Source organism: Lissotriton vulgaris, chromosome 6 (assembly GCF_964263255.1).
Source record: "Lissotriton vulgaris chromosome 6, aLisVul1.2, whole genome shotgun sequence".
Lineage (NCBI taxonomy): Eukaryota > Metazoa > Chordata > Amphibia > Caudata > Salamandridae > Lissotriton > Lissotriton vulgaris.
In genome coordinates, this window is record NC_141694.1 from 115,212,689 (window position 1) to 115,356,867 (window position 144,179).

The window sequence follows — 144,179 nt, forward strand, 5'->3', positions numbered from 1 at the left end:
TTCTGAACCCTTGGATTCCATTTTGTGTATGACAGCCAATTTATGGTTGCCCTCACATGGAAAGGGGCGACCACTCGGTCCCCCCGAACGTATGGTGGAGTACCCCGATCCCCCCGGGAAGCCATCTTGGGCGGGAGGCGAGTCTCGGCTGGTATGCCCGAAGCGGCGTAGCCGGGGCGCGCTTTTTCCCGCCCTGGAGTGGGTTGTCCTAGACACTGAAGCCGCCAGCCACGCCCCCGGAGGCGTGCGGAGGCGGGTTTACGTCCGCCCGAAGAAGGATAAAAGGAGCAACAAGCCAAAGAAGCATCCGCTTGTTCCTGTGCTCTGAAGCTGCACCTCCCCGCTGCACGTGAGCTCGAGACGGAACGAAGAGCCATTTTTGAGCGTTGTAATTTTGTCCTTGTTCTTTCAGATATCTTCGTTGGAGAATGCTGAGCAAGAAGGTCGGAAAGCGGGTCGGTACCGATCAGATGCTCCGCATGCTCGTAAAGGATATGGCCGAGATGAAGAAGCAGATGGCGGCAATGAACGGGGCAGGAGGCCCGAAGCGCATCATCGGGCCAGCATTGCCGGGTGTAGTCCCCAGCGGTAGAGGCAAGAGGTCCAAGAGGGGGGCATCTGGGGGAGAGGCCCCGGTTCCCGATACACCGATTGAGGAGCCAATCTCGGTTCCGAAGGAGGGGCAACCGATCCCCGTCGTAGTCACCCCTGTGAACGGGGGGGATATGCCTCCCGAGTTGGCTGCACAACTGGCAGCGTGGTTGGGGAAAGATAGTGAGGGCACCACGGCAGATGACGCCAGGGCAGTAATGAGGCAACTGCGAGAATCTAGAGAGGCTGCGAAGGCATCATCTTCTGTTCCCCCACAGGCTCCGGTGGGTGAAACCGCAGCGGGCACGAGTTCGGCAGCGACTACAGCTTCTAATTTAGGTAAGCGGCTACTGCCGATTGCGGGGGAGGGGTCTGTACCCTCACGGAGGGAGAAAGTGGCCCAGCATATTCCAATTGAAGTCAAGGAAACGATTTGGGCTGATAAGTATGTAAACATGTTTTCTTTGCTTACCGATCACTACGAGATCGAGCATGTGAAGGGTCAAAAAGAGTTTCTGCATCCGAGTGTTTGGCGCGCAAAGATGGCCGCCTTTAAGGTCGATGAGAACATAGGTACCTGGGGCAGAGCGTTTGGCATATTCACTTCGATTATGGGGGAACGAAGGCCTGAGTTGTTGGCTGAGTTGCCCATATATCAGACACGTATCATGGAGTATTCTCAATCATATGAGGGCAATCAGTGGTTTTGCTATGATAATGTTTTTCGGAAGGCCAAGGAGCACGACCCAGCTTTGACCAGGGATTGTTACGACTCCATTTCTTGGCAAAAAATGGAGAATTCAGGCATGTTAAAGACACCATTGTCGAGGGGTAGCGGGGGTGAGTTTTCCCGCCATTCCTCTGGGACGCTCTTTCGGACGGGGGCAGGTAACGAGCATCACTCGACTGGGTCTCTAGGGCCCTGGACACCCTTATCCCCTTGGTAACCTGCAAAACTGGAGCTGGCAAGGCCAGCCCCTGGTACGACGACTCACTGCGGGCTCTGAAGGTCTCTTGCAGGCGCGCAGAGCGGGCGTGGCGTAAAGCCTACTCCAGCTCAAAGAAAGCTCTATATCTGTCAACTGTGAAAGTGTACCATCGGGCGGTATGTAGAACTCGTGCCGCTTTTTATGAGGCACAATTTAGGAATAGCTCGAACCCGTCTAAGGCTATCTTCAATGTACTGAAAGACCTCACTGCGAAAAAAGTCACAACATCACATCAGAGCTCTGTTGAGCATTGTGAAAAACTGGCAGAGTTTTTCTTGGAAAAGGTGAATGCCATCTATCGAGCCTTTCCTTTGGTCGTTCCCTCGGCGAATCCACCTTTCAAGCCGCTACCATCTGAGGGACTACATTCTCTACCTTTGTTAACTTCTGATAGCCTAGACACATTGGCCCGCAGAGTGAAGTCTGGGTCCCCAGAGGATCCACTTTGCCCTGAAGTGTTCAAGGACCTAGCGGTACATGACATCTCACCGCTTTGTTCCTTGATCAATTTGTCATTAACATCTGGCAAAGTTCCATTGAAGTGGAAGCGAGCCATGGTTCGCCCTATTCTTAAGAAACCGAGCCTGGACGGGAGCAAGCCGGAGAGCTATCGGCCTATTTCACTCCTGCCATGGCCGGCTAAGGTGATGGAGGCGCACGTAAATGCTGTCCTCTCGGAACATCTCTGCCGAGCAGATATCCTCGACGCTACGCAGAATGGGTTTAGGGCAGGTCATAGCACGGAGACGGCTCTGCTTTACATGGTGGAGCACCTTCGCTCCGTGCTTGACGCGGGACAAACGGCAGCGCTTGTGCTATTAGATCTAAGCGCTGCCTTTGACACCGTCTCGCACCCTATCCTTCTGCTGCGCCTAGAGGAGGCTGGTGTCACCGGCACCGCCCTCGAGTGGTTCCGGTCGTTTTTAACCAACCGGGCCTTTAGCGTGACCGTCCCGCCTTATCAGTCCAAATTCCATCCGTTAAACCTGGGCGTCCCCCAAGGCTCCTCGCTGAGCCCTACGTTGTTTAATCTTTACGTAAGGCCGCTAGCTGAGGTTGTCAAACAATGGGGTATGACCATGGTGTCATATGCCGATGACACCCAGCTGGCGGTCACGATCAGCGGGGATGCCGAAGTCGACGCCCCCAGGTTTCAACAAGGACTGCGGGCGGTCGCCAGCTGGATGACGTCCAATTGTCTTCAGCTAAACGCTAGTAAGACCGAGGTCATGGTCTTTGGCAGACAGCCGGAACTGTGGGGAGAGAGATGGTGGCCGGGGGAGTTGGGTCCTGCTCCCATCCCAGTCGCCGAGCTTAAGAACCTCGGGGTCTGGCTGGACCCTTCCCTTACGTTTGTATGCCACACCAAACGCACGGCTGCCTGCTGCTTCGGCATCTTGCGTGGGCTCCGTCCTGTGCTAAAGTTCTTCGATGCCCCTACCAGGCAACTCATGATCCAAGCTACTGTCATCTCCAGGCTGGATTATGCGAGTTCCTTGCTGGCCGGTTTGAATGTGGCAGAGATCGGGCGCTTACAGAGGATTCAGAACGCCGCAGCGAGAGCAGTGGTAGGCCTCCCAAGATTCTGTCCTACCTCCAGCACCCTACGGTCACTGCATTGGCTTCCGGTGGCCCAGCGGATCCAGTTTAAGGTCCTCTGCGTCGCCTATAAAATCTTGAAGGGGTCCCCGGCAACGATCCTTACGGCCCTCCTGGCCAATTACATCCCAGCGCGACCCTTAAGATCGGCAGACCTCGAACTGGCCGTTGTGCCGCGCTTCAAGCGAAGTAGGGCCGGTGGACGCTCATTTCGAGTGCGTGCAGCTGCTCTGTGGAATTCCTTACCCCCGGCAATTCGCGCTATGAGCGATTTGCTTTCCTTTCGTCGCACGGTGAAAACGTTTTTATTCCCTTAGTTGTATACTTATGTTGTTTATTGTTTAGTTGTGTTGTGCAGCTGCCTTGTCGAGCGCCAGGACGCTCCTTAGCTGGAGCATCTGTGCGCCAAATAAAAACGCATAACATAACATAACATAACATAACTCGAAGCCGAGTGGCAACGCAGGTAAAAAGGGGATCTGTTGGAATTTTAATAGGGGAAAATGTACAAGGCCCCAGGGGTCATGCAAGTTTAGGCACGATTGTGGGGGGTGTGGACAGTCCTCGCATCCTGAGACCATGTGCAGAGCCAAAACGGGTGATAACGGTGGTAGGGGAAGCGCCAAACAGGTCTGAAATAGTCCGAGGGGCGCCTTTACCTACCCCGGTTGATACCATGGCAATGATTCCTTGGCTCAATGAATACCCGGATCATGTCTCCGCTGGGGTGTTGCGAGATGGTTTTTCGTATGGTTTCCGCATTCAAGTGGGGAATTTTCAGGGTAAGGCACTTTGTAAGAACCAACTGTCGGTCCTCCAAAATACGGCGGTGGTACAGGTAAAGATTGGGAAAGAGGTGACTCGAGGGCGGGTTGCCGGACCATTCGATATACCACCAGTTGCTAACTTTGTTTGTTCCCCCTTAGGAGTGGTCCCAAAGAAGGACCCGGGTGAGTTTAGACTTATACATAATTTGTCAGCCCCACGAGGTCTTTCTGTGAATGATGCAATAGACCCGGAAGTGTGTTCGGTGCGGTACGCATCTTTCGATGAGGCCGTCGCCATGTTGAATCGCCTGGGGCCCGGAGCGCTGATGGCAAAATCAGACATCGAGTCAGCGTTCCGGTTGCTCCCGGTACACCCAGACGATCAGCGTGTCCTTGGTTTTATGTTTCAGGGTCGCTATTACATGGATAAATGTATGCCAATGGGATGCTCCATATCTTGTGCGTATTTTGAAAAATTCAGTTGTTTTCTGCAATGGGCATTCACGAGAAAGACGGGTTTTCAGCATGTTATGCATTATCTTGATGATTTTCTGTTCCTGGGGGCAGCCGGGGATCCAGAATGTGCACAGGCTTTAAAAGAATTTTGTGGCCTGATGAGTCATTTTGGTGTGCCATTGGCACCAGGTAAGACTGTGGGGCCATCAACTTCGCTCGAGTTTCTTGGAATAGAGCTCGATTCAGAAGAAGGCTGCTTTTGGCTACCCAAGGAAAAGGTGGGGAAATTCAGGGCCTCCCTTGAAACATGTATTCGGGAAACTAAGGTGAACTTGCATCAATTACAGCAAACTGTGGGTCAGTTGAATTTTGCCCTTAGAGTAATGCCAATGGCCCGCCCCTTTTCCCGCTCGATTGCACAAGCCATGGTCGGTCTTAAAGAGGGGCACCACCGCACGAGGCTCTCGGCAGAGATTCGCCAGGACATGCGCATTTGGTTGGCATTCCTGGCGGATTTCAATGGTCGAATTGTCTGGAACAAGCCGGCGGTGTCCTCCGAGGAGCTGGGGCTGTGGACAGATTCGGCGGGGAGTATAGGTTTTGGCGCCATATTCGGTAATCAATGGTCGGCCCAAAAATGGCCGTCATGGTGGCACGAGTGCGGGCTGACGAGTAACATTGCTTTTCTCGAACTTTTCCCTATTTTGGTGGCCCTGAAAACATGGCCTGAGGGGTTCCGGGATCACTCTGTGGTGTTCTGGTCTGATAACATGACCGTGGTTGAGTGTATCAATAGTCAGGCAGCACGATGCAAATGGATTCTGAGATTGCTCAAAGAAATTGTGTTATTGTGTATGCAATCGAATGTGCTCTTTAGGGCAAGACATGTGCCGGGGGTACTGAACCAAGCGGCTGATGCGCTTTCTCGTTTCCGTATGCAGGCCTTCTGGGGTTTTCTGCCCACAGCGGACCCGGTGGCGGCACCCTTTCCCGAAGCTCTCTGGTCTCTCGGTGCCCCGAACTACAAAACCTCGTGGGAGAGAGTTTAGCACCCAGGACAAGGAAGGCATATGAAGGGGCGTTCCGTTCCTATTGGTCCTTTTTGGGTGCGGCTAGGGGGGAGCTTTGGGGCCAGGAAGAGTTTGTCGTAAAATTTTTGCTGTCTTTACATCAGGCAGGCAAATCTGTAGCTACGGCCCAGAGGCATCGGGCCGCCATTTCCTTTATGGCAAGGGCTCATGGGATCCAGGACCCGACAGCGTCTTTCGTTGTGCAGAAAGCGCTACGTGGGTGGCAACGCCTTGAGGGTCGCAGAGTAGATGAGAGGCACCCGATAGGTCTGGATAGGCTGGCCCTGTTATTATCTGTACTCCCTGCGACATGTTCATCCCAGTATGAAACAGTGTTATTCCGGGCCGCTTTTGCGTTAGCATTCCATGGGGCGATGCGGGTAAGCGAACTGGTGGCGAAGAACAAGCGGGATACGGTGGGAGGACTGTGCCGAGAGCACATTCAGGTTAAGGGGGAGACGATGATTGTTTCGTTTGTCAGGTCCAAGGCCGATCAGGGTGCGATTGGGGATTGCGTAGTCATACATCGGATTCCCGGATCTCCCATGTGCCCTGTTGTTTGCGTAGAGGAATATTTAGCGCAGAGGGCGGCATCATGGGGGGGGACCTTGTTGAGACACGCTGATGCCACCCCACTGACGAGGTTTCAGTTCCAGCGGGTGCTTACAATGGCAATTTCGGCCGCAGGCTTGAACCCCGGCGAGTTTGGGACCCATTCCTTTCGGATAGGGGCTGCTACTGAGGCTACAGCCAGGGGTCTGAGTGTGGAAAAAGTGAAACGATTGGGGCGTTGGTCCTCGAATTGTTACAAAAGGTATGTGCGGTTGCACATGTTGTGAAGCTGCTACCAAGTACTCACGCTTCTTGTTTTTGTTTGGTTTACAGTTTCGCAAGCTTACGAGGCGGGGCGGACTGTGCAGTCGACCCGACACCTGGGAACCAGCGGTCAGAGATCACCGGCTGCGGAAAAAGTGGTGTGGGTCGTGGGCCACTCATACGTGAGGCGTGCCGCGGACGTATTCAAAGCAGGTGACATGATTCACATAGCTGGGGAATACGGGTACAGGGTGACCTTCTACGGAAGGGGCGGGCTCTGTATTGACCAGTTTCAATCCTTTTTCGAGGGTTTGTTAGGGCGGACAAGGTCACCGCCATCTATAATCATAGTGCATCTTGGGGGCAATGATTTAGTGACCACTGGTAGACGACTTCTTCTCGAGGCGATACTATCCACAGTAAGTTGGTTGGCGAGAAGGGTTCCAGGGTGCACAATTGCATGGTCCCATATGATTCCACGTAAGGTGTGGCGGAGGGCGAATTCGGTGTCTGCTATAAATCATTCGGTGAAGAAAGTGAATAACAAATTGGGTAGACTGTTCCGTTCAAGCGCATTGCATTCTATTCCTCATGGTTGTATCAAGGGAGACAGTATGTATCTAGAGGATGGGGTCCATTTGTCCCGGGTGGGGAATGCGTTACTCATAGGAGACCTCATAGCCTGGCTAAAGTGTTTACAGCATGACCTTTAGGTAGGAGTTTTGTGGGGGGTCCGGATAGCCGGTCAACTATCCGGCCTGTGGCGGTAAGGTCATGATCGGTGAGCAGTAATTGGAAGATCCCTATGGGGGGGCGTCACCCATTACGGATGGGAGCGCCCGGGGGGAGGTGGCCATTGGCCCCTCAACGGGGAGGCGGTCCCTTCTAAGGATGGGACGCCGAAAGGAAAGGGAAGGCGGTCAAGGCCCCTCCCCGGATAGGAGGGGCTACGGGCCCCTCCTGGGAATTTCCCGGGGCCAGGACATCTGCGATGGCAGATGTGGTAAGTTGTGTGGGGTGGGGAGGGGGGTCTACGCTACCTTCTAGACACCTCACACGAGTCCTCGGACGACCATAAAATGGCGTCGAGTTAATTGGGGCCCCCGTCAAGACAAGGGAAATTGGTATGTGCACATGAGGTACAGCCCTCTGTGCGGTCGCCCCTCGCAAGTGAGGGGGTATTTCTGGTTTAGGGATCTGACATCGGTTACGACCTTGCCGTTGGCCCTTAACGTTAGGATGTACAATTTCAAGTTAAAAATGTATTGGTAGGATGTTAGTTTCGGCTAGGAGAACCTTTGTATTAGAAATATGTTAAGGTTAGCCAAAACATCGTAATGTGGAAATGAAATTGTACATGGTATGAAACCGTTATTTTAATGTTTTTAATTTTGTTTCATATTTTAATAAATACGGCCGGGAGGGTAACTCCCTCCCGCCTTCCAAAAGTTCAGAACTGTTTCAGGTTTCCCGTCCTTGGGGATTGTGTTGAGAGGGGGTGGCGGGTATCTCAGCCATATGGAAAGGGGCGACCACTCGGTCCCCCCGAACGTATGGTGGAGTACCCCGATCCCCCCGGGAAGCCATCTTGGGCGGGAGGCGAGTCTCGGCTGGTATGCCCGAAGCGGCGTAGCCGGGGCGCGCTTTTTCCCGCCCTGGAGTGGGTTGTCCTAGACACTGAAGCCGCCAGCCACGCCCCCGGAGGCGGGCGGAGGCGGGTTTACGCCCGCCCGAAGAAGGATAAAAGGAGCAACAAGCCAAAGAAGCATCCTCTTGTTCCTGTGCTCTGAAGCTGCACCTCCCCGCTGCACGTGAGCTCGAGACGGAACGAAGAGCCATTTTTGACCCACCCACCAGCCCCTGGAGACAGCAAGCGGTTTTTGAAATAAAGTTTTGATGTGCTAACTCAATTTTCTTACAGGTTGTTGTGATTAAAGTAGTGATTCAGTATGCAATAAAGTGGATAATTCCTTACAGTATATTTTATCGAATAAAGTATTTGCACCAGTGTTGATCAGTGATGTTTCAATAGTCATACTTTGAGCATCTGTTGTCTTTTAGTTTTAGTATTTCTAGTTTAATGTCGTATTTATTTCGGTCGGGCGGTAAGGTCATGATCGGTGAGCAGTAATTGGAAGATCCCTATGGGGGGGGCGTCACCCATTACGGATGGGAGCGCCCGGGGGGAGGTGGCCATTGGCCCCTCAACGGGGAGGCGGTCCCTTCTAAGGATGGGACGCCGAAAGGAAAGGGAAGGCGGTCAAGGCCCCTCCCTGGATAGGAGGGGCTACGGGCCCCTCCTGGGAATTTCCCGGGGCCAGGACATCTGCGACGGCAGATGTGGTAAGTTGTGTGAGGTGGGGAGGGGGTTCTACGCTACCTTCTAGACACCTCACACGAGTCCTCGGACGACCATAAAATGGCGTCGAGTTAATTGGGGCCCCCGTCAAGACAAGGGAAATTGGTATGTGCACATGAGGTACAGCCCTCTGTGCGGTCGCCCCTCGCAAGTGAGGGGGTATTTCTGGTTTAGGGATCTGACACCGGTTACGACCTTGCCGTTGGCCCTTAACGTTAGGATGTACAATTTCAAGTTAAAAATGTATTGGTAGGATGTTAGTTTCGGCTAGGAGAACCTTTGTATTAGAAATATGTTAAGGTTAGCCAAAACATCGTAATGTGGAAATGAAATTGTACATGGTATGAAACCGTTATTTTAATGTTTTTAATTTTGTTTCATATTTTAATAAATACGGCCGGGAGGGTAACTCCCTCCCGCCTTCCAAAAGTTCAGAACTGTTTCCGGTTTCCCATCCTTGGGGATTGTGTTGAGAGGGGGTGGCGGGTATCTCAGCCATATAGGCCGATGACTACGGCCGAACGAGTCGTTAGTACACGTACTCTTTAGCTGACTTCTGAATGACCTGAGTGAGCTGACCTCGTTGCCTGAAGCTGACCTTGTTAGGCCAGTTCCTTGCCCGGTAGCTGATCAAGATTGAGGATCAAAGCACAGGACATTGTAGAGTTTGGTATGCACGCACACACCCCTTATCCTACTTCTCATCTGTTTCTGTTCCTTCTTTTATGGTCTATTTATGATATGGGTTGTGGTCTTTTATTATGGGTTTGTCCGGCTTGTTCGAGAAAGAATGTTGGGCTTTTCCGTGTAATTAATGGTGGGCTGGACAACTGATAAGTGGGTTTGTCGTCATGCGATACCTTTTGCAATGTTACCTGTGATTGGACAAATTGTAAATAGTGGGTGTTTGTCCAGAATGTGAATTTGGCATAAAAGACGATGTCTCGCTATACAAATTTGAGCAGTCTCTGACGAACATACTTGTGTTGTACTTCGTAGACTTCTGTTCCTGGTTGCAGCCAATAAATTTGATCTTTGACGCCACTGAGAAGTATCCTGTGTCTCAGTATTCTAAGACAGGTGAACCCGAAGACTTTGGGCGTGCCCCTGGTGCCGCTGGGTTCTAAAACCCGGTTCTTCAGTTGGATGGATCAGTGAGTGGATGGATGGATGGATCCGTGAGTGGTTGGATGGATCCGTGAGTGGATGGATGGATCCGTGAGTGGATGGATGGATCAGTGAGTGGATGGATGCATGGACAGGTGGATGGATGGATGGATCTGTGAGTGGATGGATGGATCAGTGAGCGGATGGATGGATCCGTGAGTGGATGGATGGATCAGTGAGTGGATGGATGGATGGGTAAGTGAGTGGAAGGATGCATGGATGGATAGATGGATGGATGGATCAGTGAGTGGATGGATGGATAGATCCGTGACTGGATGGATCCGTGAACGGATGGTTGGATGGATGGATCAGTGAGTGGATGGATAGATGGATCTGTGAGTGGATGGATAGATCAGTAAGTGGATGGGTGGATGGATCCGTGAGTGGATGGAGGGATCCGTGAGTTAATGCAGGGATCCGTGAGTGGATGGATGGATTATTGAGATGGAGTGGCCTCGTCCTTTGGGAGGAAGTGGTTTTGGCGGATGCCTTTTCCCCGCGGAGCCACTGGATTCTCTGTTTTCCCCATTGTAACACAGTGACTGCTGTGTTACGTTCTGTTGCTTGTTCGCGTTCTGCTCGGCCGAGCAGAACGCCTTGTTCGTTTTCCTTTCTTGTTGTTTCCTCGGCGGCGGCAGGGAGACGCTGGATTGCCCCCTCCTGGCCCATTCCGGGAAACACTCGAGTCTTCTTTTTGCTTCACTCGTGGGGGACCGGGAGCTGCTGGATTGCCCCCTCCTGTGTCTGGCCATCACATTATTCGCAGTATTCTACTCGGCGGAATAGTTAAGTTCTATTGGCCTTTTGTTTCTGTCGATTCTCGGCTGAGAATCGGAACGCATGTAGATTTCTACAATCTCTTTCCAGAGTACACTTCAGAGCTGGTCTTAGCATATCAAATACGCTCTGGGAAGCTTCTGGATTTAGTGCCGCCTGTCTGGGAATTCCTACCTTCTGGTGAGAGAGAACATCTTATCAAGAGGAAAGGAAAACAAAGGGTCCTTGTCGACAACGCTGATCGCCTGCGTGCCACTGAACCTACTTGTGTGGGGGCATCCTGTCCTTGGACCCGCTACTCTTGTCCCTGCTCCTTCACCCTCCCTCCGCCGCCGCAAGCTACTTTCACCTTCTGCGGCCACAGTGCCGGGGAGTGCTCCAGACATCGGGACAAGCAGGGACTGTAGGTCCCAGCCTGCAAAGCAGCCGGAAGCAGCCACCGACAACACCAGAAACGCGCCAGGAGGCGCTACAAAATCCGCCTCTTCCCCCGCGTCGCAGGAGCGCGCAAGAGCATCGCCGGGCTAAGCTTGGACAAAGGGCGGGTCGTGTGTGGCCGTCCCGGGCTGGCCGAGGCTGGGCTGGGACACCCCCTTGGCAGGATTCATCTTACAGCTATTGGTTCATCAGGCTAGTGATACAAACGGACTGGTAATTACCATTCGTAGATTCCTTTGTGCCCACCCAGTTTTGTGGGAGTTATCAATTGTTAATTTTCCCTAAGTTTGTGGTTGAACTGTATTTATAAACAATATGGGCAAAAATACACCTGTTGCGCTAGGGCCAAAAAACAGGAAGGAAATAATTTCTACTACCCCATTACCTAGTCTCACTGCAATAGATAAAATGTTGCGGAAGACTATTGGGGTGGTGGTAATAGCTATTGAGAACACGGAAAGACGTCTCTCGCTCCCCCCTAGTTTGCCACCACTTATGCAATCAGACAACACATCTATGGCTCTGGCTAACTCATCTGATTCACTACTCGCAGTATCCTTTGCAGGGTTTCCTGGAGCAGGGATTAATGAGAACTGCCCAGAACAGGAAGCAGCCCCAATTGAATGTTCAAATATAGGAAGCAGGCTTTCATGAACTCCTACTATGTTGTCACCTAGTAGGAGTGTGAGTCAAGCCCCTCTCCCACTTATAGTTGATGACTCGGTAGAATTTGAGGGTCACGAAGCATGTCCAAGTACTGACTTGACACATGGGGACAGGGAAAATACTGATAGTCCACCCGCACGAACAATGGGGGAAAAAAGCAAAGAGTAAACTTAAACATATTATGAATGAGGAAAAGGTGGGGAAATTCAGGGCCTCCCTTGAAACATGTATTCGGGAAACTAAGGTGAACTTGCATCAATTACAGCAAACTGTGGGTCAGTTGAATTTTGCCCTTAGAGTAATGCCAATGGCCCGCCCCTTTTCCCGCTCGATTGCACAAGCCATGGTCGGTCTTAAAGAGGGGCACCACCGCACGAGGCTCTCGGCAGAGATTCGCCAGGACATGCGCATTTGGTTGGCATTCCTGGCGGATTTCAATGGTCGAATTGTCTGGAACAAGCCGGCGGTGTCCTCCGAGGAGCTGGGGCTGTGGACAGATTCGGCGGGGAGTATAGGTTTTGGCGCCATATTCGGTAATCAATGGTCGGCCCAAAAATGGCCGTCATGGTGGCACGAGTGCGGGCTGACGAGTAACATTGCTTTTCTCGAACTTTTCCCTATTTTGGTGGCCCTGAAAACATGGCCTGAGGGGTTCCGGGATCACTCTGTGGTGTTCTGGTCTGATAACATGACCGTGGTTGAGTGTATCAATAGTCAGGCAGCACGATGCAAATGGATTCTGAGATTGCTCAAAGAAATTTTGTTATTGTGTATGCAATCGAATGTGCTCTTTAGGGCAAGACATGTGCCGGGGGTACTGAACCAAGCGGCTGATGCGCTTTCTCGTTTCCGTATGCAGGCCTTCTGGGGTTTTCTGCCCACAGCGGACCCGGTGGCGGCACCCTTTCCCGAAGCTCTCTGGTCTCTCGGTGCCCCGAACTACAAAACCTCGTGGGAGAGAGTTTAGCACCCAGGACAAGGAAGGCATATGAAGGGGCGTTCCGTTCCTATTGGTCCTTTTTGGGTGCGGCTAGGGGGGAGCTTTGGGGCCAGGAAGAGTTTGTCGTAAAATTTTTGCTGTCTTTACATCAGGCAGGCAAATCTGTAGCTACGGCCCAGAGGCATCGGGCCGCCATTTCCTTTATGGCAAGGGCTCATGGGATCCAGGACCCGACAGCGTCTTTCGTTGTGCAGAAAGCGCTACGTGGGTGGCAACGCCTTGTGGGTCGCAGAGTAGATGAGAGGCACCCGATAGGTCTGGATAGGCTGGCCCTGTTATTATCTGTACTCCCTGCGACATGTTCATCCCAGTATGAAACAGTGTTATTCCGGGCCGCTTTTGCGTTAGCATTCCATGGGGCGATGCGGGTAAGCGAACTGGTGGCGAAGAACAAGCGGGATACGGTGGGAGGACTGTGCCGAGAGCACATTCAGGTTAAGGGGGAGACGATGATTGTTTCGTTTGTCAGGTCCAAGGCCGATCAGGGTGCGATTGGGGATTGCGTAGTCATACATCGGATTCCCGGATCTCCCATGTGCCCTGTTGTTTGCGTAGAGGAATATTTAGCGCAGAGGGCGGCATCATGGGGGGGGACCTTGTTGAGACACGCTGATGCCACCCCACTGACGAGGTTTCAGTTCCAGCGGGTGCTTACAATGGCAATTTCGGCCGCAGGCTTGAACCCCGGCGAGTTTGGGACCCATTCCTTTCGGATAGGGGCTGCTACTGAGGCTACAGCCAGGGGTCTGAGTGTGGAAAAAGTGAAACGATTGGGGCGTTGGTCCTCGAATTGTTACAAAAGGTATGTGCGGTTGCACATGTTGTGAAGCTGCTACCAAGTACTCACGCTTCTTGTTTTTGTTTGGTTTACAGTTTCGCAAGCTTACGAGGCGGGGCGGACTGTGCAGTCGACCCGACACCTGGGAACCAGCGGTCAGAGATCACCGGCTGCGGAAAAAGTGGTGTGGGTCGTGGGCCACTCATACGTGAGGCGTGCCGCGGACGTATTCAAAGCAGGTGACATGATTCACATAGCTGGGGAATACGGGTACAGGGTGACCTTCTACGGAAGGGGCGGGCTCTGTATTGACCAGTTTCAATCCTTTTTCGAGGGTTTGTTAGGGCGGACAAGGTCACCGCCATCTATAATCATAGTGCATCTTGGGGGCAATGATTTAGTGACCACTGGTAGACGACTTCTTCTCGAGGCGATACTATCCACAGTAAGTTGGTTGGCGAGAAGGGTTCCAGGGTGCACAATTGCATGGTCCCATATGATTCCACGTAAGGTGTGGCGGAGGGCGAATTCGGTGTCTGCTATAAATCATTCGGTGAAGAAAGTGAATAACAAATTGGGTAGACTGTTCCGTTCAAGCGCATTGCATTCTATTCCTCATGGTTGTATCAAGGGAGACAGTATGTATCTAGAGGATGGGGTCCATTTGTCCCGGGTGGGGAATGCGTTACTCATAGGAGACCTCGTAGCCTGGCTAAAGTGTTTACAGCATGACCTTTAGGTAGGAGTTTTGTGGGGGGTCCGGATAGCCGGTCAACTATCCGGCCTGTGGCGGTAAGGTCATGATCGGTGAGCAGTAATTGGAAGATCCCTATGGGGGGGCGTCACCCATTACGGATGGGAGCGCCCGGGGGGAGGTGGCCATTGGCCCCTCAACGGGGAGGCGGTCCCTTCTAAGGATGGGACGCCGAAAGGAAAGGGAAGGCGGTCAAGGCCCCTCCCCGGATAGGAGGGGCTACGGGCCCCTCCTGGGAATTTCCCGGGGCCAGGACATCTGCGATGGCAGATGTGGTAAGTTGTGTGGGGTGGGGAGGGGGGTCTACGCTACCTTCTAGACACCTCACACGAGTCCTCGGACGACCATAAAATGGCGTCGAGTTAATTGGGGCCCCCGTCAAGACAAGGGAAATTGGTATGTGCACATGAGGTACAGCCCTCTGTGCGGTCGCCCCTCGCAAGTGAGGGGGTATTTCTGGTTTAGGGATCTGACATCGGTTACGACCTTGCCGTTGGCCCTTAACGTTAGGATGTACAATTTCAAGTTAAAAATGTATTGGTAGGATGTTAGTTTCGGCTAGGAGAACCTTTGTATTAGAAATATGTTAAGGTTAGCCAAAACATCGTAATGTGGAAATGAAATTGTACATGGTATGAAACCGTTATTTTAATGTTTTTAATTTTGTTTCATATTTTAATAAATACGGCCGGGAGGGTAACTCCCTCCCGCCTTCCAAAAGTTCAGAACTGTTTCAGGTTTCCCGTCCTTGGGGATTGTGTTGAGAGGGGGTGGCGGGTATCTCAGCCATATGGAAAGGGGCGACCACTCGGTCCCCCCGAACGTATGGTGGAGTACCCCGATCCCCCCGGGAAGCCATCTTGGGCGGGAGGCGAGTCTCGGCTGGTATGCCCGAAGCGGCGTAGCCGGGGCGCGCTTTTTCCCGCCCTGGAGTGGGTTGTCCTAGACACTGAAGCCGCCAGCCACGCCCCCGGAGGCGGGCGGAGGCGGGTTTACGCCCGCCCGAAGAAGGATAAAAGGAGCAACAAGCCAAAGAAGCATCCTCTTGTTCCTGTGCTCTGAAGCTGCACCTCCCCGCTGCACGTGAGCTCGAGACGGAACGAAGAGCCATTTTTGACCCACCCACCAGCCCCTGGAGACAGCAAGCGGTTTTTGAAATAAAGTTTTGATGTGCTAACTCAATTTTCTTACAGGTTGTTGTGATTAAAGTAGTGATTCAGTATGCAATAAAGTGGATAATTCCTTACAGTATATTTTATCGAATAAAGTATTTGCACCAGTGTTGATCAGTGATGTTTCAATAGTCATACTTTGAGCATCTGTTGTCTTTTAGTTTTAGTATTTCTAGTTTAATGTCGTATTTATTTCGGTCGGGCGGTAAGGTCATGATCGGTGAGCAGTAATTGGAAGATCCCTATGGGGGGGGCGTCACCCATTACGGATGGGAGCGCCCGGGGGGAGGTGGCCATTGGCCCCTCAACGGGGAGGCGGTCCCTTCTAAGGATGGGACGCCGAAAGGAAAGGGAAGGCGGTCAAGGCCCCTCCCTGGATAGGAGGGGCTACGGGCCCCTCCTGGGAATTTCCCGGGGCCAGGACATCTGCGACGGCAGATGTGGTAAGTTGTGTGAGGTGGGGAGGGGGGTCTACGCTACCTTCTAGACACCTCACACGAGTCCTCGGACGACCATAAAATGGCGTCGAGTTAATTGGGGCCCCCGTCAAGACAAGGGAAATTGGTATGTGCACATGAGGTACAGCCCTCTGTGCGGTCGCCCCTCGCAAGTGAGGGGGTATTTCTGGTTTAGGGATCTGACACCGGTTACGACCTTGCCGTTGGCCCTTAACGTTAGGATGTACAATTTCAAGTTAAAAATGTATTGGTAGGATGTTAGTTTCGGCTAGGAGAACCTTTGTATTAGAAATATGTTAAGGTTAGCCAAAACATCGTAATGTGGAAATGAAATTGTACATGGTATGAAACCGTTATTTTAATGTTTTTAATTTTGTTTCATATTTTAATAAATACGGCCGGGAGGGTAACTCCCTCCCGCCTTCCAAAAGTTCAGAACTGTTTCCGGTTTCCCATCCTTGGGGATTGTGTTGAGAGGGGGTGGCGGGTATCTCAGCCATATAGGCCGATGACTACGGCCGAACGAGTCGTTAGTACACGTACTCTTTAGCTGACTTCTGAATGACCTGAGTGAGCTGACCTCGTTGCCTGAAGCTGACCTTGTTAGGCCAGTTCCTTGCCCGGTAGCTGATCAAGATTGAGGATCAAAGCACAGGACATTGTAGAGTTTGGTATGCACGCACACACCCCTTATCCTACTTCTCATCTGTTTCTGTTCCTTCTTTTATGGTCTATTTATGATATGGGTTGTGGTCTTTTATTATGGGTTTGTCCGGCTTGTTCGAGAAAGAATGTTGGGCTTTTCCGTGTAATTAATGGTGGGCTGGACAACTGATAAGTGGGTTTGTCGTCATGCGATACCTTTTGCAATGTTACCTGTGATTGGACAAATTGTAAATAGTGGGTGTTTGTCCAGAATGTGAATTTGGCATAAAAGACGATGTCTCGCTATACAAATTTGAGCAGTCTCTGACGAACATACTTGTGTTGTACTTCGTAGACTTCTGTTCCTGGTTGCAGCCAATAAATTTGATCTTTGACGCCACTGAGAAGTATCCTGTGTCTCAGTATTCTAAGACAGGTGAACCCGAAGACTTTGGGCGTGCCCCTGGTGCCGCTGGGTTCTAAAACCCGGTTCTTCAGTTGGATGGATCAGTGAGTGGATGGATGGATGGATCCGTGAGTGGTTGGATGGATCCGTGAGTGGATGGATGGATCCGTGAGTGGATGGATGGATCAGTGAGTGGATGGATGCATGGACAGGTGGATGGATGGATGGATCTGTGAGTGGATGGATGGATCAGTGAGCGGATGGATGGATCCGTGAGTGGATGGATGGATCAGTGAGTGGATGGATGGATGGGTAAGTGAGTGGAAGGATGCATGGATGGATAGATGGATGGATGGATCAGTGAGTGGATGGATGGATAGATCCGTGACTGGATGGATCCGTGAACGGATGGTTGGATGGATGGATCAGTGAGTGGATGGATAGATGGATCTGTGAGTGGATGGATAGATCAGTAAGTGGATGGGTGGATGGATCCGTGAGTGGATGGAGGGATCCGTGAGTTAATGCAGGGATCCGTGAGTGGATGGATGGATTATTGAGATGGAGTGGCCTCGTCCTTTGGGAGGAAGTGGTTTTGGCGGATGCCTTTTCCCCGCGGAGCCACTGGATTCTCTGTTTTCCCCATTGTAACACAGTGACTGCTGTGTTACGTTCTGTTGCTTGTTCGCGTTCTGCTCGGCCGAGCAGAACGCCTTGTTCGTTTTCCTTTCTTGTTGTTTCCTCGGCGGCGGCAGGGAGACGCTGGATTGCCCCCTCCTGGCCCATTCCGGGAAACACTCGAGTCTTCTTTTTGCTTCACTCGTCGGTGGACCGGGAGCTGCTGGATTGCCCCCTCCTGTGTCTGGCCATCACATTATTCGCAGTATTCTACTCGGCGGAATAGTTAAGTTCTATTGGCCTTTTGTTTCTGTCGATTCTCGGCTGAGAATCGGAACGCATGTAGATTTCTACAATCTCTTTCCAGAGTACACTTCAGAGCTGGTCTTAGCATATCGAATACGCTCTGGGAAGCTTCTGGATTTAGTGCCGCCTGTCTGGGAATTCCTACCTTCTGGTGAGAGAGAACATCTTATCAAGAGGAAAGGAAAACAAAGGGTCCTTGTCGACAACGCTGATCGCCTGCGTGCCACTGAACCTACTTGTGTGGGGGCATCCTGTCCTTGGACCCGCTACTCTTGTCCCTGCTCCTTCACCCTCCCTCCGCCGCCGCAAGCTACTTTCACCTTCTGCGGCCACAGTGCCGGGGAGTGCTCCAGACATCGGGACCAGCAGGGACTGTAGGTCCCAGCCTGCAAAGCAGCCGGAAGCAGCCACCGACAACACCAGAAACGCGCCAGGAGGCGCTACAAAATCCGCCTCTTCCCCCGCGTCGCAGGAGCGCGCAAGAGCATCGCCGGGCTAAGCTTGGACAAAGGGCGGGTCGTGTGTGGCCGTCCCGGGCTGGCCGAGGCTGGGCTGGGACACCCCCTTGGCAGGATTCATCTTACAGCTATTGGTTCATCAGGCTAGTGATACAAACGGACTGGTAATTACCATTCGTAGATTCCTTTGTGCCCACCCAGTTTTGTGGGAGTTATCAATTGTTAATTTTCCCTAAGTTTGTGGTTGAACTGTATTTATAAACAATATGGGCAAAAATACACCTGTTGCGCTAGGGCCAAAAAACAGGAAGGAAATAATTTCTACTACCCCATTACCTAGTCTCACTGCAATAGATAAAATGTTGCGGAAGACTATTGGGGTGGTGGTAATAGCTATTGAGAACACGGAAAGACGTCTCTCGCTCCCCCCTAGTTTGCCACCACTTATGCAATCAGACAACACATCTATGGCTCTGGCTAACTCATCTGATTCACTACTCGCAGTATCCTTTGCAGGGTTTCCTGGAGCAGGGATTAACGAGAACTGCCCAGAACAGGAAGCAGCCCCAATTGAATGTTCAAATATAGGAAGCAGGCTTTCATGAACTCCTACTATGTTGTCACCTAGTAGGAGTGTGAGTCAAGCCCCTCTCCCACTTATAGTTGATGACTCGGTAGAATTTGAGGGTCACGAAGCATGTCCAAGTACTGACTTGACACATGGGGACAGGGAAAATACTGATAGTCCACCCGCACGAACAATGGGGGAAAAAAGCAAAGAGTAAACTTAAACATATTATGAATGAGGAAAAGGTGGGGAAATTCAGGGCCTCCCTTGAAACATGTATTCGGGAAACTAAGGTGAACTTGCATCAATTACAGCAAACTGTGGGTCAGTTGAATTTTGCCCTTAGAGTAATGCCAATGGCCCGCCCCTTTTCCCGCTCGATTGCACAAGCCATGGTCGGTCTTAAAGAGGGGCACCACCGCACGAGGCTCTCGGCAGAGATTCGCCAGGACATGCGCATTTGGTTGGCATTCCTGGCGGATTTCAATGGTCGAATTGTCTGGAACAAGCCGGCGGTGTCCTCCGAGGAGCTGGGGCTGTGGACAGATTCGGCGGGGAGTATAGGTTTTGGCGCCATATTCGGTAATCAATGGTCGGCCCAAAAATGGCCGTCATGGTGGCACGAGTGCGGGCTGACGAGTAACATTGCTTTTCTCGAACTTTTCCCTATTTTGGTGGCCCTGAAAACATGGCCTGAGGGGTTCCGGGATCACTCTGTGGTGTTCTGGTCTGATAACATGACCGTGGTTGAGTGTATCAATAGTCAGGCAGCACGATGCAAATGGATTCTGAGATTGCTCAAAGAAATTTTGTTATTGTGTATGCAATCGAATGTGCTCTTTAGGGCAAGACATGTGCCGGGGGTACTGAACCAAGCGGCTGATGCGCTTTCTCGTTTCCGTATGCAGGCCTTCTGGGGTTTTCTGCCCACAGCGGACCCGGTGGCGGCACCCTTTCCCGAAGCTCTCTGGTCTCTCGGTGCCCCGAACTACAAAACCTCGTGGGAGAGAGTTTAGCACCCAGGACAAGGAAGGCATATGAAGGGGCTTTCCGTTCCTATTGGTCCTTTTTGGGTGCGGCTAGGGGGGAGCTTTGGGGCCAGGAAGAGTTTGTCGTAAAATTTTTGCTGTCTTTACATCAGGCAGGCAAATCTGTAGCTACGGCCCAGAGGCATCGGGCCGCCATTTCCTTTATGGCAAGGGCTCATGGGATCCAGGACCCGACAGCGTCTTTCGTTGTGCAGAAAGCGCTACGTGGGTGGCAACGCCTTGAGGGTCGCAGAGTAGATGAGAGGCACCCGATAGGTCTGGATAGGCTGGCCCTGTTATTATCTGTACTCCCTGCGACATGTTCATCCCAGTATGAAACAGTGTTATTCCGGGCCGCTTTTGCGTTAGCATTCCATGGGGCGATGCGGGTAAGCGAACTGGTGGCGAAGAACAAGCGGGATACGGTGGGAGGACTGTGCCGAGAGCACATTCAGGTTAAGGGGGAGACGATGATTGTTTCGTTTGTCAGGTCCAAGGCCGATCAGGGTGCGATTGGGGATTGCGTAGTCATACATCGGATTCCCGGATCTCCCATGTGCCCTGTTGTTTGCGTAGAGGAATATTTAGCGCAGAGGGCGGCATCATGGGGGGGGACCTTGTTGAGACACGCTGATGCCACCCCACTGACGAGGTTTCAGTTCCAGCGGGTGCTTACAATGGCAATTTCGGCCGCAGGCTTGAACCCCGGCGAGTTTGGGACCCATTCCTTTCGGATAGGGGCTGCTACTGAGGCTACAGCCAGGGGTCTGAGTGTGGAAAAAGTGAAACGATTGGGGCGTTGGTCCTCGAATTGTTACAAAAGGTATGTGCGGTTGCACATGTTGTGAAGCTGCTACCAAGTACTCACGCTTCTTGTTTTTGTTTGGTTTACAGTTTCGCAAGCTTACGAGGCGGGGCGGACTGTGCAGTCGACCCGACACCTGGGAACCAGCGGTCAGAGATCACCGGCTGCGGAAAAAGTGGTGTGGGTCGTGGGCCACTCATACGTGAGGCGTGCCGCGGACGTATTCAAAGCAGGTGACATGATTCACATAGCTGGGGAATACGGGTACAGGGTGACCTTCTACGGAAGGGGCGGGCTCTGTATTGACCAGTTTCAATCCTTTTTCGAGGGTTTGTTAGGGCGGACAAGGTCACCGCCATCTATAATCATAGTGCATCTTGGGGGCAATGATTTAGTGACCACTGGTAGACGACTTCTTCTCGAGGCGATACTATCCACAGTAAGTTGGTTGGCGAGAAGGGTTCCAGGGTGCACAATTGCATGGTCCCATATGATTCCACGTAAGGTGTGGCGGAGGGCGAATTCGGTGTCTGCTATAAATCATTCGGTGAAGAAAGTGAATAACAAATTGGGTAGACTGTTCCGTTCAAGCGCATTGCATTCTATTCCTCATGGTTGTATCAAGGGAGACAGTATGTATCTAGAGGATGGGGTCCATTTGTCCCGGGTGGGGAATGCGTTACTCATAGGAGACCTCGTAGCCTGGCTAAAGTGTTTACAGCATGACCTTTAGGTAGGAGTTTTGTGGGGGGTCCGGATAGCCGGTCAACTATCCGGCCTGTGGCGGTAAGGTCATGATCGGTGAGCAGTAATTGGAAGATCCCTATGGGGGGGCGTCACCCATTACGGATGGGAGCGCCCGGGGGGAGGTGGCCATTGGCCCCTCAACGGGGAGGCGGTCCCTTCTAAGGATGGGACGCCGAAAAGAAAGGGAAGGCGGTCAAGGCCCCTCCCCGGATAGGAGGGGCTACGGGCCCCTCCTGGGAATTTCCCGGGGCCAGGACATCTGCGATGGCAGATGTGGTAAGTTGTGTGGGGTGGGGAGGGGGGTCTACGCTACCTTCTAGACACCTCACACGAGTCCTCGGACGACCATAAAATGGCGTCGAGTTAATTGGGGCCCCCGTCAAGACAAGGGAAATTGGTATGTGCACATGAGGTACAGCCCTCTGTGCGGTCGCCCCTCGCAAGTGAGGGGGTATTTCTGGTTTAGGGATCTGACATCGGTTACGACCTTGCCGTTGGCCCTTAACGTTAGGATGTACAATTTCAAGTTAAAAATGTATTGGTAGGATGTTAGTTTCGGCTAGGAGAACCTTTGTATTAGAAATATGTTAAGGTTAGCCAAAACATCGTAATGTGGAAATGAAATTGTACATGGTATGAAACCGTTATTTTAATGTTTTTAATTTTGTTTCATATTTTAATAAATACGGCCGGGAGGGTAACTCCCTCCCGCCTTCCAAAAGTTCAGAACTGTTTCAGGTTTCCCGTCCTTGGGGATTGTGTTGAGAGGGGGTGGCGGGTATCTCAGCCATATGGAAAGGGGCGACCACTCGGTCCCCCCGAACGTATGGTGGAGTACCCCGATCCCCCCGGGAAGCCATCTTGGGCGGGAGGCGAGTCTCGGCTGGTATGCCCGAAGCGGCGTAGCCGGGGCGCGCTTTTTCCCGCCCTGGAGTGGGTTGTCCTAGACACTGAAGCCGCCAGCCACGCCCCCGGAGGCGGGCGGAGGCGGGTTTACGCCCGCCCGAAGAAGGATAAAAGGAGCAACAAGCCAAAGAAGCATCCTCTTGTTCCTGTGCTCTGAAGCTGCACCTCCCCGCTGCACGTGAGCTCGAGACGGAACGAAGAGCCATTTTTGACCCACCCACCAGCCCCTGGAGACAGCAAGCGGTTTTTGAAATAAAGTTTTGATGTGCTAACTCAATTTTCTTACAGGTTGTTGTGATTAAAGTAGTGATTCAGTATGCAATAAAGTGGATAATTCCTTACAGTATATTTTATCGAATAAAGTATTTGCACCAGTGTTGATCAGTGATGTTTCAATAGTCATACTTTGAGCATCTGTTGTCTTTTAGTTTTAGTATTTCTAGTTTAATGTCGTATTTATTTCGGTCGGGCGGTAAGGTCATGATCGGTGAGCAGTAATTGGAAGATCCCTATGGGGGGGGCGTCACCCATTACGGATGGGAGCGCCCGGGGGGAGGTGGCCATTGGCCCCTCAACGGGGAGGCGGTCCCTTCTAAGGATGGGACGCCGAAAGGAAAGGGAAGGCGGTCAAGGCCCCTCCCTGGATAGGAGGGGCTACGGGCCCCTCCTGGGAATTTCCCGGGGCCAGGACATCTGCGACGGCAGATGTGGTAAGTTGTGTGAGGTGGGGAGGGGGGTCTACGCTACCTTCTAGACACCTCACACGACTCCTCGGACGACCATAAAATGGCGTCGAGTTAATTGGGGCCCCCGTCAAGACAAGGGAAATTGGTATGTGCACATGAGGTACAGCCCTCTGTGCGGTCGCCCCTCGCAAGTGAGGGGGTATTTCTGGTTTAGGGATCTGACACCGGTTACGACCTTGCCGTTGGCCCTTAACGTTAGGATGTACAATTTCAAGTTAAAAATGTATTGGTAGGATGTTAGTTTCGGCTAGGAGAACCTTTGTATTAGAAATATGTTAAGGTTAGCCAAAACATCGTAATGTGGAAATGAAATTGTACATGGTATGAAACCGTTATTTTAATGTTTTTAATTTTGTTTCATATTTTAATAAATACGGCCGGGAGGGTAACTCCCTCCCGCCTTCCAAAAGTTCAGAACTGTTTCCGGTTTCCCATCCTTGGGGATTGTGTTGAGAGGGGGTGGCGGGTATCTCAGCCATATAGGCCGATGACTACGGCCGAACGAGTCGTTAGTACACGTACTCTTTAGCTGACTTCTGAATGACCTGAGTGAGCTGACCTCGTTGCCTGAAGCTGACCTTGTTAGGCCAGTTCCTTGCCCGGTAGCTGATCAAGATTGAGGATCAAAGCACAGGACATTGTAGAGTTTGGTATGCACGCACACACCCCTTATCCTACTTCTCATCTGTTTCTGTTCCTTCTTTTATGGTCTATTTATGATATGGGTTGTGGTCTTTTATTATGGGTTTGTCCGGCTTGTTCGAGAAAGAATGTTGGGCTTTTCCGTGTAATTAATGGTGGGCTGGACAACTGATAAGTGGGTTTGTCGTCATGCGATACCTTTTGCAATGTTACCTGTGATTGGACAAATTGTAAATAGTGGGTGTTTGTCCAGAATGTGAATTTGGCATAAAAGACGATGTCTCGCTATACAAATTTGAGCAGTCTCTGACGAACATACTTGTGTTGTACTTCGTAGACTTCTGTTCCTGGTTGCAGCCAATAAATTTGATCTTTGACGCCACTGAGAAGTATCCTGTGTCTCAGTATTCTAAGACAGGTGAACCCGAAGACTTTGGGCGTGCCCCTGGTGCCGCTGGGTTCTAAAACCCGGTTCTTCAGTTGGATGGATCAGTGAGTGGATGGATGGATGGATCCGTGAGTGGTTGGATGGATCCGTGAGTGGATGGATGGATCCGTGAGTGGATGGATGGATCAGTGAGTGGATGGATGCATGGACAGGTGGATGGATGGATGGATCTGTGAGTGGATGGATGGATCAGTGAGCGGATGGATGGATCCGTGAGTGGATGGATGGATCAGTGAGTGGATGGATGGATGGGTAAGTGAGTGGAAGGATGCATGGATGGATAGATGGATGGATGGATCAGTGAGTGGATGGATGGATAGATCCGTGACTGGATGGATCCGTGAACGGATGGTTGGATGGATGGATCAGTGAGTGGATGGATAGATGGATCTGTGAGTGGATGGATAGATCAGTAAGTGGATGGGTGGATGGATCCGTGAGTGGATGGAGGGATCCGTGAGTTAATGCAGGGATCCGTGAGTGGATGGATGGATTATTGAGATGGAGTGGCCTCGTCCTTTGGGAGGAAGTGGTTTTGGCGGATGCCTTTTCCCCGCGGAGCCACTGGATTCTCTGTTTTCCCCATTGTAACACAGTGACTGCTGTGTTACGTTCTGTTGCTTGTTCGCGTTCTGCTCGGCCGAGCAGAACGCCTTGTTCGTTTTCCTTTCTTGTTGTTTCCTCGGCGGCGGCAGGGAGACGCTGGATTGCCCCCTCCTGGCCCATTCCGGGAAACACTCGAGTCTTCTTTTTGCTTCACTCGTCGGTGGACCGGGAGCTGCTGGATTGCCCCCTCCTGTGTCTGGCCATCACATTATTCGCAGTATTCTACTCGGCGGAATAGTTAAGTTCTATTGGCCTTTTGTTTCTGTCGATTCTCGGCTGAGAATCGGAACGCATGTAGATTTCTACAATCTCTTTCCAGAGTACACTTCAGAGCTGGTCTTAGCATATCGAATACGCTCTGGGAAGCTTCTGGATTTAGTGCCGCCTGTCTGGGAATTCCTACCTTCTGGTGAGAGAGAACATCTTATCAAGAGGAAAGGAAAACAAAGGGTCCTTGTCGACAACGCTGATCGCCTGCGTGCCACTGAACCTACTTGTGTGGGGGCATCCTGTCCTTGGACCCGCTACTCTTGTCCCTGCTCCTTCACCCTCCCTCCGCCGCCGCAAGCTACTTTCACCTTCTGCGGCCACAGTGCCGGGGAGTGCTCCAGACATCGGGACCAGCAGGGACTGTAGGTCCCAGCCTGCAAAGCAGCCGGAAGCAGCCACCGACAACACCAGAAACGCGCCAGGAGGCGCTACAAAATCCGCCTCTTCCCCCGCGTCGCAGGAGCGCGCAAGAGCATCGCCGGGCTAAGCTTGGACAAAGGGCGGGTCGTGTGTGGCCGTCCCGGGCTGGCCGAGGCTGGGCTGGGACACCCCCTTGGCAGGATTCATCTTACAGCTATTGGTTCATCAGGCTAGTGATACAAACGGACTGGTAATTACCATTCGTAGATTCCTTTGTGCCCACCCAGTTTTGTGGGAGTTATCAATTGTTAATTTTCCCTAAGTTTGTGGTTGAACTGTATTTATAAACAATATGGGCAAAAATACACCTGTTGCGCTAGGGCCAAAAAACAGGAAGGAAATAATTTCTACTACCCCATTACCTAGTCTCACTGCAATAGATAAAATGTTGCGGAAGACTATTGGGGTGGTGGTAATAGCTATTGAGAACACGGAAAGACGTATCTCGCTCCCCCCTAGTTTGCCACCACTTATGCAATCAGACAACACATCTATGGCTCTGGCTAACTCATCTGATTCACTACTCGCAGTATCCTTTGCAGGGTTTCCTGGAGCAGGGATTAACGAGAACTGCCCAGAACAGGAAGCAGCCCCAATTGAATGTTCAAATATAGGAAGCAGGCTTTCATGAACTCCTACTATGTTGTCACCTAGTAGGAGTGTGAGTCAAGCCCCTCTCCCACTTATAGTTGATGACTCGGTAGAATTTGAGGGTCACGAAGCATGTCCAAGTACTGACTTGACACATGGGGACAGGGAAAATACTGATAGTCCACCCGCACGAACAATGGGGGAAAAAAGCAAAGAGTAAACTTAAACATATTATGAATGAGTTACCAATAAGCAAGCAAAAGGTAAAGGTCGCAGGAAACAACAGAGGGTGGCACACAACAATACAGGGCAAAGTGGTGATAAGGGTACGGGTCAGTTAAATTACATTGTCACTAAAACCCCTGAGGCAAGTAGAGAGCTGGGGAATGAAGGTTTCTGGGAGAGAACGGAAACCTTGCTTTCCACCTTATTAGGACCCATTAGTTCTAAGATCACAAACATTGAAAAAAGGCTGGGCGCTATAGATGTGCAAATAGCAAAAATCATCAGCACAGGGATTAGTAACACTGGAATTAAAGCCAAAAATAATAAGACTAATCAAAAAGTAGATGCCCATAATAAAAGCCTTGCCCCGACCCCGTGCACGAGTAAAATCATGGCAAGTGCGCAACCAACAGCGAAACAGTCATTGAAACCTAGTTTATCAAAGGCGGTTAGCTCAGGAAGAGTCATTCCAGCAACAGGCAACAGCAAAGTGATACCTGCTGAACATGTAGATAGGGGTGCTAAGAACTGTCTAGCAGACAAGGAAGGACAGACTACAGCAACTAGAGCAAGACAGGTCCCGGCCCGCATTAGTTTACCCCCAGAATACGGGGCCTATGTCGCGGTTTTAGTTAACGTCCCCAAATTAAGAAATGATCAAACGGAAAATTCTGCCAGAGTAAATATAGAATCCTCTACTGGCTGTCTGTAAATTGTAACTTTCCAACGGAAGAATCCAAACAAAATATTTTAACGCAAAGGGTGGGATGGGTGGGCCCACTCAGGAAAAAATTTGAGGGGGACTGCATAATCATAAATTTCAGACCTCCACACTGGGCCCAGAATACGCTGGCTAGCGCCCCACTCCCTTCACCCTGGGAGTATAATACGACTCTTCTCCCTTTAGGTTACTTCTACAGGCACCTAATGGATCCTAATCTTAACTCTAGGAATACTCCCTTTCCATGTCATCAGGTAATGCACCCAATGTATCCTATGCCCCGCCCATGTTTTGCTATCCCGACTTACAACCGGTTTCAGGCTTTTGACTCCCCTGAAGAGAATGATTGACTGAGGGTGTTGTTTGGCTGTCAACAGACTAACCTTCCTGTAAGGTAAAGAGGGGAACTATTTTCTCCATTTGCTCTTGAGCCTTGACTAGGAGTGCAATCATTAGCTTGCATGAAATTCTCACTGGTGTTTTTTGCGTAGTTTTGGTTTTGTGATCCATTCTGTCTGACTTACTATCACTTCTTTGACCCCCAGGTATTATTTGTTGTTATAATATTGTGTTTGGGGCACATACCTGGTTGGTCGGTAAACCCGCCCTTAGACCCTTCCCCAATTGTGTGTTGTATGTGTGAATAGTACAGCTAAGGCTGTGGGTCTTTTTAAACACTGGTCGACCTCTACGGTCTCCAGCACAATTGAGTTTACTGCGAGGCTTTTCCCACATTGCTCCCATCGTAGAGGGTCCCTCTGTACCTGTTCTATTGCGATTAGCTTTCTGATATGGCTACTAACTGGGGCTTAGCATTCGAGAGTGCGGAGGTACAAAACATTCTGGATGAAAATCCCAGCCTTCTAGACAGCATTCAGATCCCGGCCCAAGTGACTAATAACGATGACGGTTGGGCAAAGGTCCTAACCCTTAAAAAATCCCATACCAGGACATCTGTCCATGGTATAATCATGGCACAGTACCTTCGAGATAACTGTGCTCCCTCGGGCCTCATTGTTAACAATGCACCACGTCTATTCCTAGATGACAAGGACTTCCTTAAAGACTGGTCAATGATAGCCTGGAGATGTACAAGGGACTGGCTAGTCCTAATCATTAAAACCGCGAAAAGGGTAGCGGACAAAATATTAATTGAAATTCAGGTACTTGAGGGCCAGATAAAAACCACTCTCAAAAGTGGACTGTTTAAGAAGGGACAAGATGACAGTGACAAGAATAATAAAGACTTCAAAGAATCCATTCTGTTCACCAAATTAGAAAAATTTAAGAAGGCCTTAGCGAAATTCTCTATGGAGAGAGTATATCCATACACGAGTGACACATACACGGCACCAACATTCAATCGAGGCGGCAAAAAGGGTGGCTCGACGTATGGCACATCAAGCTCAGATGGGGCCTCTAGTGATTCAGACAGCTCACAAACGGGATCTGCTGATCAAACGTCCAGAGGCCGAGGAAATAGAAGAAATTGGAGGAATGGAGACCAATCACAGAACTTCAACAATTTCCAACCGTGGTGGCCGGCTAACCCTTGGATGTTTGGGCCAAACTGCCCTCCCCAGATGGGTCCTCCCTTCTGTCCCCCCCAAATGCAACAAGGCCCTGGTTCCTTTCCTTTTTTAGGGTTTGGCCCTAGACGAGGCAGGGGCAGGAGGAGACAAGGAACAACGACACAACAGGTCCACTGGAATACGAACACTCCACAGCAATCGAGAATGGACCTCCGCAGCGGGAAGAAAGTCGCACAAGACACCGCAGGGACAAGCAACCAGACAGCCTCGTGATGAACCTGAGCTCATATGTACTCTCTCCCAACAAAGAGCGCCTTTTGAATAAAGGCTTGGGCTTTGTGGCAACCCAGAAAGGGGATCCTTTCATTGCCCAAATCGAACTAGCCAAGCTCTTCAGAAAAATAAGGCTGCACTATTTCTTTTCTAAACCAGTAAACATGAACACTGCCATTGTAGACAAAAATACCGGACTGAAGAAGCCATCTACGTTTAATCCACCAAGTGCTGTTTTACCTCCTAAGGTTTTGACTTTCGAAACAGCCGTGGAAAATGATATTACACGCCTCTACAAAACAGAGACTAAACCTTTCATGAATCTCTCAAGAGACGAACAGTTGGCCCTGCGTTCATTGTCATCTAATGACAGGATTACCATTAAGCCTGCCGACAAAGGCGGTGCTACTGTTATCTTGGACACTGAGACATACAGAGAAGAATGCCTCCGGCAGTTGAGCGACCGGAAATCTTACCTGCCACTGAGAGAAGATCCCACAGAGAAATTACGATCCAAAATATGCCACCTGGTAGAGGAAGCAACAACTGAGGGTTGGATAACACCACAGGAAGGACAATACCTAGTCACCAAATACCCCACGATCCCGTACTTCTATTGTCTTCCAAAAGTGCACAAACCACAGAGGCCGCCACCTGGCAGGCCCATTATTTCAGGGATTGGCTCGGTTTTGGAACCTCTCTCGACCTTTGTCGATCACTTCCTGAATCCCATGGTCAAGGCAATGCCCACATTCCTGCAGGACACGAAAGATGTCCTCAGACTCCTTCCAACAGTACAGTTCAATACCGATACTGATATCTTAGTATCGTTTGACGTAGAGTCTTTATACACGTCAATCCCGCAGACCGAAACTCTTGAAGTGGTAGGTGCCTTGTTGGAACAGAACAACCACCAGTTCATCACTCCAACACACTTTATCATGCACTTAGCGGAAATCGCTATGAAAGAGAATTACTTTCGTTTTGAGGATACCATCTACCTGCAAACATCCGGGACCAGTATGGGCAGTGTTTTCGCGCCTAGTCTGGCGAACCTGTATGTCCACCATTTTGAACAGCAGGAGGTCCTAACACCCGCCAACCCATACTTACCATCATTATATGTATGGAAACGTTATATTGACGACATCCTGGTGGTGTGGCGAGGCACGGAAGAAGACCTGATGTCATTTCATGGATGGCTGAATAGTAAGAACGTCTACCTCAAATTCACCATCGAGTTCAGCAGGACATCTTTGGCTTTCCTTGACCTGAGGTTACATGCGACCCCAACTGGTATCAAATCTGAGCTGTATCGGAAGCCGATGGCTAAAAACGCACTATTGCGATATGACAGCTGCCGTCCACGAGCCCTGAGGGACAACTTGCCCTTCGGCCAGTTCCTCAGGGTTCAAAGAAACTGTTCCAACAAAGAGTCTTTTGAGATCCACTCTAAAAATCTGGAGGTTCAATTGAATGAAAAAGACTATCCAAAGAGAATTATTCGACAGTCTAAAAAGAGGGCGTCTAATAATAACAGAGAGTCCTTACTAGAAATACTCCCTCCCAAAGAAAAGACCAACCGCATTGCCTTTGTCAATACTTTTAACAGCCGATCGAACCAAGTACAAAAGATCATAAAAAAGCACTGGTCGATCTTAAAAACCGGAGGTGATGACATCGCTTTACCTATCTTCGCCTTCAAAAGAGGACCCAACTTAAAAGACCAGCTAGTCCATACACGCCCAAGTAACAAGGAGTCAAGACAAGTGGGTACTTTGTGGGACTTACCTCCTGTGGTCGGCCATCACCCTTGCGGAGCATGTACTGTCTGCCCTCAAACCTGTAAATCCACCGTGGTCGACATAGGCACCAACCGCCCATGGACTCAAAATAAATTCACTAACTGCAACAGCAGCAATCTCATCTATTTGATAACGTGTCCGTGCCCATTGCGTTATGTTGGGATGACGACCAGGAAAATACGAACACAGATACAAGAGCATAAGAGTACAGTACGATGCCGAAAACAGGCTACCCGCCTTACTGCACATTTTTTGGAGAAGGGACATGGCCCCGAAGACTTCAGCTGGACAGTTTTGGAACAACCCCACATTCCTGATTCGTGTCCTGACATCAGTCGCTTTCTGTTCAAAATTGAACAGAAATGGGTGTACCGCCTGAACAGCGATAAGGAGGGCCTCAATGAGCCAATACCCTGGATGTCCCTCTGATTGTTGTTATTACATGCTTACACTCTCAGTCGCTTTCATCTCTCACCATGAATCCTGACATGACTATATTATGTTATATTTATATTCATGCTAGGTACTTACAAGCTTAGGCTGTCGCCAGATGTTCCAATCCATCTACACTCATGCCTTTGATACACTAATAGAAGCCCCCATAAGACATTGTTTAAACGAATACGCATGCTGGTGATTATATTAATCTTTGGGTAGTTCTCAGTGGTATTAACAATTACCAATACGGGCACATAATTATATTGCTATCCTCATGTGCAAAGATCACCTAAAGACTAGTTACAGTGAACTATTCGTCAAGAACCGTTTAAAACTACATTTCCCAGCTTTCCTTGCATCACGTGACCGCATTGGATCACGTGATGCTGTTTGTTCTGAGCCCGAATCTACATACAGCTCCCGCTGACATTCGCCGGCGCCCCCCCAGACAGTACAGATGACTGCCGGGAGACACCGACGGACAGGTAATCGGGCCGCACAGCGCTCGTTCCCTGGCGCGCTTGCTGAAAGCCTGTTGTTGCCCATGCGAGAAGCAGCGCTGATCTCAGAGCGTACTCGCTCTCCGTTCTACAGCTAAGCCTTAAATCATTTGCAACCATTTGCCTGACGCGATGTGCTAACGAGTCATTAGTTAATCCCTAGCCATGACTCTGATCGCCGTGGCACAATACTGGCGGGTCACTGTTATAATCTACAGTTACATTTCCCTTCTCTATGGTTTCCCTATCTGCTGCTCAGCCAGTGTGAGAGTTGGTATGCCTGTGGTTATCTGGAATGTTGGGTGTGGATGATGTCATGGAGTGTTGGGTGCTTGGGGAGCTTGGGAGTGACAGTTGGAGTGTGCAGGCTGAGCAGGACAGACGCTGCTCCTGGTGGGGCATCTTCAGGACTTACCATCTTCCGGTGATTTACTGATCTGATTATCTAACAATAAATCTAAGAATATATCTACACTACATCTGACTCCAAGGACTATCTTATTTATAATACTGGCGACGAGGTAAAAAAGGAACTACGTGTTGGAAGGATTACCCTACGTTACCCTGAATACCCTGGATTACCATTAAACAAAGGACTTGAGAAACTACAGGAATTTAAAAGAAAGAAGATAACGTGAAACAAGCGCTCTGGTAAGCCCCACCAGTGTCCTTAGTCAACAGGACAGCCTGCAAACCAGAGTGTTTAATCATTTATCTGCTTCTGCGCAATTTGGATTTTGAAGGTCTGCCTTTTAATTTTCGGTCTGACTCGAGTGTGTTTGCTGCCTTCTGCTGTTTAAAATTCATGGCTTTTACATGCTGACTGTCCCGCAATCCGTTGAATTTGACCTGGGACCTGAGGCGGCATGAGTGAAACAGACTGGCTGTGAATATTTTACCTGTGACTAGTGGCAACAGACAGCGAGTTTTCCCTTCCCCGTTTTACATGTGGTCAGTTTGCTGCATGGGTGTGGATTTGATTTGGGACTGAAGCGGAGAGAATGTTCTCTGCGCACTGTTTAACACCCCAACGGACACAGAGAAAGACTTTGCTGTTAATATGAGCGAGCGCTCATCTACCGGTAGAGAGATTGAAGTCTGCGTTTGCAGCGCGTCCTAGCAGTAAAAGAAACAATATTTTCTTAAAACCATTTGCTGGTGGAGAGATCGGGGTCTGCGCCTGCAGTGCGTCCTGACAGTGGGAGAGACTTTTCATTTTAAAATTGGGTCAGCGTTGCAGCGCGTCCTGACAGTGGGAGAGACTTTTCATTTTAAAATTGGGTCTGCGCTCTCGCAGCATGTTCCGGCTGTAATTACACTTTTTAGCAATTCTGTGGTCTGTCTTCTCACCGTGTGCTCCTCTGTGGACGGTTGTGGCGGTTGGTCAGCGGAGCTCTTCCCTGTTCCCCTGCAAGAGTCCAAGTGATGACGTCTTTGGAATTCCTCAGCGTATTGGTGATTCCTGGGTAAAAACGAGCTCATCGCCTTCAGAAAACGGCGCAGAACGACGCTGTGGCGGCCATTTTGACACGTTGGGAAGGATTTCCTTGTTTTGCTGTGGAACACGACGTTGGAGATTGGCTATCGATGGATTTGACTGTTCTAGCTGTCCGATTTTTCATCATTTGCTGTCCGATTTCTCCTCATTTGTATCGTCTTGGGATGCAGCGTTTTTTTGTGACAATGGATGGTAAGATTTTCGTGTCTTTCTGGGTGCAACTACTCGACAATGGATTTCTTGGACTTCCACCTTGTGACCTGATTGGAGCCACTGACTCTATGCTCGGGGATTTCGGCTGAGGACAACCTCGATGGTCATCAGAAGTCACTCAGATAAGTAATGTCTACTGAACATTGTCGTCGAGACTTGGGCTGTGGTACTTTTTGCGCTTTTGCGTACATCTGATAACATTGGTTCTGGCTTGTACCACATAGACTGCACAGGGATTTTGTTTGAGAGCCTACAAGAATTTCGGGTGAGAAATCGCTCACCATAGGTAGACTACGGTGACCACGTTTATTGTTTTAGTTTGTTATGTTTTTGTTACCTTGTTCTATTTACATCTGGTGTTCACAACATTATTTTTAGAGCATGTTATAGTTGTGGGGGGGTCATCTCTGCATGTTTTTGTATTTATAGGAAGGGAGGAGGAGAGTATGGGTTGTTTTAATCTATGCTTACATATTTGGACTGGTGTTCCATTATGGGTTGCCCTGAGTTTGGGGTGTAGTGTTTATCACTGTTTTTTCTAGTTTTACATTTCACTTGGACTGCGTATGGTACAACACTCCTACTTGGAGTTCCTTACGTGTACGCTCACTGTGTGGTTGGTGAGTGAATTGTTTTTTTTGTATTCCTTTTAGGTCTTGCTCACTGTTGGGTTGTGAGTGTATGGTTTTTCCTGCACTTTCTTTAAGTGTAGCTCACCGTATTGTTTGGTGAAAGAATGGTTTTTCCTGCACTTTCTTTAAGTGCTAACTTGGTTATTTCTACACTTTCTTTAAGTGTTGCTCACCGTTGGTTGGTGAATGAATGGTTTTACCTGCACTTTCTTTAAGTGCTAACTTGGTTATTTCTACACTTTCTTTAAGTGTTGCTCACCGTTGGTTGGTGAATGTATGGTTTTACCTGCACTTTCTTTAAGTGCTAACTTGGTTATGTGGTTAAGATTGTGTTGCAGTTGACACTTTCTTGCGTGTTTTCTCTATCTTCTTGCTTATTACATGTTTGTGTTGTAGTAATTTTAGGTACTTTCTGGTTATGAGTCTTCCAATGTTAGGTTGTATGGACTATCATTCTGTCTACGTTTAATGCTTTCTGGGATCTCTTTTTATTGTGTTTTGAGGTGTGTGATTTCATTGGCTTTTGAGTTGGCTTACATTTTCATTTTTGTTATGTACTTGATTCACTTGCTCAATGTATTTTCATGCATCTTTATTTGTTCTTCATTGTGTTTGGCTTCCGTAGGGAGGGGGATGTGTTATAATCTACAGTTACATTTCCCTTCTCTATGGTTTCCCTATCTGCTGCTCAGCCAGTGTGAGAGTTGGTATGCCTGTGGTTATCTGGAATGTTGGGTGTGGATGATGTCATGGAGTGTTGGGTGCTTGGGGAGCTTGGGAGTGACAGTTGGAGTGTGCAGGCTGAGCAGGACAGACGCTGCTCCTGGTGGGGCATCTTCAGGACTTACCATCTTCCGGTGATTTACTGATCTGATTATCTAACAATAAATCTAAGAATATATCTACACTACATCTGACTCCAAGGACTATCTTATTTATAATAGTCACCCTCAATTAATCCACGCAGCACTTAGTGGGTTTACTTAGTCACCTTTTGCCTCCGTGTAAACTCTTTTTTCCTTTGTTGGAAAACCTCTAAAAGTGACTCATTGTTTTTAGAGCGGTGCTCCTTATACCTGCGCTGCAGCCAGGTGGGGTGAAGCCTCTCAACCATCATATTTGGGTGAGTGTGTATATGGTAACCCATGTCCCATTATGTGTGAATGTGCTTCCATCACACTATGGCAACTATTTGAATATGAATCACTCATGTTCTTTTGTCTTTTTGTTTGTATGTCTTTCTGTTTGGATCCGATGCCACTGGATACTATGCATTAACAGTATACGGTTGAGTACACCTGGGACTTTCAGGTGATATTTTTTCATTTATTCATTATTATCTATTTAAGCAGTAGTGTTACTCAAACTAGGTCCTGAAGAATGCATTTGAAACTCTGTTCTATGTGATGCAGAAACATGTTGACCACTTAGTGCGGCTATTATTTCAAACCCGCACTTGCACCTGCGTTTTAATCTTAGGGATTGGGAGATACTAATAAATTCTGTTCTTCTACCCAATTCACCTAATTTTATTAATACCCCTCACTTTTCACCCTCATCACCATACACTGCTTTTTTCAGTAGCCACTATTAGTTCTTGTACATAACACACTACCCACTTGTCACATTTATCGGTCACGGTAACATCTGACCGGCCGTTTTGTCTCCTGGGTAAGGAGAACCCAAATGATGAGAAAGAGGGCGGTACAGTGTGGCTTCTGATGGGAACTATTTTCTCCATTTGCTCTTGAGCCTTGACTAGGCCTGCAATCATTAGCTTGCATGAAATTCTCACTGGTGTTTTTTGCGTAGTTTTGGTTTCGTGATCCATTCTGTCTGACTTACTATCACTTCTTTGACCCCCAGGTATTATTTGTTGTTATAATATTGTGTTTGGGGCACATACCTGGTTGGTCGGTAAACCCGCCCTTAGACCCTTCCCCAATTGTGTGTTGTATGTGTTGTTTGAGTGTCACCAGACTAACCTTCCTGTAAGGTCAAGAGGGGAATATCTAGTGGAGACAGGTAAAATGCCACCGATCCTTTGCACCCAAGTGGCCCCTTTTTGTGAACAATTAAACTTAACCATACTATGTCCACCGAAAATTAGCGAGGAGGATGAATTACATAGAGCAACTAGATCTATCCATACAATGGTAGAAACAAATGTGCCTACAGCTGTAGGAGAACCGGAAGCAGAATATCGAAACCCAATAGGAGTAAGTATAGCCACTAGATTAGATTCCGATGATGATATGCTAACATCACTGACAGAGACTACAGCTATACCCAAAGGAGTAGTAGGAGGTTATTTACTAGTCACTTGAAACTTAGCGGGCATAAAGGGGAAGCTAAATACTCAGTTTTGGAAGGATTTTATCACTACGGGGTACGATATTATTTGCCTGCAAGAAACGTGGTATCAGGAACCAATTTATGTAGAAGGATACTCCTCATACTGCTTAAGTGCCATCAGTTCTTCATCTGGAAGAGCAAAGGGTGGCCTACTACTGTTGATATCCAATAAATTAACTATCTTTAAAACTAAAAGCTATTCCATAGTGGAATCTCATAGCGAGGTGCTGCGGCTGGAAAGTAATAGAGGTACAGATTTAATTCTTGTTAACTTCTACAATAATAACTTTGATGCCTTTAGGGAAAAGATTTTGTTACCTTTAGAGAAGGAAATTGAAAGAGTTTTGGCAGTACCAAGCAGGCAGGTTACCACCCTATGGGCAGGAGATTTTAATATTCAACCATGCCCACTGGCATTGGGTAACCCATGTGGTTTCAGGAAAGAGATAGATAATTAGGGTGGGGAAGGCACCGACCATCTACACTTCCCTCATTGCAACTATGGTTTGTCACTAAACCAATTGTTAGTTATATTTGATCTGGGCTTACTAGGTTGCAATAAGAACAAGAATAACATCAGACTAAGCCCTGGAACAATATAAATATTCAAATGTTACGTAACAAGTATAAAATAACTTTGATCAAAAAGAAAAAGGAGCTTCAAGAGGAGGCATGGCAAAACCTTAATTTAGAAGCTGAAACGAATAACAGGAAACTCTACTGGGAGACCATAAATAGTCCCTTTTTAAATAATGATCGTATACCAGAAATAACATCATTTGTGGATTGCAATGCGTGGATCGAACATTTAACCAATATTTTTAACCCAGATAGGATCATTTTAGAAACAGTTTCGCAGGAGGATCCTGTATGGCTGCCTATGCCCCTCGGAATAAGCCTAGAGGAGGTATACGAAGGTTTAATTAATAGTAAAGGAGGGAAAGCGCCGGGCCCAGATGGGGTCCCGGTAGATTTGCTTAAAACCGAAATGAACCTTTGGGCGCCACTTTTAGTAAGGTTTTTTAATGTGGGAGCGGAAGAAAGTTTACCACCCTCATGGAGTCAGTCGGTAGTTATACCCCTTTTTAAGAAGGGATCTAAATCTGAAGTGTGTAATTACCATCCGATTTCCCTACTAGATGCATCAATTAAAACAATGAGTAGGGTAATGTTGAAAAGGTTAGAAACCAGGGCCGCTGAAAATGTCATTTTAACCAAAGTACAATATGGCTTTAGAAATGTTTTGGGGACTCTAGAGCAGTGTGTTAATTTGGATCTCCTTATCAACAAATATACCACTGCTAAAGATGGTACATTGTTTCTGTGCTTTGCGGATTTGAATAGCGCCTTTGATCTTGTAGATCATTCTATTTTATGGCATATTTTAATTGATCTAGGTGCACCTAAGGAAATTATACATTTCATAGCCAGGCTCCATGAGAAATTGTCATGTAAATGGACCCTTTGGTGAATGTACCCCCTCTCTTAAAGTTTCAAGAGGCATCCGTCAGGGTTGTGTTTTAGCACCCTTTTTATTTTCTTTAGTTATTAACCAGGTTGACTCAATTTTGAGTCAGATCCCTGCGGATGCACCACTTATAGGAGGGAAGACGGTCCCTAAATTATTATATGCGGACGACGCTGTTTTAATATCACATACTCAGATTGGCCTACAGCGACTTATTGACAATTTTGTGATATTTATCGAAAGCAGGAGACAGAAGGTAAATAAAACCCAGACCTTTGTGATGACTTGTGGGAGAAAGGCTCAGTCAGCAAGCTCTAGTTTTTTTATTGACAAGGTCAAAATGTATCAAGTTAAAACTTTTTGGTACCTTGGGATTACATTCTCAGGGAATGGCAAATGGCAACAAGAGTTTGATAATATCAGTTTAAGGATGAGCAGGAACACCAATAGTATTTTTAGATTTTCCTCAAAACTAGGGGTCAGAAGTATAAAAGACATGATGGCCATCTACAACGTAAGATGCACCTCATCGGCGTTGTATGTTGCTGGGGTATGGGGGCACCAACATAATTCAACACTCCAGGGAGATAAAAATACATTTCTTAAAAAGTTACTTTCTGTACCTACTTCGGCATCTACGGAACTAGTACATAAGGAGGTAGGAATCGAATATATCTCTGACATAGCTGCACTACGCCCTTTGCTGCTATGGCGTTCCATTTGGGCCAAAACTGAAACACAGTAGACAAAAGAGATTATTCGTGACTGCCTGAGGCTTGACCATGCATCCCGTATTTCTTGGTTCAAATATATCCATTACTGGTACAATCTCCTGTTTGATTGCAATATTTTTCTTGAACCTGAGAATGTAGCTTTAATCCCCAAAAAAGAAATAAAAATAAGGTTTCTTACATACAAAAAGGAGAACCGTGAAAAGATGTCCGGAAAGTTACTGACTGGGGCTTTTTACCGGGATCTACAACTAAATACTGGCTTTCAGTCCTACCTTTCTATTGTTACTCGAAATTCCCACCGGTTTGTTTTAACACGTTTAAGACTGGGTATCGTACACCATCTAGTAGCTTTTCTAAAAATGAAATCTAATTCACACTCCGCATTTCCATGTGATAATACTTCAAGACAGAGTTGCTGCCACTTTTTATTGTTTGTAAATTTTATTATTCATATAGGAAATTTTATCTAAAACCTATCTTTTAAAAAAATCATGTTCGGTCCACAAAAATAGCAATGAACCTAATTTGTTCTTTGGAAAGCCCAGATATTTGCTTTTTTGTTGCGACATATATATTGAAATGTACAGCTGCCAGGAAATCCATAGCCATTTCATATCATTTGACTGCGTTATAACAAATTTGACCTGTTGTACATTCAAACTATAAACCGTTAACTTTATTTTTTGTTTTTATTTAGGTAAATATCTGTAGTCTTACATAGGTTAAGCTCTATCCAACAGTATGTATACTTTAGATTTAGGGAATAGTTCCCAGTAATAGCCATGCCTTACTATGAGAAGAAGCATTACATTTGCAATGACGTACTTCAGGGCTTTAACGTGATATATATGTTTTCCTTGGACTTGTTACTTGTGGGAAATCTTGCACATGAATTGTAGTATCAAAAGGATACATAAAGTAAACATCTATCTTAGGCTGATTGATGATTGTAATATATTTTAATCGATTGAAAATGTTTATGTATTTGCTTCGCTTATATGGTTATGTTCTATAAACCGAATAAAGCATTTTAAACTGAAAATAAAACTGAGTGGATGGATGGATGGATGGATGGATGGATGGATGGATGGATGGCTGGATGGATGGATGGATGGATGGATGGATGGATGGATGGATGGATGGATCATAGAGTGGATGGATGGATCTGTGAGTGAATGGATGGATCCTTGAGTGGATGTATGGATGGACGGATCAGAGAGTGGATGGGTGGATCTGTGAGTGGATAGATGGATTAGTGAATGGATGGATGGATGGATGGATGGATGGATGGATGGATAGATCAGTGAGTGGCCGGATGTATCCATGAGTGGATGTATGCATGGATGGATGGATGGATTAGTGAGTGGATGGATGGATCAGTGAGTGGATAGATTGATCAGTCAGTGGATGAAAGTATGAATGGATCTATCAGTGAGTGGATGGATGATGAATGGATCAATCAGTAGGTGGATGGATGCATGGACGAATGGATGGATGGATGGACGATCAGATGGATGGGTGGGTGGAGGAATGGATAGATGGAAGGCTCAGTGAGTGATGGATGGATAGATGGGTGGTCGGAAGAATATATGCATGGATGAGTGAGTGGATACACAGATGTATGTATAGATGAATGGTAGTCACTGAGACAACTCAGAGCACAAAGTACACAATCAGTGCCTGCGTCTATGCTAGCTTCACGCACACCTGCGATTATTCAGGATCTGGGTTCTGCCATTATGTTATCTGCGGAGCTCAGCCCCCCCCCCCCCCGGCTCTCCCTGCTCCCTCCCCTCCCCATTGTGCAGCGGGAGCAGCTGTGCGAATAAATAGGCCTCGAATGAAGGCACTTTATGTCGCCGCCGCAAGTCGGCTGAAGTGGCTGAAATCGGCCTCCGTACAATGGGAGCCGCTCAGCAAGAGTAAGATAAAACTAGAATAATTTTGCTATTCATCTTCTACACAACAGATATACCTTGTTTGGGAATGTAAATCTTTACTGAAGTGGCCTTAAACACACATAATATATCCCAATGTGCTATACCCCTAAATTACCAAATGCAAATAATTTAGGTGTAGCTAATAAACCACGTTTGGTGTGTTTTCCTGTATTTCACGGTTTGTAAACCAACTAGTTACATTGATTTGGTGGGGGGGGGGGGAGAAATCGCCTTTTACGGTATGTATACAACTGTGTGAGGTTTTTTCCCCCCAGTATATTGTTTGCGAACAAGAAGGAAAAGACACTACGGCATTTTACCTTAAAGCATGTGGGAGAGAGAGACAGACTTACAAATGGCTTCACCGCACCAATACATTTGTCAAAATGAAAAAGCATGCACATACTTTGTAATATACTATTAACACGATGTGGAATGAAACAATTGTAGTCGTTTAGTAAACAAGAGAAAGGAACGCTGCCTTTCTATTGGCACACGTTATATGTGAATTAAAAAGTAGCATGTCTCTCGTGTTTGCTAAACTGTACCTGTATTTTAATGCGACGTTGCGTTTTAACTTACAATTTTTTTATTTCAATTTGGTGGGCCTTTGTGCAAATTAAAAAGGAGACCGCAGTGACAAATGCAGTGCATGGAAGTTTAAACAAGCAGTAAGTGGGATAAGGGAGGGGGTGGCATTTGGTATGCACTTTACCGGCCGCTTTGATGTTCTCAGTGGCCGTGCGGGTCACTGAGAACATCAAAGCAGTCGCGAAAGTCCTCCCAAAGGCTGCAGACGGACAAATAGTGCGCGCGCCCGGCGCACATGCACTGTGCCTAATTCGCCTGCAGACTTTGGGAGCATTTTTTAAAGCCCTTACTTAACTCTCGCAGAGCAACGCATGCATGTTGGCTCAGCAAGGCCTAAAAACCCTGGCACTTAGTGGGCTTTCTGCCCCCCGGGGTGAAGATCTGGGGCTATTGTAATTGTAATTGTAATTTTGATTTGTAGCGCGTTATCACCCAAAGGTCTCTAAGCGCTGCCTGAGGGTGAACCTGAACTAGGTGAGAGGGGGGGGTGAGGCTGCTTAAATCGTGCCCCATGCTTCCAAGAAGAGCACAGTCTTAAGCTTCTTCCTAAAGGTAAGGAGGTTCACTTCCTTGCGTAGGTTTACTGGGATGCTATTCCAGACATGGGGGATAGATGTTGAGAATGCTCGCCCTCCCATGGAGAACAGATTGAAACAGGGGCAGACCAGTAGGGTGGCCTCTGCTGACCGCAGTGCCCTGCTGGGAACATAGGTGGCAATGCGGTCTTTGATGTATCTTGCAGCTCGGCCGTACAGGGTTTTTATGTGTGATGCAGAGACCCTTGAACCTAATTCTCTGCCTGATTGGGAGCCAATGAAGCTCACGTAGTCGGGGTGCTGCATGTGCTCGTCTTGGTTTTTTAAAAATTAATCTGGCCGCGTCGTTCATTACGACTTGTAGTCTGGACAACAGTTGTTGCGGGAGGCCAAGTACAGAGAGTTGCCATAATCCAGACGCGACAGTACCATTGCTGAAACCACCCGTCTGAGCATGGCAAAAGTAAGAAGTGGAGACAGTTTCCGCAGTTGTCTCAGGAGGCCAACACAAGTTTCTACGACTGCAGAGACTTGTTGTGTCATGAATAGCTTGGCATCAATTTTGATTTCCAGGCTTTTCACGGCCACGGCCAGTTCTGGAAAAAGCCCAAGTTCTTTTGGCCAGAAAAGATCATTCCATGGGCTGGAGACTAAGGTGACCGCTACTACCTCAGTTTTGTTGGGGTTTAGCTTTAGTGAGTTAGCCGACATCCAGTTGACAGTAAATTTTAGGATTTTTTGCATTATTAGGTGTGCCGTTGGTGAGCTATCAATTTGGATAAAGATTTGGGTGTCATCGGCATAATTATAAATCCGGCACTCCATCTGATTCAGTGCGGTGATCAGGGGCTGCAAATGGGCATTAAAGAGTAGGGGCGATAATGCTGAGCCCTGGGGCAGTCTGCATGAGAGAGTAGCTGGATTGGATGCCAAGACAGCTAGCTGGACTCTCTGAGAGCGTTTTTTTTAGAAAAGAGGTAAGCCAAGCAAGGGCTGTGCCCTGAATTCCTAGATCCACCATCCGTGACAATAGTTGGTCGTGATTGACCGTGTCAAATGCCGAGGAAAGGGCCAACAGCACCAGGGCACAGGGTTTTTTTTTGTCTGCCCTGAGTTCATCCAGCATGGAAAGTATGAACAGTTCCGTGCTGTCATGGGCCCTGAAACCTGCCTGATTAGATTCTAGGAGATGTTTGTCTTCAAGGTGGTGGTAGATGGATGGAAGAACATGCTGTTCAAGTACTTTGGCCAAGAAAGGCAACTGCGAGATTGGCCTAGTTTTTCAGAATCTTAGTGTCAGCGCCTGGTTTCTTTAGGAGCGGAATAACACGGGCCTCTGTAAAATTAGCAAGGACGAGCCCTGTTTCCAGGGAGCAATTAAGGAGGGAGAGCACCTTGTCATCGATTCCTGGAAGGGCCATCTTGAAAATCTTGGGTGGGCAGGGGTCTGCTTGTGAGCCAGATTTCACCCGCCCAGTCAGGATAGCCAGGGACTCCTTAGTGAGTAATGGCAGGGTGGTTAGGGGATTGGCAATCGTAGGGGGTGGGAGGGTGGAGCCTGTGGGGCAGGGGAAGGTCGGATTATGGTGAATTTCCTTCAGGAGATCCTTTATTTTCTTAGTAAAGAAGGGCTGGAATTTATGACAGTCTTCCTGACTAAAGGAGGGTTTTACCCCTTATCTTTTCTTAGCTCATTCAGGACCTTGAAGGTTTCTTTCTGGGAATTGATGGCAGCAGCAATCTTAGCCTCATAAAATTCAGCCTTCTGTGATATGATGGCCTGCTTTTAGGAGGCGAACATTGATACATAAATTGCCCGAGCTCTAGGTTCATATGCTTTATGCCAGGCTCTCTCACATCGGCAGAGAGAGTGTTTCAGTATCCTAGGAGCATCGTTGAACCAAGGGGCACCTTTGCCCTTGTCCAAGATTCTCACCCTGCGTGCTGGTGCTACTACATCGATGGTGATCTTAAGCCTTATCGATAAGATGGAGCTATCAGCCTCTAAGTCGCCCTTGGGTGGCCTTAATGGAGCTTGGTGTCGTAGGGTGGCTAACAGTTCGTCCGCGCTAATCTTGTTCCAACTTCGCAGAACTTTCCACTCTGGCTGAGGGTTTACCGATTGACAGGAAAGGGAGAGTCGGCCCTGAATTAGATGATGGTCCGACCAGGAGCAGGGGGAGATAACAATCTGGCTGGTCAGCGGCAGGGACGACCAGATCAAGTCCAGTGTGTGACCCGGATCACTGAAATATTATCGACGGTCACATTATCGACTTACCAAAATATCGTTGAAAAATTATCGACGACAAAAATATCGACTTTCTATACTTATTACACAAATTACAAAAATATCGAGTAAAAAATATCGAGTACTAACTATATCGAATACATAAATATCGCTTCAATAAATATCGACTACAAATATATCGTTGGACATGAAATTTGCCCTAACACTACACAAATATCGACTACAAAAATATAGACTACCAAAATATCGTAAAAAAAAAAATATCGAGTTCATGTTTGTACACTTTCATTTCTAAAATACCATCTTTATCATCAATAAAAGTCATTTCTCTATACAAAATACATTTCACATATAATACCTGTTACTTACATAAAATTACTATTAATCCACATTTGCTATACATTCTATTACATGCATTTTATCATTTTCTGCATATTCTTTGCATTTAACTAACATTTTCATTACTTATTTTCACATAAAAATATATTTCATTTAAAAACGAACCTGCTTTAATGCGGGAATCACCACATACCACCATTCTCACATCAACAAACACTCCAATTAACTAAAAAAAATTCAAACTAGCCTATACAATGCTTCCTTACATCCTACAACCAATCAAATCAAAGCACACATAACACATATACTATAAAAGGGATACATGCATTCTACCATTTGTTGCTGCTACCTCTCTGGAAAGTAGATGCCAACACTCTGAAGATTTTTTTGCAGAATAAACATCTTTAAAGATCCTGCTCACTAGCTAATTAATCAAGTAAGTAACACAGCATTTTTGTAGAAATCTAAATTAGAAGTGCACTATTTTCCTTACATCTCCTAAGTCTTACACTTATTTTATTTTCATCTCTTCCTACTTTTCTGATAGAAACTACTCCAACACAATTCCTATTACATGGTCATATTTCTTCACGTGCAAAATCAGATAGTAAGTATATAATAATGCTCTGTTATACACCAACTGCTGTTTATAAACACTAATTTACAAGAGTATTTAATTTTTAAAAACATTATCTTTACAGATATACTGAGATTGTCCTATTTCTACAGCAAAAAGGATAAAACTACACTAATTACACATGTAAGTATAGATGTGTTTGTTATAAAACAGCCAATTTCATTATTGCACATTTCGAATCAACATATCTTGCTTTTTACATCTTCCCTATAGATCATTTGAAAGATCCCACATCAACTATACCAAAACACAAGAGTACCCTTCTGAAAAATGTAAGTATAATTGTAATTTGTCTAAAAGTGGGCACAAAAAACGCTAACTATATTCTTAACACCATGTTATATATTTTGAATTGCCTCTACAGATATTCTGAAAACATCATACATCTATTCTACATATCATATGAAAATATCCAACACAAACTATACCAATATACAAGAATACCCTTGTAAAAAATGTAAGTATACTTGTCATTTCTCAAAAACTGCCGAAAATATCACAGACTATGTTCTTAACAACATATTATCTATTTTATATTTCCTCTACAGATATTCTGAATACATCATACAGCTATTCTACCTACAACAAAGAAAACGACATATTTAGAAGTTAGTATACTTTTAAATCTGTTCCATTTCCAAACGGTTCAATATAAAAATTATAATATTTTGCATTTCTTTCTTCTATCTACTCTACAGATCAGACCTGTACTAACTTGATGTACTCCAGCAATTACTACTACTCTACTATTTAAACAAGTAAGTATATGTAATGTTTACATCAAATGCACTAGTAAGCAAAAATGACAACTGCTTTTGAGTAGGAAATACGTTTGTTATGTGTAAACATTAACGTTGCTTTTCAATATTTTCATACCAACAGGAAATAAAGACATACATACAAGAACATCCTTCAAAAGACATTTCTGCTTCTGTGACTACTACTTTGATTAACTGTAAGTATAAATGCATCAATAATGATGTTAGCACCACAAAAGTAAAAAAATGTGTTCTGATTTTGTTTCTTTCTACTCTTTCCTAGAACAAGTAAATCAAAATGACTGAAGGTGCAGAATTTGTCATGTCTCAGAAAAATAAATTACTATTATGCTACATGGGTTATGTGTATAATCAGGAAAGACAAAGTGGTAGAAAGGTTTTTTGGAAGTGTACCAAATATTACTCCAACAAATGTTATGGGAGGGCCACTACTGAGGAAACTAATGTGCTATTTACTAGGGAACACAATCATCCCCCAAATGTCACAGAAATTGAAATTAGAGATGCTTTAGAAAGTATTAAAAGTGCTAGCACACAAAGTGACAAACCAACCACACAAATCCTTAAAGAAGAACTGGTAAAAGTCCCAGCCCATGCTTCAGGTCAACAACCCGCTATTGACTCCCTGAAACGCACAATTGCACGCACTAAACGACTCACTAGCACAACCCAACCCAACCCAACAAGTTTTGAGGAAATTATTATTTCACCAGAAATGGCCATCACACACAATAAAGATAAATTTATTCTTTTTGATAATGAAAGCAGTACAAACAGAATAATTATGTTTGCAACTGCAAGTAATTTACGAAAAATCCAACAGTGTCCCCAATGGATGATGGATGGAACATTTAAACCCTGCCCAAAACCTTTTTATCAACTGTATTCCATCCACGGTTTATACCATAATTCTAACATACCTTTCATTTACTGTTTGCTATCCAACAAACAGCAAACAACTTACACCGAAATATTAAATGTTCTCAAAACGGAAATCAATAATTATTTTCCTGAAAAAATAATTATTGATTTCGAATTAGCTATGATTAATAGCATTTTGAGAACATTTCCCCACACAGCAATCCAGGGTTGCTATTATCATTTTAATCAGAGTATATGGAGGCATCTCCAAAAATCTACTTTAAGTATACTTTTCTCTACAGATAGCACCTTTGCCTATCAAGTTAAAAAGTTAATAGCCCTGGCCTACGTCCCTGTTACAGATGTAGCTGAACATTACAATGTATTAATTGACAGCGCATATTACAAGAGGAATGAGGATAAACTAACCCCATTGCTGGACTATTTTGAAGACACTTGGGTGGGAAGGTTGCACAGATCTGGACATCGACGCCAGCCCAAATTCCAAATCCCTTGGTGGAATGTCTATCTTAGTACTTTAAACCAAGAGGCTAAAACAAACAACAGTGTAGAAGGGTGGCATAATGCTTTCCAAGCAACTACAAACAGAGGCAAACCCACATTCCATAAGCTTCTAAAAGCTTTGAAAAAAGAACAAAGCTATCAGGAACTAAGAATGGAACAATCAGTGTCACAAATAGGTCCAAAACTCACTAAACAAACAAAACAAATGTTCCGACTACTTCAAAGTCAAGTCACACTATACCCTACAACTAGAGGATTAGAATACCTGGCAATAATAGCAAAAAGTCTACTATAAAAATGTCAACTAAATATACGAATGTCTTCTTACAATAATAGTAAAATTTACATGTCATAAACATATATAATCAATTATAAATAAAACATATTTGTTTGACAAACTTATGAAAATTATGTTAAAAAATTCGTAACAAATATGCAATGTTTATAATTTATTCACACATACACATAACATTAAAAATCGACATTTCCCACCCAATCAAAATTGTAAATTAAATACTTACAATTTTTGGAGATGAGAGACGCAATCAAGGACAAAGCAATCCATACAATCCAATCCAATATCTTACTATTCCAATATGGGAAACCCTCAAAAACCCGAAAATAAAGTGTAAAACGTAAAAAAACGCTCCAGGAAATCCCGAAAACAGTAGTGTGGACACTTTAGTATTTAAAGTTATATACACACAATTTTAAAAAAACGGTCACGCATATCAATGTATCAATCCGAATCGAAACCCTCAAAAAAACCCGAACAAGGTTTAAAAAGTGTTAAAACCGCTCCTGGCAAACACGAAAAATAGGAGATAAATGTCAAAATATAAGCATAATAACTTAAACATTTGTTTCTCCGTTAAAAAACACGCTTCCTTCCATGTAGTTTTCATGCGAGGAACCGAAACCTGTAAAATAACATACATAACGAAACCCACCCACAAATACCCCCTTCACATTTGTAAAAATACTAACAATTAACATTAACCATGTAAGAAGACATTTCCGAACACTTAAAATAAGACTTGAAGGAAAAAAAGCATGACACATCTATAACGGAGACTTTTCACCCAAACGCTACTTAAACTATTAATACATACACCAAAAAACACTACAAAGTTCGATTATACCCTCAAAATGACCACTTACTTATAATTTGTAGTAAAAAATAACCTTACCTCTCTCCACGCGAAGCAACTCCCGACCGCGAGCTTCTCCAGTCCAGAATGGAGCGCAATAACCTTACGCGGTAAAAAAGTAGTCCCCTTAACCCATTTGTGTAAAAGGATAATAGAAAATACAATGTAATATGTAAAAAATATAGTACATACACATGTATAATGTAACAAATTAATACACTATACTCATGACAATTTTCCTTATTTAAGAAAAATAAATATATTTAATACAAATTAATATATAATAATTATTATATATTAATAATATTAAAAAATAATGTAAGACTTTGAATAAAAGATGTAAATATTTGGTTATTGTGTATATTTATATGAATAAGTTTGTGTTTATTTTTAAGTAAACATTATAAATGTTTATGGTAATAATTAATAATGATAAATAATATAACTTATTTATTGTTATTAATATAACAATTTGAACCATTTACTATATAAAGAATGGCCAGAAAAAAGTATCTATTTTATCTGTGAATGTATATATATTTGAAAACAATAAATGAATGTTTATGTTTATTAATTAATAATAATATTAATTAATAAAATAATTATTATTTTTATTAATTATTACAAAATGTTTTATAATAATTTCTAACTATAACAAAAGTATATAATAGCTTAACTAATATTTTGTCAATACCAGATATTATAATTAAACATATTGTTTCCCTATACAATTATAAACTTTACAACCAAATCGATTTCTATGTTTAATGTAAAAACAACATTTTCTGAAATATACACCAAGAAATATTTTATTTTGTATTTCAATTTATCCTAACAAATGTAATAATAGTCATGTTACTTGTTAATTTTTTTTTTTTTATATATATTCTATTATATTAATATTTAATATTAACATTATTAAATATTAATGTAAGAAATGTATAACAAATCATTGTTTTATGTATTTCTATATAAATACTTGAAAGTGTAAGTGACTGATGGGAATATGTAAAATTTACTGAAAGAATGTTGTAAACAAATGTTTTTTTTATATTGACAACATGTATATAAATCTAAAGATGTTATTCTGTGAATACTAAAAGTCAAAAAAATGTGATGTTATATTTGTTTGTGATTGTATTGTAGTACACAATAAAAATTAAAAAAATTGTTTAATAAAGTTTTTTGAAAACATCCATGTTGCATTATTTTTTAATATTAAAAGACAGTAATGAACAAATGTATGCAAATGTGCTGCACACGGACCAATTTAATATGTCCTATTGCTACTCCAGTCAAGCTAATATCATAGAAGCTGCAGGACACTAGCTATAAATTATTTACTATTCCTACTCCACTCAAGCTAATATCATAAAATGTGGTGGAGACTGACCAATGTTTATTTATTAATCCAACTCCAGTGTAGGTAATATCAGTGATGGTGCTGGACACCAACCAATTAATAATTAGAATTCCAACTCCACTCTAGCTACTGTCTGGAAACATGCTAATACATATATTTTTTAGATCAAAGTAAAACTTAATAATGTAAAGTTATATTATTTTGTATTTTCGTGTAATAGCTTTAATGTATAAGTGTTTTATGTTACACTATACACCAGCACTCTAAAATACCCAAAACTGTCCCTAAACACTAAAAATACTCCTTCACCCCAAAGGCCAAAACTGACCCAGAACCCTACAAATACCCCTTTATCCACAAACTTAAAACTGACCCTGAACCCTACAAATACCCCTTTACTCAGAAACTGAAAACTGACCCTCAACCCCAAAAATACCCCTTTACCCAAGAACAGAAAATTGACCCAGAACCCCAAAATTACCCCTTTACCCACAAACTGAAAACTGACCCTGATCCCAAAAAATACACCTTTACCCAAGAACTGAAAACTGACCCAGACCCTTTAAAAACTCCTTTACCCACAAACTGAAAACTGACCCTGAACCCTACAAATACCCCTTTACCCACAAACTGAAAACTGACCCTCAACCCAAAAAATACCCCTTTACCCAAGAACTGAAAACTGACCCAGAAGGCCAAAAATATCCCTTTACCCACAAACTGAAAACTGACCCTGATCCCAAAAAATACACCTTTACCCAAGAACTGAAAACTGACCCTGAACCTTAAAAAAACTCCTTTACCCACAAACTGAAACCTGAGCCTGAACCCTACAAATACCCCTTTACCCACAAACTGAAAACTGACCCTGAACCCTACAAATACCCCTTTACCCACAAACTGAAAACTGACCCTCAACCCTAAAAATACCCCTTTACCCAAGAACTGAAAACTGACCCAGAAGGCCAAAAATATCCCTTTACCCACAAACTGAAAACTGACCCTGATCCCAAAAAATACACCTTTACCCAAGAACTGAAAACTGACCCTGAACCTTAAAAAAACTCCTTTACCCACAAACTGAAAACTGACCCTGAACCCTACAAATACCCCTTTACCCACAAACTGAAAACTGACCCTCAACCCAAAAAATACCCCTTTACCCAAGAACTGAAAACTGACCCAGAAGGCCAAAAATATCCCTTTACCCACAAACTGAAAACTGACCCTGATCCCAAAAAATACACCTTTACCCAAGAACTGAAAACTGACCCTGAACCTTAAAAAAACTCCTTTACCCACAAACTGAAACCTGAGCCTGAACCCTACAAATACCCCTTTACCCACAAACTGAAAACTGACCCTGAACCCTACAAATACCCCTTTACCCACAAACTGAAAACTGACCCTCAACCCTAAAAATACCCCTTTACCCAAGAACTGAAAACTGACCCAGAAGGCCAAAAATATCCCTTTACCCACAAACTGAAAACTGACCCTGATCCCAAAAAATACACCTTTACCCAAGAACTGAAAACTGACCCTGAACCTTAAAAAAACTCCTTTACCCACAAACTGAAAACTGACCCTGAACCCTACAAATACCCCTTTACCCACAAACTGAAAACTGACCCTCAACCAAAAAAACCCTTTACCCAACACCTGAAAACTGACCCTGAACACTATAAATACCACTTTACCCACAAACTGAAAACTGACCCTAAACACTATAAATACCCCTTTACCCACAAACTAAAAACTGACCATGACCCCAAAAAATACACCTTTACCCCTGAACTTAAAACTGACACTGATTATTAAAAAACACCCCTTAATCCACAAACTGAAAACTGACCCTTAACCCTTTCAAAACCCCTTTACCCACAAACTTAAAAATGTCCCAAATCCCACTAAATACACCTTTACTCACGAACAGAAAAATGACCCTGAAGCCTAAAAAATTACCCTATACCAAAAATTATTAAACTGACCCTGAACACTACAAATAATAATGAACACAAGATTAAACATTAATATATAATTAACAAAAAAATAATATTTTACAAAAACAAAAAGAAAATTTATTATCACATTAGCTATAATAATAAATGTGATTAATTAATATTGTTTAATTCCAATTAATTAATTAACATAAACATACATTTATACATTACATTTAAATGTATCCAATTAATGTAATTAAGTCATAATTATAAATTAATTACCAATTGATTATTTTAAATGATATGCAATATCTTAATTAGATCATTAACTAATTATAATTAATTTGTTAGCAATTTATAAATTTAAATAATATGCTAATTCATAATAAAATAAATCACTAATTATTAATAATTAATAACCAATTTTTCAATTAAAATAATATACAAATCAATGTAAAAAACAATAATTAATAATAATTAATTAATCAATTAATCAATTAAATAATATTCTAAATACTTAATAAAACAATTAACTAATTAATATTTATTAATTACCAATTAAAATCTAATTAAAACAATTACCAAACATATATTGATTAATTAATTATTATTAAATTACTTCCCACCCTATTCCCCTATGAACCCACATTTTTTTCCAACATATTCTCGATATTTTTTACTTTCACTATATTTCGATATTTTGTCTGGTCGATATTTTTGAGTCGATATATTTGTATTCGATATTTTTGGGTCATTTTTTCACTCGATATTTTGTCCAACGATATTCCTATAGTCGCTATTTAGTTAATGTCGATATTTTTCCGTCGATATTTTGTCCATTCGATAATATGTAGTCGATATTATGTCCAGTTACCGTGTGACCCTTCTCATGCGCAGACTCAACCACCTTTGGCAGAGTTCTAGAGATGTCAAAACCTCTTCCAGCTGTTTTGCATGACTGTCCTTCGGAGTTTTCTCCCAATGGAAATTGAAATCCCCCATTACCACCAGTCCTTGATAGCGAGAGCGGGGGTCGTGGACTAGTTCAAGGAAATGTTCGGCAAACCTGGTTGGCGTGCGTGGTGGGCGGTAGAATAGTAGTATTACAAACCAGTTCGTGTGGGAACAAAACTTAACAAAACTTAACCCCCAGTACATCAGCACCCTCAATGCTTTCCGAGCAGAGAGTTTCTCTCTTAAATAAGTGGTTGTAGAGGAAGGCAATCCCCCCCCCCCTTTCGTGTTAACCGGTCTGTTGTGATGGATAGCCGTGAAATTAGGTGGCAGAGATGCAACCAAATCCGGGGTTTTGGACTCTTCCAGCCACGTCCGTGACCCCTAGAATGCCGAGGTGATCCTCCTGAAGGAGTGAGAAGACCTCGAGGTTATGCTTCTGTAATGAGCGGGTGTTGAGCAACGCAAAGCTGCATCCTTGTGGGATTGCTGGCCTTTGAGGGGATGGTGTGTGAGTTAGTTTCTTGGAGTTTGGTTGTGACTTTATCAGCCCTTCTCGCCTGAGCTTGGCTGTTAGTGTGTGGTGTGGCTGCAGTACTCCTTGATTTAAGGACAAGAGTTCCTGCCTAGAGTACATGAGGCGGGAGCGCAGACGGGCTTGCCTTAGGCGTGCCTTCAATGCACCCGCTGCTCGGGCACGCTGCGCACTTGTTCCAGCCTTGATTATGATGCCTGTGACTCCTCCCACCCACCACTCAGCCCTGAATGCAGCGGCTGTCTATTCCAAGCACTAGACCGAGAACTGCTAGGAAGTGCAGAGGCGGGAAGGAGGGGGCGCTGGGAGCGAGATGCGGGGAGTATCAAATGCAAAATACAAATAACACAGGTACATTTTTAAAACTGGATTAAAATATCAGCAATATAAGATTTAACAGTTAGCAGCGTTTTTAGCAGCATTTCTGAAATTCAGGCAAGTGGTGTTACCAAGCAGCCCACCACGAGTCAAGGTGAGGCCCTCTGACACAGCGCGCTTGCTCCAGCCTTGATTATGGTGCCCGTGACTCCTCCCATCCACCACTCAGCCCTGCTGTGCAGCGGCTGCCAATTCCAAGCACTAGACCGAGAACTGCCAGAAAGTGCAGAGGCGGAAGTGAGGGGGTGCTTGGAGCGAGATGCGGGGATTATCAAGTGCAAAATACAAATAACACAATTACATTTCTAAAACTGGATTAAAATGTCAGCAATATCAGAATTGAAACAGTTAGCAGCGTTTTTAGCAGTGGTTCCGAAATTCAGGCAAGTGGTGTTACCAAGCAGCCCACCACGAGTCATGGTGAGGCCCTCTATTATCCCCATCTGTCTCCTGGGGGGCAGGAGGTCTTTTGTTTTCTTTGGGGGATAGGGTGGGGGCATTTGCATGCCCATTCTGGGTAGCCCCCACCCCAGGCCTATAAAAAATAACCACTGGCATCTAGGGTGGTTTCTTCCCCCCTGGGGGGGGCAGAAAGGCTGGAATTTTGTGGGGAGAGGGGTGGGGGCATTGGCATGCCTATTTTGGGCAACCTCCACCCCTAAATTCATTGGGGGAAATAAACCTGGTGTCTAGTGGGCTTTCCGTCCCCCCACCCCCGTCCCCCCACCCCCCTCTGGTGGCAGATTGGGTGCTACTGCCCCCATCTGCCTTCAAGGGGGGGGGGGGCAGAAAGACTGTACTTTTGTGGCAGGGGTGGGGGCATTGGCATGCCCATATTAGGCAGCCCCCACCCCTAATTCAAATTACAAAAAAACAATCCCTGGTATCTAGTAGGTTTTCTGCCCCCCCAGTAGGGCAGATTCGGGGCTACTGCTCCCAATCTTTGGCAAAAACCGATTTCCATATATATAGGTAACAATCCTTTGGCATTGGCTTTACTACAGAAGGGGCAATCCTTAAAAGGCCACGAGAGACCAAATGATTGCTTGGTCTTGAAGGATTTTAATTTTGAATGTAATAACATTCTGGTTTGAAGAACCTAGGAGCTGACTATTTGTCCTGATTAACAAATTTCATCTGAGAGAAACTGACGTCATTTGTCAAGAAGTGATATTGACCTTTGATTTAGGAGGGACTATTGATATTGACTGGGATGCATGCAAAGAAACGGATGATGTGTTGAGGGCTGTGAGACAATGGGCATGTGGTGGTTGTCTGGAAAACCCTGTTTCCAATCATTTCGGCAGGTGAGGAATGAAGTGACTAGTCATTGTTAATGTGTCCAGGCTGCAAAAAGATTTCTCTTTTTCTGTGAGACACCAAGGCAAATATCCAAGTCTAATTAGTCTAATCTTTGGGTACTGAAGAACCGGCAACTAACTTCTTCATAGCAGTGAAACATGTAGACTGTCAATGGCTAATACAGTGATGTTCCCTCTTGTGCTAACACACCACCAATACATTTATTTTTTTAGAAAGGCACTGGCTTTACTGATTTTATTACTTTTCCTTTAGGCTTCCATTTGCATTTTGTTTGCTCACAAGGGCTACTGTCGAGGTAGCAAACCACCATTTACTTGAATCTGCCAAGCCATGGGGTATAAAGATGAGGAAAGGTTCCCTTTCATGTACCGTGAGCTAGCAGCTTAGACACACTAGTGATGAGAAGCCTAGGAGCAGTTTCAAACTATATGTTGGACCTCCAGTTGGTGTGCGCTTGAGCCGCTGCCTCTCATTTTTTCTCCTCCCTTGTGGTGCAGATTGACATTTTGTATGGAATGTTTTCCGTGTTTTTAAAACTCCTGTACTCTGTACATTTAAACATTTCTAATATATTGCCTACTTCCTATGATAGGTTTAGGTTCTTTGAACTACTCTTGGCTATTGTTTTTGGATTGCGTTCCCTTAGGATTCTGGTAGTGAGTTTGAATGGAGAGTAACATTTTAGAGGTGGAGAAGTGGTATCACTTATATATTCGACGAACAAGATTGTCCACCTGGCACATGAAGGGCAATAAGGGCACAATTACGATGTTGGATGGACCGGACTCTGTCCGACATCATTTGGGAACTGGAACCGAACGACCTTCTGTTCCAGTCCAGCAAGTAGGATGGGACCGAACCCTGTTGCAAACCTATACTTTACAATGGGAGCATGCATTCCGCAAGGAATGCATGCTGTCACTGTAAAAAGCAGAGGGGCAGGTCATCCCTGCACCCCGTGGCAGCACCTCCCTGCAACCTGATGCAGGGATCAATAAGGGGGCACCATAGTCCATCTGGGGGCCATGCACCCACAGGGGCCCTGCTGAGGGCCCACAGAGACAGATTGCCAAAGCCTTTCTGTGTCAGAAGACCTGCACAGAAAGGCTGTGGGAATCTGCCATTGTAATCCCTCAGCCGGAAAGAGCTGGCCGAGGGGTTACTGAAGGAATTCCGAATGGCGGACGGGCTCTCTGAGCCAGTCGAAGGCCATTCAGAAATACAGATTCCCTTCAGACCGACCGACCCCATCAAAATGGTTCAGTTGGAATGGAATCTGACCAGCCAATTATGATGTGGTCAGAAGGGCTCATCCGAAGGTCTGAGCTGTTTCAGCCTGCATTGTAATGGGGCCCTAAGGAAGACGCCTGCCTAACAATAAAGTTAGATAATTTTACTGGTGGCCAGGGTTGGATTCCCTCATAGAGCAGGAAGTTCAAATGCCCATTTCTTGTGGTGCTAGTGATAACCTCATTGTAGCAAACACCAGATGATTGACAGAGCGCTGGAACTTTTCAGACACTCATCCCCAGTCCCAGATCTGGGTTGAATCCATCATCGTTCTTTAGCTCACTTCACCAGCCCAGTTCAAAACCAGGGGCCTCATTTATGAAAAGTGACGCATCGCTGCGTGAAAACAGCGATGCGTCACTTTTCACTGCGCACTCCTTGTGACACCAGAGATGCATCATATTTAATGTATGACGCATCATGTCGCAAGGACTTACAGATACGTCAGTATTTCTGACGCATCTGTAAGCGCAAAAGTGACGCATTGCTGGAGTGTGTCACAAAAGTGACGCAACTCCAGCAATGCGTCCTTTTACATGGGGAAAGCCCCATGTGAAAGGGCTTGCGTCAGTCTTACGCCTGCTGTGAGGCAGGCGCAAGATTTTGACGCAACAGCATCCTAAAAGTGACGCAGTGAAATCTCATAGATTTCACTGCGTCACTATTACGAGGCTTTTTGCGGGGTAACGCCCCCTCTGCATACATTATACCTGACGCAGGTATAATGTGGCGCAGGGGTTTAAAAAGTGACGCATCTACCTAGATGCGTCACTTTTTAAATATGGCGCAACAAGGCACATTGTTGTGCGCCGCTGGTGCGTCACAAAAAGTGACGCACCGGCGGCGCAAAACTGACGCAAGGCCTCATAAATAAGGGCCCAGCTATATGCAAATTGGTCTTGACACTGTGCTTCATGGGAACAGTCTAGCTATAACTGTCAAGCCATGTCTTCCCTGGACAAGAAAAAAGCATCCTGGGACCAGTTTTGGGGTAACACCCCTCATCAGTCAGGCTAGCTTGAATCCAGTGGCAAAGTGAGCAAGTGACCCATTTCTGGGCATATCCTGCCAACTTAGGGCAAACAAAACAAACACAAGGAGATGATGGATGAAGTAAGCAGGAATTCACCAGTATCGCAGGTTTCTATTCCCAGTAACACCTGGAGTAGGACTGCTCTGGATGTAATTGGACCTGTTAGGGTGTAGGTATGGTAATGTTTGTGGTGGCAGACTTTCAAACAGAGTGTCATACCAGACTATGACCATGGAACTGATACATTTCTTGAGGTGTGTGTTTATTGAAGAAGCCATTCCTGATAAGTTAGTCATAGATATTGATGACTAAATAAACACCTTAAAACAGTTTTGTTTTGCCCTAGAGGAAATTGTTTCTTTAAGGGGATTGAACAAATGACAAAGGAGTGCCTGCAACTGGTGTGTGTCCTTGGTACTCCAGGCTGTAGAACAGGTTTGGACATATTTATTTATTTATTTATTTATTTATTTATTTATATATAGGTTTATACTGTGCTTGAATCGACTCCCGGAGGAGTATCTCTGTGCACAGATGCCAGTAGCAGAAGTAAGGGAGCAATCAATCCAAAAGAGTAGGTACTAATCAGGGATTCAAAGGTGAACTAATTCTGGAACAGGTAAGTTTTCAACCTTTTTCTGAAAGTCCAATGGTCCGAACACTCACAACATATCACACCACATCCAAATTTGGTTACTGGCATTTTCTTTTTCCTTTCTATCAAAACTAGACAGGTTGGTGCCAAACTTACATCAGTTTTCAAATCAAGAAAACATTTGTAGAGGACTGGGAGGTTGTGGGGAGAGGGATATATGCAAAAATCAATCTGTGGCATGGCTGACAGAGAGGTTATGAGAAAGTTTTGTTTACTACTTCATTTAACCCTGGCTTTGATCAGAGTTTGAGAGGGTAAACTGCTTTCACCGATCAAATCAAACTAATAGCTTACCTTCACTTCTAGTGACATGAAACTTTTAAGACCAATGGTATCGCAGCCAACAATTCACAGCTACACCAGCTCAGATCTCATGGATGCATATAAACCTGTGGCATCCCCGAACATACATTTGGCATTTGAAGTTATGTTTGAGGTACTCAGAAGAGTGCTTCTATACTACCCAGAAGTAAGATCACAAATGTCTTGATACTGCTACAAATTAGCAGATGTCATGCCCGTTCCACTTCCAGGTCACACGTCAGAGGAATTGCTGGGGTTCGGATGACGGAGCAAGTGCAAAGGCTCCTGTTCTGGTTTTGGTAGAAGAGCCTCAGCTGGCTCCATCATCACAAATTGTTTTGTAGTGGATAATCCAGACCACAAATTTTAAAGCACTAGATGACTCACTCTTTTTGGGAAACACCTTCTGAAACTGTTTTTCCTGTTTCTCACCTTTGTGTTAGGTAAGTCTGGAACAAACAGCAAAATTCAACAATGACCCCATCCAGGAGAAAGTTGTCAGTGCGCCAGGACCATTGTAAATTGTATTACAAAAACAACTCCCATTTTGGGGGTTTGTCTCTTATAAGCCAATGAAAATGCAGACTGGGACGCCTTATTATGGCAGCCTAGAAGGCATAACATTATCGCTGAAAGTTCTACCTCTGGGATGGATGGAACACTTTCGGCAAATATTCCCCATGATTCCACAGGCAACTATGAATATGGTGGACTGCCCGTCGCTGAACTGGTGGGGTGGTGTGTTCGCCACCAGTGGCGGCTCCTCCACTAAGAGTAGGAGCATCGCCCCACTCCTTCAGCTGCAAGCTGAATACAAAAAATAAAATGATAATAACGTTCGTTAGTGGATTCTGGTAGGCTGGGTGCTTCCTGCCGAGTGGAAAGGAGGATGGAGAATGAAGAGGCTGTGGCTGGGGTCGGTGGAGAAAAGGTAAGTGTATGTTCTTTTAATTATGATTTTCCTCCCCTGCCTCCGTCCCCCACTCTACCACCTCTGGCCGGTAGCAGCCAAGGCCGGACTAGGAACGCTATCCAGCCCTGGCAATTAATTCTGATCGGCCGCACATGGGGGCGGGGAGTTTCACGAGAAAACAATGCAGCCGGTTTTATTACAGGGGGCTATGCTGCAAAACCTGCCCCAGTAACAAAAGCGGCCCCAGGGGTCCAAAATCGTCCCCCACCCTTGTGGCCTACGGGTAAAATGCCTGGTACCCGCTATGGCCAGTACGGCCGCTCCTATCCACCACAACAGTGGCCTGGCATCCAGGCCCCCTTTGGTCTACATGATCTCCTAAGACTCTTGAGGATCCTCTGCAGGGTATAAAGATGGAACATTCTACTCTGACCACATCTGTAACATGAGACCGTGTGATACTTAAATTTTGCTTATAATGAAGATGAGGATCATGATTTTAATTAATATTATTGGTGTTATTATCATCTTTATCAGTGTCAGCAGTATTGCTAGTATTATTGTTAGTATTAATATTAATATTTCATCATCATTTCTTCTGTGCTACATTTCACCAGCCTGCTTCTAGCAAACCCCCTGCTCTAGTAATTCACATTATGGCTCTGCGCGAAGATAAAGAGCACAACTGTTATTATAATTAGTGCAGGGTGAGCCTGGCTTGACCTCTGCTCTTCTTAAGCCATTATTTGGAAGGTCTCGAGACGGCTGTTAGCCACAGCACGAGGCAGACAATAACAACCCAGAGTGCTCTGAGCCTCCTACTGCAGAAGCGCGTTTAATCACCGGATGGAAAACAAATGGCTGTAGACCGATTCCTGTAAAGAACACATGAGCACTTAGCACCTGGCTGCCCAGTGCAGGGCAATTATATTTCCATGAAGGAGATGCTGGCGAAAATTAGTTATTATAGTCTGAGAAAATCTACTGTCCTTACAAAATGGGGAAAAAGTAAACACATTGTGGTTTAAATTCACTGTCGATTATCCACATTATTATATTATAGTGTTATATTGTAAAAAAAAAATTATATTGGCCATAAATTACGAACAAGATGACCTGACCAAGGTTTAGCACAACTACAACACAAGTATAATAAATTTAACTCCGGAGCAGAAAACTTCCCGTGCCTGTCGTCCCAAGGCACAAATACGGTCAACAGTTTTCTTCAAATGGCGGAAGGCGCACTCATTGAAATATAACCAAGAAATCTTCTTTAGTCCAAAAGTTCAATTCCTTATTGTGGTAATTATACCAAACAAGTTTCACAGCCAACACGTTTCGTTCCTTGGCGGAACTTCGTCAGGGCAAAAATAGAAAAGTGTCCAATGGACCAATGAGTTGGCAATTAGAGTGAGTGAGCAAACACTGAAGGTCAACTCCTGACATGTCCCGAGGACCGGGACAAGTTGGTACTGCTACACGTTGTAACAAAATTATTGATAGACTTGTCACAAAGTGATTCCAAAGTCGATAAGAAGTGTCTAATAACACATAGTGGTGCGCCCCTGGCACACAGCTAAATCCAGGGATGAGAATTGAATCAAGAAAAAATAACTTGCAAAGGGCACCTAATTCGGCTTCCACTTTGCACGATGTAAGCTCAGAACTGAGCGGCAGCTCCCAGTATAATAACAAGGAGAAGGCACCTTCAGTGTTTGCTCACTATTGCCAACTCATTGGTCCATTGGACACTTTTCTATTTTTGCCGTGACGAAGTTCCGCCAAGGAACAAAGCGCGTTGGCTGTGTAACTTGTTTGGTATAATTACCACAATAAAGAATTGAAGTTTTGGACTAAAGAAGATTTCTTGGTTATATTTCAATGAGTGTCCCTTCCGCCATTTGAAGAAAACATAAAACAATGTATGCCTAACTGAAGTACAAGTGGGCATATTATCAAGAACGACAATAAAATTATCGCCGCTTTAGTGGCAGGAAACTGCAGCTAAAACGGCGATAATGGGCTCGATAATTTGCCCTCTTGAATTCCCATAGAACTCCAGGTCAACACCAGAACCTGGGCTGCTATGGGAATTCACAAAGACATATTACCAAGCCCATTATCTCCGCTTTAGCGGCAGTTTACTGCTGCTAAAGAGGCAATCATTTTATCGCCGTGATTGATTATATGCCCCTACATGAGTATCTATGCATTTGTGAAGCAGCTCCGAATTTCTAGATCCTTAATAGTAAAAGTGTAAATAGTGCAAAGTCCTGTCTATATGTCCTAACTTTATATGAATTTTCCTGACCATCGCCATTCTTCCCCACTTTAGATCCTTTGGTGTCAATTCACTAATGCATGTAAGAATACATTATTGAGCACTACTTTACATACTCCAAAATGTCTTTTGAGTTGGCACGTGTGTTGTGCTATTTACTAAGACCCTTGTTTTCACTATGATATTTCCACTGGTGGGCAGTAGGGACAAGAACTTGAACAACATTTCTTTAGCTAATAATTTCTCAGTTCACATCCTACAACAACATATTTTCCGAGTAAAAATCCCAGCAGCAAATATCCACCTTCGCAGTGGTCAGTGATGAGTAAATGTATAAAATAGTGTTACTAGTTGTGCAAAATGTGCGGCCTGATCAAGTAATAGGTTGACAATTTACCCTTACTCTGAGCCAAGTACACTATTGTAGGGCTTTATTCTCTCAGGGTTTTGAAGTAGAGCAGTCCACGGCCTACTTAGGGAAAGCGGTGTGCGCTAATAATCACCATTCACAGGCACACAACAAAAACACTCAATAAATGAGGTTTTAGCCATTACATTTTCTTTGAAAAAGAAAAAGGACATTAATCACACACTACTGAATACTACTCATTAATTTACAAATATATACATAAAGCAGATAAGATACCTCAAATTACAATATGGAATAACATTTGACCCATCGAAGGGTCATGATCCCAAAAATCACAATCCACTCCTACCAGATATCACATCACACAATATAAGTGGTATCACTTTAAATAAAACAGACCTATTGGCTTTATCAAGGGTCATCATAACATATAAAGGCAAAAAATCATCATGCTAAAACTTCATTTAGGTAATAATAACCATGTGTGAATGCAATAATCATTAACAAGGTATTTCTAAATAATGTTCAACCGTGTGTAGATGCAATAATCATTGTTAATTACGCATTTTAATGTTGTTGTAAATTGTTGATAAACCATTGCAATTAAAAATAGCATATGCCTTCTTTATACACTTTAGGCCACATTAAAATACAGCCATATCACAAGCCCCCAGAGGACACTACAGTCCCAGCTGTAGAGCAAGAGCTCCAGCCTGGGAGATGTTTAAAAATTAAGAACATTCATAATTTCTAGGCCCCTGCAAACATAGGAACAGTACACTTGGAAATGTCTTGCCGTGGGGTACTGATGCACTCCTACAGCCTCCCGTACCTTCTTTTAATCGGTAATGGTGCCCTTGCCTGTTTCGGACAGCCATAGTGAAGGAAAATGTGCAAATATGCAAGCCCAGCAGGGCATTATGGGGTGCTCCCTCTGGAGTGTGTATTTGAAATGAGTGGCTCCAGTCACTTTGTTCTCCATCGTACGGCTTCACAGGGCATAGCTTACTTGGGTTTTCCTTTAATGTTTTTACTAGGGTGCCCGGTCCCACACGGGCACCATGGTATGATTTCCTTGTTTGGGGCAGCCAAGGGAGCTCACCACCTGCTGGCCTGGCCGGCACCCTGCCCGGTCGGCATTCTCCTTTGCTGGCATAGGAGCCAGCAGCACTGTTCTCCCCTGCCCGCTCCATGCTGGCAGGGGGGCTTTAGTGTGGTGGGTGCCTGCTCCCACTAGACACAGGCACGAGGAGTAGGGCCGAGCCCATCACAGGTGGGGGAGCACAACAGCACTAGCCTAGCCTTCTGGCTAGTTGGGAACCCAAAGATAGGGCCCCAGGTCCCTCAAGTTCATTCTTGGGGGGAGTGTGAAGGTACTCCTCCACTTCTTCCTGGGATCGAGGGTGCAAAGATGGGGTCCTACCCCCTTTCTTCTTATTTGACTGGGGCGCAACAGCGCTCCTCTTCCCTTTGTTTTAGCCCCGGACATGGGAGCCCCTGACGCTAAAGTCAAAATTGGGGAGGAGGGCCCACACACTCCTCCTCCCTGAAAATATATAATTCAATTGTGTGCCAACCCTGGGTAATTTAAGGTCAGTGTGGTGGAACCAATGTGCTCCGGTTCCTAGAAGGTGAAAGGTTGTCAGGCTTCAAATGGGGAAATCATGGGGTTTTGTTGGGCCACTTTTGCACGTTGTTGTGCTCATTGTATTCCTAGTGGTGAGCTACAGCCACCAGGAGCAGTTCCAGTGAGCTTTCTGTCTCCCAGGTGGTATACTTGGCTGAGAACTAGTACCACAAGTTCTCTGCACCAGACTTCCTTGTGGCTTCTGCCTCTGGCCTCCGCTCCTCCTTCTGGGGCATAGAAGTCTAGATTTTTCCCAACTAGTCTTTAGATGTGTAAGGGGGATAGCTTCACTGGCCCTTAGAGTAACCACTGGTCCTAGGGTCAACTGGGATTGAGCCCTTGGTCCTTTGGGCATTTGGGGGATTCTTCTTCTAGCTGTCTTTGGCTGCTGATGCTGTTTCAGTTCCAGTAAAAATCATAACACAAAAAGCAGGAACAGTCCTTTCTCTCTCTCAAGCAAGAGTGTTAAATGGGGGTGGAAGGTTCTGCAAGCCAGCCTTCCATGCCAATCTTTGGCTGTCACATCACCTCTCCACCCCTGTCCCAAACCTCCTGCACAGCATACTGGGGCAGTCCAAAATGGCACTGTGCAGAAGTCACTGGTCACATCTTCTCTGGAAGACTCAGCTCCGCCCATTGCTGATTTTACTGCCAGGCCTTTCCTTCCAAAACTTCAAAACTGACAATCAGATAAGCAGCAGTCAGGCCTTCTGCAACACTCTTGCTAGTTGCTTTCGTGATTAAATAGAACACATTTACAGCAAGTTTGACTAAGATAATGCCATTAGCAATGATCAAACCAACCAACATGTTTCAAGCTAGAGACAGGCTACCTTAATAAAATGTTTGGCAATTATTGTCAACCAAGTAGTGTCTCAATTCAAACTGATAAGTCTGGTTCCACAATGGACCCATGCCCTCCTGCAGTGACCAAATTAGCACTATATATTATCGCTACTCATCTCACCAACATTTTTAATTCCATGTTTGGGACAGGATATTTTCCCAAGCAATGGAAGGAAGCTTCTATGCTTTCTCTTACTAAAAAGCCTAGCCTGAATTCGATGGGCCCGAACAGCTATCACCCCATCTCTCACCTTCCTCTTCCTGCGAAGATTGTGGAAAAAGCTATAAATCAGCAGCTTGCAAACTTTGTACAGGGCAATCAGCTGTTAGACACCAGCCAGTTCGGATTCTGAAGCGCTCACAGTAACAAAACATCCCTGATGCAGCTGAGGAGATAAGGTCCACCTTGGATAAGGGAGATTGTGCGGCTCTTGTCTTGCTCAATCTATTGGCAGTCTGCGATACAGTCGATATCAAGTTGTTGGTCTGCATTTACCCTGTTAAAATGGTTTCTTTCAGAGCAAAAGCAAACAGTGGTGTTAGATCATTTTGTGTCTAACCCTTTCTCCCTACCCTGTGGGGTCCCACAGGAATACTCACTTAGTCCAATGTGTTTAACATTCATGTGACATATTTGGCTACCTTGATCAGATAATTTGGAGTTGAGTTCACATCCTATGCAGATGATATACACATTTTGGTTTTGCTGTCCATCCACGACATCATGACATGATTGAGATTTCATGACCGCATGTTGGCCATTGGGAATTAGATGAACAGAAACTTTCCAGAATTGAATTCCGGGAAGACGGAAGTCATCCTATTAAGGCATCATATCTCCCTTTGGTCACCAACATGGTGGCCAGAGGATTTAAGAACCCTGCCCTCTCCTGCGATCAAGGCAAAGAACCTTGGAGTTGTAATGGATAACAAACTCACTTTAGGTCAGCAGTTGAATGCAGTTATCTCATCCTCTTTTCACATCATGAGGATGATAAAAAATCCTCCCCTTTATTCTCATTGACGCACAAAAACGGGGATAATGGCCTTAGTTGTATCAAAATAGGTTATTGTGATGGCCTCTATCTAGACATGCAACACCAATATTTGAATAAACTACGAATTCTGCAGAATACAGCCGCCAAACTGCTTGCCGATATCCCCAAATATAAATCTAGCTTGCAAGTCATCACTAAACTGCACTGGCTTCCCATCTGGTAACAAATTAGATATAAAGCTCTGTGTATAGCCCACAAAGCCCTTCATGATGAGAGTCCAGACTACTTGAAACATAGTTTCAAGTGTTGTGAGCCATGCAGAAATCCTTGCTCCTCTGGAGCCCAAAAAAGTGTGGTCCCTAGGTTTAAATGGAACAATTGGGGTGGAAGAAGCTTTGTGACAACAACTGCAAAAGATGGAATGAGCTACCTTCTTACAGCAGAGCCATGCCCAATTTCCTATCTTTTAAGAAGGTATAGGAAACTTGGTTCTTCTCTAAGTAATGACTCACCTGAATTCACTCAACAGAACCAGCCCCAAGACACCTCCCAGTAATTGTGTGCTCTAAATGTAACTTTAACATAACAAAGGGGAGCCCCCTTCTGTGTTGGCTCTAGTTGTCTAGGCTTCCACCTTTGTTCAGTGGGCCTGGGCTGTCGAAAGCCCTGGTGCAGTGCTACAGCTAATTTTACAGATGCAGATTGTCTTCCCCACCCCTACCACCTCAGGAGCTGATGAAAGCCCTGTTAAATACTCCTTTAGTTCTCTGTGATGTGGATAAATGCAATTACCTTGGCCCAGCAGGTTGATAAAAGGTCAAGGCTCTGGTCCATTCCTGATCTGGGTCAGAGAAATATGAAAATTCTGGCCAACCAATAAAGTGGACATGTAGGATCTTGGGGCCTACCTACATATATGAACTGGCTGCACACTTTTTGGCCCCGTTTTATAGCTCACAGGACTTTGTAGACCTAAGGAGAATGAAACTGCATTCTAAGGCAGATTTCCTCCTACATGTATAATACAGTGTCACTAAAGACAAAGCCGTAAACCATACCGACTTTTTCAATGAGTGCCCACTGATATTTTAAGGCCTACCCCAGGACAATATCTACCCCTGCAGAGGCCCCTATCCTCCAGGCTGTCTATATGCAGTTACCAGGCATCGCAGAACATTAGTCTCACATGCGTAGTTTACACACGTGTGCACATGTGTTGACATGTAACCAGCCAATGCCCTTTACCCTTTCTGTGTCACAGGGCCTTATCTTAAAAGGTGGACACTGACGGTAAGCATGCACAGTCTATTTACTGTGTGATTACCATCGGTGAGGCTCATGTAGTGAGACTCACCGACAGTAAAAAGTCCAAAACTGGGTGATCTAACAGCAAAAAATCCCAGAGGACTAAATAGGCAGAACCCATTTTGTAGCAGTAAGGTTAGGTGTGCAGTATAGTTTAACACAGCTGTACATTAGAAGGGTTAAGCTAGTTGACCATATCTCAGATACTGCTTGCATTTCAGGGTTCAAGACATAGCACTACGAGATAGTTTAGTGACAGTGCTCTGTGACACACACTTGTTCATCTCATCACTCACTGACTCGCTTTTCTCACTCACTGACTGACTGACTCACTCACACTCTCTCACTATCTGTATGTATGAAATCACATGAGTTGTCCTAGTGTCCATAGAGAAACTGGTTTACCAAAGTGTATTTTGTGAGGATTTCTTCTGCTAAATCTCAAGAGGCTCTTTGGAATATCCACTTGGTTGGCACTAAGGGTGTAATCCATCCAACATGACATTTTCTATAGGTTCAACAGATGGACAGGATTACAGTGATTCAACAAATATCTCACAATAGACACATAGGGACTGATTTAGATCTGGGCGGACAAGTTATTCCGTTACAACGGTGAGGGAAATCCTGTCTGTCAAAATATAAGTCCCATAGGATATATTAGGATTAATATTTTGGTGGATGGGATATCTGTCATTGTTGTGACGGAGTAACCCGTCGGGCAAATTCTTAATTTGGCCCTTAGTTAAGAAGTGTTGCTCCAAATGTTTGCCCCTTTGTGCTGTGAGTTTTGAAAACTGAAAACTGAACAAACCTGATCTCCGCCGAGCCATGAACAGCTAAGAACAGATCTATTTATAGGATGTACACTCAAGTTCTCTTCTAGCCAGGATTGATACCTTAAGTTTAGGGCACTTCAATCTCGCATTTCATTAATGTTGTTGCACCCCTGGCCAATGGTGGAGAAGGCAAAAATATCTCACTTGCTTTGACGATGGCAAGGGCCAACAATTATGATAATTGTGTTTTTAATGCTTTTTTTATTGCCATTGTAGAGTACATCACGAGCATGACAATGCAAAACCAATGATGATGTCAACAACTCGTAATTAAAATACACTTCAGGAGGCAAAACCATGGACTGCACATTTTATATCCATAATACGTCATAGGGTATTAACATTAAATAGCGAATACTTAACAACGGTCATATTTATGGAATGGGGCAGCATGGTCTGCAAAAGCCCTACAAAATAATACAGAAAAAAATTAAATGTCTGTTTCAAACCTCTCTTTAAATCCAGGGCATTGTATCACAGATTTCGCATGAAAAATGGCACTTGAACGAAATAGGATACTATGTGATGCTTTTGATACCCCTCAACTGTCACCCACATTCATGTTAATATTCCAGCTTTCCCTATTTAGAAACCCTTATCTGTTTTACCAGTAGGGTTAGCTTTAATCAGCTGTCCAAAGCCCTTTCAGTTTTTTAAGCCAAGCATGCTCATCGTATCTAAGCCTCATAGTAATTCGAAGATGGGCTACGCCATCTTAAAACTACCATGCTCTCAGGCTACCCCTGCTCACAGCCCTACATGGCCACGGGATGCATTCTGTCTCATAGGATTCATAGCATATCTTCTAGCAGGTGGGAGCTTAGCACTCACCTGGTGCAGGGGGAGAATGGGTGAACAGAACACACACATGGACCTCTTGGGTAGGCTCTCACAATCCAGCTTGCATGGCCACATCACCCAAGTTTTGTGATATTTTTTGTAGAGTTTGTTTCAGGTTCTTCACAATTTTAGGGATTTGTGAAACTTAACAAGATTGGCTTTTACCATCAGTGCAGTTTTTTATAGCTCAGAATCTTCTCTATGAGCACAAAATGGGAAGGGATTTAGAAAAACAGAAAGTGAAAATATTAACACACTGTAGATTTGCAGAAACAAACATGCAAAACATACTTCTTCCAGAAAAATGATTCTGCAGAAACTGTACTGCAGGATTCACACCCATCCTCCAAATGTTTCTTATTGTTGTGGCGTAGCGTTCTAGTAGCTACACCATGTGACTCTCTGATGCATACTGGGAGCGCCGGGGGCCATTTTGTGCAGAGTGTCCTTCGTACATGAGTGACCCTGGCGCTCTCCCTCCGATTAAAAATAAAGGCGACTTCCAAATACAATCCTGTGCGGCGTCTCCTTTCTCGCCAAAATATTGCACTACAAATTGGCGACAAGGCTGGTGCTCAAGCGGCGCAGTGCCGCGCTGACCCGATGTGCACTTTCAGTGAGCCCAGCGATCGGCGCGGACATCCAGAACAGGAGGGCGTGGCAGAGATATCCTGGGCATGTGAGGTGCCCCCACTGGTGATCCATGTGCCCACAGCCTAGAAGCAGCATCAGGCAGGTGCTGAAAGACTTTAATCAGAGCCCTGCAGCCGGCAAGCCAGACCTCCAACGACCAGCCCCTCCACAGTAAGTGCCTGGGGGGGTGCTTGCATGCCTGTTCGGGGAGTGGATAATCGCCTGGTACCTTACATTCCCACTAGCTGCCACATCCTGTAGCCCCACCACAGAACCAGATGAGTACCCTTAGAGGTGAGCCCTGGTAACAGATTGCCTACAGGGATCTTCCCAGCCTGCAGCCACGCCTTGCGACTCCCCAGAGCACCCAGAGGGCACATACAGGGTCGAGGAGCGAAGCATCCACGCCACTCACACCCCTGCCCCTTGAGCAGAGGTATCAGGAGCACACACCGTCGACGGCCAAGTGTACCAGACTGGTTCGGCCCACATATTCAGCTAATCATCCTCCTGTATCTGCTGGTACACACCCGGTGGACCACGGCCCATTCACCCAGCCAGCATGTGTGCGCAGATATTTTCACTCACCAATCCAGTTCCCTTCCTGCCAAAACCGGGGGAGGCAGCCATGAAGTGGGAGGACTGGAAGGGTTATTTCTAGAATTATTTGTCTGCTCTGGAAGATGAAGGGGAAGAGGCATTTTCTAGCAAACGCAGAAAAAAAATCCTTTTGCATAATCTGGGGCCGGAGGGTCTTAGGGTATATGAGAACATGGTAAAGAAGATTGGACCCCCCAATGACAATGACGTATTTCAGCATGTGTTCCAAGATTTAGACAGTCTCTACCAACCAGTGGTCTGCACTGCCATAGATCGCTATAATTTCTTCCAACAGAAACAAACAGACACTGAGTCTGTGGAAGACTACGTAGCTGTGCTGAAGCGGTTAGCGGTTAGCGGTCACTTGCAAATTTGGCCACCTCCACGATGATCTGGTACGTGACCAGATCATAATGCACACAGTCAACACAAATATACAGGAGCAATTGTGGGTTAGTGGTGATGTGATGTCCTCCTCAACAAGATCATTGCAGCGGTGAAGAAAGCAGAACTAACTAAAAGATGCACAGCTGCAGCAAAAAAAGATAGTGAAAGTAAGGCTACAGTATGCAAAGGGACTGACACCCAAGCACACAATGCCAGAACCCCACCCACGGTTGGGGCAAAGTACAACAGGAAGCCCATGTTAAAAGCAGTAGGACCCCACAAAGCACCACAAGACTAGTTGCTAAAGGTGTGGCAGTTAAAGGTGTGGCAGTCAAGCACAAGTAGCCAATGACAGAGGATGTCCAGCATTCTATGTTAAATGCTCCTTTTGTGGGATGATGGGCCATTTTGGGAAGTGTGTCGACTTAAACCTAGCAATACCTCTGTCAAATGAGTTATGCAGGATTCCGACACTGAAGGGGTGGAGGGAGAAGCAGGCGAAGACAGTATTCTATGCATAGATGAACAGATTCTGGGTATCCATTGCTACAGCACTAAGAAACCCTCCTGTTTATTGTCTATTGGGGAATACAGGTTTCCATGGTGGCAGACTCAGGGTCCTCCTTCACCATCATTCAACGCAACATTTGGGAGAGGGACTTCATTCTTACCTTAGGAACTCACCTGCACCCCATGGACGTCCATCCTGTCACCTTCACAGGAGAGAAGATCCCCATGGTAGGCTTTCGCACACTCCGATTTGAGTTCTAGGGGAGGAACTCAGTTGGCAAACTGTATGTGGCGGAAAAGGGACCCTTTGTTTTAGGGTGGGCAGACCAAGCGGCATTAGGGATTCTACTTAATCCAGGAGGCGCAACCCAAGTCCTCATGACAGACAATCCACCAACACTGGAGGGAGGAACAGTAAAAGACGACTTTCCATTAAGTATGGGCGAAATTTGCGAATTCGCGGTCCGTGAATTCGTGCGAAAGCAAATTCACGGTCCGCATAATCCGCAAATTTGTGCAAATTTGCAGATTTTTTTTGCATGTTTGCGGGGCTTTTTGCGTGTTCGTGGGCCTCTTGCAGCGCACTCACCGTGAAGTTACCCATGCGGTCGTACATGGGCGCGGCCATCTTGTCCGTGTTGCATATTTCTGTTTCCGGTCGCAGTTGCATGCTCGCGTTGTGTGCGAAGCGCGATTGCGTGGTCGCGTGCATTTTTGCGTGCTCGCGGGGGTAATATCGCGCAAACGTACCCACGCGGTCCTCTATGGGCGCGGCCATCTCGTTTTTGATTCATTGCTATGGTTCTGGGCATGGTTTTTGAATCCTTCCCTAATCTTTGTAATCCTTTGTTTCTTTAACCTTTTTTTTAATCTTTTTTGCTTATTATATATCTCGCGATTTTTCTACCTCTATATTTTGTGTTTTTTTTCTACTTTTGCTTACTTTAAAGCTACTTTTTTAACTCTTTTCTTTTCTTAACTTTTTCCCTATTCTTTCCTATTTTTTTTTCAGCTGTCCAGGACCATGGCAAAGGGAGCCGGGAAGAGCAAGGGGAAGTGTCCCACACCCTGTACCCGACTCGCATGCGGACGATTGAGGGGGGAGGATGTAGTGGCCAGGGAGATTTTCACTGCGGTGGAGGTGGCCGCTCTTATATTTTTTGTTCTGCGCCACCTCCCTAAGGCCGTGGCAGCAGGGGGCAGGCCTGGTCAAGGGTATGGCCTCCGGGAGCGTAACCAGCGGTGGGATAAGGTGTACCGGGCCATGCGTAGGGAGTCGGGGGTCCGGCGCACGTATGACCAAGCAACGCTCCGGTGGGCCGACATCCGCGACTGGGAGCAGGACCTGCTCCACCTGCTAGGCGTGGAGATCCCTGGCATTGGTGAGTAGCTATTTAATAACTTCTTTGTTTTCTTCTGCTCTGTGTTATATTGCTAATATATGTTTTTCCCGAAGATCAAGAATGCTGCCGATTCGATTACATTGCAGGTAAATTAATGTTTAAATAGCTTCGATGGGTGCTCGCCTGCTCAGTGGCGTTGCTACTATGCTTACTTGTTTGCAACTTTTTGCTCATTTGGCCTGAATATGTATGAGTTTAGTACTTTACAGAACTGCGTAATGCTAGAGAGACTAGAGACTCAAGTCTAGTCCTTCCTTTGTACTCCCGCTGCCACTAAGAAGAAGAGATAGTGGAGGATTGATAGGTTGAGTATAGTATGACTTGTTATTAGTAGTAGGACATTTTTTAGTGTTCTGCAATCATGATGGCGGACTATGTCTGTCATGTCGCGTGCTGCTGAGTGCTGGCAGTCATAGTAGAACCCTTTTGTTGTTGGTTTAGTTAGTAAATTACCTAACTTTCCAAGTAGACGGTCTGCTAATCCAGCAATACTGTACTAGTATCCTCCTAGTTGACCAGATCAGCTAGGTAAATACATGTAGTGCAAATGTTGCTAATTTGTTTCCCCGAGATAATTTTAGATTGTGGTCAAAGAAATCAAATATTTTAAAAAAAAATTCATCCATGTTTGTGTTTATTTCATGATCATCAGCACCTCCCAGGGGCAAGAAGACAGCAACACCCCAGACTCCGGCGGAACAGAGTGGGCAAGAACGGTCCTCTGCAGGCTCTTCTGCTGGCCCCAGTAAGTTGTTCTGTTGTTAATATAATTATACTTCCCTAACTTTTACAGCTCCTATTCATTCCAAACTGTTTCCTAATTCTATTTTTTACAAAAAAATTCTTTGATCTTCTTGTGGACTGTTTCTACATTCTTATCCTGCCTCTCTACCATCACTCTCTGTGCTACTACTATTTCTTATTCTCATGAGTCGGTCTGTGTAGGTAGCTAAGCTTGCCCAGTCGGCAAACGGTGTTAAACAAAACTCTGATCCAGCAATAGCTCTAGAGGCACTCAGTGCAGTCCTCTGGGTTGCCCTTGCTGTCTGTTCCAGTCTTCTTAATGTTAGTGCTTTGACAATTTCCAACAACAAAATGTCAATGTCCACCAAGAATAAGCTAGTAGTTGGCTTTTTGATTTGAAAGTAGCACATACCATACCGCTAGTGTTTCAGGGACTATTCTGCAGATACAGAAGTATGGACAAGAGAAATAGGACATTGTTGATGATAGGTGCAGTTCGACTTTCCACATACCTCAGTCAGAAGTAACTGTGCGGGACTCTGGACCCCTCACCTTGTTGGAACTTCAAGTCCTCCTGGTGGTGATGAGGAGTAGTTGGTTCTGTCTGTAATTATAAAAATGTTGCAGGTTAAAGAGCAAGCATTCATCAGTTGTGCCAAAAAGAGTTGCATGTTATGGCTAAGCATATAAGTTAACACCCTCCCCAGAACCGTGACTTCTTTTCAGTCCCAATAATTAAATTTTTTTAACATTTTCTCTTCCATTACGAGACGTAATAGGGGGTGGTGTATGGCATCTAAAAATATGACTTGTATTTTCTAGGCGTCTCAACATCGGATGCAGCACTTCCCACCGCCAGTGCCGGGGCCAGCAGCGTGGAGGGGTCCACTCCAGGGGCGGATGCGGTGGCACCACAAGTGCCACCAGGATGAGCTGAGGGGGACGGCTCAGCAGCGGCGGACGGTGGTAAGTTATAATTATACTCCTTACTTATTGACATTTTAGAGTAGGCTCGCAAAGGAGTGTATGATGTACTGTATAGTAGACAGTACACTACTACAAGTACACTGTACTGTTAACAATAGTTACTGATTTAGAACTACATGTTAGCCAATCACGGAGAAGACAGTCACCCTTGATTTAGCAATAGCAGTAGCAGTGGTAGTTCTCGAGTAAGCAATGGCCCCCTCTATATTACTTCAAATCAGCTGGGAAACTTTTATCTTGAAGCCAAGTCATATCAGATGAACGAAAAGGGATGTGATGAACGAAAAGGGAAAGAACTTAGGGTCAATGGAAGGACGAGCGAGTCGTAACATTTATGACTGTAAAGAATGATACGTGTTTTTGAATGCAGGCAGAGGTGGCTGATAGGAGGGAATCAGATGCATTGCTGCTTGAAGCAAGGATGGTTGGAGGAGAAAGAAAAAATGACTGTCTGTGTGGGTGAATCAGAAAATTCATGTGTGTTGTGCATTGCAATATATCATTTGGGTGAAACTCAAATGCAAGTCAAGACGGTGGTTTACCAAATAAAAAGAAAAGGCTGTTATTTAGTTGTTGAGAAAAAGTAAAGTTGTTACAGTTGAGACATTAAGAAGAATGATAGACGTTTACTTTGGAAGCCTGGATAGTATCTTCTTCCTCATACATAGCAGAGGTGTATGTAGAGCAGACACTCAGTGCATGAAGAGTGTTACTTTGTTCGACCAGCATGTCTGTGCCAGAGTAGCAAAGCAGAGGAAATCCAAATACTACAAGTTGTGATTGTTCAGAAATTCTCCCTTGCCTACATTACCAGTACAGTAGTTTACTTTGCAAGCACAGCATATATTGTGTATGTATTGTATAGTTTACAATTATATCAAGTCAAGTCTCTTCCTCCAGCAATTATGGTTACCATACTCACTCCCTATGTTCATAATTTTCTTTCTGCTGTCTTAATCATGGGTGGACTATCGCTGTTGTTCACTCAATCTATCACAACAAAGCACCTAAAGTCATCCATTATATAAGCAAAGAGATCATGTGATTGGCTGGATACATGATCAAAAATGAATAATCTTAATTTTCCTTTTGTAGTACTGAAGGCCCGGGGGGCAGTGCGAAATATAAATTACATTGAGCAGTAGCCCTTGATGTAACCGAGTATGGCCAGTGCCACCCCTATACAAAAGTAATAGCTTCCCTATCCCCACCTGCATGTACTGCTTAAAGTAATGCATGCAAGACTGCGTCATCATGGCTTGTGTCTCTTTTTCTTGGGTGCAAGCTGACTGAGCTGGCATTATGATGGCTACCACAAGTTCACGTACAAGTAATTTCTTTCGCAAAACTAGAGAAAAGAAGAAGAATACTGAAGTACTCTCTGACTCTCTGACTATGTATAGAGTCCATAGTGCTGCCTGGTAGTAGAATTCCTGAAACTCCCACAAGCCTACAAAGACGGCGGAAAGATACATGCCAAAATGTTATACTGTGCTTGCAAATTGCTAGTGTTACTGTGAGACAACTTTTTGTTGAATTATTTTGTGTTATTGTTACAGAGTATTGGTTACATTATTTTTCTTTCTTTCTTCATATAGATGCTCCAAAAAAGCTCACCAGACAGGAGATGGCTGTCCGGGCCAGGGCCCGGAAGCTGGAGGCCATTTGTGTGGAATATCGCCGGCTGTGGGCTCGGGAACAGGAGGAGGGGGCGTCAACAACCTCCTCCAGTGCCCCCGTGTCCACCAGCCAGCAGCCTCCAACACGGCGTCATGCTCGGACAGCCTCCCGCCGCCGCTCAGCTGCAACAATACCAGTAGCTGGCCCCCCCAGAGCCTGGATGGCACGCCTGCGCTGCCTACGCCTCAGACTAGACTACCTGGAGCTCAAGGTGGACAATCTTGAGCGACAGCTCCAGGACCTCCTCAAGGAGTTGCGGGACCGCCTGTCCACACACTGCCGGCAGTGACTGTGTCCCTTGTCCCTTTTTTTTTTTAAAGACTGTTGGGGGTTGGGAATCGGGAGTTGGGGATTATTTGGGACTTTTCAGAGGACTATTTGAAATGGACAATTGTTTGGGTTAGTGTTGGAACTGGCCCTTCTTGCAGGGTCATCCCCAAACGTTTTGCTTCTTCCTCCCTTATTTTTCCTGACCCGTGGCTGTTGGCAATAGGACTCTGCGCACTTTACAACTGCTGATTAGTGATAAAGTGCATATGCTCTCTGTGTAAATTGTTATTATGATTGGATATACATGATTGGCATATTTGTATCACCATGAAGTCCCTAGTAAAGTGCACTGGGTGTGCCAGGGCTGGTGATGACAAATGCTACTAGTGGGCCTGCAGCACTGATTGTGCCACCCACATGAGTAGCCCTAAAATGGTGTCTCAGGCCTGCCACCGCAGTGCCTGTGTGCAGTCTGTGAACTGCCATGTCCTCCTGGTTAGAGTCCTCACTGACCAGGCCTAACCCTTCCCTTTTTGTGCACATTGGTCACCCCTATGGAAGGCCCAAGGTACCCGCCTGGGCAGGGTGCAGTGCATGTGAAATGTAGAGCATGTACTGGTGCAGGTGACATGCTCTGGTAGTGAAAGGCAGCCATTTTCGTTTTTCACAATTGTAAGGCTATCTTGCTCCATAGATTAACATGGGGGATGCTGGCTACAGTGGCTACCAGCATTTCTAATCATAGGAACAAGATAGGACATAAGAGTCTAGTATCCCTGATTTCAGAATTTAATAACACATCTTTTAGGAAAGGTTGTTTTTAAATCCTGTGTTTGAGAATAGCACTTTTAGAAAGTTGCTGTTCTCTTGTCTGACCCTTTTGTGTGCCTTGGCCTGTTTATATATTGACTGTCTGGTTTGAGAGTGACAGGGGATGGGGATTCCCCAGGAGGCTGGCTGAGTCAGCCCTAGGCTGAATGACTGCATTTGCAACCTGAGTGGTGGGAGGAGTTAGCACCTGGGCCTGAATAGGGCTGTGCCTGCCTGCCACAATGCTGGCTCCACCTCCTGCTGGGCGGCCGACAACCCTTCCCATCACTCTGAAAGGAAAGGAGAGGCCAGGAAAACAAAGTACTCAAGAAATACCCAGAACTGGTTCCGACCGGGCTCAGGGCCCACATGCAAAAGAGAACAAAGACTTTAAGGGGTATAAGTACAGGACCCCTGACAACAGAAAATTAGATCATCCTGGAATAAAGAAGGAACCTCTGCCAAGGAGAAAGCTGAATCTGAAGAAGGAAGACTGTCCTGCTGTTGCTCTGCTGGACTGACCTGTTGCTTTGCTGCCAAGGAGAGGGAAAGGACTTTGCTGTTTTGCTGTGTCCCCTGTCTTGAAGGAATCTCCAAGGGCCTGAGAAGAGCTGGCTCCCTGTTCTGTAGTCCCAGAAACAAAAGGACTTAACCCCCAACTTCCCTGAACTCTGCTGAGAGAGTTCTATTCTTCCTAGAGTGCTTGATCCAGTTGTGGGGCCTCTGGAAGTTGTACCTGTGATGGGAAGCTTGAAACTAAGCTTGAGAAACTTTTTGCAATTGAAAAGTTATCGCATCGCTCGCTGCGGAGCGCATCCCCGACAGTGCGAGAAGTTTCCCGCCGCTACGAAGGTCGAGATCATCGCAGCGCCTGTTGCCGCTGTCAGAGCCGTCGCATCCTTCGTTTGTGGGATGCACCCGATCGGTGTGGGAAGCCTAACATCGCTGCGAGTGGCATCGCAGAGCCTGTCGTCGCTGGGTGAGATCGCCGCACTGCTTTATTGCGAACCGCATCACGTCGCTGCGAGTGTCATCGCAGAAGCCAACGCATCGAGGAGCTGCGAGAGAGAAGATCACCGCTGGTCCACACATCGTCGCCCCGGAGATCATCGCACCTCCAAAGATCGTCGCATCGTGCCTTTGGCAGAGCAAACTTCGTACGGAACCTACGCACCGGAATCCATACAAGTGGCCTTCCTCCCCATACAAACCGGATTCGTCGCAACACGCCCGCTGCTGCAGCGGGGCTGTCGCATCCCCTCCCCAGGGTCTCAAGGCCAACGCATCACTTGTTTTCCACTGCACCAGCTTCTGCTTTTGGAACTTTGTCGCAACTAGACGTACTGTGTCTGAAACGTGACACAACTGTGACCTTTTCACGCAACTGTGGAACTTTTCATTACAACCTTAAGAACTCTTTTTGAAACCATATTCTTGAACTGTGTATGTTGGATTTTTGTCGTTTTGGTCTTGTGTAGTTTAGATTAAATATCTTTATTTTTCTAAACTGTTGTGGAGTCAGTTTGTGGTGTTTTCACTGTGTTACTGTGAGTGTTGGTACAAATACTTTACACATTGCCTCCTGAATAGCCTTGACTGCTCGTGCCAAGCTACCTAGAGGGTGAGCAGGGGTTATCTCAGAGGGTTTCCTCCTTACCCTGACTAGAATCAAGGGTCCCTATTTGGACAGTGGTACCTACCTCTGTCAACTAGAGACCCCCAGTTCTAACAGTCAGGGAGGGACTGGACTAGTTTATTTTTGTTAGGGTAAATATATAATTATTTACTTTACATACTTCAACATAGTGTATGCACTGATGTTATTTTGTGGGGTGGTCGGTGGGGGTTACGGCACGTTTGGCTTCCTCAAACTTACCAGCATGAATTATCTAAAACGTCCAAAAATGTTCAAAAGTGCCACTAACAGAGTTAGTGAATTCCATTGGCCTACTGGTACTTTACTAGTACTACTGTCAGTCTCTCCTCTGAGTCCTAGACCATTATTCTACCTCCCCAAAATGATTATCTTACCTGTGATTCGTGTTTGAGAATAGAGCTAGGCACAGCGCTGGCTGAATGGCAAATGCCGATTACGCTATCCAGGACCGGAATTCCGTTGTTGTGGTGTTAGTAGGAGTGGTAACACACTAGCAGTAGCAGCATATGAAAAACAAAGTAAAAAAAATGAGACATTGAGTGGGCTGAGAGGAGTATTATAAGGAACAGTAGCCTAAGCAATGCTGAAGATAAGTATGAGGAAAAAAGAATTGCATGGATGATTATGGCTACAACAAGAACAGTGACACAGCAGCGTAACAAGTCTTCTTGACATGTAGGAGGATGATGTTGATGATGGATGCAATCGATGGTGGGCATGAAATTCAGAATTTATTTTAAAATACTCATTGTTGTTTTTTTAACCAGAATTACAATATCCTAGGATTCATCTAGCTGCCTTAACTATGATTTGAGGAGGTTGCTTGCACCTTATCCTCCCCAGCATGTGTGTGGAATTATTGTTGTAATTTACTCACACCTCAATGAAAACCACACAGCCCGGGGGAATAGGGTTAGGGTTTGAAACTTGGATTGGAATGGGGTTTGTGGGGAAAATTTTGTGGAGAGAGGAAAAAAAACACAGCATGGACAAACAACAAATGAAGATAAACAAATCTTTGGATACGAAGCTATCCATAAATCTTTTAAGGAACGTAAAGGAAGTGCATGCACTACTGCATGCATTAAGTTGTTTGCTAAATGGATAGGTTACTGAAAAGTAAGTAGTACTTTCTACAATGTAATAACTATGAAGAAACAATGTGACAGTACAGGGCTGGAGTAATTATGCAATTTCACTTGCCTATCTGCCCTCAGAGAACCACTTAGTACATTAAATTAGTTGGAAAATATAGCAAAGAAAAAAGTATACAATGTCTGGAAGGATGAATTGAAGCAGAGAGCAAAGAAATGCACAGAGTCACACTCATAGAAGTTCACAGCAATAACATTACTTAAAAGATAAGTAGAAATGAAGATGGATACTGTAACTGTATGTTGTTATAGTTGTCCTGTTGAATTTGGGAAGTTGCATGCATCCAGCCATTCCTCTTTTTCGCGGTACTCCTCCATTCCATAGGACGCTCCGTCGATCAATGTTGGGGACAAGAAGACACCTTGTCCACTGCCTGCCTGGCGGATGCTGAATTGCGGATCGCTAATGGTAAGCCTGAGTTCATCCTTTTTCCCATTGCACAGGGTAAAAGCCGGCCTGTAATTGTTGATGGAGAAAAAATATAAGGTACGCTGTGTAGTGCAAAAATAACACTTTCAGTTTAAGAGTCGACAGTACTACAATACATACAAGCATCATTTCGAAAGTGCGCACTCTGAGTCTGAGTCAAGCTAGGTGTAAACTGCGATTTTAGAACAAAATTAGACCTTCCCAGCAGTGCTCCCAAACCACTCAACCCACCCCCAAAAATCTAGAACACCCCCAAGTAGCCCCCCAAAAACATGCGGTACTGCGACCTGGCTGAGGCCTATTTGAAAATCGTGCTAAAACGCACTCTGAAAGTAGGCCCAAAACACCCCTTTTCCACCATGGATTTTCTTCAAACCACTTGCAATCAAAATCAAAATTAGACCTTCCCAGCAGTTCTCTCAGACCCTTAAACGCAGTCGCAAAACTCTAGAACACCCCCAAGTAGCCCCCCAAAAACATGCAATACTGCTACCTGGCACGAACCCTAACTTAAAATCGTGACCAAACTCTCTCTGCAACTAGGCCCAAACCCCCTTTTCCACCATAGATTTTCTCCAAACCACTTCCAATCAAAATTAGACCTTCACAGCAGTTCTCCCAGGCCCTTAAACCGAGTCGCAAAACTTTAGAACACCCCCAAGTAGCCCCCCAAAAACATGCAGTACTGTGACCTGGCTGAGGCCAACTTAAAAATCGTGCTAAAATGCACTCTGAAAGTAGGCCCAAAACACCCCTTTCCACCATGGATTTTCTTCAAACCACTTGCAATCAAAATTTGACATTCCCAGGACTGCTGCCAGACCCCTCAACCCACCCCCAAAAATAAAGAACACCCCCAAACAGCCCCCCAAAACATGCAATACTGCGAGAAACAACTTTTCCACCATGGATTTTCTTCAAACCACTTGCAATCAAAATTAGACCTTCCCAGCAGTGCTCCCAGACGTTTAAACCCATTCGCAAAACTCTAGAACACCCCCAAGTAGCCCCCCAAAAACATGCGGTACTGCGACCTGGCTGAGACCTACTTGAAAATCGTGCTCAAACGCACTCTGAAAGTAGGTCCAAAACACCCCTTTTCCACCATGGATTTTCTTCAAACCACTTGCAATCAAAATAAGACCTTCCCAGCAGTGCTCCCAGACCCTTATCGGAGCTAGTCCAATGTGTAACTGCCACCTATTCACCAGCCCTGTCAGTTGTGAGAGGAACACTAGAGGGTACCAGAGAGCTGTTTCTTGTGAACGCCAGAACGCTGTCAGCGAGCTGCAAGCTTCAAGCTTCAAGCGTGTGCCGTACGTGTCGCAAAAACAAGCCAAGCCAAGCCACGAACCTCGGGATTCAGGCTCCGAGCTTTGGAGGGCTCCATGCTCCAGGCACCGTCACCAAGCTCCAAGCTCCTTTGTCCGGGGGAGCCGTGAAAACTGTAGGTAGCTGAGGCGAGCCGAGGGAGCCGCTTTGCTAAACACCATAAAATCGGCAGAATCCAGCTTAACTGAGGCACTCCCTCCACACTCCCCCCGTCGGGGGGCCTCCCCCTGCGCTGCCATCTGCGACTGAGTGCCGGAGCCCGGTGGTGGTGGAGAGGCGGTACAGCGGTGGAGCCGAATTTACGGTGAGCGCAAAGGGGGCAGCGCTGTGAAATCTTTTTATCTGAACAGCGAACAGCGAAGTGGGTGAAGTGTGAGACAAGCCACTACCTGCTACCTGCTTCAGCTGCCTCTCCCTCTCCCTCTCCCTTGCCCTTGCCCTCGCTCTCAGACATATGAGGTGAGGTAAGGAGTATGTAAGGGATTGGTGGAGGGGGCGAACGAGAGCAGGTGGAACTGAGAACAAAGGTGCCAGCAACTCTGGTTACAGTAAGGCGTTATTACTGTGGAGGGCTGGGAGTAAGCTTGGACATCCCAGTACCCTGTGAGCATTTTTGTTAGTTGGGTGAAGCGGGGTCTCAAGGAAACCACCACACGTTAAAGGAGCTGAGGCGTTGAGGCGCTGAGTCAGAGCTGGTTCTGCAGAGAAGGCTCGGTGGTGGAAGAGCCGCTACAGACTGAGAACTTATTGACAGGCATCAGGCGGCAGAAAGCCAGAGCCAGAGGCTCGCAGCAGGAACGCCGACCGCTAAAAGCCTCACCAGACCTGTTAACTGCCAAGCACCAGTTAAAATTGCCCGGCCCCCTGAGGCTGTGCAGGAAGGCATTAATCTATACCACATTTTCCCGGCCGCTGGCCACTGGGCACCACCAGACGTGATCTAGACGGCCGGACTGCCCTGGCGATATGAGATCAGGGCGTGTTCGTGGATGCCCCATGAACAAAGGGGAGGAAACAAACGCATGAATAAATGCAAAAGATCGCCGAAAGCTCTCGCAAAAGAAAAGCCACTGCCCAAAACCAGGCAAACAACTCAGAGCGAAGGTTCGCTAATCGACATAACAAGCGACAAATCCGACTATAACAGCCTGAGTAGTGAGCAACCGACAAAAGCAGAAAAGAGCAGCAAAACAAAAACCAGCCTAGCAATGCTCCAACCAAAAATGTATACAAAATTTCATTTTTTAAGAAATGCGGGGGACACACTACTCTCAAACATCAATGAATCCTTAGGAGAACAGCAACCCATTGAACCATCTCAGCTTTCTCAGCCTGCGCAGTACACTGGCTTACCGCCATCAATCACCAGCAAGGGAAGCCCCAGCCCTACGGCTAGGGGATCACCACAAGTGACATCAACCCCTCAGCGTGACAAAAGCTGCATCACAAGGACTGGCTTTATAACCAAAGGGATAAAGCCAGAAATGAAATTTGCCTTAAAAGCAAACCTTATTCAAGTGCACAGGGCAAATAACAATGCAAAAAGCCAGCCTGTAAACATACTCCACAAAAGCTTCCTAGGCCCTGGCACTATTGCTAATGAAAATTCTTGTGAGGGCAACACACTCGGTAAGGGAGGCGAAGCCGACGGATCTATGAACTGCATTGCAATAAGTCAAGAACAAACAAAGCATCTCAGCGACTATAATGAAGCAAATGTAAACACTGAAAAGGAGTGCTGGGAAAAGAACGACTCAATTTTGGGAAACCAAACTTTAACTCATTTTGAACAAGCAATTGCAACCGCAGAAAATCACGACGAAATCCCAAAGGACACAAAGTATGAAAGCGCCAGGTGCAGTTTACTCAAAACAATACAACATCTGGTAGAAGCCCTCAACTATCAGTCGGATAAAATGGACATTCAATTGACGCTACTTGACACACTGGCTGTATTTGTGGTTGCCATTGATGGGAAGTTGGGCACGCTAAATACGCTTCTTCAAAACAAACTGGCTCAGCCGAACCAAGAATTTGGGAATTATAGAGAAGGATGCGGATGCGGCCCAATCATCAATAAACTGGCAACATTACCAACAATATTGAGCGACCTGTGTACACAGCTCAGAAGGCCATCCAAGTGCAAACAAAGCAATCCCTGCGATAACTCCTTCAAGGCTGACACAGACAACTCAAGGACCAAAGAAGCGCCGGTGAGTAATAGACAAGGCAACTCTAAATCAAGGGCCCCTCTACCTATAATACCAACAAGTACAGGAGTCAGCGAAACCGGAACAACAGAACCTCTATTCTTTAAAAATGCGGAGGTAGATAAAGCAAGCTTAAAAATGAATGCCAAGCAAAGACGAGCAGAAAATCGCAAAGCAGGAAATACAAAATTGACTCTCAACGCAAAGGCTTTTTGCACCTCTTTGGGAATATTCCAACTATGGAACAAAGCGCAGCTCAACTCGAGGGTGCCACGTGTCTATCGGAATGCGAGGAAGTCATCAATATACCTGAGACTCCTACCGAGGTTACAACCATTAATGGGATGGGGTGTAATAGTAAAACAAAAACAAAAACCTTGGAAACATATGGTATCTGTATACAAAATGCGCCAGAAACAGGAACACAAAATGTATGCCTCCAAGTCGGTGAAGTCAGCAATATAACCCTTGAACCAAGTGCAGAACAGGCACAAAAAAGCAGCAGGCAGCCCGGCCCCAACCTCCCGCAAACAAAAAACCAAGAACACACTCTGGGTGCGAAGCCTGGGAATAATCCAGGACTAGATAACGCAGAGACAGGCAAAGGGCCGCAAGAAAGCTATCTACCTATAATTACACAAGGAACATCGCCCATAAAGAGAGAAGAAGAATCATCAACTACAGGGACAGCGGATCCTATATGCTTTATCTCCAGGCCTGGAGATAATTATCACCCGGCCGGGCAGCCAGCATGGAATCAGCACACCATCGGCCGAGAGCTAAGAGTAACTGCACTCAATACAAACCAGGTTATAATAACTGCAACACGACTAGTAGAGGACATGCGACCCAGCCTTCCCAAAACAGAGGGATGGTTGCCAAGCGAACAAAGAAACGCTGAGTCGTTTGCACGAAATCAGCAATTACCTGGCCGAGAGCTAAGAGTCACCGCACCTAATTTTAACCAAACGAAAACAACTGCAACAAGACTAGAAGAGGAAATGCGATCTAGCCAACCGAAAACAGAGAGTGGGCTGACAAGTGGACAAAGAAACGCAACAGGCGCCGTGTGGTTCAACCCGGACTACACCTCGCAAGGAGGACATGACACACTGAACAAAGGCAACATCTTACGGCTGCGATCCCATATTCCCTCTTTGGCAGAAGTAAAAAGCTCGGAATTAGTATCCATTGAATTTATAGCTGATGAGGCCACAGGCAGAGAAAAAACAAAAGCAACTTGGACAAACTTGGCACTTTCACAAAAAATATATGCTGAAGCTGAAATCTTTAATAACTGGGGGATCACAATAAAACCATATATAAAGCCAAAATATCCTGATATTCTTGCCCCGGCGGAAAATGAGGCAGAACAAGCTATCACGAAAAGTTTCAGAAATTCGGTCCTGAGAGGAGCGGTAGGGCCAGGGCGCAATAACCCCGAACAACATAACGAGAGCACCCGACGTATTGCAGATGAATACAAACAACCACCTGGACTGCCCGAATCAAGATGGACAGCCAGAACTTTAAATAATAATGAATGACAAATTAGCCTCAAGCTAACGGAGGGCGCTCACGACCTATTGACAATATGTTCATGGTATAATGGCTTGGTGTCTAAAATAACTGACCCAGAGTTTATGACCTATACTAGAAACTTCGATGTCATGGTATTTCAAGAAACATGGCTTACAGATCCCCCGCACCTTCATGGCTACTTATGCTTTTACTCTGCTGCAAAAAGGACAGCTAAATATGGGCACCCTCAAGGTGGCCTGGCAACTTAAGTATCGGCCACAAGTATCTTGACGGCTAAAGAAGTCGGACCAACTTCTACAGCCTTGTTGGCTGTTAATATTTACCTGTCACAACTTAAAACAGGTATCGCTGACACCGACTTTACTTTAATCAACGTCTACATCCACCCTAGAAAAAAAAGAAAAGCAGCCATTGACCTTTGCAGCTTTATGGAGACTTGCATGAGGGAAAGATCCAAAACAAATGTTCTTACAGGGGACTTCAACCTTAACCTCATGGGCACCACGCAAGAAGACAAGCCACTAATCCAAAATGCAATCTGGGACATTCCATCACAAGTGATTCAACAAATCTTCAAGCAAACAAAGCTAGGTAATACGATTTTAAAAGATCTGGAATACATTAAACATCAGGGCCCTAAATGGAAGGACCTCTGGAGACAACCCCTCAGCCGCAACTTTTCATTCTACAAGAACAAGCAGCATCCTAGACTATACCTTTATCTCATTACCACTATTCCAGCTCTTAAAATCATACCAGATAGGCTGCAGCGGAGACAGCGATCACTGCCCCCAAGAAACCATCTTTAAGATCGTAAAGCCCAACTTTGAGCTATCTAAAGTACCAAAAGAGTCAATCCACACCGTCAACTTCAAACAAATTAAATATTCAGCAGCAATAGATGAAACTCTAGTGGAAAGGGCAAAGCAGCATCTTGGGAGTTGCTCTGGATCCAGCGAAACCATAAAATGGGAACAATTTACAAATATTATGTCTACGTATGCTACAAGACCCAAGCCATAGTCACAAACAGGCAATGAAAGATCGGGCAAATTCTCTCAAGAACACAAAGGAAAAATTAGAGGCATAAAAACCTCAATCTATCGCACAATGAAAGAGCTTCAACAGAAACCCACGGACACAGCAAAGCATGACCAATTACGGAAATTAAAATCAACATTGAAAAAATCAAAATGGGAAGCAAACAAATCTGCTGAGGATAATTTTTGGGCGAGACTTCATTCTGACATTAAACGGAACGATGGGACAAGGTTCTGGAAATCAATAAACTCATTTATAAGACCTATGCACCATGGGGTCTCATCTAACATCTCAGAGGACACATGGGCAAACTATCTTGGTACCCATTTTAACCAGGCTGAGGGAAACAACCAGGACCAGGAGTTTGCTACTTATAAAAAACTTCCAACAAGCAATGATATAAGCTCCACAGAATGGTACATTCCGAGCAAAACAGGGAATTTGCCGAACTTACAAAACATCATTCAGCGCCAAATCAAGAAGGGAAGAAGTGAGGGAGCACCAGGGACGAATGGAATCCCGCCAATTCTCTACAAACAAGATGTGGCAGGCTGGGCAGCAGCCCTGGAAACCCCTTTTTTTAGAGCTAAGACATTCCAACATCCTGCCAAGCTCCTGGAAGGGCTCAATTATCTCTCCAATTTATAAGGCAGGAGAGAAGGCTTCCCCTCAAAACTATCGATTGGTGGCTTTAATGGACAACGAGGCAAAATATTTTGCAGGCATACTTCTAGAAGAGCTGATGGCCTGGGCAACAGAGAGATCCTTAATTCCGGCCAACTAGACAGGCTTCGCCAAATCAGTAGGCACAATGACTAACATTTTGAGCATGGGCATGCTCATAGACAAGGCAGAATTCAACAAAATGCCCATTCATTTCTGCTTCATTGACTATAAGGCCGCTTTTGACCACATAAACCAGAACCTCTTATGGTCTAAACTGAATGACTGGGGGATATCGAGACCCCTTTTGGACCTGCTAATCAACCTCCACACGGATACCTGGGTACAGATAAAAGTGGGGGATGGATTCGTTTTGTCCAGACGCATACAGACCAACAAGGGCCTGAAACAAGGCTGCGTCCTAGCCCCCACCCTATTTAACTTGTTCCTAAGCGACCTTGTCCCCATTTTAAACAGCTGTAACTCCCACGCTCCGAAGCTAGGAGGACTGCAACTACCTTGTCTACTATATGCTGATGATATCATCCTTATAAGTTATACCAAGGTAGGACTTCAACACCTCTTGACTGCAACACAATGCTATTCAGATAAAAATGAGCTTACAATAAATCTTGAGAAAACCCAGACAATGACCATCAGTAGGAAAAAAAGGAAATTAACATCATGGTACTGGAACAAGACAAGAATTGGAGACACCCCAATATATAAATATTTAGGAGTGAAGATCGACAACGGTGGCCAGTTCTCCGCCCAGAGAATGAGTATACGAGGGAAAGGGCTATCTTTGGCAATTTCGCTGAAGTCTCAAAACCGCAAACTTTCAGGCCCCTCTCTTCTGACCTTGACGCAAGTAATCCGCGCTAAACTTCTCCCAACAATTACCTATGGGAGTGAGGCACTTAGAGGAAGGGATGCCAAGATCCTTGATAACAGCTGCTTACAGAATCATCTTCAGCCTGCCCAAACAAACCTCACCAGCTCAAATCAGGCTAGAATTTGGCATCGATCAACAGCTCCTAGCAAAGCAGGGAACCTACATGATAGCTGGGACAAAGTGAGGAAATCAAAACAGGGAACATTAAATGAATATCTGTGGAGAGAGTTAGTACAACATCCGTCCTCAGCAGCAGCCAAGTTCCTACTGGACAGCCGGACGAACACGGGACTAGACCAGCTTTGGGATACCCCAGTAAATCATATAACATTAAAAAAATTGGTCAAGAAATCGATCAAACAGCTATCATGGGTCCAAGATAAGGCAGCCCTCTCCAAAAGAACGCATGGTTGGATGACCCTAAACTCGTATACCACTAAGGCACCACAGAGCTACTTTGGCGAGGGATACTCCAAATCCGCCAAAATTTGCTTCTTAAAGCACAGGCTGGGCCTGCTACACTGTACTCAAAATCTCCCACACTGGATTAAAATAAAAGCTGATCCCCTTTGTCGGCTATGTGGCTTGGGGCAAGAGGATATGCTGCACTTGATATGCTCTTGCGAGAAATTACTCGATGAAAGGAAACACTTGTTGAAACACCACTTCAATCGGCAAGGAATCCGCACACGAAGGAAGGCAGTTCTGGCTTGCTTTTCCCCCCATGACTCTCGCTTGAGCTGTAGCTTCGTAAAATTTATGAAGGCAGTGGAAAAAGAGATGCCTGAAATTAATCTATAACGGTCCCTGTACTATTGACCTATTATCGCTTTGTCGAATGACATTACTGACTCCATGAGCTTATGAGGACATCGGGGAAAGTAGAAATATTTTACAAATATAAAGTCAAACTTTAAAAAACTTTATGGCTCATGAAGTTGCTGTGTGTACATTTGAACTAAGGAAATGTGAATGTTTTATTCTCTTTTTATTAGAATGGTACTTTTATTGTTCTCTGTTCTTAACCTATTTTTGTATTGCAATGGTTTTAAGTAACTATGCGAAATAAAATGATTACTGTTATATTATTATTACCCAGACCCTTAAACACAATTGCAAAACTCTAGAACACCCTCAAGTAGCCCCCCCAAAAACATGCAAATCTGCTACCTGGCACCAGCCCTCACTTAAAATCGTGCCCAAACGTTCTCTGCAACTAAGCCCAAACCCCCCTTTTCCACAGTGGATTTTCTCCAAACCACTTGAAATCAAAATCAGACCTTCCCAGCAGTGCTCCCAGACCCTTAAACCCAGTCGCAAAACTCTAGAACACCCCCAAGTAGCCCACCAAAAACATGCAGTGCTGCGACCTGGCTGAGGCCTACTTGAAAATCGCGCTAAAACGCACTCTCAAAGTAGGCCCTAAACACCCCTTTTCCATCATGGATTTTCTTCAAACCACTTGCAATCAAAATTAGACATTTCCAGGAGTGCTGCCAGACCCCTCAACCCACGCCCAAAAATATAGAACACCCCCAAACAGCCCCCCAAAAACCTGCAATACTGCGGAAAAAAAACTTTTCCAGCATGGATTTTCTTCAAACCACTTGCAATCAAAATTAAACCTTCCCAGCAGTGCTCCAGACCCTTTAACCCAGTCGCAAAACTCTAGAACACCCCCAAGTACCCCCCAAAAACATGCAATACTGCTAGGCCTAAGTTTAAATATGCCCAAACTCTCTCTGCTACTAGGCCCAAACCCCCCTTTACCACCATGGATTTTCTCCAAACCACTTGCAATCAAAATTAGACCTTCCCAGCAGTGCTCCCAGAACCTTAAACTTAGTCGCAAAACTCTAGTACACCCCCAAGTAGCCCCCCAAAAACATGCAATACTGCTACCTGGCACGAGCCTTAACCTAAAATCGTGCCCAAACACTCTCTGCAACTAGGCCCAAACCCCCTTTTCCAGCATGGCTTTTCTCCAAACCACTTGCAATCAAAAATAAACCTTCCCAGCAAAGCTCCCAGCCCATTAAACCCAGTCTTAAAACTCTAGAACACCCCCAAGTAGCCCCCCAAAAAACATGCAATACTGCTACCTGGCACGAGCCTTAACTTAAAATCGTGCCCAAACGCTTTGTAAACTATGCCCAAACCGTCCTTTTCTAGCATGGATTTTCTCCAAACCACTTGAAATCAAAATTAGACCTTCCCAGCAGTGCTCCCAGACCCTTTAACCCAGTCGCAAAACTCTAGAACACCCCCAAGTAGCCCCTCAAAAACATGAAATACTGCCAGGTCTAAATTTAAACATGCCCAAACGCTCTCTGCAACTAGGCCCAAACCCCCCTTTTCCACCAGGAACTTTTTCCAAACCACTTGAAAACAAAATTAGACGTTCCCAGCAGTGCTCCCAGACCCTTAAACCCAGTCGCAAAAATCTAGAAAACCCCCAAGTAGCCCCCCAAAAACATGCAATACTGCTACCTGGCACCAGCCCTCACTTAAAATCGTGCCCAAACGTTCTATGCAACTAAGCCCAAACCCCCCTTTTCCACAGTGGATTTTCTCCAAACCACTTGAAATCAAAATGAGACCTTCCCAGCAGTGCTCCCAGACCCTTAAACCCAGTCGCAAAACTCTAGAACACCCCCAAGTAGCCCACCAAAAACATGCAGTACTGCGACCTGGCTGAGGCCTACTTGAAAATCGTGCTAAAACGCACTCTCAAAGTAGGCCCTAAACACCCCTTTTCCATCATGGATTTTCTTCAAACCACTTGCAATCAAAATTAGACATTCCCAGGTGTGCTGCCAGACCCCTCAACCCACGCCCAAAAATATAGAACACCCCCAAACAGCCCCCCAAAAACCTGCAATACTGCGGAAAAAAAAACTTTTCCAGTATGGATTTTCTTCAAACCACTTGCAATCAAAATTAAACCTTCCCAGCAGTGCTCCCAGACCCTTTAACCCAGTTGCAAAACTCTAGAACACCCCCAAGTAGCCCCCCAAAAACATGCAATACTGCTAGGCCTAAGTTTAAACATGCCCAAACTCTCTCTGCAACTAGGCCCAAACCCCCCTTTACCAACATGGATTTTCTCCAAACCAATTGCAATCAAAATTAGACCTTCCCAGCAGTGCCCCCAGACCCTTAAACCCAGTCGCAAAACTCTAGAACACCCCCAAGTAACCCCCAAAAAACATGCGGTTCTGCGACCTGGCTGAGGCCTACTTGAAAAGCGTGCTAAAACTCACTCTGAAAGTAGGCCCAAAACACCCCTTTTCTACCATGTATTTTCTTCAAACCACTTGCAATCAAAATAAGACCTTCTCAGCAGTGCTCCCAGACCCTTAAACACAATTGTAAAACTCTAGAACACCCCCAAGTAACCCCCCAAAAACTTGCGATTCTGCGACCTGGCTGAGGCCTACTTGAAAAACGTGCTAAAACGCACTCTGAAAGTAGGCCCAAAACACCCCTTTTCCACCATGGATTTTCTTCAAACCACTTGCAATCAAAATTAGACATTCCCAGGAGTGCTGCCAGACCCCTCAACCCACCCTCAAAGATATAGAACACCCCTAAACATCCCCCCAAAAACATGCAATACTGCTGTCCCCAAAACATGGGAAATCGCGCCGTGACAAAAAAAGTGCTGTTTTCAGCACTTACACTACTTCGATCCTCTTGAAACTTACCAGGACACTTGTTCCAGTGTTTCCAAAGAATCCCAGCAAGGCAGAACAAAATCGACCCACTGTAAGGTGTACGACTAGTTCACCCAAACACACCAGCCAGCAAAACACCAAAAAAGGCGAAAATTCGACCAATTCTGAAAAAACACCAAACCCCCCTAAAACCTTGCCAACATCATTATGAATGAGCCTGCATCGGGCCTTGAGCCCTAGACTCCGGGAACCCTACCAAAAAATTAATTAAACCCAAAAACCCTAGTAAACCGCACTGCACCCTAAACCCTAGATATGCTTTGTCTGTCTGTGTCAAAGAGCCTAGGTATGCTACACCAGGTTGCTTCACTCAGTGTGGTGCCTGCCTTGACCGTCTGCATGGCCCTGCCACAAGCATGAGCCAAAAATCTGTTACACTTAAGAGTTTGCAAATTTTCGGCAATTGCACGAAGACAAAGTTTCTTTATTCTGCGTAATTCAGCCATCTGGCTTGAGGGAAATGGATAGGGGGAGTCTGGGGGAGGAGGATAGAGGAGCATGATTGAATTGTGAACTTGTGAACCTCAGGAATGCAGACTGCGGCACCTTCAAATCAATAAGGAAAGAAGATGAAGACAGTGATGCTGATGGACTTGTTGTGATTAGGTGATTAGAGTTTTGTTGTGGTAAAAGTTGCAAAACAAAGAAAGACACACAGGAATAAAATTGAATAAGGACGAAAAAAAGAAGTCATTTTCAGGCCATCTGTGTCAAGAAAGTATAGCTTGTCCTCAAACTCTATGAATTGAGACAGGAGTAGGTCAGGTAACAGAGAAGAACTTCCGTCACCTAAGTCGGTGTCCTCTTCTTCCTGCGTGCATTCACGTATTTTGTAATCTGGTGGTATGAAGTGCTGATTCATCTTGATCAATGTTAACCTCTCCACATTTTTGGGTGAGAGACGGGTCCTTTTTGAAGTTACAATGGCACCAGCACCACTGAAAACATGGTCAGAAGACACGCTTGCGAGTGGGCAAGACAAATAATTTAGAGCCAGGTTGGTGACCAGTGGCCATAGAGCCCTTTTCCTATACCAATACAGCAATGGGTTCTGATTAACGAAGACCTCTGTTGTGTCATCCAGACAGGCCTGCACCATCGACTGAAGTTTCTCCAGGGTTGCTCCACTTTGCATACCCTCTGTGGCCTTTGCATCACTGGAACGAGCAAACCCTTGATGAGTTAGCCAATCTGCTTCCGACAATATTATGGCTCGGCCTGGTGCAGGTGAGGATGATGATTGGGTTGCTGGTGTCATTAACGGCTGTGAGGGAAAGTGACTCCCTTCGGCCACAGATTCAGAAGTGGAACTTGATGCCGGATGGCCTGCTGATTCAGTTGTACTTCTGCCGGCTCCTTCAATTTTCTGCCGCTCTTTTTCGAACCGAGTGGCTGACACAGCTAGCCAATGTTTGTACTTTGAAACATCTGCTTCATCAAAAGGAATGAATGCTTTGCTGACCAGTGCCTTTTTGTACCGTGGATCCAGAATGGTGGCACAAATGTAATGTTGTCCTGTATGTATTTTTTTAAGCCTTTCATTGTGAACTAGGCGGCTTAATAACCTCCCCGCCAACTGATATGCGTCTTGCTTTTCAGCATCATCTCGGAACGTTGAAGACACCGCCTTCAGTTGGTGCTCTAGCATGGGCAACAATGGCCATAGCTTTGCCCAAAGAACCATCCTCCCTGCTGACTTCACGCATGAAGACCTCAAAAGGACGAAGCATGTCTGTCAGGCTTGCAACTAGCTTCCATTCCTCCAACTCTAGCCTCATGTCTATCATAGTAGAACCCAGTTTATATAAATACTCATTGATTACCCCCCACTGCTCAGACAGACGCTCAAGCATGTAAAAGGTTGAGTTCCAACGTGTTGCCGCCGCCTGGATGAGTCCTTTGACTGGCAGTCTTCGTTCATGTTGAATGCTCCTCAGCTCCTTCTGGGCCTTAAAAGAATGGCTGAAATGTGTGCAGATTCTTCGGCAGGTGGTCAGTAACTTGTTGACTGTGGTTTCTTTTTTCAAGAAATCTTGCACAACAATGTTAATACTGTGCGCCAAACACGGCACTCTGAAATAGTCACCTAGATGCATGGCTTTAACTATATTACTGCCTATCCATGGAAACATAACCAATCATGTGATTTCTTGGTTCCAGCCATTCATAGACCTTCCTATCAAACTCCTCCAAAAGGTTAGGTGCAGTATGAGTTTTCTCCATGGCAAACATGGCTACTGTTGCATGTTTCCGAGTATCTTGAAATACTGTGTCCGTGTCAACACCTGCTTTTAACTTGTCTTTAACCCCTGCAAAAGAGACCCGGTGTGCAGTGATGCACATGTAATCAAGGGCTTGGCAACTGGTCCACATGTCTCTTGTCAGGTGGATAGTGTGAACAGTACTCTTCTGAATAGCTGCGCCAATCACCTCCAGCACATCTTGATGTAGTGCTGGAACAGAAACTCTGGCAAAATAGTACCGTCTAGGAACCTTCCATTTAGGGCAGACTGTTGCCACAAATTCTAGAAAACCCACCCCTTTCATGAAAGAAAAAGGGAGAAGGTTCAGCGCTAGCATTTTAGCCAGCTTTGCGTTTTACAGACGTGCCGTTGGGTGGTTGCGGTTAAATGGCGCCCCCGACCAAAACATTCTGCTAATGGTGGTCTGGACCTTTTTACGTGATGATGATGATGCAGACTTCTTCAAACCAGTTAGGCTCATTGAAGTACTTTTTCGCATTGGTCTCTCTCCCAGACTCTTAGTGTGCCTCATACATGTTGCAAGGTGTGGGCGCTACCACTGCAGTGCTGCTGCCAGGGGTAGTGGGTGTAGCAGAAAAAATGTCTGTCACTTCTTCACTTCCCCCCTGCACGATCAGCCCCTCATCATCATCAGATGCAATATCAATGGATATATTTGGATTTGTTTTTCTTTTGGCTTCCTGGATCTTATTTAGGTGCGCCTCCCACTGGATAGTGTGTTTTTTTTTTAGATGACCTCTCTGGCCTCCGGTACCATAGTTGGTACCAAGCTTACCCCGACAAACTGATATTTCACAAATCGAACAAAATGACCATGTTTTCCATCTTTTGGCTAACAATAGAGAAGTCCCAAACTGAGGACTGGGGATGTCTGCTGGTGGTGAAGGTGCTACTTTCAGTTTCAATGCCAGATGAAGTGGAGGATGGGCGTGGCTGAATTCGACTCTGTTGTTCACTTACAGCACCACTACTTGAGGTAATGGAGGTCGAGCTGGATGGAGGTCCTTGCCGGCCCTTCTGACGAGAAAATATGGAAGCTGTAGGTCATTTTGGTGTTATAGTTAACTGTATTTGTGGTGGTACCAGTGCCACACCGCCCACATCCCGCTCAGCAGCCATTCGGGATAGGGTCAAAATGTCTGTCTTCTGCATGCCCGCTGGGGCTGGAGTGATGACTGGCTCGTCGTCAGACTGTTCATCAGCAGCAGAAGACACAACTTCTTGTTCGTCGTCATCACACATAAGTGGAAGCCTTGCGGGAACCTTCCTTTTAGGCTTAGCTACCTTTCTCGGCTCATGGCGTGCCTCCCCCTCAGACTGCATTTGTGGGTTCCAATCAAGATTAAGATCATCAGAAGGAAGGATGCTTGAAGAAGAACTTGTAGTAGTCCTCCTTGACCTTTTTGTTGCTGGGGATCTGTAAGACAATGGATCATCCTCAGGAGGAGTGGCTTCCTCGGATGATACCTCCACTTGAATCTCGATTTTCTGATGTGCCCCTACTTCTGGAGGAACAAGCATTGTGGGCAGTTGTGCCACTCCATGCGCCTCTAGTTGCACCTTTCCTTGCGCCTCTACTTGCGCCTCTCCTTGTGCATGTACTTGCGCCTCTCCTTGCGCCTCTCCTTGGACCTCTCCTTGTGCAAGTACTTGCGCCTCTCCTTGCCCATGTATTTGCACCTGTACTAGTTGCACCTTTGGTTGTCGTTGCGGCTGTGGTTGTTGAACACTCGTCAGCTGAGTTACACCCTGCATTGATTGTATACTACTTTCTTGCGATGAGCCAACATCACTGGTCGATGGTGATTGAACAACCAAAATGGCTGCCTCTGCAGCACTCATGGACTTGGACCTAACTTGGTGTGGTGGCACTGAGCCCAATGAAGCTGAGGTGCTGCTCCCAGCTTGGTCCCTGGCGGACCCCGCTGCTGCAGAAATTGTTTGATTTTTCCTGAAAAAAGGGTTTGTGGGCACACCAGTCTCCTTAGTAAGTGGCATAACTTGCTTCTTCTGCTCCTTCTTACTTGCAGTAGCAACTTTCTTTGTAGAGGAGCTACGGCCACCTTTCTTTGGGCCCATCTTCTTCAGATGTCAGAACAGCAGGCCTCAGTTGCACGAGTTGCAGAGTTGTCTGTGGGCACACGTGATGTTAAGTGATGTTGTGATGCACACACCGCTGCAGGACTTCTTCCTGGCACTGGTGGTTCTCTTGTGCACCTAAAAGTAAAGGAAGCCAGAGGAACATCGGTTAAACACCCCAAAAAGTCGAAAACCACACAAAAAACACCATAATCCAATGCCATTCATGCCCTCAATGATGTTTAAATTCAAGAGGCCCCACAGAAAGACTTGGTCCATGCACCACTCACTACCCCTGGGCTTAATAGGTGAAAGCAGAGTGGGCTGGGTGCAGGCCCAGGGCTAAAAGCACACTGCCTGGCTTCAAAATGGCCCCTTGTCCCCCAGCCACATGGCCAGGCCCTGCCTGGACCAGGCCTCAAAATGGCCACCACCCACATGGTCCGGCCCCAACAGCACCCACAAAAAGTCAAAAAACACACAATAAACACCACAGTCCAAAGCCATCCATGCCCTCAATGATGTTTAAATTCAAGAGGCCCCATAGAAAGACTTGGTCCATGCACCACTCACTACCCCTGGGCATAATGGGGGAGAGCAGGGCAGGCTGGGTGCAGGCCTATGGCTCAAAGCACACTGCCTGTCTTCAAAATGGTCCTTTGTCCCCCAGCCACATGGCCAGGCCCTGCCTGGACCAGGCCTCAAAATGGCCCCCACCCACATGTTCAGGCCCCAACAGCACCCACAAAAAGTCGAAAAACACACAAAAAACACCACAATCCAATGCCTTCCATGCCCTCAATGATGTTTAAATTCAAGAGGCCCCACACAAAGCCTTGGTCCATGCACCACTTACTACCCCTGGGCATAATGGGTGAAAGCAGGGCAGGCTTGGTGCAGGCCTATGGCTCAAAGCACACTGCCTGGCCTCAAAATGGTCCCTTGTCCCCCAGCCACATGGCCAGGCCCTGCCTGGACCAGGCCTCAAAATGGCCCCCACCCACATGGTCAGGCCCCAACAGCACCCACAAAAAGTAAAAAAATACAAAAAAAACACCACAACCCAATGCCATCCATGCCTTCAATGATGTTTAAATTCAAGAGGCCCCACACAAAGCCTTGATCCATGCACCACTCACTACACCTGGGCATAATGGGCGAAAGCAGGGCAGGATGGGTGCAGGCCTATGGATCAAAGCACACTGCCTGGCTTCAAAATGGTTCCTGGTCACCTTTATGTTTTAATTGTGATCCAATGTTTAAACGCTTGTCAGTATGTGTCCTATTCTCTTATGAAATATCACGGATTCCCCTGTATAAATTTTGTATTTTATAACATTTTTTTAGTGCAATGAATTGATCTCATGTTTTGCTTGTATGATTTGTTTACAAATCGAATAAAAGCTTTTGAAATTGGTTCCTTGTCCCACAGCCACATGGCCAGGCCCTGCCTGGACCAGGCCTCAAAATGGCCCCCACCCACATGGTCAGGCAACAACAGCAACCACAAAAAGTAAAAAAAACACACAAAAAACACCACAATCCAATGCCATCCGTGCCCTCAATGATGTTTAAATTCAAGAGGCCCCACAGAAAGACTTGGTCCATGCACCACTCACTACCCCTGGGGACCTACTGGCTAGTGAGGCTGTACAGGCACCTCAAAATTAAAAAACAAAATCCACATATAACAGTGAGCTAAAATTCCATGACATAAATGAGATTTAAGTTAAAAAAAACTCACAGAAACAGTTGTATTATGCACCCATGACTAACCCTGGGCATTCTGGATACTGTGGCGACCCACAATATATTTTTTTTTAAGTTGTATAAAAGTTTTAAAATTTTTGCTGCACCAACTGCAATGCCCCAAACAAACATCACCAACTTACTTGCAAAATCTCAACTCTAAAAGTGATCCAAACTCCAAAGTCCAAAAAGTCCTCAAATACAAATATCCAGCAGCAGCCACAAAAAGTAATCCTTCCAGCTCCAGATCAAAATCAAAATTGACCAGGACATGAACAAAGCACTGGGAGGAGCCTGCTGGACAGGAACAGGAAGTTGGAGACTCTGGGGCACTTCCTTCCTTCCACCCCCCAAAAATGGACTCCTTGCACAAAAAGTGCAGCCAAATGTCAATCTGAGGAGTTATTCTGATCAAAATCACGATTTTCAGAAGGTTTATGCTGCCTGCGGTGGATTTCTTGTGCAGAATTGCAATTTTTGCAAGTTCGGGAATATCGGATGTTCATATCTACCGGCATAAGTCAACTGCGCTCCGCATCTACGGAGGTGCGTGAACGCGCGCCCTTATGACGTACTCTCATTGGCAAACTCTCGCTGTGCAAGATGGCAGGCCGCGATGACGTAATCGCGGTCGAAAAACTCTCGCGTGATCACACAGCAAGATCCAAAATGGAGCAGCACATGCAAACCGGGAGAAAAACAACTCGGCGAACACAGAATCACGGTAAGTCAACACCGTGCGCACAATATTGTATTTTTCAAGCGTGACCAAGCAAAAAAATTGGCCAGCTTGTGAATTTGTGGATTTTGGGGCACATTTGCGCGACTCGTGGACCGCAAATTTGCCAAAAATCCACAAATTTCACGAACTGAACGAATTTTGCCCCCATGCTTACTTTCCATCTGTCTTCGGTGGCACCATAGGTAAGCTCACCAAATTTACGCACTGAATTTGCCTCAAGGATGGGGTCACACCAGTATGCCACAAAATACAGAACATCCTGTTCAATTGCAGGGAGGCAGTACAGATGGAACTACAGCGCCTGGAGGACAATGGTGTGATTGAGCACGTAGATAGTGCTGAATGGTTGGCACCCTTGGTGGTCGCACGCAAGCCCAATGGGAAAGTGCGTCTCTGCGTAGCCCTCAGGGAACTGAGCAAAAACATCATAGTGGACACATTTCTGTTGCCCAAAATTAATGAAATGTTGGTACAGACCCAGACCAAGGGAATCAAATGGTTCCCTTATTCAGACACCTGATCCTATTACAGCCTCCCAGGATCTTTGTGATCAGATCTCCACTTTCTTCCATGTGAAGATCTTGGATATCTACACAGACCTGGAAGCCCTCAACTCTAGTTCCCCTCCTCCCACTCCCTCAATCCCTATATCGGAAATCCAACCACCGGCCCCTTCCCATTCCCTCCTTCAGTTTTCCCCTATCACTCCTGAACATCTTAGCACGCTGCTGCACAAGCTTAAGTACGGGTCACCGCTTGACCCCTGTCCTTTAAGAGTTCTTAAAGATTGCAGACAGACCATTCTGCCCCCTTTGATGGATATATTGAATCTGGCCATTTCAGAGGGGGAGTACCCCCTGTCTCGGAAACTGGCCATTGTCAAGCCCTTACTAAAAAAATTCACTCTACATCCTGGGATATTAAAGAACTTTCGTTCGATCTCCCTTCTTCCCGCCGTTGCTAAACTCCTGGAGACCTATCTTAACTCTCATCTGAGTGCTTTCCTTGACAGCACCAATGCTTTGGATCCCTCACAACATGGCTTCCGTAGGATTCACAGCACTGAGTTGGCGCTCACAGTGGTTGTCGATAGTATTCGGTCCAAGGTCGACACCGGCCAGACCACTCTGCTGGTGTTATTTGACTTCACGGCGGCCTTCGACACCCTGTCCCCTACCATTCTGGCCAACCGACTCAGTGAGCTGGGAGTCAAGGGCCCTGCACTTAGCCTTTTATCATCTTTCCTTGACCAACGGAAACAGAGGGTTAAGCTGGGCGAGTTTTTGTCACCCATCTAGCCTGTGAAGTGTGGGGTACCTCAGGGCTCCTCTTTGAGCCCGACGCTTTTTAACATCTATGTGGCCCCACTCGCCAGGCTCATAAGATCTTTTGGGTTGGTGGGTTGGAAGCTCTTTCCTACGCCGACGAAACGCAGATTATGGTCTCTATCTCTCAATCTGTGACCATAACTGCCCATAACTTTAAAAACTGTATGGAGGCGGTCGCCGAATGGATGATCAAGAACTTCCTTAAGTTGAATGGGGAGAAGACGGAGGTCCTCATCTTTGGGGGCAAGAGTGAGATTTGGTCAATGGACTGGTGGCCTGCTGTTCTTGGTACCTGCCCCCTGCCGTCCCTTTTTGATCGCAATCTTGGGGTCATCCTGGATACCACTCTCTCGCTTGACAAGCAGGTCAGTAGGACTGTGTCCACTTGCTGCAATGCTCTGAGGATCCTCAGGAAAATTATTCATTACCTCTCCCCCGATGCACGCAAACAAGTTGCAGTTGCGCTTATTGCATCTAGGCTAGACTATTGCAATGCGCTGTACTTGGGCATTAGCAATGGTCTGGTCCAGCGCCTTCAGACGGTATAGAATGCGGCTGCCCGGTTTGTTGTGGGGGCTCCTAAACGCTCCTCTGGCACGGCTATCAGAATAAACCTGCATTGGCTTCCCATGCAGGTGAGGATTCATTTTAAGGCTCTTTGCCTTACACATCGTGCCCTTAATGAGTCTGGGCCTGCTCTTGTGGCCTATTACTCCCCCGGTAGAGCACTTCGTTCTTCCAGTAAAAATCTGCTGGCTGTTCCCCGAATATCTAAAGCTAGATGGGGGCGAAGGGCCTTTCGTTTTCTCGCGCCCAGACTCTGGAATACACTCCCTAGTGAGCTTAAGGGGATCTCTTCCCATACCCTGTTCCGCAAAGCCCTTAAGACTTGGCTATTTCAGAAAACATATCTGTAGCTTCTCCTCTGACGACTCTTGAGTTTTGAACTTTCTTTTTACCATCCTCCAGCGCCTTGATGCCTACGGGTTAAGTCGCGCTTTACAAGTCCCTATTAATAATAATAATAATAATAATAATAATAATAATAATAATAATAATAATAATAATAAAATGTTTTTCAACCATCGACCTCACAGCGGCGTATCACCAAATTTCACTGCACCCCTCAAGTAGGTGACTAACATCTTTCATCACATCATTTGGATGCTACAGATTCCAGCCGATGCCATTTGGCCTGGCGTCCGCTGCAGCCGTGTTTCAGAAACTAATGCACATGTTGTTCAAAGACATCAGCGGAGTGCAATACTTCCAGGACAACATCCTGATCATGGGGAAAACCCAAAAAGACCATTATGAGAAACTTTCTACCGTACTACGGCTTGTATCGCAGAACGGCCTCACAGCAGAATGGGAAAAATGCAAGTTCGACCTTCACTCCGTCACATACTTGGGCCACGAAATAAGCGACAAAGGATTTCTTCCAAGAGAACCAAAGTTGAGGCAATCATGTCTGCACCCACTCCGCAGAACAAAGCAGAAGTTCGTTCATTACTAGGATTGGCCGAGTTCTACAGCAAATTTGTGCAAAACTTTGCCTCAAAGACACACCCCCTGCGTCAATTACTTAAAGACAAAAATGCCTTCAGCTGGTCGGCCGATTCCAATGGGGAATTCCCACAAATCAAAAACAATATCTGCGATGCTGTGCCTCTACAGGGACGCGACCAATCGGCCCTCCCCATCCTCACCATGGACGCCAGTGACAAAGATCTGGGAGCCGTATTATTGCAAAGGTCCACTTAAGGCGTTATGACCACCGTCAGTTTCGCGTCCCGCTCCCTCGCTCCCAGTAAAGAGAAGTTCAGCGTCATAGAAAAGGAGATGCTGGCGGCAGTATGGGCAATGGAAAAATTCCGACAATTTCTTTGGGGTTCCAGGTTCCTGCACAGGGCGAACGACAAGTCGCTACTTAAAATCCTGATTTTTTTTTCTTGAGATAAAAGCAAACACCTTTGGGTAGGAAGGCCCTGCTACAAATATCTAATTCCTTGACATCTGAAGTTCTTCTGAAGGATACTAGGCATAATAAAACTGTAAGTTGATATGAAATTCGTTTAAGAGAAAGAGAAGTATTTTCTCCCCATGAAGATAGAGTTTGAAGTACGAGAGTAACATCTCAGAGGGCGGTATATTTAGAACAGAAGAAGGGTTCAGAACTCTCATGCTTCTCATTATCTTTTTAGTTAATAGAGTCTGACCAATGGTGACGCCGTTAATTAAGGAATGGCCAGCTGAAATAGCAGATCTATAAACATTAACGGTTCTATAGGATAAGCCTGATGTAAACAAATCTGAAAGATAGTTAACAACATGAACTAAATCAGTTGAAATGGGATCATAATGTAATAGAATGCACCAGCGAACCCATTTGTTCCACGCCAGTCGATAAGCCTTTCTTGTACCAGATGCCCTTGACTCAGAAATGGGTCTGAAAGCATTTGACGAAAGCCCTGGGATTCTCCATTGTCTCCTGAAATCTTCCATGCCGTAGGTACCAAAAGACCCTGTTCTACAAGGGGATGGAAGTCTCCCTTTGGACCTAGGAGTATTTCCTTTAATGAAGGGATCAGAATAGGGAAGTCTATACTAATTTCTAAAATAATTAGGAACGAGGCCTGAGATCTCCAAAGAGGGGTTATCACAACCATGCTCTCTCAGTAACGATGAGCATGAAGGAGCATTCGAAGAAGCATTGCATATGGCGGGAAGGCATAAGGAGCTAAGCCCTTCCAATCCTGAAGGAAAGCATATACCTTCTGAGCTTTAGGGTCCTGTCTCCAACTGAAGAAATTCTTCAATTGAGTATTCAGTGGGTCTGCAAACAGATCTGTCTTGAAGGGACCGCATTTAGATTGAATGGTTAAGAATACCTGTCTGCTCAGTCTCCAGTTGCTGGAGTTATGTTATGTTATGTTAATTGGGTTCTTCTATAGCACAACGGCTACTCCAGATGGAGTGTCCCGGTGCTTTGGCGAAGAAGTCCTTTAATGGAAAGGAAACATAACTGCAAAAAAAGGAACAGCAAAATTAACTAGTAAAAAGCCAGGTTTTTAATGCCTTTCTAAAAGACATCAGACTGGGGGCCTGTCTAAGAACAATAGGAAGTTCATTCCAAGCGCGCGGGGCCAGGTAGTGGAAAGACCGCCCCCCTTGTCTGGTTCGCTTGATGGATGGAACGACCATTTTAGACAAGGAGTCAGAATGCAGAGCTCTGCTCGGCTTGTAGAGAGCAAGGCGCTTTCTAATATACCTAGGGCCTGAGTCATGAAGGGCCTTGTAGGTTAGCGTCAGGCTTTTGAAGAGAACCCTCTTGGCTATAGGGAGCCAGTGCAGTTCCTTCAACAAGTTAGAGGCACTAGCTCGTCTAGGGAGTCCATAAATAGCCCTGGCGGCTGAATTTTGGACTACCTGAAGTCTCCTTACGAGATATTTTGGGAGTCCTAAATAGAGGGCATTTGCATAATCCAAACGCGACCCGACAAGTGCTTGGACAATGACCCTTCGATAGTTCACAGAAATCAAGGGGAGAAATTTCCTGAGCATCCGCAGGATTCCAAAGCATTTCCCCGAAAGACAGGCAATTTGAGGCCCGAAGGTTAGCTCATTGTCAACAATAATACCTAGGTCTTTAGCCTTGGTACTAGCATTAGCAGGAGGAAACAGATCTTGAGGCCACCAACTTTTCCAATTTGGTTCAGAGACACATCCGAAAAAAAGCAGCTCCGATTTATCGGAGTTGCATTTCAAGTCGTGTCTTTTGAACCAATCAAAGACTGCTTCTAGGCAGCCTCTGATACGAATCCCATCGAACACCTCGTTCTTGTTACAGGTAAACAAGAGCTGGGTGTCGTCAGCGTAAGACACGATCTGAGCGCCAAACGACTCCGCAACCTCTGCAAGGGTGCCATGAAGATGTTAAAAAGCAGGGGGCTAAGAATAGACCCCTGAGGGACCCCCACTTCCAGGGTTGCCATAGCTGCGGAGTGAGGTGGCGCCCAGATCGTTTGTCGACGGCTGGCTAGAAATGATTTAAGCCAGTTCCACACCGTCCCCCTGAGGCCACAATCCCAGAGTCGAATTAGGAGGGTGTCATGGGGAACGGTGTCGAACGCCGCCGACAGGTCTAACATGACCAACATGGCCTTTCCTCCAGTGTCTAAAACCTCTCTAATGGCGGTGGTGACTTCAAGTAACGCGGTCTCTGTGCTGTAATTCGCACGAAACCCAGATTGAGTAGTGTGCAACAAGTTGTTATTCTCGATGAAGTCAGAGATGGATCTGTGCACATGTCTTTCCGCCACCTTCGCCAGAGCGGGGAGGAGGGAGATAGGCCTATAGTTGGCGTGTATGATGGGATCCAGAGTAGGTTTTTTTATTAGTGGAAGGATGAGAGCGCTCTTCCAAGCCTGAGGGACTATGCCAGAAGACAGTGAGGAATTAAGAATGGAATTGATGGGGCCATTTAGCATAGGGGCTATTTTGTTGAGGCAAGAGACCGGGCAAGGATCTAAAGCTGCGTCCACTTCACCTTCAAAAGAACGACGACCCACCGCCACCAGCAACAGGCCGCCCGCAGAAGCTGGAACAAGATCACAGCAGACCAGCTCGCCACCTCCCTGAGCCAGCACCCTCCTGCCAGCTCAGCGAACCCCAGCCAGGCCGCCTACAACCTCACGAAGTGGATCAGCAACTGCGCGGACGAGCTCGCCCCGCTGAGGACCCCGCCCAGCAGACCCGGCAGCAAGAAAGCCCCGTGGTTCACCGACGAACTCAAGAGCTCCAAGAAGAACTGCCGAGCCCTCGAGAAAGTCTGGAGAAGGGAACCTACACCGGACAACAGGACCTCCCTCAAGCTTGCCACCCGGAAGCACCACCAGCTGATCCGCGCCGCCAAGAAAACAGCATTCAAGGACCGGTTGGACAACAACGCACACAACTGCAAGGAGCTCTTCAACATCGTGAAAGAGCTCTCCAACCCCAGCGCAGGAAACAACGACATCACCCCATCGCAAGACCTCTGCAACTCCCTCGCTTCATACTTCCACAACAAGATCGCGGACATACACAACAGCTTCAACAACCAACCAACGCACACCATGACCGAGCAACCACCCCCCACGACCACCCTCCACGCCTGGACCCCGATCAGCACCGAAGACACCATACGCACAATGAACTCCATCCACTCCGGATCACCGACCGACCCCTGCCCTCACCACGTCTTCAACAAGGCCGATGCTGTCATCGCACCCCACCTGCGGGACATCATCAACACCTCCTTCGACACCGCCACCTTCCCTGAGAGCTGGAAACACGCCGAACTCAGCGCTCTCCTCAAGAAACCAACAGCGGACCCCACCGAACTCAAGAACTACCGCCCAATCTCGCTCCTCCCGTTTCCAGCCAAAGTCATCGAGAAGACCGTCAACAAGCAGATGGCCGCCTTCCTCGAGACGAACGGATCCCTCGACCCCTCACAGTCAGGCTTCCGAGCCAATCACAGCACCGAGACCACCCTCATCGCCGCCACCGATGACATCCGAGCCCTGATGGACAATGGAGAAACAGCGGCCCTCATCCTCCTAGACCTCTCCGCGGCATTCGACACTGTCTGCCACCGCACCCTAGTACAGCGCCTCAGCAACGTCGGAATCCAGGACAAGGCGCTGGAATGGATCATCTCCTTCCTTGACGGAAGAACACAGAGAGTCCGCCTACCACCGTACAAGTCAGAGGCCTCCGAAGTCATCTGCGGCGTCCCTCAAGGGTCATCTCTGAGCCCCACCCTCTTCAACGTCTACATGAGCCCCCTCGCGGCCATCGTACGCAAACACAACCTCAGCATAATCTCCTACGCCGACGACACCCAGCTGATCCTCTCCCTGACCAACGACCCCGCCTCCGCCAGAGCCAACCTGCACGAAGGGATGAAAGAGGTAGCCGAGTGGATGACGACCAGCCGCCTGAAACTGAACTCTGACAAGACGGAGGTCCTCATCCTGGGCTCTTCACCCTCCGCCTGGAACGACTCATGGTGGCCTCCCGCCCTGGGCACCGCACCCAAACCGACAGACCATGCACGCAACCTGGGCTTCATCCTGGACTCCTCCCTCTCCATGACCAGGCAAGTCAACAACGTCTCCTCGGCGTGCTTCAACATCCTACGCATGCTACGAAAGATCTTCTGGTGGATCCCCTCCGAGACCAGGAAGACCGTCACCCAGGCCCTCGTCACCAGCCGACTGGACTACGGCAACGCCCTCTACGCCGGTACCACCGCCAAGCTCCAGAAGAGACTCCAGCGGATCCAGAACGCCTCAGCCAGACTCATCCTCGACATCCCACGAACCAGCCACATCACCGGACATCTGAGAGACCTCCACTGGCTCCCCGTCAACAAAAGAATCACCTTCCGCCTCCTCACCCACGCACACAAAGCCCTACACGACCAGGGCCCGAGCTACCTCAACAGCCGAATCAACTTCTACGCTCCCAATCGCCACCTCCGATCAGCCAACCACGCCCTCGCCGCCGTCCCCCGCATCCGAAGAGCGACTACGGGAGGAAGGTCCTTCTCCTACCTGGCCGCCAAGACCTGGAACTCCCTCCCGACCGACCTGCGCCTGACCCAAGACCACCTCTCCTTCAGGAAGAAGCTGAAGACCTGGCTGTTCGAGCAGTAGCGGCACCCCCGAAACCCCCCCCCCCAAGCGCCTTGAGACCCTACGGGTAGTTAGCGCGCTATATAAGTGTCACTGATTGATTGAAAGGAGAGCCCGATTTCAAGCCTGTCAGATGGTCTAATGAGGCAGCAAGGCTTAGCTGTGGGAATTCCCAAAGGGTGGGTTGTAAGGAGGAGGGGGCATCAAGATCAGCAGCCTGAGGCTGTTTGGAATAAGTAGCAAGAGAGGCTTGGATAGATGTTATTTTGTCTACAAAATAATGCGCGAGTTCCTTCAGCCAAAGTTCTGAGTGAGACTGAGCAGAGATGCCTAGGGATGGGGAAGTGAAGTCCTTAACAATTTTAAAAATTTCCTTACAGGAATTGTCAGATTCGTCTATCCGACGTTCAAGATAGGATTTTTTTCCACTCCAAATCATCTTATGGTGAGATCTAGTTAGGTTTTTAAACTTTTCTTTCTCCAGAGGATTGTAGTCTTTCCTCCAGGTTCTTTCTGCTCTCTTGCAGTTTTGACGGGCTTCTCTAAGCTGAGATGTGAACCAAGGAGCAGAAGGACGTTTGTTTCCGGGTTTGGAGGCTTTCTCGGGCACGAGATCCGCCAATATAGTTGTGAGCCATTCCGTATAAAGAGCTAGATCAGTTTCCACATTACCTGACAAAGTGCAAGGTGAACGTGCCATGGCCTGTAATAGCGTCTCATTTGATAGCAGATGAAAAGGCCTGGAAAGACGTTTAGCAGAGGTAGTGGCATTAGATCTATGGGGAGGGGCGCTTGGTAGGCTAAAGGTGATTAAGTAATGATCCGACCATAATACCGGTTGAGGAGCAAGTACGTTGATCGGAACAGTAGAAAAAACTTGGTCCAAAATATGGCCCTTATTATGCGTAGAATCATGGATGAAAGGTGTGAGTCCTAATGTTGCTGTGACCTCCATGAGTTTCATTGTATCAGGATTTGTAGCCTCATCCATGTGTATGTTTAAATCGCCTAAAAGTAGACAATGTTCAGATTTAAGGCATGGGACCGAAAGTGCTACCTGAAGTTCATCCAGAAAAGAGCCTAATGGACCAGGAGTTCGATATGCAAGAATACCGGTGCATGCTTGATGGGGAGACAAGTGAAGAGTGAAGCCGAGTGCCTCGGTGCCCTGAATATTGTCAATCGGGAATGTAGTGCAGTGCAGCTGGTTGTTAACTATAATAGCCACACCACCCCCGCGCCCAGATGTTCTATCCCTCCTAATGATGGAATAACTGGGTGGGATGGCGTTGACTAAGTCCGGGGCCGAGGTATCACTAAGCCATATCTCAGTGAGAAAAAGGCAGGATATATTGGAATTATCGAGCAAATTCCATATATCTAGCGCATGACAGCCTAGAGAGCGAGTATTAAGGAGTAAACAGGTGGTAATGATCGGAGGATGAGTCTGTTTAGGTTTGTTATATATGGGAACGCGCCAACCACAGACATTGCAACCTTTTCTAAGGATGCGACGGCCCGGAAAAATAGAGTGGCAGCGACCTACCGGAGGACGAAGATTAGAGAGGGTCTCTGATGAATAATAGAAACACATAGCTAAAACTGACAAAAGTAAGGCACCAGCCAAAGGAAAGAGCCAGCCAAGAGTCCAAAGAGTCCTTGAAATTTCTTGAATACCAATCTGCCACCCCATTCTTCAACTGAGGAATGTGTTCCGCTATAACTGAGATTCCTTTGTTCAAACAATAGTCCCAGAAGCCTTTCGCTAGGTCTGTTAGGCCCTTGGAATGCGGACCCCCTAGCTTGCTGACATATTGTACTGCGGACACATTGTCCATTCGTAATGTTACACAGCATTTCATCAATTTGTGGGTGAAGCAACAAATCGCAAATGAACCTGCTAGTAATTCTAAGCAATTGATATGCAACTTCTTCTCTTGAGGAGTCCAACGGCCCCCTGTTGATGAGTTCCCACATCTGGCTCCCCATCCTTCCAAACTTGCTTCTGATTCTATTATCAGATCCAGTTCCGCCCCAAAAATGGCTCTTCCATTCCATGCTTCTACATTCTTTAACCACCACAGGAGTTCGGTTCTTGAATCTTGATAGGTAGATCAGTTGGGAGTATGGGTTAAACTCCGAGATTCGGCCTTCAATCTCTGAAGTGTTCGATAAAGTAATGGACTTGGGAAGATTGCCTGAATTGCGGATGAAAGGAGGCCCAGCATCATTGCTAGGACTCATAAGGGAAAGGTCTTTAGTACGAGTATCTTTGTGAGTTCTTTCCTCACTTTCCTTACTTTTACTCCCGGTACTCTCAGTTCTGCCTTCACTGTGCCTACCAAGAAACCCAGAAACTGAGTTTGTTGAGTTGGAATTATGCAGGATTTTTCTGAGTTTGTCATGAAGCCTAGGTGTTCTAATAGATATATTGTAAGTACCGTGTGAAGTGAAACTGTCTCTTTAGATTGAGCCATTATAAGGATATGGTCGAGGTATATGATTAGCCTCACTCCCCTCTGTCTGAGCCAAGCAGTGACGTGTCGTAGTACCTTGGTGAAGAACCAAAAGGCAGATGATAGACCGAAAGGGAGGATGCAAAACTGGCACAGTTGTCCCTCCCAAGTGAATTGGAGATACTTCCGGTGGGGTTCCCAGATAGGGATTATCAGATAAGCGTCTTTTAGGTCCAGTCTCATTAACCAGTCCCCTTTTCTTAAAATGCCCCTTAGGAGGTGTATCCCTTCCATTATGAAATGTTGGTTGACACACGACTGTCCTTCTACACCCCCTCCCGCCAACTACGATCATCCAACCAAGCCCTTGCCACTGTACCTCGCATCAACAAAACCACCATGGGAGGTAGATCCTTCTCCTACCTGGCAGCTAAAACATGGAACTCACTTCCCACTTACCTTCGCCTTACCCAGAACCACCTAGCATTCAGAAAGCAACTTAAAACGTGGATATTTGACAAGTAATTCCCCACCCCTCCTCAAGCGCCTTGAGACCCTCTGGGTATGTAGTGCGCTATATAAATTCTCTGACTTGACTTGACTTGACTACCCATTGATTTAAGTCTTTTAAATTTATGACTGGCTTTTGCTCCTTGTTTTTCTTTTCGACCATAAAGATATTGCTGAGGAAACCTAAGTGAGTGCCCTTGACAATCGCACCTTTCTTTAATAAGACCCCGTACTTCTTGAGAGACCAGAAATTCGACTTTGCAGAGAAGATAAGGACGTCTTGTTTGGAACGGAATACTGATGAAGTCTATTTTGTACGCTTTCACTGTATTCAGAACCCAAATACCTTTGGTTACCAAATTTCAATTCCCAGCAAATTGGAGTAGCCTCCCTTCCACCTTTGGAGGGATTCTGAATGGTCTCTCCAGGTTCCTACCTGATGAAAAGTAACATTGTCTCTGCTCGCCTCTGAAGGGACGTCCGCGGTTCCTCTGCCTCTGAGGGTAGAATTGTAGAAACCCGCCGTAGTTAGTATTAAATCTGCCACTGCCACGGGCCATGAAGGGTCTTGAGGTTGAATTTCCTCAGCCGGGTAAATGACCCCGTATTCTCCCGGCCCGGGTAAAAACCCAAACTTAAAAAACTTTTTTGATTTCTTTTTGGGACTTTTGAATTGAACTAAAAGCGCCAACGTACTTAGCAATGTCTTTGATAAAATCCTCGCCAAAGAGAAAACCCTGTGAATTAGGGCCTCCATCGTTCTTGGCTAGTTAGTTTGGGGTCGATCTTTAAAAACACCCCTTTTCTCCTCTATGTAGAGATAGCAGTATTAGCATTACCGATAAGGCATATAGCCCTCTGGACCCACTCCCTGAGTTCTTTAGGGTCAACTGGGCAGTCTCCCAGATAGGCTGCTTCAGCCTTTATCCATGCCCTTCCTTGGATCTCTGGAGGTTTTTGCTATGAAGGCTATCACCTTGGGGTTCAATTCTCGGGTTGCAGCTACTTTGTTTGGAAGGGAGGGTCTTGGGCATTCAGAACGGAGTCTGGATCTAACCTCCTTTGGGAACTCTTTCCTCAACCAGAAGGAGAGGTAGTCTGCTACATGTTGGGAAGGGGTCCATTCTGGGGATAAGGGGTGCTTTATTAATAATGGGTCAAATATAAGATCTCTGAATGGGTGCAAGAGTCCCATGTTAGGTTTTGAGGCCTTGGAAGCCTCTTCTGAGCTTCCTGTTTCCCTTGATTGTGCCTCTTCCACATCAGTGTTAAAGCCAGAAGAGCTGGATTGGTCGATTTAAGGGTCAAAGCTGTTGTCACTATTGATATTAATTGGGAGCTCAGGGCCTTGTTCCTGCTCATATGGGGGGCCCGAGGCACCAGTCTTGTCACCGCCTTGAGAGCGTGAGAGAGGGGTGGAGGTTTTAGCTTTTTTTGTGTCTTTTCGCTCTTTGCCTCCAAGGGCCCTCTTCTTTGGAACCTTAACTTCTCCTGCCTGTTGGTTGCTAGTGGAAGGGCGTGGGAAAGTCTTCTTAGACAAGGATTCACATTTTTTATTTATTGTATCGTCAATAGACCCAAGCACTTTCTCCAGAGCCTTGTTTACGAGCTCTTCCAGTTGGCCTTCAATTATAATTTGAGGGGCAGACATTTTAATTAAATTAATTAATACTTATGGGTTAAAGGTAATAATTGGAATCAATTGGTAGTATTAATTCACTCGAATTTGTGAAAATAGGAAAATATTAGGATACTGGAATCGCTTTAAAAAGCAATTAAAAGGAAATGCTCGATACTGGGGAGAGGAGTGTGTGAACAGCTGATCGAAAGACAGTTGATTGAAACTGTGAAAAATATACATGCGACAGCTGTTCGGTCCCAATTACCTACAATGGTGGGCTCATTGAATGCATAGAGCTATACCCAAACTTTCAAAATGGCCGCCACGCACGTAATAGCGTGCGTGGCTAGCCCCTAAGGTACTTTTCTTTAATTCCTAATCCTGCCCGCCTCGAACGCGAGTAACAGAGCCAAGGGGGCCGGGGAGAAATTCTTCGTAATACGGGACGCTCTGAAGGAAGTGTCCCCGTGATTTGAGTTTAAGTAAGCCCAGGTGTGCGGGGGCCAAGACGGAAGGAGGCGCTGCGTATAGAGCCTCATTATAGCAGCGTTCCCGGCTTGACAGCTGAGGATGAGCTATAAGGCGAGACATTTCATTTCAGTGGAGTGATGCGAATCATTACACTAAAATGCGTGGTACTTGGCAGGGCTGGGCCTGGGTGCATTGTGTGACATTACCATGCTTTTTGGATTGGGTGCCTATGTATGACATTTTCATGCTTTCTGGCCTGAATGCTTATGCGTGAAATTTCCACAGTTTCTGACCTGGGTGATCGTGTGACATTTCTACATTTTCTAGCCTGGGTGCTTCCGCGAGACATTTCCACAGTTTCTGGCCTGGATGCTTCTGTGTGACATTTCCATCGTTTCTGGCCTGGGTGCTTATGTGTGACTTTTCCATGATTTCTAGCCTTAGTGATTATGTGTGACATTTCCATGCTTTCTGGACTGGGTGCAAATGTGTGACATTTGTGTTGTTTCTGCCCTGGGTGCATATGTGTGAAGGTTTTATTCAGCTCCGTTCCTTGGTTATAGAATGAAGGAGGTCTTGTATCTCGTTTCTCAGGACTCGATCTTCCAGCAACCCGCAAGGGTGACTGGAAACACCGGAGCTGGATTTCTCAGCATGAGAAAAGGCAGCTTCTCCAGTGTGTCAAAGGGGAGGGGCGGCTACCTTCGGCTCTCGCATCAGCTGGGCTAAGGATAAGTAGATAGCCGCTCTGCTCCACACCACCGTGTGTTGCTTAAGGCAAGTGTTGGTATATTTATACCTGGAAGGTGCCGTGTTTTGAAGTAAGGTTGGACATAAGACATCAATAAAAGATGTCACTAAGAACTGACTGCTCCTTTAGTGCTCGCAGGAGTTCAATAACAAATCAAAACAAAGACATGGGGAATTCCCAGGTTACTGAAGGTTTGGTGTGTTGAAAGAACTCGTTGTGCTCTCTAGGAATCTAAGAAAGTAGCTTTGTCGTATTTGGGCTGAGTGGGCTATGGCTGAATATGGGTAAGATTCGTATGCCTTCATTAGGACATGATTTATCATAACCGCATAAGGGCATGAATCAGGAATATTTAATTAGGGTCCTAGATACATTCACAACACCCACTCCACGTATAATGTCCATCATTACTAAATACTAAGCAATATATAAACATATAGGTATGCATGTGTTTTCCAACCCACCCCAAAATACAATGAAATGCATTTGAAATGTATAGATACACAAAATGAATATTATACTGTACGCTTTCAAGCAAAGTTATCATTCAGGAAATGTAAATATGAATATTGGCTGAATGAATTGCGAAAATTACATTTATGAAATGGCTCTGAATACAGAAAAAAAAGGCGAGACCATTTCATCACATAGTTATACAAGTTTGTACATATGCTAGAAGCTGATTCAAAATATGGTCTCTAGAGTCTCTAAAAATAGAACTTCGGTTTTCTAAGAATAGTTCTACTTTAAGCAAAGTACCATGTGCCAAAAAATTGTAAATATTCTGGAAATTTAGGGGAAAATAATTTGGTTCTCGGGAAGGGAGAAAAAAAATAGTGTCACTGTCTTTTTGTAGTACTGTTTATCAAAACTGAAGGCCGAATTCAGAGATCAGGGAATGCTGTGAGCTCGTTTTTCTTCAAATAATATTCTCGTTGTTAGGGGAGAACATTACTTCTGATAGTCCGGTAAAAAATTCATCTACAACTGTAGGTGAAATTTGGGCCAACTCCGAAAAGGTGGAAATAGTGCATATGTGCAATGCATTGCCATCATCGATGTCAGGATCAGCAATGTTCACAGAAGGTTTTACCTGTGTGGTGCCGCTTTCATCTCCTACCTCACCGCCACTTAATCGTAATGGTGAAGTCTCAACGAATGCCGTCATCAGAATAGGTAGCCGCTGGGGACAACACGTTGCATGAGTCATAATAGGACAAAGCAAAGCGTCGATATCCATTGGTACTGCTGATGATAGGGTAAGACAAATGTCCAACACGCATTCTTCTCCGCATAGCAGACATCGAAGCACAGGTAAGATGCAATTTTGCCAAATTGGTCTGAATGAAAGAAACCAGGTAGTATTCAGATCTCTTAGCCGGGCCAATCCGAGGACCTTAGTGATACAGTCTAGATATCGTGTTGCTAGGATCGTTTCTTTCATCGTTGCCAGAGGTTTGTCTGTGACTTGGCTTGCCATATCGGAGCAGGAGGAACAAAAAAAAAAAATTCCAGCTACAAGTCCCAAAATAAGAGGCAGGCCGCTGAAGAACGAATGCACAAAATTCGGGAAGATGCCAAGAACTGCTTCGAAGGGTGTTAGCAGTCCCTAAAAAATTGTGTTAAATACATGTGCGATGCCACTGGTATCTGACATGTTTAAGATTTGGCTTAACATTTGTACGGAATGCACCGGACAATTTTGTGATAATAGGGTATGTATCTCTGCCGTTGTACTTGCAACTTGCAGGTCATATGTCTCTTTGGACGAGGTTAAAGGCACAGTTGTCTGTAAAGAATAGACTTCATTCTGCTTAAAGTATCAATTCGAATAGAAGAGATATTCACATAAGGCCATATTGCCGCCTCCATGTCTGGATTGCTGTTTGGATACAATACTTGCATACAGCAAATAACCCTGGCTGTCACAGTTATGAGATAGGCTTTTCCTGGCACCATGCCACAGCAGCTGTGATCACTTATTAAAACGTAAGCTGTCTGAAAAATAGTTCTATCTATGTACTAGGGGTGCCCTGAAGATACCATGAAAGGTTGTTTTAAGAACCCTCACAGGCCCCATGCAAGTTAATACCTTGGCACAGGAGTGTACTGCTTAGTGATTTCTTTCACAATCATTACCACTAAGAAATACCTCTTTTTTCCCTTCACTGTAACATTTGTGTGTATAAGGTAAATTCCAGGTCGGTTTGATGTATCCTTTACCCAACCTTTCATACAGGCCTGCTGGTATAATTTTTGGCAGTATTGAAACTGAAAAGTTGTTATCGGGATTGTAATGGTCCCATGTATTATCCATTCAATGACAGGTCTTTCTGACATTGTCAATGGTAATCTCTCCAGTTTTTCAATGCTCAGTATTGTATAGTCTGCTCCTTTCTGTGCCAAACTGATTTGTTTATCAGTAAGGTTAAAGATAGAAAACAATGACGTTGTGTTGATTAAACGCCATGGCACATAGCCTGAACACAGGTTTTGTAACGTCCAACCTAGCTGTACAATAGAACGTAATTGGGACTGGCCATGTTGTAACATTAGCATGTCCTGTTCTATTATATCAATAGCAGATGATATAATGCTGTCCAGGGAATAGATTCTGAAGGACAGAGTCGTTAACCCATTGTCCACTACAGAATTTTTTTTTTCCAAATTGATACAGTCAATTTCCCGTATTTTTTCTGCAGTTTGAATTTGTTTCAATTTCCAAGCTTCGTTGTAGACTGCGTATATACCGGCGTATATGAAACGTTTTTGATGCTGTTTGAAATCTCGCAAGTCAGCACCTTCTTTAAGTAAAGTTAAGTGTTGCTTTATTTCGGGAACTGTGGATTTCTGTAGCCAGTCAAGGCATAGTTTTCCTACACTATATGTTGTTACTATCCCTAGATGTTGTCTCTGGGAGTATCTAGGGTCTGGCCTGTTCTGTTTGAACCCCTGTATTTTGTTCAGGAATCGATTCTGACAGTTATTTGTGTCTATGGGCTAGATCAACCATGTTTTTCAATCAGGATTTGTTCTGTTTTGTTTTAAAATATAGGACACTTCTAACCCCTCATCTGTAGTGGTGTTTGTATCAGGCATAGGTTTTGGTATAGACAGGTTATTTAAATCTTTTATCCTAGCTAAGCCAAGACAGGTTGTTTGCTGAATTGTGTCATTCAGGAACATAATTTGTTCTGGGATCATGCAGGCTCTGAATAATGCTTCTTGACCTTGTACCTGCCATTCTTTTGTTCCCCAGATTGTTTTTGTTTCAATGTTGTTTTTCCAAAACTCAAAACCAAATGTTGACATTTTGTCATAAAAATTTTCAGAATAAATCAATTTAGTATTTGTCAGCATGTTTTTCATTCCTGTCTTTTAACATCTTGAAATAAAACATTTCTGGATCAGTATGATTAAACCCTGAAAAGTATGGGAATTTTTCATAAAACGTTTTCGAACTGCCTATTGGCGGTGTTGGACAATGTTCCCACTGATTTAAGTAAAAACATTTCTAGGATTCGCAGATTTATGCAGATAAGGATGACCATAGTGGGTATAACAGTACATCTCTTCATAATTCGATGAGCCCTGTAAATAATCATGTTCTGTAAATTTTGCTGACATTTCTAAATCTGACATCATATTATTCATGTTTTCAAAATCCCAAACATCAGAGAAAGAACTCGGTGTCACAAAGTCACTTAATGAAATCTTGAATTGGTGTGGATACTTCAAGAGCTCTACCGGGCCATAGATTTCATAGTCAGTTCTGTCCCATGCTATACCACCAGGTATAGGATTTGCTGTGATGTTCACTGATGATAGTTCTCTTTTCTCTATGTGAGAGGATCTGTGTGGTTTCAGGACCAAGTTGATGTTCTGACTTGCTGTGTCCATTGTACTGTATTTTCAATCAATAAATTTACCCAAAATTAAAACTAGGATTAGCCAAAGTAGTAGGATAAGTACACCTAACACAATCCATAGTTCAATCCAAGGGGAAATCAGATATGTTTCTTTGAGTTGATGAAAAAGTTCTTTAATTCTCATTTTGAAAGTTTCTGTTGCTGGCTTGTCTCCATGTTCACTCGGATCATCGGAAAAGTCATCAAAGTTGATAAAGTAGCCAGATGCAGTTCTGTCAATTGGTGGGATTGTTTCCGGAATTCCATTGATCTTTGCATTCTCTTTTGTTACATTTGTATAGTCCGAGGCTACATCGTTGTAGACTGGTGTTTCTTGAACTGTAGCAATTTGGGTTTCAAGAGGCACAAGTTCCATGGCTGTGTTTCATAGTCCTTTTTTATTCACTGAAGGTTTATCGAAAGTGATTAGTCTTTTAGTTTGAACCTCTTGTATTGTAGCAAGATTTGATCTTCTGCTATTTCTTGGGAGTCCACTGGGCCTACTACTTATTATCGGCCACATGATTGTGGTTTCACCAGGTCGATTGAAACAACTCTGTTTTCCTTTTTACCAGCAAGTGGCGGTAGTACTACTGATCTTGTTCCGCTGACAGCTAAGACAGGTACTGCTTTTCTGTAAGAAGGCCCAAATTCCTTCTTCACCGCGATCTTCTCTCTGACCAGATCCCCAATCTTTGGAATCCAGACAGGTCTTGCTGGGGCAGGTGGGTCTTCAGTGGTTGTTGGCTTATACTTTATGTTACTTAGACTTTTTCTTGTTTCATTCAAGTCCTGAAAAACAGCCAAACAATCTTTGATTTCAAAGGTTTTTCGTTCAACCACTGAAGTATGACTATCTAAGTCCAGGATTCTCATTCTAGTACCGAACAATAGTTCATATGGAGTGAAACCCTTTAAGAATTTCTTGGCAGATTGTTAAGACTACATTGGACACTTGTTAGATGTTTGACCCACCCATCACCCAAACCTAATACCCACGCCTTTATAGATTGCTTTATGTCACGTTTTTTTCTTTCCACAACCGCATTTCCCTCAGGATGGAAGGGAGAAGAGTACCGCAATACAATGCCCATGCTGCTCTTTGTAAGCTCAAGAGCTAAACGCAGGACCCTGATCAGAATGTAGCATGCCAATTGCGTATATGCCGATAAAGACTCACATATCTTTTATAACAGTACTGGCGTCAGCCAAGCGCTGGGGCCACATCCAAATGAATCTCGTGCAGGAATCCACTGCGACCATGATATATTTATAGTTGCCATACCTTTGCAAGGGACCACAGTGGTCCAAGTGAACACACGCTGATGGTTTATCTGAGATTAGAAGGGGCGTCTGTGCTGGTCGTTTCACTGTTGATACTTTCATTCTTTGGCATATTTCACATTCAAGAACGTAATTCCTAGTTTGCTTTCTCATGCGTGGCCACCAGTATCTCTGTTTTAATAATGATACTGTGGCAGAAACACCAGCGTGTGAAGAAGCGAGCTCTTCGTGTGCCGCTAAAATTAGTCCTAATCTGTGTTCCATGTTTGGAATTGCCCTATCCCCCACTCCAGGGATTCAAGCAAAAGGAACATTATTCGCATCAGTTAAGTACGAGTATTTTACTGGAAAGCCTTTTGGGAGTGTCTTTTTATCATCTTTCACTGAAGCACTGACAGCTATCATTATCTTGCTGTCTATTTTTGTTTTTGACCGGGTGATTGCTGCTACGGAAGCCGTTTGCACAGCTGCCTTCGCTGCTTCATCAGTCAATGAATTCCCTGCAACGTAAACACCATCACGTTGATGACTCAGTGTATGTATCACATGAGTCTTTTGTAGTTCTTTCTGTAAAAGAACTACTTGTTCCCAAAGCGTTTTATGTTTGATTTTGCCCCCTTTTGCATCTTTGAAACCATTTTGAACCCAGTTCTGCAAGTATTCATTGTAAAACTGAACGCAGTAATACGAATTGCACACTATTAGTGTGGGGAACTCACGATTGGTATTTTCAAGCGCCATCTTAACCTCATCCGTGCTGCCCCGATTTACCGCCGGTGGTGGGGCCCAATGTTAATTGGTGTGGTCATGACGGAACGGTTCCGTCATGAGCACAGCCCAACCGATGCTCATGACGGAACCGTTCCGTCATGAGCATCGGAAGGGTTAAAAGCCAGTAGTTCAGCTCGCTGAGCTGTACAATCTCCTAGAGATTGAGTTTTAGTGACGAATGGTCTAAATTTCCCTTCGTGCCAACGACCTTTAACAATCGCGCACGCAGCACTATATGCTTGTTTACCCCCAACTGCGGGTTGTGCTGATCCGTCTGTATATATTATACAGCCGTAGTGTTCAAGAGGCAGGATTTCGGTTGGCAGAGGACATTCATATTCGTATTCCATATTTTCTAATTTTTTCATTTTCGGATCAAAATAGTGTTTCACGTCTTCTGCAGCAAGAGAATTTTCTCATTGTATCCATTTAGGATCTAATGCCACAGTTTTTAGATTGCGTGGACTTCTCAATGCCTCAATGGCTGATTCTGCTGTAAAAACAGTTATTCTCTTGCCTTGGGCTAGGGCTCTTTCTTTTGCTACAGCAGTTTGAACCGTTGTCAGAATTTTTTCTGTAGAACTGAATTTCATTTCAGCTTGTGTGTACAAATGTGATTTGTAAGCTATTGGTACCGTTTCTCTCTCATTAGAGGTCAGGTATGTGAATCCGCATCTTCCTGGGATGACTCGGATTACCAGATTGCGTTCGTTTGCGCGTGTTTGCAGTTTTGTTTTACATAACATGTCTGTCTGTAATGATCTCAAAATTTCTGTGTGTTCTTGAGTCGAATTATTTGGTTTAAAATCAGGTTTTATTAATTCGTAGAGAGGTTTAACCCTCGCTGCATAATTCAGAATGTATGTTCTTCCGAAATTCAGAAAACCTAGTGTTGATTGTAAAGTCTTCAGCGTTTTAGGTGCTTGGAGTACTGCACATTTCTGTAAGAAATTGTCTGCTAGGCTTTTGCCTTCACTTGATAATTCATATCCTAAAAATAGGACAGATAGATCGGCTATTCTTGACTTTTTAATGTTGAATTTGTAACCTTCGGATGCGAACCCAAGTATTATGGTGTTCACTCTTTTCAAGTGAGTCTCCAGGTCATCGTCTGTAAGATAGATGTCATCGACATAGGATAATGCCTCATCATCATACATTTGTAGTAATTCTGTTACCCTTGCTGAGAATAATCCATGGGCTATTCTTGAATCCCTGTGGGAGTCGCAAAATTGTTTTTGCGACCCCATTATTGAGAAAGCGGTCAAATACCTGCTCTCAGGTGCAATGTTTTGACAGAAGAATCCATTAGAGATATCTAATGTTGTTTTATATTTTATGCGCACGATGTTATTCATTAGTGCTGCACTGTGTGAGTTTTGGACTGCAAAAGTTTTACAGCACGAGTTTAGATGTCTGTAGTCCAAAACTAGACGATATGAATCGTGTGGCTTGGGGACAGGAAACAAATGATTGTTCATTTGTGAGGTGTATGTTTCAATCACCTCTTGATATTCAAGTTGATCTAAGATCTCCCTGACTTGCTTTTTAGCTTCTTGTTTAACTGGGTACTGCCTTTGTGCAGTAGGTTGATTTTTCAATTGGATTTTGTGGTGAGGAGAATCCTCAACCCATCCTACATGATTTTTATATAAGGCAGGGGCTTGGGACACCGCCCACTTTCTTGCAAATGTGTATTTTTTATGAATTGGGATATGATTTGAGAAGGCAGGCATAATCATTTCTTCGCCATGAGGGCACTCCCTGACAAACTCTGGTGGCCAGTCTTTCTCAGCTAACAGGATATCATAGCCTTTAGAAAGATTCTCCCAAAAGAGACCTTTTATTTTCCTAGTTTTATCTCCCTCTATACCTAATGTTATTTCATATAGTTTATGGGGCACGCTAACTCACGTGTCTGCAGTTTCCACCTAAATGTATTGATTCGTGTCCACTGTCTCCAGAAGATTCATCAGGATCTTGCGAGCTATGGTCACTTCTGCTGCGCTGTCTAGCATTGTCTTGGCCCACTCTCCGTTTTCCAGTTGTGTCCTCAGGATTCTCGGCATGTTTAATTTTAATACTTGCTACCTTCTTTCTGGGAAATTGTGATTTTTTACTTTGATGAGCAGGTTCTTTGTCTTTGGACTTGAGGTGCTCTTCCTCATGTTCTGACCGTCCTCTTCTTTCCGATTTCTGTGAGGAAGTCTGAAAAGATCGAGAGGGACGTGTATCAATGTCTTGATATCTGTCAGGTTTTCTTAATTTATCCTTATCTCTGAGATTATATCTTTTTTCAGAGGGCTCCCTTTGGGGAGACTTGTCCCCTCCGCCTGGAGACTTATTTCTCCGTTGGGGAGACCTCCTTCTGGACTGAAATTGTTTTTCTCTGGGAGTGGTTTGTTTATTACCCTCCCATTTCTTCTTTTTAGTATTGATGTTGTTTTTAATAAAGTTTTTTTCAGGTATTTCAATTAGTTGTTCTAATCGGTAGTTTGTACTATCAAGTGTAATTTGAACTAAATCTCTATATGCTTTTGTTAATTCTTTTATTTTAACTAAGAGTTCTTCGTTTGACATTGTTTCAATGTCTGGGTGTGGTGTGTAGCTGGCTAGAACCGTCCACATGGCTACTGGCCTACCTAGTGGACCGAGCCTGGTAATGTGATTTTGATGTTTTAGGGCGCCATAAAATAAGAGCAGGCGCTCTTGGTATGTTAGTGGAATTTCAATTTCCTCAAAAGGAGAGTATTCATCTGGAGATTCCGCTACTTAATAGTAGTGGAACTCACGTGTCACAGTATGTGCTGCTGGAAACGTTATCCAGGAATAGAATACCTCTGTCTGCCGATACTCATGTGCCCCTACCACAAATACAACTGTACCACCTCTTGGTAATACTCTATTTTCTATAAGTTTTATAGTTATGGTTTTTCTTATGTTGACCGGGATGAGTACTGCATCCGGTTCTGTATTTTGGATGACTGTGTCTTCCGCTAGGAGTTGAGCTGCTAGTCTAACTCTTTCCCTCTCATCCTCACTGTCTGACATTTTTACTGACAGAAAGGTTTTTGTTGCAGAGTAAGTTTTGAGGAAACAAAGATTAGGTGCAGAATATTTTGGAACACTGTATCCTTCAATGTTGACAATACCGTAAACTAATACATAGGATTCTCATCCTACTAAGTTTCGGCGGATATTAACCTTTCACCCACTCCAGACGTCTATTGGAGTTTTTACAAGAGAAAGGGGTCTGTGTGAAAAGCACGACTGAGTTACTCTAGTATCTTGAGTTAGATTATCGCCTTACCAAACGTTGGGCGCCATGTCGTGTAGTTCCTATATTCCCAATAGGCTCTGCGCATTGGAATAACATAAACAGCAGTGTAGACGTAGGACTGAGGTCTTCTAGGTCTCTACTGACTATGTTAGACTTAATTCGTTTTGCCATCTAGCTCAGAGGTCACTAGACACTTTCACGAATGAATAGGGAGGGGTTAACTTCCCTGATTTAAACAAGAAGGGATTAGCTTCTGACAACCATATAACATGACAACTTTGCTCCCCCAGAATAATGAGTGTATCTCCAGAGTTGTGTTAAAACAATAGACAGCTAGTTCACTCAGTCAAACGTGCATGCTTAGTTCCACCAGAGTGCAGAGAAATAGAAAGACGGGCGTTTTCAATAAAAGATGTTATTTTATTGAGCAGTCTTCTTTCTCATGCCAGAGAAATGAATTACCACAATTGCAATACTTATCATGAAGTAAAGTGCGTACAGTAAAAGGAGTATTATAAAATAATACTGTAAAAGCATTGATATGGTTTCTTAGCCATATGATACTTTAAAACTGATAAAATATTTACATACATAAAAACATTGACTAACGAACTCAACTGGTGCTTCTAAGATACGCCTACCCCGGTTTTCCTGACCTAAGCCTAATACGTGGGAAGGAGTAAGTAAGTTGCAGTTTTAAGTTAAGTTGTTTTTTTTGCCAAGAATCTGAATCAAGAATTCTCTCTAAGGTTTGAGTCAGCTCCATACCTTGGTTATAGAATGTAGGAGGTCTTGTATCTCGTTTCTCAGGACTCGGTCTTCCAGCAACCCGCGAGGGTTACTGGAAACACCGGAGCTGGATTTCTCGGCGTGAGAAAAGGCTGCTTCTCCAGTGTGTCAAAGGGGAGGGGCGGCATCCTTCGGCTCTCGCATCAGCTGGGCTTCAGATAAGTAGATAGCCGCTCTGCTCCACACCACCGTGTGTTGTTTTAGGCAAGTGTTGGTATATTTATACCTGGAAGGTGCCGCGTTTGACGTAAGGTTGGACATAAGACGTCAATAAAAGATGTCACTATGAACTGACTGTTCCTTTAGTGCTCGCAGGAGTTCAATGACAAATCAAAACAAAGACATGGGGAATTCCCAGGTTACTGAAGGTTTAGTGTGTCGAAAGAACTCGTTGTGCTCTCTAGGAATCTAAGGAAGTAGCCTTGCCGTATTTGGACTGTGTGGGCTATGGCTGAATATGGGTAAGATTCGTATGCCTTCATTAAGACATGATTTATCATAACCCCATAAGGGCATGAATCAGGAATATTTAATTAGGGTCCTAGATACATTCACAACAGGTGCTTATTTCTGACATTCCAACGGTTTCTGGCGTGCAATTTATGTGTGAAATTTCCACGCTTACAGGCTTGGGTGCAAATGTATAACATTGTCACAGGTTCTGGTCCTAATGGCCTGGGTGTTTATGTGTAACACTTCAATGCTTTCTGGCCTGGGTACAGGGGCTAGTCTGATTTTTACTTTGTGTTCTCATATTCACTACTCTCTTGTGTCTATTTTTGGTGTTCTCTGTAAGAATATCTATGGCTATGTATCACAGGGTATCCTGGTGCACTTTAAGGTCATCATTTATTATGCTTTGAAAGTTAATATAATTAAATATTGTTGGGATTCCTTATTGTTTCTTATGCACATTCTCTTCTGCTGTTCCTTGCAATGAAAAAACAGAATGCGTAGCCTTGGCAGTTGCTGCCGGGGAAGCGGCGTTACTGGATGGTAATAAAGAAGCTTGAAATCACCTACCTGCAGTGGTCTTCTTTTCAGTGGCGACGAGGTGTCCAGCCTCCTGCCTTCCCCATCGTACGTTGAGAGACGTGATTTGGACCAATGTCAGTGATTACCGAGTCTCCTTACAGCAGCTAGCCTTGAAGTCTCTGTGAAGTTCATCTCTTCTTCGAACTATGTGCCTCTTCCTGACTTCCTGTGGTGAGGCTACTTAATCCAGTATTCACTTTTCGTGTGTGAAGCGTTGGTAACAGATTTGTAGGGGTGCGACTGTTGACGCGTGCAATCGACGCTCGTCGCATTGGTAACTGGCGCACGCATCGGCGCGTGTATTTTTCTGATTGATATGACAACCATTACCCTAGAAACCAGCGCAAGCATCCATGCATGTCTCTCCCCTTTTTAGTGACAACCAGCGTGTAAAACAGTGCGAAAGTCTTGACGCCACTGCAACCTAGTGTATTTTTCACCAAATTTCATGTTTAAGAAAAGAAAAATAATTGAAGCACGGAATTGTTAATGACCTTAGGTAAGATTGAAAGCACACGTTTTTGGAGCATCTAATGGTGCACAGAAGCTGTAATACTGGAAGATATCTATTTCAATAGTGTACAATTACTTCCAAAGACTGTTTCACTGTTATTTAACAGGCATCTTGGATATTTTGCCTATATTCTTTTCATAACAAGTATACTACTGTGTCAGTCATTTTTACTCGTTCTGGTTGTTCAATCCTTTGATCGTATCTGTTGGACAGCAACTCACCCATGCACAGTCAACAAATAGATCACGTAATTGTACCACCCCCCTTTTTACTGTCACCCGGTACTACTCCTGTTGTGTGGCAACAGTGAAAGGAGACATTTGAAGCCTACATTGAGGCAATTGATGGAGACACTTTCACCTCGAAAAAGAAAAAAGCTTTGCTGGTTTATAATTTGGGTGCGGAGGGGAGGAATATCTTAAAAATCCTACCCCTTGAACTCTTGAGAGAACATGTATTAGTAGTGGTAATGATGGTGATTATCAAATTGTCAATGACTATGCCTCGCTAGTTAAAACCTTGGACAAAAGATTCAATCCCAATCGAAACATAGTATTGGAACGTGCGCAAATTCCTGGTGAATCCATAGATGATTTTGTTGCTGCCCTTACACTATTAGCAGTCACTTGCAATTATAGGGAATTTAGAGATGAAATAATTTGTGACCAGCTAATCGAACGCACATGCATTAAGAAGATCCAAGAGAAACTATTAGCTTCTGAAGATCCTGATTTGGAGGCTGCTCTCATCTTGGTGAGAAGCATTGAGCATTCTCAACTTTGCATGAAAGAGATAAGTGTGTCCACATCACCATCATCGTCCACATCTTCCAGCGAAATTAAGTTAGTCAGTACCAAAACCACCACCAAACCCATCAAGGCAACCAGTGTGAATGCGCCTCGTACTTCTCCATCTGCTGCTAGTTTGCCCAAAACAAAATCTGAAGGACATGATCTTGGTTGTTATCGTTGTGGGAGCAGATCCCATTTGGTCAATTTTAAATTTTGTTTGGCCATAAATCAAACTTGCTTCAACTGTGGGAAGAAAGGACACTTGTCATGCATGTGTAAGGCTGAAGTGCATCATAATAGACCATCACAATATTTTAACACAATTGAAGAGGACTGTGTTAACTACTGTGAAGAAGATGCATTACTAATGTTGTCCTCTTCCTCCATTCAATCTGATGGAGTGGTAGAAATTGCTTCTATTGGTGATCTTCATCGTAGGAAATCACCTGCATGTGCCATTAGTTTGAATGGGAAAGACTTAAAGTTTCTTGCTGATTCTGGTTTTTGAAAGCTTAGGTGAAACTCCTGTTGACCAGTCCAACATCAAGATCTTTGCTTATGGTGGAAAAGGGGTTGAAGTTCTTGGCAAATTCAGGGGCAGTTTGGGATGTAAAGGTGATGTGATACATGGGACTGTATTTATAGTCAAGGATGGTGCAAACTTGTTGGGTTGGCAGGAATAGGGTGAGCTTGGAATCATTTTGGATCCAAACCACCCAGATATAAACATGAGGCTAAAGAATATTATACTAATTCTCCTGCTACTACGCCTGTGCACTCAGTTACTGCTGAGTCATCACCTAGTAGTGATTGGATTCTTAACTATCCTGAGATTTTTATTGCTAAGTTAGGTAAGCTTAAGGGTTTTCAGCACTGCATCATTCTCAAGGAGGGCACCGTAGCTGTTGCACACAAAGTGCGCAAAGTACCACTTAGTATTCGAGGTGAGCTTAGACAGGAACTTGACTGGTTGTGTGCGATGGGCTTAATTGAGCCCATTGAAGTGTCTGAATGGTTGTCCCCCATCGTTTTGTCGCGCAGGGCGGACAAGTCATTCAGAATGTGTGTGGACTTGCGCGACCTTACTACATGTATATGGGTGAATCGCCAACCCTTGTCAAACATTAATGAGATTTTGTCAACTTTGGAGGGTGCAAAGTATTTCTCCTCACTTGACATCTCCTCTGCTCACCACCAGTTAGAAATATGCAAGGATTCTAGACACCTCACGTCCTTTGTTACACCTAAAGGAGCATTCTGTTATGTGCGTATGCCATTTGGTTTAGCCTTGGCTTCTGCAGTGTTCCAGTGTCTTATGGGGAATCTGTTTAAGAACACTGCAGGAGTCTTTTTTTTCCAAGATTACATTCTTATTCATGGGAAAACTGTGGGTGAGCATAATGCCAGAGTCAAGCAGATCTGGAGATCATTAAGTCTAGTGGTTTAACTTTAAGGAAAGATAAATACAAATTCCTTCAAGAGGGTGTGGACTATCTGGGTAACGGGGTGGAACCCAAAGTTAAGGTGCTTGATGCCATTCAAAATGGACCGGAGCCACAGAGCAAAGACCAGCTTTGCTCTTTCCTAGGGCTGGTTGAATACTACGCTAAATTTGTTGCCAATTTCTCTGATAGGACAGTGTGTTTGTGTGAGCTTTTAAAAAAGAATGCAAGGTGTACATGGTCGGATCAGTGTGCTAGGGATTTCAAGTTACTGAAAGAAGCTATTGTTCAAGCACGTCCACTCAACCTATTCAATAATAATGATTGTTGCATTGTTACCACTGATGCGAGTAATGTGGGTTTAGGGGCTGTTCTCATGCAGAAACGATCTGACAACAGTGAGGAGACCATTGCTTTTGCCTCCAGGACACTTAGTGAAGCAGAGAGTACATACTCTGCGATCGAGAATGAGGCCCTGGCTTTATGGAGGGGCGTACAATATTTTCGTAACTATTTGTTGGGTAATGAATTGGTTCTAAGGACGGACCACAAACCATTGGTTGACCTTTTTACCTCTAAGAGTGGTGGCAGAGCCACTCCTCGTATTGCTAAATGGCAGTACAGACTGAATGAGTGTAATTTTCGTTTGGAATATGTGGCTGGTGTGAAAAATCATGTGGCTGATTTTCTGTGCAGGCTACCCCTCACTGAATTGATCCCCAAATTTGAAGATGAACATTTGGAAATGGTATGTGCAGTCGGCACTGTAGTGAATGCTGGTGTCGCTTTGTCTGAAGCAGAATGGAAGTTTGCCTTGTCCGAGGATGTGGACATAAAGAAAGTGATGGATTTTGCGGTTCATGGTTGGCCTAACAGAACGATTTTAACTCCTGATATGATTCCCTTCGAAAGGGTATGTGATGAGTTGTCCTTAGTTGATGGGATTCTGCATAGAGGTTGTTTACTGGTTGTCCCCATGACCATGCGCAGGAAAGTCCTGGATCTGGCCCATGAATGTCATTTGGGCATCTGTGCTGTGAAGCGGAGAGTCAGGGAGGATTTTTGGTGACCTGGCATGGATAAGTCCATTGAGCACTGTGTTCGTGAGTGTGGAGCATGCATTTCAAATGATAAAACCCAGGTGACTTATCCCTCTTCCATTAGTCCAGTTGGGGTGAAGAACTCACCTTGGTCCAAATTAGCTTTTGATGTTGCTGCCTGGTCCGTTTGGCAATTTGGGAAGGTCTCCAAAATATGCTTTAGTATTATTAGATTACATGTCCAAATGGCCTGAAATCAGGTTTGTGGAAGGGATCAATTCTGCTACAGTCATCAATTTCTTTAAGGATGTTTTTCTTTGGGAAGGATTCCCAGAGGAGTTGGTGACGGATAATGGCACCCAGTTGGTATCTGCGGGGATTCAGGAGTTTCTGAAGGTGCATGGCATTAAACATATTCTCACCTCCCTTTATCATCCCCACAGCAATGGTTTGGTTGAGCGCCTGATTCGTGTGATTAAAGTTCAGTCACAATTGGCTTCAATTAATTGCTTACATTGGAAGGTGGCGATTTCTGACATGTTATGGGCTATGAGGACTACTCCGCACCCAAGTACTGGCATGTCTCCCCTCACCTTGTTAAGAGGTAGAGTAACTGGTTCTAAGCGAAATAAAGACTGGATGTCGAGGAAAGATGTGGATCTGGAGAGGTTAGGTAGTGTAGCTGATGTCAGGGCTGCTGCTCAAGCTAAGTATGCATCTAATTGTATCAGAGTGTCTCCTGTACGTCAAGGAGATTGGGTGAGAATTAAGAAACCTGTTTGTGTGAGCAAGGGATTTTCCCGGTTTTCTGCTCCTGTTAGAGTGAATGAGGTGAGAGAGCAGGTTGTTGTACTGGAGAATGGGAAAATCTGGAACAAGTGTGCGCTTTTGGTTGTGCCTGAGTCAATGGCGGAGTTTGTGAGAAGTAAATTTGGCATGAATACTCCTTGTGCGGTTGTACCTCCAGTGGTTGCGGGCTCAAGATTTCAGGTACCTACCATGGATATTGTTCCTCGACAATGTCTTCCTAGAACTAGGGCTCCTCCCACTAATCCCACTAAATTTCAGAATTATGTCAGATTTATTTATTTATTTTTATTTTTTTGCAAAAATCAAATAGTATCATCATCATCAATCACATAAATGCTTACATCCCTGAGGCCAGCTCATGACACAAGGTAGATATCAAACAGTATGTATGTTCCCGGCCCTCTTCTGATCATGTAGCAGCATCATTTATCCAAGTGATCAGATGAACGAAGCGCATAAGTGAACCGTGAAAATTACAATTTGCGTTTTGTGGTTTTGTGTAACATTGAACATAAACTAAAAGAAATTGCACACATGAATCAGCATGTCATTAAGGTAAACATGATATAGCATCTAGCATCATAGTTGTCATGTGAGGGACCAGTCGTACATTTTCCGTACCCTAAACCCTACCCCATCCCCCCCGCCACAGACCCCCAGCACATAATCATCCCAGTCCTCCGTACTTGTTGCTCATCATCCAGCCCCAATCCCCATTCAGTGTTCTTCTTCATCATCAGAACCCTCAAGAACCTCCTCATCCAGTGGCTCACATATGTCCCCCCTATATGAGTTCCAAGGCTGCCAGACCCCGTTCCATTTACGAGGATTGTCCTGTAATTTGTATACTGCTCTTTCAGTCAGCATGAGCATGTCCATATTTCGGATCCATTGTGCCAATGTGGGGAGGTCGGCCGACCCCCATTTCTGTGCTATGTCACGTTTGGCCGTGACCAGCCCTATCGTGGTCCACGCTCTTGCGTAAAAGGTAAGGTCAGTAGGCCCCCAGACATTCAGCAAACACATTCGCGGGTCCAGTGTGAGTGAGGTGTGAAGTGTCTGTGCAATGGTGCGTAGAACCCGCTGCCAATAGCTAACAATAGGTGGGCAGTCCCACAGCGTGTGTATTAATGTGCCCTCTGCCCCGCAGCCCCTGAGACAATAGGGATATTCTGCCCTTTGCAATTTATGTAGTGTCATGCGAGTGTAGTAAATCCTATGTAGAATCTTTAATTGCACCAAACGGAATTTAGAGGATATACCTGCCTCACCAGGAGACGCCATGGCTGCATTCCAGTCGGACTCGTCTAAGTCTCCGACATCAGTCATCCACCTGTCTTTCAGCTTCTCTAGAGGGTCAGGCAGGTTATTAAGCAATTTGCGGTAAGTCAGCGAGGTTGCACCCTCCTGTAAGAAGTCCGTGAGCAGGCGGTCCTCTAGTGGAGAGGATTCTGGTGGGGATGTGTCTGGTGGAATTACCGCTTGTAGGGCGTGTCTAATCTGTACATATCTGTATTGTTCGTTATCCCCCAGCTCATACTATTCCTGAAGAGTTGCAAAAGAAACCACCCCCTCTCTCGTCCACAGGTCCCCCACACTTGAGATCCCGATGTTATCCCATTGGGTAAAGGCCTTGGTGTGTCGCAGATGGCCCAGCGCCTTTGTGTCCCATAAAAGTGTAAGTTTTGTGATGGTCCCATCCCATTTCAGTTTTGCTTGCGCCTTGTACCATAGGTGAACAGTGTGTTTCGTGGGTCCCATGAGTTTCGCTGCAATACCGCGGTGATATAGTGGGGCCAACAGACTGTTCGTGCCCAGTTGTGCCCTATCTGCCTTAAACGCTGGACCCTCTTGCGGGGCATGTATCCATTGATTAAGGATCTTAAGCTGGGCCGCCCAATAATACAGCCGTATTTTGGGCAATGCGATGCCCCCATCGTACCAACGCCTATTCAACTTTATGTGTGAGATCCGGGCCGGCCGGTTTCCCCAGAGCAGGCCCGTGATCTGTGCCGTTATCTTTTGGAGGAAGCTGTCCGGTATCAACCGTGGGGCGTTTTCAAGAATATACAGAAAGCGCGGCAAGGCCATCATTTTAAAGAGAATTATGTCAGATTTTAGTTGTATTTATTTATGTATTTATTTTTCTTCTCTTCCTCTTCTTTTTACATGCTTGGTTATTCTAATTTTGTCCTTTGTTTATATGAAGGAAGGGGTGTGTGTTGGGATTCCTTGTTGTTTCTCGTGCACATTCTCTTCTGCTGTTCCTTGCATGGAACACAGAATGCATAGCCTTGCCAGTTGCTGCCGGGGAAGCAGAGCTACTGGACGGTAATAAAGAAGCTTGAAATCACCTACCTGCAGTGGTCTTCTTTTCAGATATGTAATGAAAAAAGTGTTGCAAAATACACAGTTTTGGCCTTTCTTTTTCTAAACCTTTCTTGGAGGGAATGCACCCCCAAACCCCTCTAGCAATGGTCAGTCTCGCTTGCTGCACTCGCTTGCTACGCACCGTATATGGGCTGATCCTAAAACATTTACCAGGGCTGCTTTGGATTTCCAGTCAGACCCTGATTATTGCAGATGTTTATACATCATTAGGATGCAATAATTTGGGGGTTAGAACTTCTACTCAGTCTCAGGGTAAGCCCCCTTCTGACTGGAAAGGAGGGACAACCAGTCTTTCATAAGAATACATTGGACAAAAATAAGCAGCAACAGACGCCTAGGTCTCGCGGTTGTTCACCACCACTGGACGCTTTTGAAAGTAGATATGATTTATGTGATCGCTCTAAGATTAAAACTCCTGATAGGTTTCAGGTTCCTGATCCTCATTCTCCTTATTCCTTTCAGGAATTGTCTCTACTACAGTATGACCAAGAAGGAGGGCAAGATCACAAACAGGGCAAGTCCGTACAACTTATGCAGGACCTGCAGTGCTCTTTTCATGAGAAAGTCAAGAGATTGGAACTACCTCTGTATAGTGCCCCATTCCAGAAACAAAAGTTGTGGCACTGGCAGCAAAATATCCCTCAGATGCTGAGAACCCTCCTCCTGGGTAGGAGTTGGGCGGTGACTCTCCTCAACAGTGAAGTGGAAGTTACCGTAGTGCGCCAGACACTCCACGCATTTCTGGAGGTGAAAGCAACTTGTAACTGTTGAAACTACAGACACCCACATAGCTCTCCCTGATAGACTTTATCATACAGACCTTCAGATTGAAGGTAACTTTAAGCGCACCACAAATGCTATTATGTGGGACAACTTGACATCTTCTTATGACATTTTATTGGTGTAGGTCGATTGGCCCAACACCATTTGCTCCTGCTTGTCCTTGAGGTGAGGATGTGATAATTCCTTCCTTTTCGTAATACGTCCCTGATGAGACTAAAGACTAAATTGGCCTATGCTTCAAAGTGGGTTCATGCCTTGGCTCCAGCCTTATTTCACAATAAGGCTGGTTGGGCTAAGGATTCTCCCTCGCATTTTGTGCCTGTTCGCCCTGTTCATCATCCATATCCTCAATATCCATTTAAATGTGACACAAAGGCATCCTTTAAAGTGAAGCTTAAGGGAGAAGGTGACCGAGTTAACCTGGTTGGTCTTTGAGAAGTTGATTGCCCACCAATAGTCCCAGACTCCTGGCCTGGTTAGAGGCTTTGGGTGTTGGTCCTAGCTCGACTGGCCCCCAGGCTGCTTTGTGTGTCTTTTCCGAGTGGAACTTTGTTAGAAATGGGATTTCTGATTGGTTAGGGTTTGCACCAAAGCCAGGCAGAAACCACCACTCTGGTCAGGAGAAGGGAGTTACACGCTTAAAGTAACCCCTGCTCACCCCTTTGGTAGCTTGGCACGAGCAGTCAGACTTATCTTAGAGGCAGTGCGTAAAGTATTTGCACATAACCAACAGTAATACAATGTAAGCACTACAAACGGACACCACACCTGTTTAGAAAAATAGCCAATATTTTTATATACTTAAACAAGACCAAATACAATAAAAATCCACAGTACAGTACTTTAAAAATAGATGCGTTGCAAGATGTCTTTAAATTGCAAAGATACGTTGAAAACACAGTTCCTTGATGTCGATAGCTCCGTTCGGGGCTATCAAGGAGTCATGAACAAACAAATCCAAATAGTTCCGGCTGACCGCGGCGTCGGGGGTCAGCTACGGTGTCGGGAAGACCCGCAAACAGTACCTTTCAGAGATGCAGTTCGTCGATGACCTCTCGTTGTCACATCAGTTGCAGCTCGATCTCCTCTCTGATGGAATCAAGAGCGCTGGCGTCAGCAGGCATCGGGTGCTGCGGTGCAAAGTGCAGCAGTGCGGTGTGCAGTGACCTCAGGTCGCGGTGAGAGCAGCGGCTCGGAGGTGGCCTCTGATGGGGTCATCGGTGTTAGACCTGGCATCTTTGGCGTGGTTTTCCCCTATCTTTTTGCCTCTACCTCCTGTATTTTTGATGCTGTGCTGGATTTCGTTTTTGCTGGTTTAGATGCTTTGGACACTCTGCCACTGCTGATCAGTGCCAGAGTGTAAGTGCTCCCTATGCAAATTGTTATCATGATTGGATATACATGATTGGCATATTTGTATCACCACGAAGTCCCTAGTAAAGTGCACTGGGTGTGCCAGGGCTGGTGATGACAAATGCTACTAGTGGGCCTGCAGCACTGATTGTGCCACCCACATGAGTAGCCCTAAAATGGTGTCTCAGGCCTGCCACTGCAGTGCCTGTGTGCAGTCTAGGAACTGCCATGTCCTCCTGGTCAGTGTCCCCACTGACTAGGCCTAACCCTTCCCTTTTTGTGCACATTAGTCACCCCTATGGAAGGCCCAAGGTACCCCCTGGGCAGGGTGAAGTGTATGTAAAAGGTAGAGCATGTACTAGTACAGGTGACATGCTCTGGTAGTGAATGGCAGCCATTTTCGTTTTTCACTATTGTAAGGCTATCTTGCTCCATAGATTAACATGGGGGATGCTGGCTACAGTGGCTTCCAACAAGATAGGACATAAGTATCTAATATCCCTGAACTCAGAATTTAATAACACATCTTTTAGGAAAGGTTGTTTTTAAATCCTGTGTTTGAGAACAGCACTTTTAGAAAGTTGCTGTTCTCTTGTCTGACCCTTCTGTGTGCCTTGGCCTGTTTGTGTATTGACTGTCTGGTTTGAGAGTGACAGGGGCTGGGGATTCCCCAGGAGGCTGGCTGAGTCAGCCCTAGGCTGAATGACTGCATTTGCAACCTGAGTGTTGGGAGGAGTTAGCACCTGGACCTGAATAGGGCTGTGCCTGCCTGCCACAATGCTGGCTCCACCTCCTGCTGGGCGGCTGACGACCCTGCCCCTCACTCTGAAAGGAAAGGAGAAGCCAGGAAAACAAAGTACTCAGGAAACACCCAGAACTGGTTCAGACCGGGCTCAGGGCCCACATGCACAAAGAGAACAAAGACTTTAAGGGGTATAAGTACAGGAACCCTGACAACAGAAAATTAGATCATCCTGGAATCAAGAAGGAACCTCTGCCAAGGAGAAAGCTGAATCTGAAGAAGGAAGACTGTTCTGCTGTTGCTCTGCTGGACTGACCTATTGCTTTGCTGCCCAGGAGAAGGGAAGGACTTTGCTGTTGTGCTGTGTCCCCTGTCTTGAAGGAATCTCCAAGGGCCTGAGAAGAGCTGGCTCCCTGTTCTGAAGTCCCAGGAACAAAAGGACTTCACCCCCCAGCTTCCCTTAACTCTGCTGAGAGAGTTCTGTCCTTCCTAGAGTGCTTGATCCAGTTGTGGGGCCTCTGGAACTTGTACCTGTGCTGGGAAGCTGTAAACTAAGCTTGAGAGACTTTTGCAATTGAAAAGTGTTGCATCGCTCGCTTGCGGAGCGCATCCCCGACAGTGCGAGAAGTTTCCCGCCGCTACGAAGGTCGAGATCGTTGCAGCACCTGACGCTGCTGCCAGAGCCCTCGCATCCTTCGTTTGCGGGACGCACCAGACCGGTGCGGGAAATTCGAACATCGCTGCGAGTGTCGTCGCAGAGCCTGTCGTCGCTGGGTGAGATCACCGCACCGCTTGCTTGCGGGCCGCATCACGTCGCTGCGAGCATCCTTGCAGAACCATCGCATCGAGGAGCTGCGAGAGAGAGGATTACCGCTGGACCGCGCATTGCGCCCCGGAGATCGTCGCAGCCCCTACGAGATCGTCGCATCGTGCCTTTGCGAGAATAAACTTCCTACGGAACCTGCGCAACAGAATCCAGACAAGCGGCCTTCCTCCCCATACAGACCGGATTCGACGCAACACGCCCGCTGCTGCAGCCGGGCTGTCGCATCGCCTCCCCAGGGTCTCAGGAGCAACGCATTGCTTGTTTTCCACCGCACCAGTTTCTGCTTTTGGAACTTTGTCCCAACTAAAAGGTACTGTGAGTAAACGTGACGCAACTGTGAACTTTTCACGCATCTGTGGATTATTTTATCGCAACCTAAAGAATTTACCTTACAACCTTAAGAACTCTTTTTGAAACCATATTCTTGAACTGTGTATGTTGGAGTTTTGTTGTTTTGGTCTTGTGTAGTTTAGATTAAATACCTTTATTTTCCTAAACTGTTGTGGAGTCAGTTTGTGGTGTTTTCACTGTGTTACTGTGAGTGCTGGTACAAATACTTTACACATTGCCTCCTGAATAGCCTTGACTGCTCGTGCCAAGCTACCTAGAGGGTGAGCAGGGGTTATCTCAGAGGGTTTCCTCCTTACCCTGACTAGAATCAAGGGTGCCTATTTGGACAGTGGTACCTACCTTTGCCAACTAGAGACTCCCAGTTCTAACAATCGGTGAGACCAGGGTCGCGGTGTGAGATGAAGGCGGTGCTCATCACGGTGCTGGCAGATCACGGTGCAGCAGCGTAGTCACTGTCACTGAAGCGCTGTCGTCGGCTGACAACTGGAGTCGATGGCACCGGTGTCGGTAGACCAAGACTGTGGTGCGGGATAAGGGCGGTTCATTGTGTAACTTTATGAGCCGTTCCCTTGGACCACGGTGCAAGCAGCAGCGTCAAGTCCGGTGTGGAGCGGTGTCATCGGGGATACCACAGCATCACCGTGAAGCAAGGCGGTGCGGAGTGCGGTGCCCACAGGTCACTGTGTTAGCAGCGGCACGGTGGTGGAGTCAGCAGGCATCATCGGTGAGACCAGGGTCACGGTGTAGCATTGCAGCGGTGCCCTCTGCGGTGACTTTCACGACACGGAGTCGGCAGCGGCGTCGGGCTTGAAGTCTTTGCTGTTCCTGAGACTTCTTGAACAGGGGGCAAGCTCTACCTCAAGCCCATGGAGACACTTACAAAAGTAAATTGCAGAAAGTTCAGTTCTTTCACTGCCGAAGACAGAAGCAGCCACTGCAGGCCAACACAGCTAAGCACACAGCAAAGTGGTAGTTCCTCCTCATAGTTTCTCCAGCTCTTCTTCTTGGCAGTCTTCTTGATCTCAAAATAGTTCTAAAATTCTGGGGTCTGGGTCCCCCTTTTTATCCTCAATTTTTCTTTGTTCTCTGAAGGCAGAGAGGCCTTTGCCTGGTCCAAACCAGTTGTCGTCAGTCTTGGAGCACTTTGTTGACAAGACTCCTTCTTTTCTTGCACAGTGTAGGCTAGGGACATCAGACACACCAGAGGAGGTGGAGCCAGCATTGTGGAGGGAAGGCACAGCCCTATTCATGTCCCAGTACAACTCCTCCCACCCATCTACATGTAGATCTTGCTATTCAGTGTCAGGATTTGCTCAGCAGGATCCAGTTGCCGCGAGTAAGGGTCCACCTCCTGATATCACCAACACCCTAAATGTAATACACAGAGTGCTCGAGCTATCAGGCGAGGGAAATTAAGGGGAAGGGACAGCAGGGAAAGGAACCTGGAACAACAAAAGTCAAAGATATAAACAGAGCATGTAATATAAGACTACTCTCATGTGATCTCACTAAGCTCTTCCTATACCTTTTTGGGAACTGATCGCAATTTCAACACAGTAGACCTCCCAAGACCTTTCTCATGCCGTGTAGTCTGCCTGTAATCAGAGAATGTTCTCATAAGTCATATAAGAACAACACATGATAACACTGACTCAGAAATAGTTGGTCACCCCCACACACATACCACATATCAAGCAAAAGTTTTCTCAGAAGTGTTTCTGTATATTCCAACATCAAATAATGAAGACCTTACCATTGAATCCTCAGAGAAAGAATAATACTGAAATGAATTAGGGTTCCTTCCTGCCCAAGGCAAAATAAAAGAACAAGGCAAAGTAAGAAACGGATGCAGATACAGTAATGCATGGTAACCATACCACCGTTTTCCGCTCTGTCAGGAAATTTGTGAATCCTAAAACAGCAACGCGTGGTTTCAGTCACCAATGCGCTCCGCTCCTTATACAAAATCAGAGGTCTTATGTGTGTATTCGCAATGTGAGGATTGAAGTCACCCTCACAATTGCCTCTAAATAAGTCAAGTCCATATCAAGTAAACCAAATACTCCTCCCACCAAACATGGAAATGCGTAGTGCACACCACTACTTTCCGCTTTGGGAGCGCGCTGTTACACTGTCGCCTGCACCGGCTCCTTGCAGGTCTTTCAATACAAAGTGCTCACCACAAGTTGAAAACACCGAGCCTGTAGTCCCCCAATGATCCCTGGATAGGCGCACACCAAAAGGAGGCAGGGAAAGAAATTCCCTACTGACGGACCTCTCTCTCCCTCAGAGAGAGCCGAGATGTCTTCACCGAAACAGAATTACGCGCGTCAGCCGATGCACAACCTTGCCTAAACAACTTCCTCCCTGCAAGGATCATGGGAGTTGAAGTCCTAGTACTTGCGAGGCAGGCATCGCTTGGCCAATACTGACATTCAGCCCTGTGCTGACTCACCCTGTCTCCTGGAATTCCCAAGCCCCTGTCACTCAAACTACAGACCTAGCAAAGGCAAGCTTGGAGGGGTAGACAAGAAAATACCTACTTTCTAAAAGTCGTATTTTCAAACCTTGAATGTTAAAACCAACTTCTCTAAAAGATGTATGTTATCATCCTGAGTTCAGGCATACTACTCTCGAATTTCTACCATGTTCCCTGGGTCAGTTAGATTATAGGATGTAATAATCAAACTGCCCAGTCTGGCCTATAGGGAACAGGTAGCCTTGCAATAGTGAAAAACTGAGAAAAATCCTAACTTTAAGACTTTCGGTATTCACAGAAGGCATTTAGGAGTCCTAAAGTTAGGAGTCCTAACTTTACTAGTACTAAACTGAGAAAAATCCTAACTTTAGGACTTTCAGTATTCACAGAAATCATTTAGGAGTCCTAAAGTTAGGACTCCTATCTTCTGTGAATACCGAAATGAGTAAGTGTCTTCTGTGAATAACAAAATGAGTAAGTGCCTTCTGAGAATACGAAAATGGTAGTAAGTTTAGGATTTTGTCTTAAGTTAGTTCTGTGAATTGGGCTCATAGCCACTGGATTCAAGATAGCCTGGATGATGAGGGTTATGAACCCGAAACCGGTCCCAGGATGCTTTTTTCCAGTCCAGGGAAGACATGGTTTGGCAGTTCGGCGCTGGGCTGTTCCCATGAGGCACAGGGTCAGACTGATTTGCATATGGCCATTTCTGAACTGGGGCGGTGGAGTGAGCTGAACAACGATGATGGATTAAACCTAGATCAGTTGACTGGGGTGAGTGTTTGATTTGCTCTAACGCTCCATCCATCATCCCTTTTGGTATCGCTTTGGCAGTGCACCAACACCATTTGATCTATAGGCCCTGGCACTCGCAGTGCACTTTACTAGAGACTGACACATAGATCAAATAGGCCAATCATGGAAACACCAATCCATAACACAGCTTAAACAGGAGCAGCTGCACTTTACCACTGATCAGGAAAGTGCGCAGAATCATCACAAAGGCAGAAACAGTGTCAAAACCTTGAGGTCAAAAAGCAAAAAGTCAGGGAAAACACGCCAAAAGGTGCCAAGTCTAACAAACTTCAACAAGTTGGTGACTTTCCACATGCATGTGGTGAATTTCTCTTGGATGATTGAGGTTTCATCGGAGAGGAAAAATATGAACTGGGTGTCATCAGCATACAAGATGATGCTGATTCCATGTGCTCAGATGATGTTGAGAGTGTGCCTGATCGAGTATCATTGCAGGACTCTGCAGGTTAAGCTGGCAGAGACAGAGGTGTATGGCATCAGGCTGACTGATTTTATGTGCCTAGTGAAGAAGGAGCCTATCAATTCGAGAGCATGTCTGTGTATGCTTGATTAGTGGAGGCTTTAGAATAATATGGTGTGGGAGACAGTGTTGAATGTTGTTGAGAGGTCAAACGGGATGAGTTCTGCTGCTTGTTCTCTACTCTTGAACATATGGGTGTTGTCATTGTTGGGAAGGAGTGTAGTCTCAGTGCTGTGATTAGGCTTGAATCAATATTGAGAGGAGTCAAGAGGGTTCCAGGACTTTTGCAGCAAATGGGAGGAGGTAGATTGGTTTGTAGATTGCCAGAATCTTTTGGACTACTGAGGGCTTCATCGGAAGAGGAAGTATGGTTGGTTAGGCTCCAGCCATGTGGGAAGGTGTTGGTGTTGAAGGAGTTGTGGAACATCTGACTGTGTGTAACACAAAAGAAGGGATATAGTCCTTTTGTGAAGTTCAAGTGTAGGCATGGTTCCGATTGGGCTCTAAAGTGAATGAAGGCCCATATTGGTGGTGGTTTTCAATGTGTTAATTGTGGGCTGGCAGGTCATAGCAATTTCCGGGGTGTTCGCCTCATTGGTTTGGAGGTGTAGAAGGGCAGCGAGGCGATGTAGGTCAGTCTGGGCAGCAAGATGTTGGTATATGCTGCTGCTTATTCACTATTTGTAGTGGTAGAGCTGTGCACAGAGATTCTGTGAAGGGGTGATGGTCGTGGAAAGGGTTGCGGTGAGCTAAAATCCCATTGATATAGTTAGAGCTGTTCTCCATGATGGTCATTCCTAAGTTAGATCTTGTTCTTGGGAACCTGAAGGGTAGGTCTCATCCCAGTGTGGTGCTGGAGGAGATGTTGGTTTAGAACGCCTAAGGGGCTGATTTACCAAGAGCTTGTGTTGTCCTTGCATCAGGCAAGCTGACACAAGGCAATAAAAGCCATTAATTGGTATTTACTAAGTCATGCAAAACCACCTTGTATGGCTCTGAATTATTTGGTAAATCCAAAGTAACGCAAGGAAGCAAATTTCACTGCCTTGCACTAGCTTGCGAAAGGGAGGCGTTCCATGTGTGGTGTGTGAGCGTTCACACACATCCATCCATGGTTTTTGACACAATCTCAGATTTACCAACATCTACAAACCTGGGATTGTGCCAAAATGGTGCACCACCCCACCCTTGATGTAACGAGGAGAAATGTATTTATTTCCCCTCATTACTTCCTCTTTGTAAGCGTGCTGTATTCAGCAACAGACATACAAAGAGGAAAATGCATGTATTGTTGTTGTGTAGGGAAGTATGCCTTCCTACACAAACCCAATCCTGTTTTTAATGCAGGCACCATTGCACCATGGAGCAAGGGTGCCTGCTTTGGTGCTAGGCAGCCACAAGTGCCCCCGATCCAGGAGAAAGAAGAATCACACCATATCTTAGTAGATATGGCACATTTCTGCTCTCTTCATTTCACAAACGCAAGTAGTCTTGCTGCTTTGCATGAAATATTGGTAAATCTCCCCCAGGTGTTCCAGGAGATCGCTGAAAATAGCAGCAGTAATGGATAAGTGTAGGTGTCTTTTTAGAGATGATGGCTCGTCCTCTTTTGGGTTTGCTGGTTTTGTCCTGTCTTGCGATCTTGAAGTTGGGGGGGGCACTGTGGTCTCAGAGCAGAAGTCAGGGTAAGCCAGGTTTCAGTGAAGAAGAGATTGTCCAGTGAGAATCATGCAGGAGGCCCATATTTCGATGGTGTGTCTGATGAGGGAGCAGTTATTGTGGATCTTAGATCTGGAGATCTCTAGTTGGCAATGGTATACACATTTGTCCAAATAGGGACCCTTGCTTCTCAGTCAGGATAAGGGGATTACACTCCTAAATAACCCCTGCTCACCCCCTTGGTAGCTTGGCACGAGCAGACAGGCTAATCTCAAAGGCAGTGTGTTAAGCATTTGTGAATATACACAGTAATACAGTGAAAACACTACAGATGGACAGAACACAGGTTTTATAAAAATAAGTATTCTTTATATAGACTTAACACAAGACCACAAACGACAAAAATCCACAATACTGTACTTGAGATTGACTTAAAGATGGTAAAAGTTACTTAGTTTAAGTTGGTGATAAATGCGACAAAGTTCTCAACAAAGTACCTGGATGCATCACGCAAAATGAACAAAAGGCTTGCAAAAGGGGAGATGCGTCGGTTCTGTGATCCGGGGAGATAATGCGTTGCGCCTCAATGCTTGGTTAGAGTAGGGGATGCGTCGTGATCCTTATCGGTGCAGGGATGATGCGTAGGTTCTCGGCTTACGGTCCAGTTGCGATGCGCAAGATGGCGCCTCGATGCCCTATGACGCACTTCACCGGTGATATGATGGCGACTCTCTCTTTTGTATCGGAGACTTCAGCAGGAGGCAAGCACAAATTCAGGTCCTTGGAGAATATTCTGTAAGATGATAAAAGTCCTTAAAAAGTTCCTTCTCCTTTTCCTTGGCAGTAAAGAAACCACTGCAGGCCAACCCAGCAAACAGCACACTGGCAAGTCCAAACTCTTGCAGCTTCCTTGGTCCTTCTCCTTGGCAAAAGGTTCTTCTTGTTCCCAGAAGTGATCTCAAGTTCTTGGGTCTGAGTCCAAATATTTATACCCCAACTCTGTTTACAGGACTCCTTTCCTTTCACAGTGCAGGGCAGAAATGTCATACGCCCCATAGGAGGTGGAGCCAGCATTGTGGAGGGAAAGCAAAACCCTGGAGCACTTTGTTGACATAATTCCTTCTCTTCTTTCACAGTGCAGGGCAGAGACATCAGCCGCACCCCAGAGGGTGGAGCCAGCATTGTGGTGGGAAGGCCCAGCCCTACTCAGGTCCCAGGTAAAACTCCTCCCTCCCACCTGGATGCAGATCTCCCTATTCACCACTGGGCTGACTCATTATGTCTCCTGGAATTCCCCAGCCCTGTCACTAAAACTCCAGACAAAGAATACACAACCTAGCAGAGGCAGGCCTGGATAGTTAGACAAGAAAATACCTACTTTCTAAAAGTGGTATTTTCAAACACAGAATGTTAAAACCAACTTAACTAAAATATGTATTTTATCATTCTAAGTTCAGGCATACTAAATTCGAATTTCTACCATGTTCCCCGAGTCAGTTAGGATTATAAGATGTAATAATCTAACTGCCCATTCTGGCCTATGGAGAACAGTTAACCTCGCAATAGTGAAAAACGAAAATGGCTGTAATTCACTATTAGGACATGCTACACACACCAGAGGATGTCCTACTTTATAATTACAATGCACCCTGATCTTTGGCCTACCATAGGGGTGTCTGATATGAAGAAAAAGGAAGGTTTAGGGACTGGCAAGTGTGTACACTTGCCAAGTCGACATGGCAGTCACAGACTGCACACAGGCAATGCAATGGCAAGCCTGAGACACACTTTACAAGCTGATTCTGTGGGTGGCACAACCAGTGCTGCAAGCCCACCAGCAGCATTTAATTTACAAGCCCGGGGCAAACATGATGCACTGTACTAGGATCTGACAAGTAAATCAAATAACCCAATCATGGAATCACTAATTAATACATCAATTTAAGATAGGGAGAACTTGCACTGTGGCACTGAACAGCAGTGGCACAGTGCCCAAAGCACATAACCAGCAAAAACATATAAAAAACAGAGGAGGCAATCCGACAAAATGGAAGGGAGACTCACGCCAATGACGCCAGGTCTAACAGTGGAGAAGGCAATTCAGGGTGTGCAGTATGTTGTATGGGTTGCGGTGACACATGCGAGGAGAGTTGTGCACATGGATGTTTTGAAGGACGCCTTCACATGTGTAGGGCTAGAAGCAGGGTGTGGGGGTTACAGCTGGACGGGGCAGAAGATGAGCTGCAGGCGATGATGGAGAATGCCGCTTTGGTGCATGTCGGGGAGGCTCAGTAGTAGCTTCTTGAAGGTTGCCCATGTTTAAGACATGCAGGTCAGTGTATAATTAGCATCTGGTGTGACGGTGGGTCGGTGGAGGTCCGTGGGACCTGGCACTGAGCAAGGATGATGCTCAGATGAACACATATGGGCTTGCTGATGCTGAGTGCCGAAAGCGAAAAAGGACAAAAAGTGTGAGGTGGAGAGCAAGTGGTGACTACAAAGTAGAGAGAGTAACAACAAAGGGCAGTAAAAAGGCAAAATGGAACAACATAAGAGACAAAAAAGGGCAAAAAAAGTGAAAGCACATGGTGTAAAGTGATGGAAAAGAGGCAACAAAAAGAGCAAAGGGGCTGAAAGGCAGGAGCAAAGGAACAAAAAGCTAAATAAGCAGGAGAAGAGACAGGTTGGAGGCTTGAGTAAGTAGCTCTTCTCTGAGAGTCTATAACATCAGTAAAGGGATAGCTCATCTGCTTGCACAGGAGATTGTTAGACAAGCGTAAGAGGTATTTTCCCACATGTCCTTTGAAAGTTGATTCTCGGTCTTGGGTTGTGACTGAAAAACTACCTGGAATGGGAAAGATGGCTAAATGAATTGAAGTGAAAAGTAGAAGTGAAGGAAATCCAAATATTTAAACTATCTATGAAACCAAATTGCATATTGTAATTTGTAGGGAAATAGTGCTGATTGGCCACATTTAAAAAATAACCATTTTAGGGCAAGATAACTAGAGAACAATTGTGACGATCAGACTAGAAATATAGGACAATTAAAGAAGTGCCATTTCAGTACTGCCTCTAAGGTGGAGGAGCGTCTCCCCACTGCTTTCAAAGCACCAAAAACATAAAAAATAAAATGACAATAACTTTGTTATTATCATTTTATTTTTGGTAGCATCTGGGTTAGGGTGGGACAGGGCTGGGGTCACAGGGGGAAGACTGGTGGACACACTTTAAGTGTGCATTACTGTTTGGCCGGCCGTCTTGGGCATTGCATGTTCCCCATCGAGACTTAAAACCAGCAAAAACGAAATGTAGCACAAAATAATCAAAAACTGGAGGACAGAAGCAAAACTACAGGGTTAAAACTCTCCAAAGATACCAGATCTAACAGTGGACAATTCTCCCCAGAAATTGTTATTATTCTTATGCTTAGAAATCCTTCATGGAAGAGGGTCTGCACTATGTGTGTATCAAGTGCGTGGGGAGCATTGTCTATACTTTTTTAGGTGCTCTTGCTTTGCCGGGGTCAATTGTTCTGAAAATTATGCATGTTTCTCTAACATGTAGATTAAGGTTGGACACATTTGCAATATACCAATGCTGCAAACTCTGAAAAAGCTTTGCAATAGCAGCCAGGAAGGGTCTAGAAACCAATTTCTGGAACAGAAATCATATATATGTAAATGCAGAAATTGCTAATCTTAATTGGTAAAAGTGAATCTTTTCTTCAAATGGTTTTGTCTCTCATTGGGTAAAGGTTAATCGTATCTTAGAAATGCGGCTCAGAAGGGAACATTGCCTCTTGTATTTCTAAATGATATGACATAAAAAGGTGGTTTTATTCCAATATGAAACAGGAAGGCAAAAAACGAGTGAAGGCCATAAATGATATTGATTTTGATAATTACATGATTGCTGGCTTTGAAAAAGTGAAGCAATTAATGTTACAGCCATGTAATCTGCTTCGGAGGCCTAGACCAGCTATAAAATGTTATCCGTCATTTAAGGAGCTATGTCCTAAGGCAGAAATGCTCCACGGCTGTTTGTGCATTCTGTTCATTGATGGCCGAATGTCACTGATTAAGCAGGGTGAAATAGAAAGGCACATATTGGGATGTTGGAGCACAGCCACTACACCAGCTAGTATTCGCCCTCCACCATTCGCACTGTCATCAGTGAATCTTCCAACACAGCTTTCGAGCGAGGTCTACACTATACCATTTGCTAAACGCCAAGACATAGAGCGTACAATGGGACAGGGGACATTTAATGACTGGGAATGAATTTTCTAAATTAAACAGAGTTACAAGAAGCAAAAACTTTGCAGTGCCACAGCAGAGAATCTACACCAACCCTATTTTCTATCTGTACTGCAATTGGATATTGGAGTTCTCAACACTCCAATTTCCTCATATAGCAATATACAATATAAGCTCAAGCAGCGGGCCATACTGCTATTAGAACATGCAACCAAAGGAAGGCATTTGTTTCTAATTTAATTAGGGAGACACCGAAAATCAAACGTTGTCATTTTAGGATAGGAGGCCTCTGTCAGTGTTTGCCGATGCTTTCAATGCAGCACCCTACATTCCATTTTTTCCAATATAAAACAATGAAAAGCTAATTGACTGGTTACAAAAAAAGTTTTCTATTTTAGGAAATTTTCATATACCATAATACAAGCATGTTTCTGCTAGAAAGGAAATTCAGCAAATGTATTGCAGAGAAGAAAAAAAAGTATATACAGTTTTGGAAACTGCAAAAGTCCAATTAACCGTGCAGCAATTGTGTTAAAATTATTTGTTTGTGTTGGGCTGTTGGGCTGATCTAAAAATCAAGTAGAGCAAAGACACACATTCAAATTCCCATTGGTGGGAAAGAACCATGGGCCTCATTTATGATGCTGTGCGTCACTTTTACGCTGCCGGTGCATCACTTTTTGTGACGCACCAGTGGCGTAAAAAATGCACCTTGTTGCGCCATATTTACAAAGTGACGCATCTAGGAAGATGCGTCACTTTGTAAACCCCTGCGCCACATTATACCTGCGCCAGGTGGAATGTATGCAAGGGGGGCGTATTGACGCAAGGAAGGGTCGTAGAAGTGACGCAGTGAAATCTATGAGATTTCACTGCTTCACTTTTAACACGCAGTTGCGTCAAAATCTTGCGCCTGCATCACAGCAGGCGTAAGACTGACGTAGGCCCTTTCACATCGTGCTTACCCCATGTGAAAGGACGCATTGCTGGAGTTGCGTCACTTTTGTGACACACTCCAGCAATGCGTCACTTTTGCGCCTACAGATACGTCAGAAATACTGACGTATCTGTAACTACTTGCGACATGATGCGTCATACATTAAATATGACGCATCAGGAATGTCGCAAGGAGTGCGCACTGAGAAGTGACGCATCGCTGCTTTCACGCAGCAATGCATCATTTCTCATAA